Raw genomic sequence first — 115,984 nt, 5'->3', positions numbered from 1 at the left:
GTGTTGGCAGTGTGGGGTCAGGCATAGAAAAACATCCAGTTAACTGTCTGAGTCTCTGCCCAGTCTCAGATGACACATGGATCCATCTGCTTGTGGCTGCTATTTTTTCATTGTGTTTTGATTTTTGTTTAGTTCAATTACCATGTGTTTGCTGTGTAAGGACACACAGTTCTCTCTAATGGACAGCTTATTGCAGCTCTCCATCTTCTATTTGCTATTTTCTGTAGTGGCTAACATTGCTTTTCTTGGCAGTACCTGGAATAATTTCTCTAAGTGCAGTTGTTGGAGACAATTTGCAGCAGGTGGCATGGTGCCTGGTTGTGACACAGCCCAGTTTCTTCATTGTCATTTCAAGGGTTTTATTCTCCCCTCAATATCTTAAAAAGAGATGTTATTTATAAACAATATATTTATAAACAGGAATAATTATGAAACATATTAGTCAATATATGTTAAAACTCTTTTCAATTAAAATTATTCTTTGGAAATAGTGAGTACAGAATTCATACCCTTGAAAAAAAAAAGCAGCCATTTAAAATCTGTCCTCAGGAAGGATTTTGCAACAGTAAGATTGTGCAGCTTTTCTTATCAGAATGACATTAAATCATACAGCACACCACTGCTGCGACAAAATGAAGAACCTGGGATCACTGTGAGGATTTATATCTATTACACCTGTCTACATAGTTTACTAAAGGCTTTAAGATCATTATAAGTTTTCTTATGCCCAGCTGGGATAGTCATAATGGCTGAATACAATAATTTGTTCTCTATTTTTATTGATTGGAGAAAAAAAATCTTGCTTACAAGGAGGAACACTTCCTCCAAAAAAGTTTCTGGAGACAGTTGGGATCTACTTTAGACCATTATGACACCTACATTGTACAGTTAAAATTTGCATATTTAAGATATTTAAAGAAATATTTTGTTTCATCTAAATGGGCAGTTTTCCTGTTTTGAAAAGGTGTGGTATAAATTTAAATGATCTGGTACTCCTATTAGCATATTATAAAGTGTGTAAGATCCAGAGAACAGTGCAGTAACAACAACAGAGTAGTCGTGCAGAAGGTTTCTAGGTGGAGTGTACATGCAGTACTGCCTTTGATTACATGTTTTAATACTTATGAAGAACCATTCAATATAGATTATATTAAATGTACTTGCTTAGTAGAGCATTTTGAAGTCAGTCAGTAATCTAATGCAAAAATGTGTCACAGTCAGTTCCAAACAAGTTTCAAATTATGTTAGGTTTGGCTTTCTGAGTTTCTTTGGGTTACTTCTTAGCTCATTCTTAAGGAAAATATTTTCTTTGGTATCTCTGTTAGACTATCTAGCAGTAAATTGGTTATGTCTTGGGTTTATTTGATTTGCAGCAGAGACACCCACAGTTCTGTAAACCAGATGTTGCTTTCAGTTTTCAGAAGGAGTTCTCCCTTGAAGATAAAGAAGAGCTTGTGAACAGCACAAAGGATATTGATGCTAATCTCTTAGCAGTACTTCCCAAAGGTAGGTAAGGGAGACATACTGTGAACACAAGTGGTAATTTAACAGCATGTGAAGTTTCATCTGTGCAAGTACAAGGCACAGTTAAGATCACTTTGGCACAGATGTTTTGTAAATGAGTTTTCCCTCTGAAGTGTGCATGAAGGGTGAAACAGGGGATGAGCCACAATGCTCTTTTATGAGACCTTCCTGCATCCCTGCTGCATAAAGTTCAGCTTTGTTTACCTGTTTCAGTAGGTTAGTAGTTGCAATCCAAAACTTCACAGAGTTTATTTTTACAGATAGATTAATCCTGAGTTCAAAAGTATTAACTTGAGTTGTTAAGAGTCACAGCTCTTTCCCGGCCCCTTTGGTGGTCGGTGCAGTCACTGTGCTTGCATGACCAATTGACTGCACTTGAATTTCTGTCTTGCATGCTAAAAGGCCTGCATTACATATGGAGTTTAGTCTGGGGGATATTTTGTATTTTCCAAACTTCTATCTTAGTCTGAGTAATTTCTGAAGAAAACAGCAGTTCCATCTTTATCATTTGATACAGTTGAGGCAGAGGCAAGAATTAATTCTCTTGAATTGACCCCCAAAGGGTGATATTTAACTGAAGAACTATGTGCAACTGGCACAAAGATGTTCCTTTCATTCAAGGATGTTATGGACATCAGAACTTGGATTAAAATTATGTGTGTGTATGTTCTGGTGGTATTTACTCTTTTCAGACAAGGCTATATGCACTAATTCCAACATAAAGGAACTGGCTTGCTCTTTTAATGTCATTTGCTGCAGAGTTCCTCTGGAAAGGAGCATTCTTCCAGCATAATATTTAAGTGCTATATAAGTGACATTCTTGCTTTTAAATATGATCATTACAGATATTCATATAGAAACATTGTTGGCAAAATGATGGAATAGAGTGAGGTGCATTTATGCAATACAGACTTCTGACAGCACCAGACAATAATAATCCATAGTCCCTCATTATTCCTTACACTTAGCCTTACAGTCATATGGCCAGTGACTTAACTGAGCCTTCACTTGAGAAACCTTATCTGTAAGTTGCTTCACAGTGAACTAATTTCTTTTCCAAGATGTTTCTATTTTTCAAAAAAATATTCTCATAATGAAGGCATCCTATTTGGTGTGTACCAGACTTAAGAAACAGTGCTGGGAGCTTTTGGTTGCATTCCGAGGGGACTACTTAAAAGTCCAGGGCTTTTTGAAAATCCAGGTTATTTTCTAGAGCCTAATTGTGATCCATGTTTGCATATGTTGAGAAATTGAAGGGATATATTTACTTTTTAACTGATACAGACTGAACTGAGGCCTGCAGTTGGGCATTGAACATGTCAATACACCTTTGCTGGCATAAACAGAAGATAAATGCTTTTCCAGTCTAGTTTTAAGACCATCACCTTTCCTGTTGTGGAGAGGAGGAAGTAGGAGTGAGGCTGTTAGGCTTTTCTATTCTGTTAAATTTTCCTCAAAATGAAAATGTGTGGTACCTGTGTTGCAACGGTTATTTACCATCTCTGAGAAATTAATCCTCTGGCAGGTTACCTTTTGATCCATGTCTACCCAGGCTTCACAAGCGTACATGCTCCCCCTCTATTATGAACTTTTGGAAGGCTTAATTGAGTTTTTACAGCTTCTGTATTGTAAAAAGAAGACAGCTGTCACATGGCTGCAGCTTTATTCACATGTCCCCTCTGCAGCTGTCAAAAAGGGCTTTCAGCATACCCATGTTCATATTCTGTAGCAGGTTTCTGAAAGATTTCTGAATATATATTACTATAAGAAATATTCCACCTTAATTTAAGGAGTTTTTAAAATATAAGATGCCCTCCAAATGTGCTTTTTGTATTTCATTCTGGGTCAACATATGGGACAATACTGTTTTTCCTAAATAAACATATTGCAAAGTAAATTTTGTTTTGAAGGATTACAGTTGCCAAAGTTAAGATGCCTCTTGACAGTTTACCTCAAAGGTGTCCTATCACAGCATCCTGCTCAACATCCTAAAATAAAGCCTCAAGTTCAGAGCTGTTTCTGAGCTGTGGCTGTTCTTCCTCTTGCCCTTAACTAACCAATGGTGCTTACAAAGTGTGTTGCCATGAAGTAATCTAGATAAGGAGCTTTTACTGTGAAATTAATTATTTTAAGCTTCTTAGTCTTTTCTTGTGTGCTGAATCAGATTTTTGTGCTACTTTTTAGGTAGAAGTGTTGCTGTTCTTCAGCGCTCCCATGGTGTTGCTTGTGATGGTCACATGGGAAAACATCCCATGGACAGATGGGAGCTGGCACCAACATACTCAAATTGTAAACTAAAAAGGAGAAACCTGGTCACCTAAATTTGCAAGGGCCAACCAGTGTCCTTGGGAGTGAAATGTCTCCAACTGGTTTTTATGTTTTGAAGTAAAATATTTTATTCATCAAAAAGAAACCTCTAGACTAGAAGATTTTCTTCATTTTGTCTTCTTTTGGTTTTGCTTTTTTTTGTGCTTCTTTTTCCCTCCTTACCAAAACAAGAATATTGCTGGAACTGCTTTCCCCAGAAAAAATTCTGCAGATGTTATGTCCAACCTAGCTGAAATTACTTCTGTAATCTCAGCCTTGGAAAAAGTGTAAGGCAGCATGGAGTAGTCCCATGCTATTTTTGTCCTGTGTTGTTTGGGGAGGTGTTTGGAGACATTTTTCATGAGACCAGAGCTCTTTTTAGGACTGCAAAGTGGTAGTAGAATCTCTGGAACTTCAGCTAGCATGTGGCAAGAGAGTGTTGAGTTAATGCTTTAGGAGTTCTTTGGATGTTCCACATTTCTTGTATGTGGACAACTTATAGTCAAGTTTCCTTTTCTGGGGGTGGGGAGAGAGAAGACTTTCACTAATAAATGAAGCTGTGCTTTAGAGATTTAGTAAAGCTTGTAAAAGACCTGTTCTCTGATGATGGTTTTGGTGACTGCACAAATTGGTGACTAGGGGAAAAAAAGGATCAGGATTTGGATGGAATGTGATTTGAGTAACTCTGAGCTCTGGTGGCCTTTGACTTGTCTGAAGACAGACAATTACAGGTTTTGCTTTGACAATGTTGTGTGTAAGTCTTTATGAGAAATCATTTCCTTTGGTGTGGATCTGAAATGAAGGCTGGTTTCAAATGGCTGATTCTGTTGCCAGCACAGCTTGAGTATACAGGGCAACAGTGGAAACCGCTCATGCATTGAGAGAAAAGTCTGTAAAAACACAGCATAAGGGCTCATCTTTGCTTTGGTGTTGGTTCAGGATCAGAATGTGTTAATTCTTGCTGATCCTGCACATTTTATCTGTAGTCCTACTTTCAGGCTTTTCAGCACGTAAGGTTGATGTGACAGTCAATGTCAACAGTATCTGTGAGGTGTGAGCACTGGTGTTTAGTACAGCAAACTTCCTGGATGAGTCAGCTCAGTGGAACCCTGACCAAGCCATGTATGTTAAGTTCTTGCAGTAGCAGGAAGGCAGAAAAGGTGCATCTGACCTTTAAAAGGGCGGTGTTTCAGTAATATTTATCTTCTAAGTATCTAGAGCAATGAGATCTGGTAGCAAGAGAATTAAGCTGATAGCTTTACCTCTGCAGTGGAACAATGTCAGCTAGACACTTCTGACTCATCAGGTGTTTCTGATGGCAATCTCTGCCAATTTAGCAGGCATAGGCTTTCACTTGCTTTAACTTTTGATCCCTGGGTCAACAGGGTTAGAGCCCCAGATGTGCATTGGCTCAAGAACAGGTGCACACAGCTTTCAGCACCACGTTTGCCAAGACCACAATGTGTGGATGTGCATGCTGTGTGTTAGGCGCACCCCACCCCAGTGCCCTGCTTCCCTGGACAGCCTGGGCAGTTTCTCTTCCTGGTGGTAAGAAGCCACACTGCACTTATCTGTGTAGCACTCACTGCTGCAGTGTGGTCTGCACATGCACATATGTGGGTATATATAGGGATTACTTCATCTACCGTGCCTCCCCTTGGTTCACTACAGTTTTGTGGACTGTGGCAGCTGTCTGCTGGCACTTAACACCAGCAAAGGGTTCAGGGGAAGAGAAGGAAAGTATGTGCAGTTAAAACTGCAAGGGAAAGTTAGCAAAGTAGCAATTGATTAACCATGCAAGAGTACCATGATGGTGCATGGTAATTTTCACTTCAGCAATGAGTCACTGGGATTCTTGGGATTTGATCAATATAAGGGTGTGGAAGAAAGTAAGGAAGAGGTCCTTACTTCTTCTCTTTAAATATGGTCAGTCCCTGACCTTTGAGTAGGCAGGGTAAGCAGACTTTCCATAATACCTGGTTTTGAAATGGGTTACTAGGACACATAAGTTTGACTTTAGCTAATCAAAATACAACTTGTCCAGTAGATCTTGAAACCTGCAGGGATGGGCATGGCAGATTTGGGATTAGCCTGGAAGTATGTGGAGGGGAGGAGTACTTGATGGTCACACCTATGTGCTTAATGCACTTTTGACAGCACAACCTTAATAAACTAGGAAAACAAGAGGAAAATGCTCATTTCCTCACAGAAGATATTTCAAACCACTGAACTTTATTTGACTGTTCCTTCTTATTCTAAAGCATTTTAGCAAGTTTCTGAAACTTACTGTTTTATAAGCTACATAATGTTTTGTTGTCTCAGTTTCAGAATTAAGAAAACTCTTTGAACCAAACAACCAAGATTTTTTGGAAATGAAAAGGTAAAGGAAAAAAAGTGTTTGGCCCATAAAACAAAACATACAGCTTGTTTTGTTACCTCCTCGTAGAAACTCTGCCCTCGAATCTTCAAGATGCCTGTTTTCACATTTTTCACATATTTTTCAGAAAAGAAAGAATAGCTAGGCGCTTAGAGGGAATTGAGAATGATGCACAGCCTATGCTCCTACAAAACTGCCCAGGATCAGTCACACACCGTTTGCTAGAGGAAGATACACCAAGATATATGCGAGCAACTGACCCATACAGCCCCCACCTAGGTAAGTGGCACATGGCAGGCCATATTGCAATGCTGAATTACTCCATGTATGCTACACTATCAGCCTAGAAGCTCTTCTACAGAAGAGCTCTGTCAGGTTGGTTGGGGTTTTTAATTTGCCTTTCAAATCTCCAGTTGTCTTACTTGAAAAATGTTGATTGTTCTTATTGCTTTAAAATAACTCTTTGAATTGAGAACTATTATTTATTAAAGAATTATTCCTAATACATATTTCTTAATTGTTTATGTCTCCTTTTGGAGACAAAAGTGCAAAAATATAATGTGTCTGTGCAGTCACTTTTATTTGTAAGAAAATGGAAAGCTTTTAGTTCAATCAGTTTGGTGGGTGGGGTACCTGGAGTTTTGGGAAGGACTTGCTCATATATGTTGCACTTTTGACAGGAAGATCAAATGAGGAGGAGGAAACTTCAGATTCTTCAGTAGAGAAACACCCCAGATCGTCCAGATACCGATCAGAAACCACGGGAGGTAATACAGAGCCCTTGTACAGTACAGCAAACATGGATATCCAGGAACTAGAGTCAAAAGCAGAGAGAATAGCTAGGTACAAGGCAGAGAGGCGACGCCAGCTGGCAGAAAAGTATGGATTAGCCCTTGAGTCTGATTTGGATTCTGACTACTCATCCAGATATACACGGGCAAGGAAAGATCCTGACAGCGTGGAAAGAAAGGGAGTGAAAAGTGAAAGGCAAGATGATGAAAACAAGGACTATGGCACCCTCTATTTTTCCAGGACTGAGACAAAGTCATCAAAAAGTGTGATTTCTGATTCCAAAGAGTACTCCAGCCGTGAAGATAAAGATGACCTCTCAAATGAAAAGGGTGTTAGAAAAGCAGATGACAGTGCCATTAGACAGGCTTCTGAGCCTTCAGCAACCTTGGATAGCTCTGTCTCCCTTTCCCTTTCTGGACGAGACTCTTCCTGCTATAATGAAGTGCCAATGCCACCAAAGCAAGGCCCCCGAGAGTCCCTCTCCTCACCCAAGCGGGCAGCCTCACCCACCCACTTGCAGAATGACCAGCCCTTGCACAGTAACAGCAGACAAAGGTAGGTATAACTTCTGTTTTTGGGTTTTTTTTCTGTAGATTCCTTTATCTCAATCAGCTTCTGCATCAGTGTCTACAGTATTAATGAGAATGTATTTATTACCCTTGAAGAATGTATTTAGTTGCTTTGGATGTCTCAGGCTGGATTAGTTGGGTTTATTGTATCACAGTGTGTGTCTAATACAAGGAAGTGGCTATGTATTTCTCTAATTAGCTGTGTCCTTGGTTTCACTTTATATTTATAGATTTTTTGCTAAAATTAGGCCCTTTGTGGAGAGGACATAAACTAGAAGTTGAAGGAGTTATGGTTCTAAATCCCCTTGGGTTTTGTTTTTTGGTTTTTTAATAACCTGTTAGAGCAAGTCTTTAATTTTCTTTCTTCTATACCTTGTAATTGTTGGCTGGGAGCTTCCAAATAGAGGCAAGCTGCTTCTCAGTGAAGATTTGACTATCTTTATGATGACTTCTGCCAAAATAAAACAGTTTGCAAACTTAAAAGCTGAAGAGTTATCTTGGGTCAGTTGAAATAATAGTTGATTTGTTTTCCTGATGTGAAAGTGTAAAAACACTTTTGAACTGTGGTACTCAATTTTTCAGATAATATCAGGCATTATATGTGCATGAAGGGGCAGAGGGGAGAGTTAAAATTTTATGCTGAATTGCTTTAGACTTGACAAATTTACTCTGGTAATAGGGTAACCAGATTCTTCCAGAAGGAAGAAAAAATTAGTTTCCACTAATTTTACATTACAATTTCTCAGTATGGTATAGAAATACTGTCAAATTCTTATGCTGACTGAAAATAATGCTTGACTAAGAATTATTTTAAAGTATGATTTTCTCTAAGTGTGAGTCTTTAATTTCTTGGTATGCGGATAGATAGAAAATAATAACTGCAAAACCTTAACTTAAAATGTTGCAACTAAAAATTATGTCAATGAGAACTTAATTTTATACATATGTGCATAATGCTGAACAGTGTTGACTATTTTTAAGAAACTGAGGTAGCTAGTGTTAGCTCAACCATTTATGCTTTCCATAGAGCACAAGAGCTTTTCCATTCCCAGTTGTGAGAAATCAGGAAAAAAAAGGAAAGACACCAACATGGATTAAAGAAGTGAATGCACAGTAGTGGGCAGAGACAGGTGTTTTGGGAAGAGTACAGGGACACTGCCCAGTTGTGTAGAGATGAGGTTAGGAGGGGCAAGGTGAAGCTGGAACTGAATTTGGCAAGGGATGCAAAGCATAGCAAGGACTTCTACAGGTATGTTAGCTGGATATGGAAGGTGAAAGCAAAACTGGTAACAATGATGAGGAGAAGGCTCAACTAGTTTTTTGCCTCAGCCTTCAATAGCAACCTCTCTTTCCACACCTCATGAGCGGGTGGACAGCAGGGTGGTGACTGGGGAAGCAAAGTCCCTTCCACTATAAGAACAAAATCATGCTCCTGACTGCCTGAGGAAACTGAACAATAATAAGGCTACAGGACCCAATTAAATTATCCTGGAGTCTTGAGGGAATTGCCTGATATATCTCCATGATATCTGAGCAGTCAGGTGAAGTCCCAAGTGACTGGAAAAAGGGAAACATTGCACGCATCTTTAAAAAGGGTAGAAAGGAGGATACTGGAAACTGCTGCCCTGTCAGCCTCACCTCTGTGCCTGGGAAGATCATGGAACAGATCCTCTCAGAAGCTATGCTAAGGTACATGGAGGACAGGAAGGTGATTCGAGACAGCCAGCACAGCTTCTTCAAGGCAAGTCCTGCCTGACCCATCTTGTGGCCTTCTATGGTTGAGTGACTACGTTAGGGGACAAGGGAAAGGCTACAGATGTCTCTGTCTGTGCTCCTGCTAGAGCACACAGTCCCCCCCAGAATCCTTCTCTCTAAATTGAAGAGCTGTGGATAGATTGTTCAGTAGATGAGGAATTGGTTGGACAGCTGCATCCAGGGAGTAGTGTTCAACAACTCAGAGTCCTGATGGACATCAGTGACAAGTGGTGTCCCTTAAGGCTCTCAGTGGGGACCAGGGTTATTTAATGTCTTCCTCAATGACATAAGGGGGTTGAGTGCACCCTCAGCAGTTTTGCAGATGACACCAGGATGAGTGGTGTGGTTGACACTCCTGAAGGATGGGATAATCACCCAGAGGGACATGGACAAGCTTGAGAAGTGGGGTCATCAGAGACTCCTGAGGGCTTTGGTAAGGCCAAGTGCAAAGTCCTGCACCTGGGCTGGGGCAAGCCCCAGTAGTACCAGTACAGGCTGGGGGTTGAAGGGATTGAGAGCAGCTCTGCCAAGAACTTCAGGGAACTGGTGGGTGAGGGGCTGCACACGAGCTGGCAATGTGCACCTGCAGCCCAGAAAGCTACATGGGTCCTGGGCCACATCAAAAGGATCATGGTCTGCAGGTTCAGAGAGGTGATTCTGCCCCCCAACATCACTCTCTTGAGATCTCACCTGGATTACTGTATCTGTAATCCTCAGCACAGGAAAGACATGAAGTGTTGGACCAAGTCCAGAAGAGAGCCACAAAAATAATCAGAGCCATGGGGTACGTTTCCTATGAGGAAAGGCCGAGGGAGTTGAGGTTGTTTAGCTTGGAGAAGAAAAGGCTCCAGGGAGATCTGATTTCAGCCTTTTAGTGCTGCAGGAGATGATTATAAGATTGGGACAGACTTTTTAACATGGACATTCCTCTTTTCTGATAGGAGAAGGAGCAATGGTTTTGCACTAAAAGAGGGGTAGATTGATGCTAGATATAAGGAAGACATTTTTTACAAGAAGGATGGTAAAACACTGGCACAGGTTGTCCAGAGAGAAGGTAGATGCCCCATCCCTGGAAGCATTCAGGGTGATGTTGAATGGGACTCTGAGCAACCTGGTCTAGTTGAAGTGTCCCCACTCATTGCAGAGAGATTGGACTAAATGCCCTTTAAAGGTCCCATCCAACTCAAACTATTCTGTGAGTAATAATATAATACAAATTGCTGACTGCATTATTTCTAATTTCAGTTTTTTTTCTGGATGAGGCTTGGGTAGTATTTGCATAAAACAAATTTCCCCTAATTGCTGTCTCTCTTTTGAAGGAAACCATTTGCACCCACCAAGATGTGGTGTAGTACTTAAAGCAGCCAAGAGCTTAAATGTGGGATTTGGTCTCTTGTTTGGATACACATGTAAGCAGTAGCTGGTATTTTAAAGGCCATGTTGCCAAGAGCCCATTCTTTAATATGCCTGACACTTTCAGTGCCAGTGTGTACTCCCTGATATGATATTCAGAGATGTGAGAATAACCTCTCTGAAACTCTTGTCCCTGATTCTGAGTGGTAAAAAAGTCATTGTGTCCATGCAGTCCATTTAAAGTTACTCTGTGGTGGTCCCTATAAAGCTATTTGCACAAGAGAAAAAAAGGCTCACTTCAGTTGTTCAGGTGACTGCTGTTCTGAAGTCAGTTCCACGTTATATACAGGCTATAAAATCGGTTTCATTAAATTTAAATTTCCTGAGTTTAAATTGGAAAATAAATGCAGCTCACTTTGGAATATATATGAAAGCTTTTGTGCCTTCAGTACTAAGATTTAATAATTAATCCAGTTACCCATCATGAGAAGGTATCATTTGACATTGTCTGCATTTGGCTCCTGAAATGGCTGATTAAATTCAAAATATGGCTTGCGTTCTTCTGATTGCACTCTTCAAAGGATGAATGATCAAGTACAAATAATTACTGCTTGGGCCGTGCCCACTATAAAATTGTGCCAAAGTACACATTAAAAGAGAAGGAAGTTCCTGTGCTTCAAAACAATTCCAGCTAGCTGCTTCTAGTCAGCTTCTGTGAAAAGGTTTTCCCTCCTCTTTGGTCAGTTCCGTTAGGGATTCAAAAACATTGGAAAACAGAAGGTGTTTCAACAGTTGGTGTTTGCTGTTCTAAGATAGATTTGGATTCAATGACAACAGTAGGTGAGTTCTCAAATTTAAACTTACTTGCATCAAATACACTGTTATCTCCAGAAGAGTTGTTGATTTAACCTTTTCCAACTATTTTTCAGAAAAGAGTAGTTAAGAAAAATTGAAGTGTATGACCTGGAGCTTAATTTGGGGGTGTTATCCCAAATGGCTCTTCTCCAATGGAGAAGTTCTTTCATAAGTAGTGGAAAGCATCCTAGATGCTTGTCACCTCTAGGGAGTGAGTTTGTAAACATTAATGTGGCAGGACTGGCTGTGCTTGCAAGGTTAAAAGTACTTGATGTGTTCTACTGTTGCTGGGGGATTGTAGGCGAAGGTGAACATTAGGAAAGTTTTTGAGAAACTTTATGTAGGAAGCCTGCAAACAGCCTTTCTTGCACTGCTGCAGAGCTTTAAAAAGCTCTTCTTTCTTTTTATGCTTTCAACTGTAAAATGTGAACAGAGTAAAGTCAAGGCAAGATTAAATTAGGGGTCACTTTTTTCTTTAAGTTTTTCCTTTGCCAAGTCACCCAGTAGCACAGTGACTTTGACTTGTGCTAACCAGGTGGGCATTTCTGAAGCTCTGTGATACAGGGTTACAAGAGGACCTGAGAATTTCTTAGGAAATATGATGTAGCATTATGAAATTTTCACTTCATTAAATTCCTATTGCTCCTTTGTTTTGGTTGCAGCCGTCTTTACCACTTTAAATCACAAATTAAAGGAATGGTTTTAACAGCTTTTACAAATGTCCTTACACAAACTGATCCACAATGGCAAATGCAAATATAAGGTTGTGTAGTTGCTTTCACTTCTCAATTTTTGGACAATGTGCACTTGGTAAAGTTACCTCTGCAGAATCTTTACCACTTAGTATACTTTGTATATGTTTGTGGGATTATATAATAATTTCTTTCCCAGTTTATCACCTTTGAATTGGACTAGTGTGCATTGCTTTTGTTTTCTAGAACTGTCCTCTGCAACTGAATAATCAAAATTAAGAAGCAGTGGGGAAGGGAGATGGGGAGAAATAATGGGAGCATGTATTGAGATCTCAGAAATTACCTGAAGTTCTGTTTTCTGTAGTAGTGCAGGGAAAGCAAAACCTGAATGGTTTCTTCAGAAAGATTCGGAAGGGGACACACCTTCACTTATCAGCTGGCCCTCCAGGTATCATAAAGCATAGCTGTGTGGCTAACAATCAGACTGCAAACCCTCCCTTCCTTCCTTTTACTATCTACATTTAACACTTGCCTTTAATTTTCCTTTAACAGCAGCAAGTAAGAAAGTGAGGTTTTTGTGAATAAAAAGCCTGTGAAACTTTTCTGAAGCATCTGCTTTTATTCTAACTTAGAACCAATTGGTATTTTGGTGAAGAAGTAAAAATTCCCCAAGCTTCTTCCACAGCTACTATCATTCTGGTTTCCACTAGATTTTATAACTTCTTATTTCATTTTGTGCTCTGCAAACCAGCGTATTTTTTACTGTACACCCTTCCATCTTAGCATTCCCTACAAGTAAATCCTTAAATTCCAAAGGAGATGGTACAAGAGAAGTAAGAAAAAAATTACATGGAAAAGTAAAACAAAATCATGATCAAAGCTACAGGCAGCTGCTTTCTCCTGGTTTGGTAACATGTACAGTAAGCCCACCATGAAAAGCATTGCAGGAAGACTGTTTTTATGTTCTTGGTTAAAGTAATACCTATAACCCAGTACTAACATTGGTGTGGATGCTCTGGAGAATGCTTGATACATGTAATTCAAAGCATATTTCTTCAGATTTAATACACTTTATGTGCTTAAGTAACTTTCCCTGACAAGTGCATCAATCTTGAGAGGTAAGAAGCACCAAAATGTTAGAAAGAGTGGTGTTTCAAATAACTTTGGATATCCTGAATTATTCTCTTAGATAATTTGCCTGTTTTCCCCCCTAAGTCTTACTTTTTTCTTTTTTCTTAATGATGTAAACTCCAAAAAGTCTGTTGGTACCAAGCCTGGAATTGCACATTACTTTGAGCTGGATTACTTACTTTCAAACAGTAGTTTCCTAGCTTGACTCTCTCTCTTTCCTGAAAACTAAAATTATTTTTTTCATACCCATTTGGGACGGGAGGAAGTACAGGGCTTTCATTTTTCATACTGTGTGTTTTATCTGCAGACACTCACCCTGTGAGGTGTCTGAGCCTTGGTGAGGCTGTGAAAGTGCTGGAGAGCTTTACCTGCAGCAGTAGCCCCAGTGCAAAGGCTGCCCCTGGCTGCACATGCTTTCCTCCCACTGTGCTGCTGTATTCCATTTAGAAAGGTTAAATAAAACTCTGGCTTGCATGGATGTTGCACAAGTCCAGAGGTGTTTCTAGAAAACACACTGAAGCAAGGTAACTTTTGGGAACAAGTGTTTTTGTTGCAAGTTTTGCATGTTAGAATGTAATGAAACATTTTAAATCAGAATGTCTGTTTCAGTTTTTAAATGCCTTTTTCCCTGCAAGCTCTATGAAAAGCAACAGCCATGCCATAGTTTTGCTTTCGGGTTTAGGACTTGCCCTTTCAATGTTTTTATTCACTTACTGAAACAGGTTACACTACATGTGATTTTTCAGATGTCTTAAATGATACACAAAAACACGAGTAAACCAGTCTCTGGCAAAATATCTGAAGGGCTAGGTGGAGATAACATGTTTTTTTCACCCCTTTCCCCAATGCAACAACGTCTTGGTGTGATGCAAGCTTCCCAGTGTTTAGACATCTTCAGACATCTGACTGCATACACAACTGCCAGTAGAATTTGCAATTTCAGGCTGAACCCAACACTCTGATAATATAAAAAGCAGTTTTGATCATCTTGTTTGTTTGAGACTATGGGTATGTGCTGTTTGGCAAACGCACTTGTGATCTCATGAGAACATGCTGTATGTTCCCAGAGCTTGCACAGTTACCTTCTCAGGAGTCGTGCATGTCCATGGCCCCTGAATCACTTGATTGTTTTTGGGCAGTATTACTGCTAAGACCTGGGGGAAGGAAGGGGTTGCATCATAAGATTGCTTTATTTTAATGCTTTTTTTTTATTTTACTACAATGTTGCTGTCTGTACCCACAGTAGGTGTCTATGTTCCTTTCCAGATTGGGTATTGCTGTTCACAGCTTTAATCCTTTTTCTTTCTTAAAGAGTAAAAGTTAGAGAGAAATTGGTGAAAGAGGAAAGTGCTCGTGGAAGCCCTGAACTTGTCACAGACACAGTATCTCAGAGAAAATCCCATCCAGTGCCAGCCCACTACATGCCTCTTCAGACAGAAACGTCTGCCTTTGATAGGGTTCAAAATCAGCCCGTCAGTTCCGTCCGCCAGCCAATCCATGGCTATATCCAGCCTGCTGGCATTGCTCACACAGCTCAGCTGATGGCAGCAGAAGAACCAGCAAACAGCCCTGCTGGCAGCCTCCTCCCCTCAGACACAAAGTCCTCAGCTGCCACTGCCTCGGAGAGCGAAAAGAATGAAGCACCCGGTTACGGAGCAAAACCTGCTGGAGAAGATTCCTTGGAGGAGGAACAGGCTTCCAAAGGCAGAAGGCCCATTCTGCCATCTGAGATTCGCAAGCAAGGGAAGAACCACGAAGGCCTCTTTGGCGGAGGAGAGCTGGAGACCCCTGTAGGGAGCTCCTCCTTTGCAAGCAAGCCGAAAGTTAACTCAGAAGTTCAGAGGGAGTTGGAATGCAGTAAGAGGCAGGCCCCAGAGCAGCAGTATAAGACCCCTGAGAACGTAGAAAGGAGTGAAGCTGTCATGTACATACAGAGCGGATCTGTACTGCAGCCTGACAAGGCAAAGGCTCCTGTTTGGAAAGTGTCAACAAAGCATAAGGTCCTGACTCGCTCCATGTCTGACTATACTGTGACTACTAAGCTAGAACCTTTTAAAAGTAAGGAGAGCATGGAAGCAAATCCACCAAATGGTGAGATTGGCATGGTTGACACAAAAGTCTCTGTTGCCCAGCTCCGTAATGTCTTTCTGGAGTCTGCTAATGCCAACAAGAAAACGGAACTGTAGGTGACATTTCACTCGTATTTTCGTGTGAAACTTGCACGTCCTTGGCAAAATTACACCCACTCAACAGCAGTTGTTGTTCGGCACTTAAAGCACACAGCTTAGCTCTCACCAGAGTGTACTGGAGGCTGAGATGGTTTGAACCCTGCTTTTGTGCTTCTGCTTGCTAGTGCGAGTTGTGATATGGGGTAGCTGGAATGTGTTCGTCTGCATGGACCCGGAGGAGCATGCAGAGTGGTCTCTGGGGAGTTTTGAGATGCTTACATCTATGTTTTACTTCTCTCTCCTATTTTCTTTCCTATGCGCTCTCTGTCGTGCGATTTGAAAGCGAGTCTCGGTTTGAGATGTCGGCAGCAGGTAGTACTGTGTCTGCCAATGGGGACCGTGGGCCACGAAAGGCGAGGCGATATTTTACTCCTGGTGAAAATAGAAAGACTTCTGAGAGATTTAAAACTCAACCTATAACATCAGCAGAACGAAAGGAGACAGATAGGTAGGCACGTACGTAGCTCTGTGTAGCATTCTGGAGCCGGTGGATATTAACAAGGCTGGGACAAGATTTGTCCATATATTAGAATAAACATTTTCAAGGTTATTGTTTGTCTTTAAAAAACAATTTATTGTAGCTTCTTACAAAATGAAATCTAAACCCCTCCCCCCAACAAAACCAATTTTGTTGCAAATTCCTCCCATTTGAAATAGTGAACAGTGAATCATCATAAAGTAGGTGTTTGGTTCGACTGTTAAATGCTTTTGGTTTCACATAAAGGGTTTCCTTTCCATCTACTCTGCTCTATCATTTACTCTCTTTGTAAACCACCAAAGGTACCTTTTTATGTTAAAAAGCTGGTAGCAAATCATAGACATTTATTTTCTGCAAGGTGAACTAGAAATAATTTTCCTTGACTATATTTAAGTTTGGCTGCAATTGCTTGCATTTATGCTTTATTAAAGGATGTTCCCAAGTGGACACTGCTGAAACTTGAAAAACAGATAAATTTTCCTGCTACTTCAGATTGAATTTGAATTTCATTTTTGATGTCTTGTTTCCAGCTAACTTTTTTCTGTTTGATAATTTTTCACTAGGTCAATTTTGTATGCAGAAATACCAACTGCTGACGGTATGTTGCTGTACTGTTTTCCAAGGAAGAAATGGGCTTTGATGTGTTTTATTTTGTTTTAACTAAAGAACTGTTTGATAATAAAAACAAAATCCACTTAAAAATATCTTTACCTATGATATGTAGTTGAAATACCCCTTTTCCTTGGGCCATATCTACTACAGACTTGATTTCAATCTCATTTTCAGCCCGAAAGTCTGTCTGTGGATACCAAACTTCAAATGGAAGTCAAGTGGAGAATGGCTTGAAACTTTTCTATATAGTTGGGGTTGGATTTTATCCTAATTTAGACAATAAATAAGCTAGTTGTTGGGAAAAAAAATTAATCATCGGTCAGTTTTAATTACTGGTCTAGGACTTATAATTTAAAGAAAGCCTGTAGTATATTATGAAACTGATGTTGCTTACTTGGTTTTTGGCTAAGGAAGTTGCAAAATGCAGGTTATTAAATTACAGAATTCAGTCTGCCATCTTGCTCTCTTTCCCTCTTGTCACCCTTGGCAAGTCTGGCACAAATTAAGTAGGTAATCTCATGAGTAGCTATATTTAGATTTAATGCCTTATGCTATTTGAAAGCTGATATTCCTTGCAGCTCTGAGATGCTGGCTCTTGGATCTGGAGGATGCTGATTTCAGCTCCTGAGGATACCAATTTAGCCTCTGAGAAATGTGGACACAAGGGGGTAATCAGAATGGGCAGCTAGTAGAAGATAGATGTTCAGTTCTCTTCACTCACCCTTAAGGCAGTCTTTATTTTCTTGGTCCATGTGTTTTCATAGACTGATGCAATAAGTTTGGTTATTCATCAAATGTTGTTTAGATAGTTTGAAAGGACTTGAACTGTCCTGAAGACAAGTCTTTTTTTGCAAATTGTGTTAGACTCCATGTCAGACTGTATTGCTCATTTGATGCAATACATGTAAAAACAGCTGAAGTTTACACAGCTGTGTTCACAATAAGTTTTTTTTTTAAATGTGAGAAACAGCCAGCTTATTTGCTGGTTTGTAATTATTCATATTAAAAAATATTGCTCTTAATATGAGATTGATTCATTATGTTCAGCCTCCTTTTTTTTTTCTTTGTGTAGATGAAGAAAAATTGGATGACCGAGCTAAACTGAGTGTGGCTGCAAAGAGACTCCTTTTTAGAGTGAGTATTGCATTTCAAATAGAAGATGCTGAAGGAACCCAAAGTGCATTAGAATGAAGTATAATGCAGTTAACCAAGTTCAAGATACATAACTTTTGTTTTTTACTTCATTCCCTACCTACACAGACCTGTTGCCTGCCTTAAGAGTGTCATTTAGGGAGAAGTGTGTAGTTAGTTTTAACTCCATGGTGCATACTGTGAGGTTGCATCTTGCTTCTAATTCAGAGATGGGCATTTGGGAACTTCACTGATGTGCATGCAAGAAATCTAAGGATAAAGTATTGTTTCAGAACTTTTCTTCCATGGTTTTAATTATGACATATGTCCTGTTAGGAAATGGAAAAATCATTTGAAATGAAAAATATTCCCAAACCACCGAGCAGAAGTTCGGCAGTGGAGCGGAGGCTGCGGCGCTTGCAGGACAGGTCTCACACCCAGCCCATCACCAGTGAGGAGGTGGTCATTGCAGCCACGTAAGTCTGCTGTTGGCTCTACCCCTGGCTCCTGCTTTCAAACCTGGAATAAGCTCCATATCTGTGGTGCTTATAACTTTGTAGCGAGGAAAACATTTATATATATATATTGCTAAGGGCCTTGAGAGCCACAGGGGAAACTATATTGAAATTCCTTTTTAAATGTAGAGGGACTAGTAAAGCATAACTTGTATGAACTGTAATTTGGCAGGAAGTTTAGGAACCTGTGGATTAGGTAAACGAGATTAATCATAGCATTGTTTCATAACCCAAATGAATAAGATAGTTTGTGCTGAGGGAAATCTGCACAATTTCTTTTGGAATGTATATGTATTGGGGAAAACTTTTTACACCCTGAAATCTCAAAGGTAGTTTTTGGAAATGCTTTTCTTGCACTATACTCGTATATCATGACATTTTCCTGAAAAAGGGAAAATCATTTTGGGGGGGGGGGAAATTAAACAATGGTGAATTGAATGGATGTTCACCTAATGGTCAGATGTTAACTTACTTCATGGGTTAAGAATAACTTCAAGAGACAGCCTGTTTGCTCCTCTAGGTCTTTAGTTCTTTCAAGATACTTGTAATTACTTTGCAAATGTCACAGCAGATAACTCAGTTAATTAAAAATGGTTGCTGTTTGGTTTTTTTCTGTTTTGTTTTGGTTTGGTCTTTTCTGTAGTTAACACTTAATGTATTGCTTTTCTTAATGCTTTTTCTTCTCTCTCCCTGTGAATTTTCCCTCCTTGGCAATTCTTTAAAGTGAAACTACCCCTGCTTCACGTTCTGTGAATACCCACACAGTAGTGACAAGAGTACCTAGTCCCACTGTAGTTAAGAGCACTGTACAACCTACCAGGTACTGGGGGGGTAAACATGCATGTTACATGGAGCACAAGATTCCTCAATAGCAGATGCATCTTTAAAGTCTTGAATGCCTTTTCAATGTGTCAAGTGAATACTTGTTTCAAGAATATTTAAAACATTCGTCAACTTCATTTATGTTTGCATGATAAAGCAATGCAGCTTTTTTTTGTCAAGCGTCTGTTTTCAGGACCCTTCTAACCACACTTAACCTGTTGTAGAAGCTTATTCTTCTTCTGAAAGAAATTAATTTGCATGTGAGCAAACATAGCAGAACCTTCTTTGCTTTTGTAATTTTTTGTATGGTAATATCATCCTAAGATGAAAATAGCACAGCTGAGTGCTTGATTTCACAGGCAGTACATGTCCTTTGTCTGTCTCTACATGTATTTTTTTAGCTTGCAAAATTAAAGGAAATATAAGAAATTGCACCACCTATAGGTAAAGTTGCAGAATACTGTTCTGAATGAGAGAATTTTAGCAGAGACCGTGACAGAAAAAAAATAGTTAGAGAATACTACTAATTCCTTAAATGTGAAAGAAGTTGAACAATAAAATATTTTATAGTAAACATGAATAAAATACATTATTGTAGAGACAAATGCAGTTACAGCTTTTATGAATCAATATGTCTGCCTTCAGCATTGGTCAATTTTCAAAATCAAAGGACTCTGTTTCAAAACCAATTTTTCTTGTTGATTTATCCCAGATAATTCAAAACAAAAGACGGTCTGAAATCTGTTGCACTTCAGATTAGAAGAGTCATTGCAATTTATTCTAACTTAAAAGCAGCACAAACTTGGAGTTTAAGTCTGTCTTTTAAATGTTTTTATCATATATGGTCCACAAATTGCTTTCAATAAAATTGAACTTTATATAAATTGTACTGTAGGACCTTAAAGGCATCTTAAATGTCTCTCCATAGCTCTGTGCTCTGTATAAAGAGATTGTCTGGAAAATCTCCCTTCGATCTTGAGTTCCCTCGTAAAAAATGTTGTGTCCTAATCAAATGAATTCATTAATGAATATGTAACTTTTTTTAAAATCTTCAGCTGTTGAATTAGAATTCATCATGCCAATGTTGAACCACTGCATACCCACTTAGGCTGCTACATTACATTGGCTATTGTGCTTCACGTGCAGATCTTCTGCTTCTATCAGGTTGAGATTTTAAAGCTGCACAAGGGCTTCTTCAAAACTAATTTCCAGTTCTGCTTCTTCAGCTTGCAGGCATCAGCACACCAAAAAATTTTAGCTAAAGAGGAGATAAGAGCAGCCAAAGAGGCGATGGGGCAAGATCAGTCTGAGGAACCAGATTCTTCCACCTTAAGCTTGGCAGAAAAGATGGCTTTGTTTAACAAACTGTCTCAACCAGTATCCAGGGCCATCTCCACAAGGAATCGGGGAGATCTGAGGCACAGGAGGATGAATGCTCGTTACCAGACTCAGCCAGTCACCCTGGGAGAGGTTGAGCAGGTAAGTGCCATCACAGCTCTTTTGCATTTCTTTTTATTGGAGAAAACAGCTTCAGTGTAAGATACCATAAAGGCTGGCCTTTCCTTTGCTCTGAACTACACCCAGAGGAAAAAGTTTGTCAGGAAGCTGCCTTCTGACATTGAACATTCCCTGAAGTGTTCAAATTTTTTGGTATGGTTTTCTTCTTTTTTAAGGTAATTTGAGAGTATATCGACTTCCTGCCTAGTGCAAGTTGTACCTTTCACAGTGTGTGTCACTTCCACTAGAGTATTACATGTTGTCTAAAAGTAAATTCTTGATCAAAGGTGTAAAAAACTGAGACACACATCATTTTGCTTTAGTTGTATTTTCAGAGCGTTTTGGAGCTTTGTCATGTGCAGTTTTCAGGCTCTTTCCTGAAAGCACAATATATTTCTGTTATTAGTAAGGACATAGTCTGTCATTTTCCTCTGGGAGGAGGCATTGATTTTTATCTGTATTTTTTCCCTAAAAGCAGAATACTTTTGAAATTCAGGAAGTCAAAGAGAAATTATTTAAAGTGCAGTGAAATTTGGCTTCCTGCTCTGGAATACTTCATCTAATTGGAACTGCAAAGGAATGCCTTTTTAGTAAAGTCTCAGCATAAGGTGGCCCAGAAGTGGTCTTTCAGATCTCTTCACAATAGCAGAAACAGCAGTCCCTTTGTACTACAGCTCTGAAAGAAATCACTTTAACAGTCAAGCACAACTCCTGTGCTTGTCATATTTCTATGTATTTGGATAAATCTGAGTGTTAGAAAGTTCCTACCCTTTTCTTTCTATATGCTTCATTCATGATTATACATTTTCCATATTTTATAATAACAGGATAGTGAGAAAGCAGGATTTCTCTAAACATATTGGTGCAAGGCTGTACAGATTATAATTGTACTTTATGCCTACTTCACTTGCACATGAAGTAGTAATAAATGCTTGACAGATTTATTTAAGCAAGGTTTCCATACCTTACATAGTCCTTTTTCCATTCACTCTCCACATGCCAATTACTGTCACAGCATGGCCTCTTTTATGGTTGTGTCACCAACTTGTTTGGGGCAGGACGGTGGTAAATGGAACCGGGCTGAAGCAGATGGGGAAGAAGTGACAGTCACTTTGTCAGCCTTACAGAGCAAGCATGCTTTTCAAGCAAGGAAAATCAGAGGAAGCATGTTGTGTCATCTTTCTGAACCTAGCAAATGAAATCAGAGTTGACTCTGAAGCAAGCTCAATGGGAATGTATTTTCAAAAAGACTTTCTACAGTGAAGTGTTCATTGGAGTGTTGGGGGGTTTTGAGATCCCAGTATGGTTTTTCTAGGAAGAAGCCAAAGAGAGCTCTCAAAATAGATAACTAGAGGTTGTATTCCCAAAGTGCATATTTGAAAATGTAAATATCTTGTAACTAATACTGAATTCAATTTTCTGATCTCCTCTAAATTTCTAATTCTGATAGATGCAATGGAAAAAAAATAAACTGGTAACTATTTTCTTAATCTTGTTTTGGAATCTTTGAGCTAACATAGTCTTTGCTCTGCTTCCCAGTTTTCTTAGTGAATGACTGTTGTCTGTGTTTTATGGAATCTGCATGCACTTTTTAGGTTCTGAGCTGATTTCTGTTACTGGTGTGATCTTGTCTGTCCTTTTGCACACTGTTCACTAACTCTGCAGTTTAAGAAAAAACAAAAAAAAACCCCTCCAGATGTGTATGAGGCATGTTTGTCATTCTCTTTCATAGCTTTCGTAGCTTCTCCTTTGGAGAAGATAAAGCTCTGCATGTTGGGGAAAAAAATGCATCTTAACTGCATCTAGGAAAATTTTACAAAATTATTATGTTAGAAGAGTAGAAAAGATAGTTGTTCCACCATGGGGGCTGGCAGAATAAGTTTGGAAGTGTTTTTAATGTGCTTCTTAGGCTCAAATACTTTGCTCATGACAGCCAATGTTTATATTTGACAAAGTCCTGCATGAGGGTGATTTATGTGGAGGGAGCATCAGGAATGTCTGCCCTGGGTTAGGGCAGCACGGAACAGTCTCTCCCTGGCACTCAATGGTCACCAGAGCTGGGAGCTTCAGAGCTGTGTAAGAGCAGAGCTGTGCCAAAGCTAATGAGTCCTGCTGAGATGCAGAGGTGATTAGCCTGGGCACATGGCATGTTAGCTGGCATCTGGAACCTGAGCTAATTCCTTCCTGCACTGCTGCAGGTCCTGAGCCCCGACACAATGTCAGGTTGCATGTTCCACACACACCCCTTGTTACTAAAGATGTTGCTGCTCACATGAAGTTGTTTTTACCTGGAGTGAAATAACCCATCTGCAGACAAATTACAGGGGCATTGTTGCTTTCCTTACCTGTTCTAGTCTGTACTGATAGAGTACAATATTTACATGAAAACGTACTTTGGATGAACTGATGTGATAAGGCTGCTTTTTGGAATTGATAATTTCAGAGCTTGTAAGTCCTATTTGGCTTTTTTGGATTTTTTTGTTTGGTTGGTTTTTTCCCTTCATAGGTCCAGAGTGAAAGTGGAAAGATTGCTCCCCTGTCATCTGCAGTTGCAACATCGATTTCAGCCATGGCCTCTGCCCTGGCTCCCTTGTTTGGGGACCTGCCTGGGAAGCCGGGCACTGATGGCAGAGGGAGCGCTGCCACCAGGTTCCACCCTGCAGCAGAAAACTTGGACTCATCAGGAAAGCACACACACAAGTCAGAGCAATGGCAGCCCTCCATGGAAGCACTAGAAAGCAGAAAAGCATCAAAGAAACATGAAGAAGAAAGAAAGAGGTTTCTAGCGCATGAAGCTAATGAAATTAAAAAGTACAGCTCCTTTGAGGATGAGACCGCACATCCTGTTCCTGAAAAAACAGGAGACCACCATAAAGAGACAACATACAGCTTCCTGAGGAAGGGCAGCTTGGAACTGTTTGGTTCACAAGCACTTTTTCAGCCTCTGGAACAGAAGGAAATCGATACTGGCATTCAAGGTAAATGGGAAGACACAAAAGGCCAGTCCTTTGAAGAAAAGGTAGATATGGAAAGTGTTATGAAAAGCAAGACTTGGCAAAGAGGTGTGGTAATTACTTGCTGTTGGTGTGGTCTCATTCAGCAAATGGTGTTTCAAGCTTTATCAAGGCTGGTTATGTTTCCTTTTTCTAACACTGCTTAGAAGTACAGAAATATCTGTGAAGTGTTAAGTTTTATAAATAGAGGGGTTTGTTTTTGGTTTTTTTTCCTTTTTTTCAATCTTTAAAGATGGCTCAGTTTTATTCAGATTTATTTACTTTGAAAGAAGTGGTATTATATGCTGAAGCTAAGATTTATTCTTTCTGGTTTTGCACTTTCTCCTGCCCTCCAAAATTCAGAACAAACTAAACTTGCTGCTTTGAGTCAATTATCTGCCCTTAATTTTTGCCTTACTGTGCATATAGAGTTATGAATTACCTACATAATGCATACATAACTAGGAGTGGATAATTTTAAGATAATTAATTTTGCAAAACTAGTATTATTTTCTCTTTGATGTGGTGATGAAATACAAACCAGGAAATTCTCAGAGCAATTACATTTTTATATGCACAACATAATTTAAACTTAAAAAATAAACTTCCCTATCTTTAAATAAAGTACTTAGGAAATAAACTGTGAATTTGGTAATTTCATAAGTCCTTCTATTCTGCTGAATTTAGAAGGATGTTGTGTTCCTTTTCTGTTTTATTGTGATAGTTGACAGCATCACACTATCCTGTAGCACTAAAAGCATTTTTGTGTTCATCCTGTGAAGTTAATGTATTTTGAATTTAATGGTCTTCACACAGGCATAGAGAGGAAGGTACAGTTCTGCCTGTATTCCTCTAAAGCAGTATCCATTCTGTCCAATTAGCCTTTGATGACTGCAGGGGAGATGGAGACTGGGATATAATAGGAGCAGCCATATATCAGAGGGGTGTTGTGCTTGTAACATTTCAAAAAGAAAAATGAAGATCACTTATATTTCTTTAAGGATAACTGTAATAGTGCATTTATCTTTCTTCAAGGCAGTTTTTTCCTGTGGTTTAATTGCTGCTTGAAAAAACAGACCCAAACAAGCCCCCAACACCCTCCTAGAAAATAATACCTCTCTTAAGCTATTAAATGTCCTAGTATGCTACTCAAGCATTAAACTGCTTTACCAAATAGTTAATTTTCTTGTTTCAATTTTGTCTGCTTCTCTTCCCCTGCTCTTTGTTCCCTGTCACTTTCATCTGTTACTTTTCCCGTTGGTGTGATGAGGGGAGCAGCAGTTTTTGCCTCACCCATGTGAAGTTCAGAATTGTGTATTGCACATGATGTTCTGTGGCTTCTTGTGAGCATCAGTCACAAATGGCAGCAAGTAATGCTGCACAATTAATCTTTGTGCTCTGGCTCAGCCAGAAGTTTCTCCCTGTTAGAATAGTATGTGATGTGAATGTTTAAAATACAGATTTGCTTCTTCAGTGTTAGTAATGTAAAGTGTCTTTAAAAATAGAACTAATTCAGCTCTTCTCTTTTGAATGGGCAGACCACGCTGAACCTTCTTCTGAACTCACCAGCACATCAGCCATGAGGACAGTTTCACAAACAGCAGCTGCAGCATCCTGTAGACTGCAGGAGCTCTCTGAACAATTGGAAGGCAAATTTTATAAGAATTCCTGTGAGATGTTTTCCATGGGAGAGAGCAAAGCACAAACAGCTGAGGATGTCCTCGATAATGCCAGCAAAACTATGTCAATTAAGGAAAGGTACTTAAATTTCTCTTTCTTTTTTAATGATCCCTATAAATATAGTTATTATATTGATGATGGTATAGAAAGATTTAAAACTGTTTCTAAAAAAGCTAAGTAGTGATTACTAGGCTTTATTATTACTAACAGCAGAAACATGCAGCTAATCTGCCTGACATGCTTATAAAGCAGATGATGGTGAATGAGAATTACCATTCAAGAGAACATAATAACCTGATTTTGAAAGAGCCACCTGAATAATCAATGAGTATTTCAGAAAATTAAAGTTGTAAAATATACATGTTCTAATTACACTTATATACTCAATATACTTCTCCAGGTTCTGCTTTCAGTTATACAACAGGTATAATGTGATTCTGGTTTATTTTAATAACCATTTCTTCTTGGTCTGCAGGAGTCCCTTAAATAAGGTGATTAGAGGGATATTGCCTCACTACTCCAGAAGTACCTGGTAGCCATTTTGATTTCTAGGAACTTACTGTAGGGATTTTAAAAGGATAGTAAGTTGGACAGGTTTATAGGAGTACTAGAAATACTTTTTCCAACCCAAGTTCATTCTGATCTGAAGCAAAATGTGAAGTCTGGCACTTGTGCAGAGTGGGAGTTCAGGATTGAAGTGCCAATAGCTGCTGTAGTACTTGTAAAAGTTTTCCTAACTTAGTTAAAACTTTAAGAGTATAAACTCAGTCACAAATTGGTAGCAGCCCAGTGAGTGAATTATGACTATTTAGCCTATCTTTGCCTCAGTTTTTCTGCATGAAAGCAGAACCAGTTAATGAAAATAACTGCCTGATTAAACGTTCACTGTGTAAAAGTATTCCCTCAGCTTAATGAGGGGAGTGTGATATTAGGCATTCTGAACCTTTTTTTTTTCTTTTAAATGTAATTCCAAAGTTTGCTTCTCAAATTCATGTGTTTCTAGGAGGTATGTGAGTCGTTTTCATTTACAAGCATCCCCACTCCCTGTCAACCACTTTACACAAGGGGGTGCAGAGGCAGCTATAGCAGCTGTGCACTCTTAATGCCCTTTCTGAAGGCTGTACTTACATTTTCAGTTTACTGTTGTTTTGTTTAAAGCAGCTTTCATCCCCCTTCCCTGTCCCCTCGTGTAAATATGTCAATTGTCTTGGCAGATGAGGTTTAAGATGAATAACTTGTGGTTTATAGGTGGTAAATGATCTACCATCCCTGATCCTGGTGGAGAGAAGGAGGTTGGAGGGAAGATCCAAGTTTTAGTAGCTGTTCCAGTCCTAACTTCAATGCCTCAGCTGAGTTGATCTCTTGAGGAACTGAAGCCTGTCAGTCACACAATCAGGAACCACTTTTGTTAGGACTCCAAGACTGTGTACTCAGTCCCAGAGCTGCCAAAAGGAAATACCTGCTGTCTTGTCAGGAGTTTGTATACCCTGATTCCACAAACATCTGTAAATGACTGAGCTCCTATCAAAATGTTTCAGCCTTCCAAAATACCACAGTAGTCTACTTCTTGTCCCAGAATTAAAAGACTACAACCACTAAGTTTCTTTTGCTTGGCTGCAGTTCATGACAAGTATTCATAAACATCAAAGAACATTTCTGCTAAAGATTGACTATTACACTTGGATTTCTTTTTCCTTTTACATTCACTAACTTCATCTTCCCATCCAGTGTATTTTTCTGGCTGTGTCAGACATTCTTTCACCTTATGGAAGAACAACTTTTCCACACATGAAATAGTATTTGGGCAGGATGCATGAATGCTGGTCTGGATGAAAGTGATTTTCCACAAAGACTTGCTTCACTAAACTAATACTATCCTCCTAGAGTGAATGTATGGCTGGCATTTTCAGAATTGCCTATATTATATAGAAGAATGAAAATCATTATTTTTTAATGAGGAAAGACACCTATACTCTCTTCTCCTGTCTCTGTGCATTTATTGAGACCAAAGGCCATCCTGTCAGCTCCACTGTAGAAGTCAGCTGCATGCCATGATCACCATTTTAGAAAGCTACATCTAATTAACTTCTGGTGAACCTCTTACCAACATTCTCACTTTCTCAGGAAAAATCTAGCCTAAACTTAGTTTTCAACCTTTTTTGATGTATGGATGCCTGAGCAATACTTTCTTACATAGTCTGGTTCCCACTATACAGAATTTATGCACTCTTTTAACAGTCAACTTCCTTTCTGTAGTTATATATCTCATATTGCTCTCCAGGATTTATGACTTATCCAAACAGAACTGGTCAAGTGCAGCCAAGGGAGAACATGTGAAAACCAAGCCTATGTCCAGTTTCTTCTAGCTCAATGAGACAACTAGCAACTAAGATACTAAAATATTGCCACAGAAGAAAGATGTGTCATTTTGGACATTTTTTGCCAGGATTTTTGCCAAGGCCTTTCATGCAACTCTCTTTGTTTAGGCAAAACCATTGTTCAGATCTCATTTCTGTTTTCCTTCAGTATTTACTATCCAGCATTTTGCCTTCAGCTCTGAAAGCTTTTGCCTTGAGGCCACCCTGACACCTCTGGGATGAGAATCATTCTGTCTTGATGTCACACAGTCTATCTCAGTAGCAGGTGAAAGAAGGATGCAGCGCAAGCTGTCAAAGATGGGCAGACACACTAAAAGCTTTTTCTTTCAAAAAAAGAGTAGAACTTATTTTCTTCATATTGGAAAAGGAACTTTTGGAGGAAAAAGTAGTGTGTCTACACTGTGAAAGTGACTAATGAATGATTATTCATTATTTATAAAAACTGGAAAACTAGAGGTATTCAATGAAACTAGTAAGCAGCAGGGCTTAAACAAATCTAAGGGTTAGAGCTAATATTTGCTTTATTTTCTAAGACTTGCCAAAGAATCAGCTGCTCTCTACTTCTGACCTTGTGGGCTTACTTTTAGGAACCAATTCAGTAGTTCTTGCATCTTTATTCATCCAAAAGGGTGTCCTCCATTCAGCTGTTGCTGAGTCAGGGCACTCTGACTTTACTGCCACTTCCATTGTTCAAAAGAAATGCGTGGCTTTAGGTTTTACACAGCAGTGAAGGTTCTATTGGCATACAGAGCATACATGTTTCTTCTAAGTGGTGATTTCATTGCTCAAAACAGGCAAATGTGTGTTCTCACTTGTAGGAGTCAGTTGTTTCATTACATATACCAGTGAAGCATGGAGGGCTGCTATGAAACCATCCTTATGGCAGAGAAGAAAACAAAATCTCCGAAGACACAGAAGTATTCTTAGAATTACAGATTTTTTCTCTCCCTGATCAAGCAGGCTGCTTGGGTCAAAGGTCTAGAGTAAATACCCTGTGGTAATGTTAGCTTAAAAAAGCCCAAAAACCAAGAAACAAAAAAACCCACTTTTTTCCCCTGCCTGCTATGCTGACTAGATTTTTAAAAACATTTTTAAAAACAAACCCAGCTTAGACCAAAGCTGACCAATATGCCTTCCAGCTTCAATTATCACAGATCATTTCTAAGCAAAACTGACTTGAGAGAACATAGCTACTGAAGATAACTCATTGCATGGTGGCAATTCAGTCCCATCTTGGTCTCCTCCACAGTTTTACACATGCATGGATGCACTCCAGAAGATTAGTTCTGGGCAGTGAAATCTTGTGTCCTTTCTGCAAACCATGACCATGACCTCAGCTCCTTATTGTGAGTCCTTCTCACCCCTACTCATCCCGTGCTGTGAGGTATGAAGCAACCAGACACTGTGAAGCCTGCCAGCACTGCCTGCCTGGGCAGGAAGAGAGGAAATAACTGCTTTCTTGAATACTAACATTCTTACTGCCATTGTTTTCTGTAGATTTACTGTTTTCTGCATTCTTAGTTTTTCTCAAGTGACTGTCTTAGGCCCAATTGATCATCCCCAAATAGGTCAGTAGCATGGCTGAACCCCCTGGATTTTTGCAGGAGGCAGCTGCCTGAAACTTGACTTCTGGCTTCTAGACCTCTTTGGTTCTACCCTTTCCTTCTCCTCAGTGTTTCCAGACAAGATTTGCTGTGAGGATAACAGTAATCACATCTCTGAAAAAGAATTTTCATACTTTGTGGTCAGAATAGGTTTTAACTACTCAACCTGTTCAATTAATAGGGTTAAAGGTTTTGTATAATTCTTACTGAAATGCTGTAGATTTGAGAGCAGTATGTCATAAGACTTAACTAAACTAAAAAAATATTTAGTCGATCAATGCAACTGTTTGCAAAAGTGCTGCAGATACACATTTTATGGATTACTAAGAATGATTTCTGAAGGGTAGAAGACTCATATAAATGTTGATTTCTGAGGAAGGTAAACTGAAGATCATCATGCCTGTATAGACCTCATATTCCTTACTGACTTGCCCTGTCCCCAAAAGTAGTAACCTCGGGGTTTGTATGGACAAATAGAATTCTAGCAAAACTAATCTACATGTTGTCCCCACTGCAGCCAGTCAGCACTTTGTACTATATTCAGAATTTTGCTCAAAGTTAGGAAACAGCACTGTGAAAAGATCCCACTTACTGAGATTAATGGTAATCCACATTTTAAATATAAGACCTCCTTTAAACAAGTTGAATGTTGCTGATAGATTTCACAGCTGCAGGGTAGTTAGCACCAGGTTATTAGTGCATTGGTGCTGCTGATTTGTGTCACAGCAATGCCTGGACTAAGCAAGGGAATACAAAGTGATCCCAGGGAGTCTGACAAGTAACCTCAGCCCCTGGAGTTGGAGTGAAAGCAGAACTGCAGAGTTGTCCTTTGATGTACCTGATGAGACCTAATTGGTGTGTGCCTGCTGAACAGACCTCTTTCTTCTTGGGGTTTAAAGAAAATAATTTTAAGAGCATTTTTTAATGAGTACAATGAAGACCAAAGGTAGGATACATATTCTTAACTTTGGACATCTACAGGATAAGTATCCATAGCCAAGCTACTCACTTGCTGTGCCTTAGTGACAGAGTGGAGGGAAAATAGCAGTTATTAATCTGACCTTTTCATACACCTACTTTAGGAGGATCTGTGTTGTACCTTGGTCTCCCTTGACTGTATTGGCAATTTCCACTGATGATACAAATTAACTGGAGTTTCTGTGTCAGGTCTGGATGTCTGTGTTTTGACAGATGATTGCCATTCAACATGTACAGTATAAGGCTTGGTGTTTGTTTGTGAGCTTTGTATATGTGTATAAAATGTAAATAACTTAGTTAATACTAGAAAACCTAATTTCAGATTATCTTGAATGCAGCATTAGTGAAACAATGAGGTTATCTTTTGAGGATAATGGGAAGGACAGTGTTTAAAGCTGCCTGTTGGCATGCTTTTCCTTGTAGGTTGGCATTGCTGAAGAAGAGTGGTGAAGAGGATTGGAAGAGCAGGCTCAGCAAAAAGCAGGAGTATGCAAAAGTGGCCGTCGCTGATCGCAGTGCGCAGATGCAAGAGGTTGAGCAGCTGTTGAAGAAGGTAACTCTGTCCCTATCTGGGAAAAACATCTTGCTTGAAATGCTTTTGCTTTTTGAAGATGCATCCAAGTAGACAGGCATGCCTAATATTAGCTGCTAGCTCCTGCTGCTCCTCTTGTTGTCAGGCTTGTTTAAAAACCAATTCTCCCAGTGTGAGGGATTATTTAATGAGGAGGTCTCCACTGCCCTGGGATGTGTAATAGTGCTTACAGTGTCTTCACATCAGAAGATAATGAACTAGTAAGTGGGTCTGTAAGGCTTCTGCAGCATGTACAGGTATAATGATTTAAGCCCTTTCTCCTGCCCCTCTTCCCTCTCCCCTTCCACGCCCCCACACTGAAATTGCCTTAATACTTAGTTCTGATGTTTTCTTATGTATGAGTGAGTTTGTAAAAATGTCACATTCTTAACACTGTGTTATCTCTGTGCATACACTGGGTTTTTAACTGGTAATTTTGGATCCTAGAGCTACTGAGGTAATGCAGGTACTAGAGCATTCATGAGCCATTTGGCTTTTGGTTATCTTGCATGATCTTTGTGAATAGCAGAAGTGGCAGGACCAAGATTTTATCTGTCTTACAACAGGTAGTGAATGGAGAGGGAGATGGGTTGAAAGGTGTGGAGGAAAGGGAGATCCATATTGTTAGCACACTCTGATTATGTCTATACATGAGTAAATTAGGTTGCCTAGCAAGAGCAGATCTTATATCTATATATATATATATAAAATTACCTCAATACAGAGGTAATAATAATTACCCCTGAGGATGTGCTACCTGTGCCATACTTGCTTGTTTTTGTTCAGTGAAATTTTGTTTCAGACTAAATTTAGGTTGGACCTGTGTCCTGACTGTCTTTAGCAGCAGTAGTGCTACAAGAGGATCTTGGAGTGCACTTCAGGGCTTGGTTTCATGCAAAAGTCTGTGCAGTCTACAGTGTGAGCCAAAGTGCAGAAAGTGAGGATGACTGGGAGATTTGCTTCAAAATGGAATGTCCCCTGGCTCAAAGTACAGGACCAATGGAGACTTGTTTCCCTTCTCAGTCAGATGAAATAGGCTGTCTCAAAAGCCTTTAATTTCTGTAGGAGTACTTCACAGAGGACAGGTGAAAATAAAATTTGTGTTACAAAATTTGCTAGTGGGGATGGTAATCTTTGGATCCAATTATTTAGTTGTTTACTTCTACTAAATAGTATAGGCAAACAGTAACAAAAAGTCTCCTGTTCCATCAGTGCATTACAAGTAAGGACACAGTTTATCATTATTGAGGATAAATCTGTGCCTGAACATGTAAGTCATCAGTCATGTTAACTGGACAGAAAAGAATAAAGCTGATTTTGGCAGTTTGGTTTATGGGGTTTGTTTTGGTTTTGCCCTGTGGACTTGTTCAAAAATCCAGCTGCTAGTTTGAAAGACGTCCTAAAGCAAAAATAATTCCAGGGAGGAAAGCAAAATTGTGGTCACATTTTTAACAAGCTAGTCTCCAAAATTACAACTGTTGAGATCAGATAACAAATGTACTCCAGCTAAAGACAGTGGGGTTGAGAAAAAGCTTTAAACAGCTGCCAAGATTTAGGCAGAGACAAACCCTTTGTTCTCTCTCCGCACCTCTCAGCACCCATACCCTCCCTGCTGTGTTACCATGTGCAGCAAGCACAGTCAGGCGTTTAAAGCAAGTAAGGGAGCATGAAGTGCTGGAGGGATACAAGCTTTGAAGTGACAGTGCTAGCAGGGGAAGTTTCTGTGACACTGGGGTCACCCACTCTGATAGTTCATGTTAGCTCTTGGCTATTTAGAGCCTAAATCAAAGGATTTTCATGTCTGCCTATGGATGAAAACTTGGGTGTGTAAGATACACAATTCCATGAACTATAGTGATGTTTGGGATGCTGATTCTCATGTGATACATGAAAAATATGTAAACTCTTACTGAGGGTACTCTACTTACAAGACACCATGTCAGTTGCCCTTAAATCTAGAAGTACTGGTTTTGATAAGCAATCAGTGTGGTGGCTGTTATCCTTTGAGGACCATGAAGCACTGTGCTATTGAAGTCTATTTGTAGAATTTTGAGACTCTGCTGTACTTGAGAATCTTAAGTGTTTTCTGTTGCTGGATTACAGTAAAAATGCAGGAATTGTAGTGATAACTGAACTTTGAGCTAGTTAGACAATTTCCACACATGGCAGTCATCAACAAGATGTCAGTCATCAGCACCATAGCATAACCAGCAAGGGTGTGTAAACTTCTGTCATGCCCTGCTGCTTCAAAACAATGCCTGATGTTTGTTTTTAGTTGCAGTATGGTGCTCCTATTAATGTAGTCAGGCACCTTTTTAGGGGTTTTTTTGTGTGTCTCTCTTTTAAAAGGTTACCTAAATTATTCTGGAGATTTGATTATTGAAGCATAGCTGCAGAAATTAGAAGTTATTAGAGTACATTTAGTACATTTAGATACAAACAAAAGTGGAAAGATTCATACTCTTAACAAAATAGCTACATTAAATAGTGCTGTTCGATCATTTCTAGTCAGAATGCTTCTTTGTGGTGTCTACATGGTGAAATATTTATCCAAATGTATTACAGTCATTTGTATGTAGACTAAACTGTAGAAAAACACCATAAAATTCATGGAAAAGCTGACAGAGCAACCTCAAACAGGAAAAAAAAAAGAGAGACGAAGGAATTGACACAAGCAGATACAGATGAGGGGGGAAGCTGAGATTTACTTGGAGGTCCAGCATCTGTTTTGACGATTGCTGCACACAGGAGGAAAAATTTTTGGAAGCTGTGAGACTTCTTAAATTATTTACATATATGGTAAAACATATTTGGACAATTCAAAGAATAGCTCTAACATCAGGGAAACAACTGTCTTGCTGGATGAATGTCTTACTGGAAAAAAATCTCTTTTATTTAGGAAAAATATTTTGGATTTAGTATCTTTGTTTTCATCATCTTAGGCTGGATGGAACACTTGCAGTTTGTTGGATTTCTTCATGAGTAGAAAAATTAATTAATTTCAAAATCTTTCCATAATATCAAAATAGGAAGATTTACTGGAATAACAATTTCTGGTTTATAGTGAACCATTTTTAACAGAGTCTCTGATTAATTTGATTACCAGCTGCATTGCAGTTGCATTTAAGCAGTGACTGACATTTGAAACACTTAATTCTTACATTATGTTTAAATTGCAGCTCAGCACTGGTGTTAAAGGCTAGGGCTGAGCAGTCATTTCAAAATTACTCAGAGATGAAGTGTGTAAAAATCTAAGAGAGGGTAAGCCCTTGAAAAGTGACTTTTAGACACTAAAATATTAGGTTTTTGCTGTGGTAAGAGTTTTATCCAGTTCATATATGGCATCCACCAAGTGCTTGTAACACATTCTCATTAAAGCTGAAACTCATTATTGGGCTGCATTTTGAGCCACTCTAATAAGCTGCATTTATCCATCCACTGTGCCATGTTCCCCATTTGCTTTAACCTACAGAAAGGGAGAAGAATTAAAGCTGATAAAGCCATGTCTAATCAGCTTTGGGTAAGCCCAGCTCTGGGGCAGGGTTTATTTGTAGGCTGTGTTTGGAATGGTGAACTCACCTTCACTGAGTACCCTGGGCTTAGCAAATCCTTCCAGATGGCTTTTGAGTCTCCCAGTTTCAGCAAGAATTCTTTCCTTTCATCCAGAGAATAGATGATTTGCTGTTTAGCAGGGTCTGATTAAACTTGCAGCAGAATTATTCACATTGTGGTTGACATGGTTCATCAATTTAATGGTGCATGAAAACAGAGACATATAAAAATTATCAGCATACAAAAAGTGTGTCTTCCAGCTGTGCTGTTTTGTTCTGTGTTGGGTTGTAGTGATATTGTTACTAACTTGGATAATTCCTGCATGAAATGGCTTTGGTAAGCATGCTGTTGCATTATGACAGCATTTTTGATCTCTGCTTTCCAACAGTGAAAACATTTCTAGATCAAAAACTTAGTAAGAAATAAGGGAAAGAGGAGTTACTTCTCCCCCATTTCCATTTCTGGTAGTCCAGTTCTTTTCTAATTCCTTTGCTCTGCTTCTATCCTTGTCATAGGAACCTGTATATGCTTCTACTTACTCTCCTGTTATACCTGCTCTCCATAAATTTCATCCTTTTCTACCTATTAATCAGGTGAGCAAAAGTCTGCACAATTCAAATGTTCAAGAATTTCAAGTAAGGACATTTTACCAGTGTTTTTTAACATACAAAATTAATAATCCTCTTAACTGATTAACCAGCTCAGTAAATGTAGCTTTAAAGGAACATAATGTTATGCCACTATCCTGTGTACTCTTCTCCAATATACCTTGTGCTACTATTTCTGTTATGGTTGCTTTTCTGAAAGTTCTGTATCTGTTTTAAGACTGTATTGGTGAGAAAGTAAAGGAAGAAAACATTATTGCATTCATTATAATACTGAAAACTTGTAAGTTGCTAAAAAAGGAGTAGTATGGAACTACACAGCATTTATTGTAGAATTTTGCTGTGTACCCTGATCTCCCTGTAAGTAATGTGCATGTCCAATGTGAGACATAACATCATCTAACTTACTGACTGTAAAAAAACTGCTTTTGTTGAGAGGTGACTTTCCCATAGTGCTTTTCCCTAGTCCCTCTCCCTTTGTCTTGGCACATCATCTATTCTATTCTCTGACTATCCCATCTTCCTGCTTCTCTCTCTTTCTTCCTTTAAGGTCTGTAGTACTAGTTTGAAAGAATCAAGCTCTCTGATTTCTGATGACCGTCACCCTTGGAGATGGAAGGTGAAATGCTGTATAAAATTTATGTTTCATTTTTGGAGGGAGGAGTGAGACAGAAAATTACACTTGGATTGATGATGCACATTCCTAATTTGTGTTTGCCTGGGAACAGAGTTCTGCTGCTGCTCCAGTAAATATTAGAGAAGCTTCCTTGTGAAGTGTTCTTCAACACCATGTCTGTATCTCTGCAATTCCATAACAGACAATTTGAAGAATTAATAGATAATGAGAAATGTAAACTTCCTACACCCAGAGCAACATAACAAAGTTCTCTTTGAGCAGTAGAGTACTAGACCTTGATCTGAGCAAATATACCTGGTTCATGTGATCAGAGGTAAAAAATGCAAAGGCAGAAATGGGCAAAGAAACAAGCTGCAAAAAACCACAAGAAAAAAAGGAGAGCTCACTGGAAGGTCTCAATAGATCTATGTAAATCATATTCTGCTATATTAGACTTCCTTCTCCCTTGCTCCCAGCTCGCGCTTGTGGTTCCTGTGCTACAAGGAGTCCATTGGGTTCTTCATTCCCACAGTCTGTGCTGCATGCAGGGAGCTTTCTGACCAGCATGGGTTATGGCAGTGAATTAAAGAGCAGTTACTGCTGGGCTGGGATGATGAATACAGAAGAGGCTACTGGATATATTACAAACATTTAGGCGACTCGTATTTACCATTTCCACATTCACTTTCATAGCTGGTTTGGAATATGATCTTTTACTGTGAGTTTTTTTAATTAAACATTAAATTTTAGACTATTTTGAAATTTGTTAGTGCTACCTCTTTCCCATAAGCTGTGGATTTAATATAGCTTATTTACTTTGGTTGTGACAGAGTTCACCAGCTTTATGTATCTAGAAGTGAACAATATATTCTAACTTAATAATAACCCTCCAGTAATGACAGGAGGCCTTTTAAGGAGCTGTTCATTCCACCTGCCTTAAAAGGAAAACAGCAAAAATAGTGTTCATCTTTCCATTGACTCTGGTGAGCTACATCCTTCTCTCTCAGCAAGCTGCTTCATTCTAGCACAGTGTCAAGGTACATGCAGATTTGTTTGGGGTTTTTTTTCTGGCACAGTTAATCACTTTGTTATTTGCACCAAACATGGGTTGAGTGTGTTCTGTTTTCCTCAAAGGAGTTCTGAACAGAAAGGCATAAATTTGCACTGGAGTTTTCCCTCCACGTTGTCTTACATGAAGGCCCTTACAAAGTTGCAGAGCAAAACAACACAGAGACTTTTTGCCATACTTGTACAACTGTTGGATTCTCCTTATGCTTTTTTGTCTTAGGAGCTTACACTAGAGAAGTTAATTGTATTAAAAAACAAATAGATACTTTTCTAATCCTTCTTTTATGTATTTTATAGTATTTGTTTTAATAGAACCCCCTTTTGAAAAACAGATGGTTTTTTGTGGTCATTCTTGGTTTGGACTCCCCCAGGTAGGGACAGCCTTGATCTTCTACATAGAAAAACATGAATTATCTTATTTCTTGTATTAAAAAACAACCAACAAAAACAACAAAACTGAACAGCACACCAGCATGCTAACAGACCGCTCTTTCTCAGTTCTTGTGACCTAAAGGGGACCTTGCTTGGACTGCAAAATTGCAGCATTGCCTAGATGTGGCCCCTTCCTTAGCATAAACAGGGAGTGCCTGCCATACCCTCAAGAAATGTGCTAGAAAAGACCAATATCATCATCCAACCTAGCCAAGCTGTGGGAGAAAGTAATCCCTGTTTCTAACTGTTCTTGCATTGAGTCTGTAAATCCTTCCCAGACTAAAAACAGGATCTTTTAGAAAAACATGCAGTCTTAATTCTAAACTGTCAGCCTACAGAAAATTCTTGGCAATAATAAGTAATTCTTCATATGTTATTATTCTTGCTGTGTTAAATGTAACTCTTAACCCTTTCTTCAGTGAAAATACATACTTATCTGATATAATATAATGTTAATTACAAAAAAATATTTCAAACCTTTCAAAATTGTCAGCACCCTGGGTAGAAGCATGGAGTCTGGAAATGGATGAGCTATTCCAGTACAGATTATCTGTTCCAAACTTTCCATGAGAAAGTTGTTAAAAATTCTTGCATTTAACACAGCAAGAGTTACAAAAACTTCCATGAGAGTTTCTGTCTCTCTTCTTTTTCTGTCTTCCTAATTGGCAGGGTTGGGTTGTTTGTTTTTTTTTTTTTTTTAATTAACATTTCTCTTAAAAGCCTGGTTTACCAGACTTTTCTAATATCCTTTTTATTTTTCAACCATCTATGTGATTATCTCTTCTTTATCTTCATCATTCTTCTCTATGTTGGTGTCATCATGAGGGTCTTCTCAGGGGTTGAGACTGCATCCTTTGTTTTCCATGTTCATGAAAACATTTTGATCAAATTTGGGATGAATCAGATCACTGCATGGCTCTTCCCTGTTTGGTCAGTTAACCAGTTTACAGCCTGTAAGCTGCTCTGGTATTTTTATATTGCTCAGAAAAACCTGGCCCGGAATGTCATCTGTGATTAACTCAAATATATTAAAGAAATCAGAGGTAACAGTGTTAATACATTTAATCACACTTGAGCTCATCAAACTTACCCTTTTGATTAAACCTGTTTTCCATAATGCCATGTGGAATGGCTTTAATTACATGCTGGTGATTTGATTCTTCATTGATTGTCTCTGCAGCAGCCTTTCCATGAGTGTCTGGAAGAACCAAGAGCTTGTGTGACCTGATCTACATGCTTTAGTTTTACTTCTAAATACTGTCCACATCTGAGCTTTTATCCTAATTATTTTCCCATTTTCAAAGGCTTCTTTTTTGAAATTTGTTCTTGTGTTTTGGGGCATCTCCTTTTCCTTTTTTTTTTGTCTAAGGTATCAATGAACACATCCATCTATTTTACACAATAAATTAGAATATTTCATGAAAGTAACCACTTTTTTAATGAAAAAAATTGCATTGGAGCTGTTTTATTCCTAAGTTTTTATATGTTATTTTTATTTATTCTTGATATACTAATTTTTGATTTTACTTTTTTACAGTTGCAAATTTGAGGTTCTTCTTTCATATCATAATTTGGGTTTTTAAACTTAGAAATAAAATTTGGACTTAGAAGCTTCTTGAGTTTTAGCTTTCTTAACATATGTTCTCCCAATTAGAATCTGTTTTGACCAGTTAATTCCTCCACAAATGCTCCATGTGGCAATTCTGAAAGCTTTCTAAACTTTTCCCAACTAGCAGGTGGAGTTTTTCTGAAATTTCCTTTGACAGTTGCATATTGCAAAGCTCATATTAGCTTTCTAGCTATATAAAATTATTATTTCTTTAATTATGGCATATACTTCTGGTTTTCAGCCAAACATTTAAGGCAAATTAAGTTGAGTGAGAATTTCTGGGTGTCTATTTAGTTTATATTTTTTAAGTTCATTTGTTCATTGATAGATTAAGGTAGGAGTCCTCATGCATTAGGAAGAGATCTAGTATGGAATTTCTCCAAATTGTGTAACATATGTACCCAGTCTGATATTATTTTTTTTTTTGGTTAGGAACTCTAAAGATGTTTTACCCAATGGAACAGCTTGAATTCTTCCATTCAAAAAAAAAAAAAAAGAAAGAAAGAAAAAAAAAGTCTGTTTCTCCTGTCTGACAGCTGTTTTCTTTTATCCTTTGACACAGCTCCAGAATGACTGACACTCTTTCTGGCAATTCATGTGTGTAGTGATTAACACACATACTTTCTAGGTCTGCATCTTCAGAATTTTCAGTAGCTCTGTAGACTCTGAAGATCCAGGTATTTGCTGGAGACAAAATCCAAAATTAAGACTCCTCTAAGGTTAAAAACCCAAACCCAAATCCACATGATTTTCTTTCTGCCCCTCCCTCACTTCCCTCACATTGTAATGGAAGTCAGCATCCTTACTAAGTTTGTAATATATTTGTTTTGTGTATCAAATTTATATAGTTTGTAATATTTGTTTTGTGTATCAAATTTTACTTGTGGCTTCATTGTGGTATTTATTAATTTCCTGCCCAGGTCTCCTTTAATATGTTGTTGTGGTATTTTCTACCAACTTTTCATCCCAGAGGTGGCTGTGCTGACAATGGGTAGAGACTGGAAGAAATGAAAGAAACTTCTTCAGTGTTTTTCTTTAAAGCATTCAAAGGCTTTGACAGATGAGGAAATGACACTGAATAGACTTGTATGTTGTTATTTCTATTGAATATTTTGGAATTCTAGGGAAAAATCAGAGTATTTAATCTTGATTATCATGGCTTGCAGTCCTATTGTCTGGCTGTCCAGCTCTTTTTCCTGATAAATGGAGAGGAAGTGTTACTGCAGAAGGCTGCAGAAATAGATGGAACTAGAGGGAAGAAGTGGGGGGCTCTCATAGCCCTAGTCCTTGTACAAATCTTTTCTTGGCTTGTCTTTGTCCTTCTGGCTGATGTCTGCTGATCCTGGTAAATGCTGAAAGCTACAAAGTCTCTATATTAGAGTGTCCCCTGCAGTCACAATAGTTTTTATATAAAATGACTTATTTATTTAGTCTGATTGATTTTTAAGAAAATAAAAAATAACAATAACTTCTTTGCATCTTGAAAGGAGAAGAATGTTTATGTTCACAAGCTGGTACATACTTTTGCATTTTCCTTCTGTGGTTCTCTGATCTAGAGTGGTATTAAAGCTTGAGATTTTAATTTGTTTTTTTCAATTCTAGCAGCTAGGTTGTGAAGAAAAATGATGAATAGTATCAACTTGGAAGTAATTCTAGAGTTGACAGTCCCATGCACTAAAAATACATCTATGTTTGACTTCTATGCAATGTAATCCCTGAAATGTTGATAGTTTTTAAAGATAACTATATTAAAGTAACAGTCCTTTGGCCTGACCTAGCTACAGCAGAGTATGTAAATTCAGTTTCTTCCCTACCTAAAGTACCATCATCAATCTGTCTGTGTGAGAGGAGCACTGAGATAGGGCACCTTCTGCTTCTAATCACTCCAGCTGTCGGCTGCCAACCTCCAAAGCAAGAAAGGAAAGCTAAGGGTGACATAGGGGGGAAAAAAAAAAAAGAGGGAGTGGTAGAGATGACCAGTCCTTGGAAAAATATTTAGTAGAGCAAGCTGACTTAAGAACTAAAACGAGCAGCCTCTGGAGACACTGCTAATCCTGCCTGGGGAGCTGAGTTACTGTAAAGACTGATTAGGAATCACCCACTGAAGTTACACCACTTCTCTGTTTTTCCCTGTGCCACCTGCAGATTTGCACACCTGGAAACATCTGCTCACAGTCAGTAGTGATGTCACCTGTGTAGCAAGTCATGGTTCAAAAGAACAAGGCCTGGAAAATTATTTCTTACATAGAGTGGATAGTTGGCTTTGGGTAGAGGAGTGCCATCTGCCCTGGCTGGTAGTCTCAGGAAGAGGTCAAAGAGCACAGAGCAAAACCTTGTGCTCACAGTGTAATGGGGCAGCAAGACAATGAAGCACTGCAGGGTCACTAAGTGCGTGTGACTTCACTGCAGTAGCTTGTTCCCTGCTCCCTTCCCCTGCATCTGGCAGCTGAAATGTTCCACCAGTCTTTAGCTATGTCTCTAGCAGGTTTTTTTTAACCTCTCTTTCTTTCTTTCTTTCCCCCAAAAAGCAAAGAATGGCAGATAACCAGGAGAGTCAGATGACCATTGAGGAGAGGAAACACCTGATTACAGCTCGAGAAGAAGCCTGGAAGTCCAAGGGGAAAGGAGCAGCCAATGACTCCACACAGTTCACTGTGGCTGGCCGAATGGTAAAAAAAGGTCAGTGATGAAATGATCCCAATATAAATAAGACACCTCTTATCTGTCTAGTCAAAATAAAGTCAGACTAAAGCAATGCAGAAACAGCATCTGTATTTAGCAAGAGGAAGACAGTTTATCTTCAACTGAGTAATTGTGTCATGAGGCTGTTCACTTTAGTACATTGTGGGCATGGTATTGATCCATTTTATTCTGCATTGTTGCACTGCCATCCACTTATCACTGGATTCTGTCTGGCTGGTGGAAATTACCACTTGAACAGGGATATACGTTTTGGTTTTCCTTCTAATACAACCCACAGGACATAGTTAGATTATTCTTTTTTACTTCCTTTGAAAACCCAGCTGCACTGTCTTGAGAATAGTTGTGAAATCAAGTTGTTTCTGTTGCTGGCATTTCCCCCACTCCTAGGATCACTGGGAATATTTAGCAAACAAGTATTGTCTTTATGGATGCTGTCTTGGACAACAGCTTGAAGTGTTATGTTTGGCTGAAGATTCCCTGGTTCTGCATAAAACCACAGAGTAGAAATGACAAGGGAGCAATGTTGACTTTTTTGGGATCTCTTGAATTCAGCCACTGTTTCCAGATCTAATCATTCTTCTGAAGTGGACAGGAGTCTCTGAAGGCTGGACATGGTAGGAATGCAGCTGTTCACACAGCATGCCTGGGAAGATGATAGCTTTGGGAAGAAGGCACCTAAAATGATCTTTTGTGCTTAATGACTACTAGGTTTTGGGTTGTTACAAGAACTTGGTTATTAAACACAACAACAATGAACCTTCAATTAAATTACAACCATGAGAAAAAGTTCACTGTAGGGCAAGGGCAATACTGCAACAGGAGTAAATGCTTGCAATCCAAGCCACAATCTGTTGGCAGAAAAACAGTCAAACAGTATCAGGAATTACCTCTGTTAGTAACATATTTTAGCTGCTGCTTACATTTTACATAGTTTTGCTGCTAGAAATGACAGTTGGTCACTATTTAAAGAGTAACCCTTTTTGGAGGGTCACTAAAAAAAACTGTTTAGTTGTCCACAGACCTGCTCTTTGAGTTTTGGGGTTTTTTGTTTTGTTTTGTTTTTTTGCAAATAGATTGGTCTTTGGAAAAGAAAAGAAGGGAAAGAAGAGCATTTGCTCTTCTTAATACGAAAAAAGAATTATCTTGCAAGGATCTCTTTAGGTGCTATGATGATTCTTTTGAAGAAGCAAGGTAATGCCATGATAATGAAATCAATAAAAGTAGCCCAAGTGGGATTTTAGTTAGATGTGTACTGATTTATATCCTCAAAGAATAAATTATCATTATGAGTTTTTAATTTAAGAGATTATGAGAAAGCAATGTAAAATACCATCTTTGTTATATGCATGTGCACAGATGCTGTATTTTAATTGCTTCTTATGGCTGAAAATTATCCAGTCCTAATTGGAAGGTGGTCCTTTCCTAAGCAGTTCTCAGTGTGGTCTTGTGGATTATGTACTGGTAGAGCTGCTTAAGAGCTATGTCCTCTTGAGTGTGTCTTGAGGAAGGCTTAACCCACTGACTTAAAACCTGCTGGAATTTTGAGTCTCTTAGGTAACAGAGAAAAAAAAATGCTTTTGGAAAAGCTACCTAGTAATATAACCTAGTAATTTAACTTGAATTTAACAATTATGATAATTATATTGCACTACGACTTGCAGTAAAGATAGAGGAAACAAGTTTAGTATATGTTCTCCCAGCACAATATTGGTTTAATCTGATCAAAATAACTAAAGGCTTAAGCTTACATGGCTCAGTAATTAGTAAACTATGGCTAAGTGGAAAATAGATAATAGAGAACAGTGTAAATGTCTGTTTCTCCATTTACTGAAAGTCTAGGCAGCAAAAGTTAATAGGTGCAATTGTTTGCCTCAGTATGCTTTTCTACCTAATAAAACCCACGACTCCTATAGAGTGCAGTTCTCTTACTAGAGCAGTGTAGATTCACATGAAAATTAAAACTAAAAAATCCATCCTTATTTTACCCACTGGGTCCAGAATGAATCGCTTTATGATAGTTACTGAAAAGGATGGAGGAGAGTACAACAAAAGGAGAGGGTAGTGCTTGATATGGTGGAGATTCTAACTTCCATTTCTACTTCAATTTTCATGTATACTTAAAAACCCAACAGGGCCCAAGAATTACTGTGAAATCCAGGGACAGCATTCACAAGTCAGATGAATCATGTACTAATAGAGATGCGCTTAAATTTAAAAAAGGGAGCAAGAGGGTGGTAGAGGTGAAGGTGCCTAGCAAGATCATGGTGACTTCCCTGCTAAACTTATCCTTTTTTTCAGAACACTTCTGTATTTTTAAAATGTAGCTTGTGGTACAGCTGGAGCCCAAAATGTAGACCAGATAAACTGCTGCTACCTTGAAAAGGAGCAAAATTAATATATTCCAGAGATAGCCTATATCTTGTGTTAGCTTGCTAAGAGACACTTGGAAATGAAGCTTTGTTCTTGTGAATGGGGTGGTTTCTGATGCTACTGTTGATTAAAGGAGCAGGCAGGGCCCTCTGCCATCTCTAATACAATGGCTGGGGAAGTGTGCTGGCCTGTAGGAAGCAACCAGGCTCATCTGCTTTCCCCAAATAGCCTCTCTGTCATCACTGTTGGAAGCACAGGCTGACTCATGGCTGCATTTCCTCTGTTCTGTGTCCCTGTGCTGCAGGCCTGGCTTCTCCAAGTGCACTAACACCAGCAGCATCCCCTTTCCGGCAGAAGTCTACCACTCCAGTTACAAAGCCCTTGGAAGGTAAGGAATAAAAATGGCTGAAATATGTTCAGGCTTATTTACTTCCTGTCAATTAACAGGTTTTACTTTCTGGTTTGCTTAGAAATTGAAGCCAGGCCTGACATGCAGTTGGAATCAGATATGAAGCTTGACAAGTTGGAGTCATTCTTGGGAAGGCTGAATAACAAAGGTTGGTAGAGTTACGAAGGGTGGCAGTGTATCCACTCTCTGACTTTAGTAAATTGATTAAAGTGCCCCTTAGTTAAAATATCTGGTAGCAGAAACTGAATATTTCTTTGCTCAGACTGCAGTTACTGAAAATTTTATTTTTGTGATTCAGTCTTTGCTAGATTTTAAGAAAAGCCTTTCACAATTGTATTACAAGTGTGCAGTAGAATAAATCACAGATGCCTAAATAACTTTCTTAATTCTCTGGAAACAGGAATGTACACATCCTCCTGTAGGGCAGAATTTCCTAAGAGCACACAGCCAGTCTGAACCATATTGCCATATACAGTGAAACATCTATAAATGTAGTTGAGTCCTATTAAAATCAAAATAGGATACTAAGCTGCTCCCAAGCACAATTCATTCACTTTCCTGCTTTTTTGAAAATTGACTCTCTGTAGCAGCTCATCAGCTTCCCTGCACAGCCTGTTGGCTGTTTATGAAGCTCTCTAGAGTTGTCTGGTGTTTTCATCTCATACATCTGTCCTCCTTTGTAAGACAAAAATCTTTATTACATCTTTATGTAATTTGTAGTGTAACAGATACCATAAACAAATGTATTCACATTTCAGTACAGGAGGCACTAGCATAGAATAATGACTGTGCCACACTCACTAGTCTGAAGTAGTGACTTTTCCCCTTGTGATTCTAGATCTTTTCAAAGGCAGGAATTACACAGTTGGAGGCAAGATGGAATATACAAAACCCTAAAATGCTTACATCATCATACTATAGCAACTCATTTATAATGTCCAAGTTTTCATTTAGCCTTATTTCCCTACCATTTTGTATAATGGTTATTGCATATGAGTTACAGTTTGCTGTTTTACTATTCTTTATCAACACACTTTTCTACCATCAATTAAAAAAAACTAACACACAAAAACCCCAACAAAAACCAAAATACCACCACCACACTGAAAAAAAATTACCCAGGCAACTACCAAATGTTGCAGACATCTTTTCACTAAAAATCCTTTCTTTAGGATTTTTCCTTCTGAGAAGCTAAGAGGCCTCAGAGACAGAATGTAAACAATGGTTATCTGCTGCTGTGGAATGCAACAGGTCCACCTGTGGTTGGTCCATCTTGGATGTTTATAATTAATGGCCAAGGACCGAGCTGTCTCGGACAGAGTCCAAGAGAGCTGCCTATGTTATCATTCTCTTCTTTTCTATTCTTAGCTTAGCTAGCTTAAGAAGAAACCTTTCCCTTCTTTTTCTTTTTACTATAGTTATAATGTAATATATATATATCATAAAATAATAAATCAAACCTTCTGAACGTAGAGTCAACATTCTCATCTCTTCCCTCATCCAAGAACCCCTGTGACCACGGTCACAACCAAACAAGCCATTACTTTTTACATTTACCTTTTCTAGACTTAGAAACTCTAGTATGGTTATTTACTGGGTGAGGTGGTTTTTTCTTACAGTTGCTGGGATGCAAGAGACAGTGCTGACAGTTACAGGAAGATCTGTGAAAGAGGTGATGAAGCTGGATGATGATGAAACATTTTCCAAATTTTATCGCCATGTGGATTTCCCTTCCTCCTCAGTGCCTTTGGACTTTGATGAGGACTTCGATGCCATCTTTGATCCTTATGCACCAAAGTAAGAATTACTTTTCCCCCATTGTTTTGAATGCTGACACAAGGGCAGTGTTCAAAATGTTCAGCTCTAAGTCATCCTTATTGGGCACGTTCATTTCTTCTGAAATCATGCTCCTGCCTGAATTGAGGAACTGATCCTGATTTCTTGTCATTGGATGATTCTCACTAGAAAAATTACCTGATGTTTATAAACACTACTTGTTTTTCAGGTTGACATCTTCTGTAGCAGAGCACAAACGTGCAGTTAGGCCCACACGCAGAGTCCAGTCCTCAAGAAACCCCCTGAAAATGCTTGCAGCAAGACAAGATATCCTTCATGAATATACTGAACAAAGACTGAATGTTGCCTTTATGGAGTCAAAGCGAATGAAAGTAGAAAAAAGTAAGCTAGCAGGATGATTTGTACAAGACACCATCTTGCCTTTGTAATTAAAAAAGAAAAAAAATCTCAATGCAAAAAACGGAACTGAAGGAATGGAATGTATTCTCTGAGTGGCGATAAATTGATTGAGGTATAAGGTGAAATGTAGACTGCATAGGAGACCTGGAGAGAAGGGCATGTGTGATTCCCTCACAGAAAGCTACCTATAGCCACCTCCTGTACACAGATTTAATTATTTATTTTTAGCACAATCACCTTGTACAGAGAGAGAGAGAGAGCCACAATGGCTGCAGGGTGTGCAGGGTGAGGACAGGAGATCAAGGAAAGCAGATCCAACCTCATCGTGCTGGGGTGAGAGCTGGCAAGAGTAAATGAATTTTTGTTCAGAGGCACTGGACTCAATTTTGGGTCCTAATTTTCTCTCAGAAAGTGAAATTAGTCTTCTTGACTCCTTCTGATTAATTTCCATAAAGGATCAGTGCTTCGTGGGAGGGCTTACAAGGTGTTTTACTTGTGAATTTTCTTTTTCCTGACAACCAGACAGACAGCAAAGACATCATTGTAAAATTTATTCAAAGATTTGTCCAACCACTCTTACATATTGGGGTACAAGTTTTCCTTACTGCACTTGAGTAAAGAAAGATCATCTTTAACTATTGATTGTATTGATGAAAACACTAACTATATATGTAATAATTTGTTGCCAGCTCATGAGAAGGATTTCCCTGAATTATAAATTCAAAAAGTGTCTTGTCTTTGGTTGAGCAATAAACAAAAGTAGCCAAGAATCTGGACTGTAAGTTTACAGTAAAACCTGGCTAAGACTTTGAAATGTAAATGGATGTTGCATCACACTGTCTCAGCCAAATTTTAAGGGAATTACAGTTAATTAACCTTGTCTCTGTGCTGTCTTTTATTATTAATTACTTAAAAGGCATTGAAGATCTGCACAGTACTTCACAAAACATTGAGTAGGATGGTTCCTAGCAAAGCTGGTATTCATGCCAAATAGCATAATTCCGACACTGACAGTGTACTCTTGCATATCTAGAAATAAAGATAATCCTAAACCTACAAATCTTTTGGGGTAGTGGTTAATCTGCCTTTCCTGTTGCTATGGAGAAGAAGAAAAACTGGAAATAATGGGCAGAAATTATTTTCTTAATCCAACAACCAATTTTTTATTATATTTTTTTAAATTTTTCATCTGTCTGTCTTTCCTCCAATTTCTTTTTATGTACAAGTGTCTACAAATTCAAATTTCTCAGAAGTAGCACTTGCTGGCCTGGCAAGCAAGGAGAACTTCAGCAACATTAGCCTGCGGAGTGTTAATCTAACAGAGCAAAACTCTAACAACAGTGCTGTGCCATACAAGAAGCTAATGCTCCTGCAAATTAAAGGTATGCTGGAACTGCTTTTACTTTCCATAAATAATAGGCTGAATGTAACATGTGGAAGTCACTACCACATTTAGATGCTTAGCTTGTTCTAAATCTTCAGGATCCCAAAACCTGAAAAAAATAAATGGTAATTGTGTAAAAAAAGTTAAATCTTACAAATAGGTTTGCATTGGCCCACTGGTGTGTGTTTCCCAAAGAGAAAACAGAATATTTCAGAATATTTCAATATAAATTCTGGCTATCCCCTGTGGAAATGTTTAACTGTCCTATTCTTCCAGTGCTCAATATAATTTGGAAATGACGTGACAGTGTTCTTGCTCCACTTCCCCTTACAGTGCATAGTAGCATATCTGATTCTGCAAATAGCTAGGTTTTGGAAAGAAAAATTCTTAAAATCCTAAATTCTTAAAACTTTTTACTGCCTAACTGCCTACAGAAATTGTGCTATGACTTCACTTAAGCAAATGTAAAAGGTTCTGGAATTTTGCTGCTGTCTGCCATTTACTTAATTCATTTCTTTCCAGAAGGACACAGAGTTGTTAAAGCAAGAACAGGAAATAATAGAAATATTAGTTGATAGGAGACAACATTTATTTTGTTTCCTGTGAGTAAACTTTTTTTCCACAGTAGTAGTCTTTTAATTATTCTTAGACAGTCTGTTCCTACATATTTTGCTAAACGTGCTGGGATTGTTTGTGTTTCATTCAAAACAAATTAGATTGTGGCATTTTATAGTAGTAGTTGAAGGAATATAATTAGCTTTGTTTTCTCTTTAGGAAGAAGACATGTTCAAACAAGATTAGTTGAACCAAGAGCCTCATCACTGAACAGCGGAGACTGTTTCCTGTTGTTAACTCCACATTTATGTTTCTTGTGGGTAGGAGAGTTTGCAAATGTCATAGAAAAAGCAAAGGTCAGTACTGTTGTGAGGTTTTATTTATTATTTATTTTTAGAACCTTTGCAGTATATGTCTCTGATAAAATTGAGCCTTAGTGCCAATTCTCTCAAAAAGTGGCATGTAATTGATAGTCTGTGACAGGGAGATATGCAGGATTCCTGAAAATATGTTTTAGGTCATGCACTGAATGAAAGCTGGCATTTGTGAACTAGTGTGTAGTTTGTGAAGCTGCAAGAGAAAAAAGGATATCCTCAGGATACAGACTAAACTAAAAAAAAAAATTAGTCTGAATTGCAGGATGTCCTTTTCATTCCCATGTCCACTGAGATCACTCTTGCTTTAAGGCAAATGAAAGAATGAATGCATTTATGTAAAATTTTTTTCTAGTGTCTGTTTATTTAGTGCAATAAATAATAACAATTTCTTCTGCTATTTGCTGTATTATATCTCATTTGCCTTCTCACTGAGCAAGAATATTGCACAAGTATTTCAAAGACTTAAGCAATTCTGTTCAGATAACTGTTAATCTCTTAGGCTTCAGAACTTGCAACTTTAATTCAGACAAAGAGGGAACTTGGCTGTAGAGCTTCTTATATACAGACTATAGAAGAAGGAATAAATACCCATACCCACGCAGCCAAAGACTTCTGGAAACTCCTTGGTGGACAGACAAATTACCAGTGTAAGCATTGTTATAGTTACAGTATCTGATGCTCTACCACAATAAAATAGTAGAGTTGGTTCTCTTTAGTAAAGATAGTTGGAGTTAATTTTTTTTTTGTTATTTTTGACAATCTTTCCCTTAAGCCGCTGGAAGTCCTGAAGAAGATGAAATGTACGAAGCCGCAATAATAGAAACAAATTGCATTTACCGCCTCGTAGAGGATAAACTCATTCCTGAGGATGACTACTGGGGAAAGGTGCCAAAATGTACCCTGCTACAACCAAAAGAGGTATTGTACCACTAACTGCTCCTGTGGTAAGTGTAGGAATATGCAACTGGTAATGACTTGTAGTGACTGCAAATGTTCATGGAGAGGATCACTGAAAGCTGGGTCCTCTTTGTTTCTGAAAGGCTTCTGCACACTTTACTGTCCAGAGTGTGCTGCAAGATCTCAAGAAATTAGTTCATATTATCTTCAAAGTAAAATACCATTTTAGGAAGTGTAAATCTTTTTTGTCAACAGTGGCTTACCCCAGAGTCATGAAGCGCAAAACAAGTAGCACTTTGGAAAAACAAAACAAAATAAAACCTGCTTTTATTTCTATCCCTAGCTGACTTTTCCAACAACCATTTCACCCATCTAAGTCAGAATGAGAGCAAGTTTCTAAAATGAGGACATGATGCATTTTCTTGAAAGTATTGAAGTCACTGCCTTTTTGCCTATATTGTAAGTTCTGTTAGCCTTCCCTGGCTGTAGGACAAGGCATAGGTCTAAATGTCAGAGAAAGCTGCTGAAACTGGACAGCTATCAGTCATGCAAAAGAACCAGATTTTTAGCAGTAAGAGCTCTCTATTCTGCTAGTGACTTCAGCCACCTAATGCACCTCAAAGCATTCCCCCTGCTTGCTTCCAGTCATCCTCAAAAACTGGACATCACAATGCAGACCACTGGTCTGTCCTTACTTGCATTGCAGGGCGCCTTGTTACTGTCACTGCAGAAACTCATATTTGGAGGCGTTTCTGTTCAGCACAAGGAAACTGGAGGATCAGGGTACCACCTAACCTAATAGTAGGTTGATTTTTTTGTTGTTTTGTTTTGATTTTAGGTGCTGGTGTTTGATTTTGGCAGTGAAGTATATGTATGGCATGGAAAAGAAGTTACTTTAGCACAAAGAAAAGTGGCATTCCAGCTGGCAAAACACTTGTGGAATGGCACCTTTGACTACTCCAATTGTGATATAAATCCTCTGGACCCCGGAGAATGCAATCCCCTCATACCCAGGTATTGTAACTCAAATTAATCTCATTACAGATACATAGTTTTCTTGCCCTCTTTTCACAGTGTTTAATTTGATTCTATATCTTTTCTTCCCTTGCACAGAAAGGGACAAGGACGCCCAGACTGGGCTGTATTTGGCAGACTCACAGAACATAACGAGACGATACTGTTCAAAGAAAAATTTCTTGATTGGACAGAACTGAAGAAACTCAATGAGAAGAATTCTAGTGAATCCCTTCACCAGAAGGTGCATATAATAAGCATGCTAGGTATTTCAAACTAGATGACTTAGTTGGGATGGCAGTCAGGGAAGTTTGTGCTCAAGGATCAAGAGCACATTTTTTGTCTTGTGGGCTTTGACCTAGGGGTCAGAACATCACCTCCTACAGTGAACCCACAGAGTTGTTTTATATTATTGTTATTTATAGATTACAATATAACTATATCTTATGTGTTGTTTATATATTATATATAATAATATATTTATTGTTATTATTATTATTATTATTATTATTATTAATATATGAGCCAGGCAGCTCAATGAATACTGCTGAGGTGGCTCTGACAGGGCTTCAAATGATGACAAGATACTAAAGTACTGAAATACGCAGAAGTCAAAATGTTTGACTGGAACTGTGGGGCAAGGAGAAAAAAATGCTGTGTTCAAAGAAATCCCTTCTCTGTGTTTTCTGACAGGAAGAATCTAGATCTGACTCTAAACCATATGATGTCATGCTAATGGTAGCTGTGCCTCAAACAACTGTAGGCACGGTCTTGGATGGAATGAATATTGGCCGGGGTTACGGACTGGTAGAAGGAGAAGACGGGAGGCAGTTTGAAATTATCACTGCCTCTGTGGATGTCTGGCATATCCTGGAATTCGATTATAGTAGACTGCCTAAGCAAAGCATAGGGCAGTTCCATGAGGGAGACACATACGTGGTGAAGTGGAAGTACATGGTGAGCACTACAGGTTAGTGAACAATTCCATTTCATCCTGCTGAAACATGCAGAAATGCAGCTGAAACTCTGCTGTTGGTGATGACATCCAGACTTAGATTTCCATGGATGTGAGACAGTTTGAAAGGTTAGGGATGCTAATTTCGCCTTTCTAGGTCAATAAAATGTAAAGTTTTGTATTTTATTTAAAAGAAAACAGTAGAAAATAAGGAAGTTGTAGTTATTTTTGGTACACCAGATGTAATGCTTCCATCTCTGCTTTTACCCACCATTGGTGGTGTACATGTTCACAGGACAGTTCATTAAGCCCACAGCTTAACACCAAAATAGTTAGGCAGCTGGACTAATGGCAGTGGTCTGAATGTCTCACAAAAGAGATAGGCTTAGCAACAAGAAAAACCTTTGCTGGTTATGGAGATCAATAACAATGACGGGAAAAGCCCTTGCCAGCTCATTGCCCTTGCTATCCCTTCTGCTGTTGCTGGAAATGCTTTGATCTGGATTTGAGGCTCAGCAGTGTTCTGACAAAGAGCCTGAGAGCAGCAGGCAAAGCCTGAGAACCAGTCAGTTCAATGAGCCCACTGGAACTCTCCCTTCTGGCACTAAACTAAGAATAGGTGGTTTTTGTGATAAGTTAAAAACAAATAGTCTAAAACTGATTGTTCCAAATAGAGTTTATTAAAGTCAGTTGAAAGCACTTAACAGTTATACAGCTTCAGGCTTTTAGCCAAAAAATGTAGGTAGGTCTTAGTCAGGATCATTGAGATCAGATACTGGCAAATCCAAGAAAAATACAAAAGCTTGTAAGTGTTGGGAGAAGTGGGTAACACTAGTACTGAACTGTAAACAGATTTCTAATCCAAATGGATGAAAACATATTCCATCACTCCAAAACAGAATAAATTTTTATGTAGGAGGCAGTACTTTTATGGGCTGAATGTACAGATAAGAATGAAACCCATAAATTTTAAAGTAAGTAGTGTTTTAAGTATTCTCAACTTGAAAAAAACAGGATGCTTTCTCTTAAGTGTTTCACTTGGATGCTGCTCAGCACTGCTGGAATCAAGGCAGATGTTTTAACATTTTTTTTTCAAATCTGTTTTAAAACTCTTGGGTTTTTTAAAATCTTTGATTTCATTCTAACTGTTTATTCTCTATTCACTGTAAAGACTGCAATATTCTGTAAGTGGTTGTGTTGTGAATTTCACTTGCTGTAAACATCATTTGCTTATCATAACAAGTAAATGCCGACTCTTAAGGAGAAAAAAAAAAAAAGCAGCTCCTCTCCTGCTGCCAAAGAACAGTGTGTAATGTGGAAAATCAGCCATAATGCACTCTTCTGCTAACATTACTGGACAGGCCATTTCACATGCAAATTGGCTCAAATGCTGTCAGTTATTTTTCTCCAGATAGTAACAGGTCTTTCTACATCTCTTTCTCCAGCCAACACAGGCATCTCTGCCTGTGGGCTTACATCCACCTGAGGAGACAATGCCAGCTCTGCATGGGGACACTCTGGCTTGGAGACTTAATGTTCCTCCAATTGCACATTTTTTTCTTTCCTGTTCTGGATGGGATAGTGCTGAGCTGGCAAATGAGATGAAACCATGTGCCGTTTAAACCTATAGCCAGAATATTTTCTTCAGCATGTGCTCTCTGTTTCACAGTTGGAAGCAGACAAAAAGGAGAGCAACAACTACGGGCTGTTGGAAAAGAGAAATGTGTGTATTTCTTTTGGCAAGGAAGGCACTCCACAGTGAGTGAGAAAGGAACATCAGCTCTCATGACAGTGGAACTTGATGAAGAGAGAGGAGCACAGGTGAGCTTCCTAGATGGCAGACCTGGTAAGATCTGCCTGTCTGGATAGCCATGAACAGTAAACAGGAATTATCTTCTTTGCCTCCTCCCTTTCTGTAAACGTGTTCTTGCCATTACAAATACAGACCTCAGAATTACTTTTGACATTATTCCAATTGCCAGAGACACATAAGCTCCTTTTTGGACTGTCATTCCCAAATGCTGCTTCTAAGGATATTTCTGAAAAAGGCTGAAGAAGGTCTTTTCTCCCTTCTCTGCAGGAATAGGTGAAGCACAGTTGCACAAATTCATGCCATCCTTTCAAGTGCATGTTCAGATAGCAGGACTGTCTTCCTAGTGCTAAGGAGAAGCACTTTTTGCAGGCCAAGGCAAAAAAATACATTGGAAATTTTGAATTTGCTTACTCTGTAATTACATATTAATTGAATTGTTTGCAGAGATTTTAGGAAATGAAGGTGAAGCTGAGAGGTCAGGCTAATTTGCTTTGTCTTTAGGCAGACTTGGGCTTTCCTGTGGCTTCAATGTTACCAGCATACAAGATGGATGGTTTAAAGTTACTTTCTGTGCCTTGGTCCTGCTTTAATTAGATTTTTAACAGCAGCATAGAAATGACCAGAAAGACAGGAGTTCATAGAGGAGAAATATAAGGGCCCTTGATCAAGAGTGTGAGAGTCTCTGCAACACAGCTGATTAAGGAATTGGCTATATCAGTTTCATACTCCTTATGCAATGTTTAGTGAGCAAAGAACATGCATGTTATCTTAGAAACCAGTTTTATAGCAAATTTTGAACCTACTTCAATTCCTGTGTTATCTCCATAATGGTTTCAGTGAACATCAGTCAAGGTGGACAGCTTCTGTAAATATTCATAAAATTCAAAAAATGCATAGTTTAAACCAATTTAAATTAAAGTTCATTTGGTATTCCATTATCCTCTGAAACTCAATTGTTGGATTCCAGCTAGAGTTTCTTGTAATATGCAGGCCACATATGGAACCCATTGCATGCTGATATATGGTAATTTAAACAATAGTCAGCAGTTGTAAAGTAGAAGGAAAGCCATCTTTGTGGGTGGCCATAACTATATAATTTTTAATAATCCATAGAGACCAGTTTTCCTGAGTCTGTATACTTCTTTTATTTTTTTAATGAAGAGTGGTGCTTTCAATTTCCAGGTACAAGTCCTTCAAGGGAAAGAACCACCGTGCTTCTTGCAGTGTTTCCAAGGAGGGATGATTGTGCATGCTGGAAGAAGGGAAGAGGAAGAAGAAAATGCACAAAGTAAATTATTGTTAGTTAAGCGTTTCTGCCCCAAAATCCTTTTTTAGCTGTTGTGGAGAGCTTTGTATTCAGCCTCAACTACCCTACTCTGTAGAAAAGAAAAATGAATGCCATGAAACTTTTGAGACAGCTTTGCAATGCTTTGTTTCAAGGTAGCCTTTTTCTTCTTTGAGCAGAGAATGGATTTTGGCACCCTAGAGCATGTTGACTTGATTGTATTGATGGACATAGAATTTTCTTAGTTTGATTTTACTTAAGCCAAGTGCCCATTTGCTTTGAAGTATGTCCTTTTCTACACAGTCTGGGGAAGAAGAGTGTTTTTATGAGCAGTTCTTCTGCTCCAAAGAAAGCTCTAAGCTTTTATTACCCAGTCATTGCTTTTTGTAACATATTCCTTGGATGCAGAAGTTGAGGTAGGAGAATTTCAATGGAAGTGTAGCTTGGAGATGCTCCAGTTTTCACTTGACTGTGACCTTATGTTCCTAAGGTGCAGAGGGGAAAAGGAGCTGAAAAGGAGGAATACTGTGTTTGTTTCCCTTCTTCACCATATGAAACAGCAGAACTTGACTCTTCTGCTCTGTTAAGCTCTTCAGCTCTCAATACTTGTGCTCTTGTAGCAAGGTTTTAGAAGGCATCTCTTCTGCACAGGGTTTCTGAAGTAATGTTAGCCAAACCCAGTGCTTAGCTAGTTCATTCTATCACAATGTAGGCATGCAGTAGGTGAAATTCATCCAGTATGAGAACAACTGGTCCAGAGCAGAGGTTTTTAATTTTCAGTCCCATGTGATTTTATAATAGTGCTGCTCTGTTCCTGTCTGCTCCAGGTGATTGGAGGCTTTATTGCGTGCGAGGAGAAGTTCCCAATGAAGGAAACTTACTTGAAGTAGCATGTCACTGCAGCAGCCTGCGTTCCAGGACATCCATGATTGTTCTCAATATCAACAAAGCTCTCATCTACCTGTGGCATGGCTGCAAAGCACAGGCTCACACCAAGGATGTAGGAAGAACAGCAGCCAATAAAATAAAAGAACAGTGAGTGTCTGATCTATATTTTGGAGATGATTATACAGACTACCGATTTACTTGAAGCAGTCTTACTCAAAGAAAATTTGAAATAAATAAAGCTGTCCTCTAAGTACACATGCAGCATGTGCATGCTTCATCAGGAGGAGGAGTGAAGGCTGGTTGGTTTGGTAGAGTGGAGAAAACTCCTATCCTGTAATTGCTTTCACTGGAGGTCAAATGCATTTATTAATAAACTCATAGAATGGTTGGAAGGGACCTTAAAGATCATCTAACTCCAATCTCCCTGCCATGGGCAGAGATACCTTCCACTAGACCAGATTGCTCAAAGCCCCATGCAACCTGGCCTTGAACCCTTCCAGGGATTGGGCACCTACATTCTTCCTACTGTACTAAATACAGTTAAAACAAAGTCGTTTTCCATTTGGAGTGAGATGCTAAACAACTGAAAAGCAAATCAAAGCACATTCAATGGGAGGATTAGAATCCAGCCTTGTGAGTAAGGAAGGGGAAATTAACTTGGGAAAGCATGCAAGGAGGACAGCAGCCATTACAAAAGCAGGTAGTTACAATCCCTACTGAGAACTCCTGTGAGCATCTCCTTCACTCTGGGAATGGGATCCAAATGCTACAAGAATAGCTGTTGAAATTCCCTGTCTGGTTTTTGGATAATTTTTCAAAGTGCTTGTGTTGGCCTGAAGTGTGCAACAAGCCTGTAAGGTACTTTTGGGGTCCACTAATGTGAGTGGCCAGCAGGTTTGTGTGTTAGCTGTGTTTGGGGCAGGAGCAATATGAGTCCACTCTCTCTTTGTATTTTATAGGTGTCCACTGGAGGCAGGGCTGCACAGCAGCAGCAAGGTGACGATTCATGAATGTGATGAAGGGTCGGAGCCCTTGGGATTCTGGGACGCCTTGGGGAGGAGAGATCGGAAGGCCTATGACTGCATGTTGCAAGGTAGAGCTGCCTTCCTGGATTTGGCACTCACATTTTACTCTACTAGTCTGCAGTGTTGTCAGATATAATGTAAAGTTTTGAAGAATTTTTTAGTAGTTGAGTTCTTCAGAAAAAAGCTTCCAAAAATCTTACTGAGTTAAGTAATACTGTTCTAGAAGGAAATTACTGGAAAAACCAAATGTTTCATTTTGTTCTCCCCCGCTTCTGCTGCCCCTCTGTATTCAGGCAGCACAGAGCAATAGTTAACACTGTTACAAATATATTTTGCTTCTCTTCTGAAGGGATTTAAGAGGCAGTTCTCCTCACATTCCTGTCCAGCCTTTGCTTTGAAACTGCCAACAAAGGTAGCAGGGGAATTGATTTGCCAAGTGGAAAATTTGTCAGCTAACTCTGCGATGGGCTTGCTTCACTTAAGTTGCAGAACAGCGGGTTATGAAATGGCTGATAGTAACTAACCAGGATCAGATTCAGACTGATGGCAGCCAGCCCCTCAGCTCGACTTCTTTACAGCTGTTGCTAGTCCCTCAAGACATCTGGTTGTCTTTCCTGATTATTCAAAACCCAGGAAATTTAGAGTCATTTTTAAAGTGAATTGTTAGTTTTTACAATTAAGTCTTAACATTTTTTGTTGTGACTCTTCTTAATTTTTGTTTTTTAAAGATCCTGGAAAGTTTAATTTCACACCCCGCCTGTTCAGCCTCAGTAGTTCATCAGGAGAATTCTCAGCCACTGAGTATGTATACCCTTCAAGAGACCCTGCTGTCATCAATTCCATGCCATTCTTGCAAGAGGATCTTTACACTGCCCCACAGCCAGGTATGTGCTTTAAAATACTTGAATAACAAGAAAACGGATGACTGTATCCTGCATTGGGCAGTGTCTTAGTGATTGTAAGCACTTCTAACTTGATATATCACAGGAAAATGTGTGCATGTGATGCTTATACAGTGCTAAGCAGTAACAGTAATTTTTCCATGATGAAGATGCTGAAAAATAATCAAGTGTATGTATGTATGTATGCCAGAAGCTTGCTGTAAAAATACATTATTTATATCAGAGAATCAAAGTCCAGCTGAAGTTTAGCTGGATAATTAAAAAAGGAATTGGTAAGATGTGAAATGATCCTGTTGTGATGCTGGCAAGCACATAAGACTGGGGTTGTTCAGGGGATTACAAAAACTAGTAAGTGGCTAATGATGGATTTGCTATTTTCTGACTGTGTAGCACTCTTCCTTGTTGACAATCACCATGAAGTGTACCTGTGGCAAGGCTGGTGGCCTGTGGAGAACAAAATCACTGGATCAGCTCGAATCAGGTGGGCTACAGACAGGAAATGCGCCATGGAGACGGTGCTGCGGTACTGCAAAGGTAACAGACTGCTGTGCCTGCTCTGTGTGTCACACCTGTCCATGCCTTCTGTGCTGAGCTGAAAGGTGCTCCCCCAATGTTATCAATAAACACCAGTTCATTTAAGATACATTCCCCACTCTTTCTTAGCAAACCACTTGTCTAGGAACAGCGTTGTTCCCAAATTGCCAAGATACTCTACTGACTCTGCTCTCAGTGGAAAGGCTTTATTTATTGTGTTACACCTCAGAATCACAAGTTAACAGTTTAAACATTCTCACTTAAGCCTCCAAGCTTAAGCTTAGTTGGTTCTTGGCAGGACACTTCTGCTGAGCATACCAGGTTACTTTTACCTGAATTTGGCCTATTTCAGAGCATCACACTCTGCTTACTCTATTCTAAGTCTGCTTTTGTAAGATCAAAAAGGCATTGGGTTAGAAGTAGCTGTTGGGGATTTTCAGCATATATGTTTTAATCTTTGCAGTCAGATACAGTAAAAGACAGGTGTAAAAATACTGAAAAACATGTTAAAAGGTCCCATATTAATTAAAAAGAAATTCTGGAAAATTTATTCTTTCTGCCTTAAGCTGCTTCAGCTTTTCAGGAAAAATTAAATACCCTTAGGAGGTAAATTTGAATAGTGTGTGAAATTGCAAAATACTGTACCTCTTGTAATTTCTCCCTCCTTTTTTTTTTTTGTATTTTGACTGTTTTTAGGAAAAAATGTGAAGAAGCCCCCCAAATCCTATCTAATTCATGCTGGCCTAGAGCCTCTGACATTCACTAACATGTTCCCAAGTTGGGAGCACAGGGAAGACATCGCAGAGATCACAGAAATGGTAAATATTTTCATTGCATAATCTGTTTCCTATTGCTAGTAATTGTGCCTTACGTTGTCAGTAACATTGGTTGCTTCCACTGGCAAGCCCCAAGATCCAGAGGATATACTTAGAAAGCACAGTTCAGGAGTCTGCATAGGAAAAGAAAAAACCAACACCACAGCTAAATTCTGACTGGGAATGTGTATATCAGAGGCATTGCTTTTTTATTTTTCATGTAACTTCACATATTCGTTTTTTTTGTTAAAAACAGAAGGAAAGTGTTACCTGAATCATCTCTTAGAAAGAGATGTGCTGGAGTTTGAGCTTAACAGAATAGCTGCTTCAGTCATGCAGCAATGTGCAGTTCTGGTCTGTTCCCCAGATTTGAAGTGCACAGGAACAAAACACTTTTCAAAGGATCAGCTGTCTCCAAAGGCTTTGTTACTGACTTCCTCACCTGGGATTCAGAGTCACAGCCAAATTACATGGGGCTGCTTTAAATCTTTCAGTCAAAGGGCATCTCAACACAAATGACTTTTTCTGTTTTGTAAGTTTTCTACAGACGTCCTTAGTAGAAAATGCTGGCTTCATGACTAGAAACAGATTTCAGCCTTAAACTGAGATTCTGGGAGAACAGGATGTCCTTCTGCTAAGTGCAGACCTGTTTTTAGCTGTGAAATTTTTGTAGGGCAGCTCTGTTGGCCTGTGTGCACACCTGTACATACAGCTTTATGCTCAGGCAGGGCAGGTTATCCCATGCCATCTGCAGATGGCCATGGGCACAGCTGATGCTTTCAGCATTGTGATCCTGTTCTCTGTTTTCTCCTTTCAGGACGCTGAGGTTTCTAATCAGATAATACTTGTAGAGGACGTGCTAGCCAAGCTGTGTAAAACAGTGTATCCATTAGCAGATCTCTTAGCTAGGCCTCTGCCTGAGGGAGTTGATCCACTGAAGCTTGAAATTTACCTTTCAGATAAGGACTTTGAGGTAAGGAGAGGATAGGTGCACTGTTATTCTGTGCATCTATGCCTAACCATGCAAGAAGGTAATTTGCTGGTTGTGCTACTCATCAGTTGTTTTTGCTAATAGTACATCCTTTCATTTTAAATGCAGGTTGCATTAGAGATGACAAGAGAGGAGTACAATGCACTGCCATCTTGGAAGCAAGTTAACCTGAAGAAGGCAAAAGGACTTTTCTGAGCTGTGTTTATGGAAGTGAGCACTAAAGGGACGTCCACTCTCACTTTCTATGTCCTTTAGAAGAATTGTACCCTACATTTACAGAACAAATAAAAATAATCCGAAGTTATTAGTGACTACCTATCTGGAGGTGTGTAATATTATAATAAAAGGCCAAGAGAACTCTTTGAAAATGGAATTCAATTTTGACTCTTAAAGGTAATGTTTTTAAGCTCCATTCTCCTATGCACTTAAACAGTAGTTTCTTGAGCTACTGCTGCAGGTGTCCTTTGGCTATATCCAATACTTGCCATTTTTGTTTTTAAAGAAGTTCTCTTTGTAAAGTGTTATTTTGTTAGTTTGTGGATTACAAAGAATTTATATTTATATAAACACATAGAACAAGTATGTATTTAACAATGCAATATGTATTCACTTTCAAGACTTCCATGTCAAAACTACAGAAAAGTAGCTGGATGGCAGTTGCTTGTACTGAATTAGCTATACCACCAATATGTATCTCCTTTGCATTCTGAAAAGTTTCTCTTTGCAATAGTTAATGAATTGTTCTCAGTGCTGCTTCAGGTGCTAAACTGAACAAAGCATTTGTATTTATAGCATGGATTTCTTGAGAAACTATGCGAATCAACCTTTATACTTTATTATCCAAAAATGTATAGTGCCTTGTTTTTTGTGTACAGTTTATATACAAAAAAAAAAGATTGGTCTGCATTTTGAAGATGGCTTAGAATGGTCTCCTATGTTACTTTTATAATAGTAGAAATAAAAACATCTCAATTTCTAATCCTTGTTGTAAACATTAAACATGTCTTTTGTGATATAAGAACCGAAAGTAAAAGCTTCTGAATAAACTCTTAGCGATGCTCTGACTTGTCATTAATTTGTACTGTAATCTGTACTAGCATTGGAACCTCCCATAACATAGTATTTTCTCAAAATATTTTAACCTTTGATGTCTGTGGGTATTGTACAGAGTTATAATTTGAGAAGCAGATAATGTAGAAAATAATCAATGTATGAGATAAAGTTGGGCAAAATTTTATTGCTGAATGTTGGAACCTGTCAGTCACACAACTCTGTATTCTTTGGGTTTCCCTGTTTTATATATGAAACCAAAATTATTATGCTGGTTTTCAAAATTTGAAAAAATCTTTTCAACCTTTGTGCAATTGGGAGTAAAATTTGAATTGAAAATGAGCGTTGTGTCTATTCTTTACTCAGTTAATTAGGACATTGAATAGAATCTTTGAGTAAATATTTGCTTATGGTTTGAAATGTTTTTCAGGCATTGGCATTTCTATAACAAGCTGTGTGGTTCTCCTCTGTATCCAAGTGGGTTTCGCATTTTCATTACTGTCTGCATAGCTTTCCTTCTGCCCTGCAACCATTTAGAGCTGCTCATGGTGATATCTCAGGTTTTAGCTTTTCTTGGGGTGGTGCCTGTTGCTGCTCTTGTCATTCTCCTAGGCCAAGAGACTTGAAGTCGGATTTTTGAATGTGTGAGGTGTGGATTTCTGCAAGATCTGCAATAAGTATTGCTTCACCATTAAAGTGAATCTTGTTTTGACAGATGGACTGGTGAGTTGTAACCAAGCCTTTAAGTAAATTCATTAAAAATGTAGAACTATGTAAGTACTATTCACCTGATGTGAGATATTACAGGTGGATTTTCAGCAGTGGAGTATTTCCTTTCATGTATGGACTTCTGTCAAGAACTGAAATGAAATAACCCAAGAAAATGTTAGGAGCAGTATTCAGAGCCAGAATGCTTCTTACATACATGCCAGCAAAAAGCTGTTTAGATGGCAGTTCCTCAGAGGTCCTCAGCTGCATGTGATACACTGTTAGTTTGAAAATGCAGGGCTTTACAGTGACAAGTTTATTTTTCAAGCACTGAGAGGTTTCTAAAGTCACTGCTGTATTCATCTAAGCATTTCTGCACCCATATATTTTCCTCTTTCACCTTCCCTGGTGATAAAATCAAGCAGGAATTAGGTTTTGATTATTCATGTTCAGTCTGTACCATGAGGGTAGCAGGTTCCTCTGTTTTGATTTTTCTCTCCAACTGAGAGCTGATTTGCATAGCATGATTGACCTTGTTTTTCCCTCTGGCAGGGTAGTATCATTTGCTTTTGTTTCTTGAAAACATTGTCAGTCCTTCAAGTGCTGCTGAAGGGCAACATTCACCCACCTCTAAAGCCTTTAGAATCTCAGCTGAAAGACAAGAAGAGCCAGCAAGGGGGCTGCAGGTACTGAAACAATTTGCTGTTGCAGATCTCAGAGTTCCTGTAAATTTTACACTATTTCGTATCTAATGGCCCAGTTCCATGAACCAGGACACAGAACCCAACTTTCTACCTGCGTGCTTTGCTTATAACATTGCTTAGGAAAACTTCAAGGTTTTGCAGAAAATACTTAATTATCCATTATATACTTGTTACTTATCAAAATGCTTTCCTGAAATGTGAAACTAACAACAGAAAGCAAATCACTGTAAGGCCTTAGACAGGTGTGTAGATTATGCTTTAAGTTTCTGCTACCTTCCCTCTCCACTATAGAGATGCCATTTATGGTTGGAAATTACAAAGGGCCATTAAAATATTCTTGAACTGGTTTTAGAGCCCTGCATGGGAAATAGAGCTGAAACATGTCCTGTATGGCTAGGGGGACAGGGTTAGTTTGGTTGCTTGCCTGAGTTACCTGGTGTTTCTCTGCTTGTTTCTAATAGACACCCAAGAACTCCATGTTTAGGCAAAGTTTCTGGTGTAGGGAGTCTTCACATGAAAAAGGTAATACATTGAACATGGTATTCTGTGTTTTCTGTCAATCCCATAGCTTTCAGGCATTGAGTCATGATTTTATTTCCTATGGTTTTAAACTGTCCCATCCTGGCTTTTAAAAGTATTGTTCTCTGATTACACAGTTATTCCTGCTCACATAAGGATTTGTTAGCAGTGAAATGGGCTGGAAAGGTGAATACATTAGTATGCCAAAATAGCAAATAAAACATTATGTCTGAAAAATCTGCTACCTGTATGTGGCAGCCAGAAGAGGAGAGAAAATGGGAGATAGGTAAAAGGAGAAAAAAACAAAACTAATCTTCAGTCATTTGGGAGAACTTTCTTCTGCCTACCACTGTCCCACCAGTTTCCCAAACAGGTACTTAGCTCAGGAGGAGCTGTGGACCCATGTGCAGAACTGGTGAAAACTGATTCTGAGCTTCTCTGAAAGCCTGTGGTGCTTTGTGGAAAGGGGCAGTGGCAGGTTGCTGCTGTGAGTCCCACTCTTTGCACAGCCCTGCTGGGACAGAGGTTTGAGCTGGTGGGACAGGCTCCTCTCAGCATCCACCCTGCTTGGCTGCACTATGGGGAAGAACAGTTTGACCAGTCTCTGCTTCTAACTCCCAGTCAATGTTTCCCTTTTGGATCAAGTAGTAGATGAGGAGAAATAGGTCAATAATATTCTCCAAAGTGCCTGCCTTCTACTGAGGCTCCAGTTCCCTCCCAGTATGATGCTAGTTGCCAACAGCTGATGCTGCAGGGAATTCCCTTTTGGGCACAGGGTAAGGAAGGACTGTGCTCAGCCAGGCAGTGCTGGCCCTGAGGACACTTTCCTTCTCACAGGGCAGCAGCATGGGACTGACTGAGATGCTGCCCCAGGTAGATGAACACTTTTAGCTTTCTTCCTGAGATTGGACTGGTGAATTGATGGGGATGAAGGGATTTGGGGTGCAGTGCTTGGAATGCCAGGTTTGTTTTCTCTCCTCTGCTCTCATATGTATATACCCTGTAAGATTAATGCTGATTTGTGTTGTTTTCATGCAAGTTGATTGGTGGACTAAGAGGAGAACCTGAAAGAACAGCTAATCTGAGAGTAACAGCTAATTGTAACGCCTGCTCCTATCAAAGTGAGGTAGTAGCTAAAACTGCCCAAAGAACAGCCTAGAGAGTCAGTGCAGTTTCTTCATTCATACTGGCTCTGTGGGGGAGTTTTTTTGAAACTTGTGACTGTGGCATGGTGCTGTCACAGTGTTAGTTTTCCTCTATCTTAATTCAATGATACTGGTCCTATAATAATAAAATATTTAATAATATTTCTTCTTTCACATTAAGCTCTGTGTATGTTGTACTGGCTTCTTGCTAGCAATATTTTTCTGGGCACTGATTTCTGATCTTGGAGGTGAACAAGCACAAAATCTGTCCATGGGCAAAGGCACTCCCCAAATAATGGAGTGGTAAGTACAACCAATCCCAGCAGAAAAGGGATGCAGCCACTTGTTTTGTGACTCACAGGTCATTTTAAACTCTGTTTAGCAGCCCCAAGCCCTGCTCTGTATTAAGAATGTTTCATGTGGGATTTTCCAGTTTGTGAGACTCGGGGGTAGATGTGGGAAATGCACAGCTATATGGCAGGGTTTCACCAGCCATTCGCCTGGCAGCCCTTTCCCATGGGTAGGACAGTCCTCTTCCACGTGGCTCTGTGCTCTGGGGTCACTGAGAGTAGTGTGGGCTGGCAGCCAGTCATGTGGGGACTATTCCAAGAGCTGGAAAGCCACTGACGAAGCAAACCCAACCAGTCCACAATGCTGCATGCTCTAGAGCTGAAGCTAAGTAAATCATCATCTCTGTTTGTGTTCTGCCTAAAGTGCAGCATACTTCAGAGGAATGGTGGAAAAGAGGGAGTACCATACACTCCACACACCACCATGTTTTCTGCAGCTGGTACTTTGCCTTTGGGTGCTCCCTGTCCTTTATTCCTTGGAGAATTGGTGCAGTGTGCCCAAGTGCCCAGGCAGCAGGCACAGGAGATCAGCAGCAGGGACTGCATCTTCACATTTCCATGTCAAATCTTGTGATCTTCACAAGGATGTACAACCCAAGGGGCAAAGATATCCCCATCCTGTTTCTACAGGCCACTATCATAACATGTTCACATGCAGTCCTGTGTCACTGACAGTTCCCTCTTGGCAACAGAGTGCCACTTTTATAAAGCTTTGTAAATCACTCCTGCTCAGTGTAGCCTCTTGACTAGCACAGAATATATTTTCACAGCAAGGACCAGACTCTGGGCAAATTTCTTACACTCTGTTGCTAAAATATACGATATTTATATAAAAGAAGCATTAATTTTCTGCTTTCTCATTGCAGTAAGGAACTGGGGTATGTGAATAAAACTCACCTTTATGTATTCAAACAGAAGACAGAGTCAGTTGTAGAGATTCATGGTAAAAGGTAGTGATTGTGCACCTGAGGTCCTTGGCTCTGCTCCATCTGCTGCACACACAGTCCAGGCCCTGTGCTGGCAAACCCTTGCAGTTGTGCATTTCTACACTTCTGGCTCTACCAAGCCAGCCAAGCTGGATGAGGCCTTGAGGGGCTGCCTGCACCACAGCTGCAAATGTTACCTAAACCACCCCAAAGTTCTGCTCTCTCCTCTGCAGGTACCTGCCTACAGAATTGCCAAGTTACTGAACCAGAGAAAAATCTTAGAGTGTATGCATGCACTGCTGAAAGAGCAAGGGAAGTCAGGAGGAAGCAATCTGTAGTGACCCCATTTGCTATTTTACTAATTGATACCTGCTCACCTTCAATTTTACACTCCCCTATCTCCCTCTGCAGCCTGTGTGTTCCAGGCTGTGCTAACCAGCACATTCATTTTACAGTGGCAATTGCTGAGCCACTTGTTTTTCATAGCAGAACACTGATGTTTAATGCCTTTAATTTAGAAATGTGCTCTATAAACTGTTAACTGTTTGCACATGTGGCTATTAATTGTCTTTAAGCAGCCAGTAATACAATCACTACCTTTGGTCATGGCAACTGCCTGTGAGGAAAGGCACCTGCTTCCTACTCCCAAAATCAGATGCTGTATAAAATAATGTTGTTGAAATCGTAACACTTTATTATTAGTGCCTCTGTTTGCTGACTCTATACTTTATAAAGTGGTCATGACCTATAGACAGAAAAGTAATTGATTTGGCTTGGTTTATCTACAGGGCCCAGGCAATATTTTATCATTCCACTTTGAAAGCTGTTTTTGAACTCAAGTCATTTATGTAAGTCATTTCCAAGTAAAATCTCTGCTAGTTCTCTTGCTTTTTCTTTTTCCAACTCTGACTGTTACCCTCATTTCACTGAAGTTTTACAATTTAAATATGTGGGTGTTTTTTTAAACAATTCTAACTTTCATGTTTGAGGAATATGATTGCTGGTACGTTGCTGTATAGTTGTAGGGGGTGTATCTCCCCCTACACCCCACCCCACCACCACCACCCCAGTTCTTTCCAAGTGTTTTATTAATAATCTCAGAAATATGATTCTCTATTTCAGAAAAGATTTCAAAATTTGCCTGCAAACCAGAAGCAGAACCATACTGCACCACACCAGTGCAATAAATACTAAGGAAGGTTGAACATTTCACAACAGGAAAACTACCAGAAAGAGTTTGAAGTTTTGACTTCATCCAGAAGCCACTGGTTTACTACTAAAATTTCCAGCAAAACAGACTTAATTTTTGCAATGCTTTTTGTTTTCAACAGAGCTATGCATACTGCCAAGACACGGTTGCTGGATGAGCAAAGACTTCCAAGACAGTCTCTGCAGCAACAGATGCAGGACTGAAGGCTGGAAGTGACATGAAGTGTAGAAGATCCAACTAAAATTACACAGGGCAGCGACATGAATGAGCTTTGAAAATCCTGAGTCTGAACAATAGAGGGACAACCTGGACCCCTTCAAGAATGACCTGTGAAGATGAGATCCTCTGGAACCACTGCCAGTCTTGGTACCAGTTTGGACAGATGTCACTGTAGAAGATCTACAGTTTGTCTTTAAAATATATGCAAAGACTTCATAAGGTGAGGTTTATAAACAGCCCATACTGGTTGGACAAACAAAGATACCACCTGTCCCAACACACCTCACTTGTTGGTGCTCATTCACCATAGGAGCAAGTGCTAGAAGAATATGTGGGTTTGTATTTTGAGGACCTTACCACATCTACCTCATTTCTGATGACACAGAAGAGACAATGGTCTGTGAAAGCCTGGTAGCAGCAGATTTGTTTCCATGTTCTGTCTCTAGAATGAGATAGTCCTTATCAAATACCACCGAGTGTGGAAGTGGAGCTTCTGGAAGCACATATGCATGTGGAGTGGGAAGGCCATCTCTTACAGGTTCGTTCTTTGTGAAGCCCTCATCTTTTTCATTCTTCTTCCAGAAGAGTTAGAAAACCTTTAAAGCACCATTTTCCAAAGAAGGGACTGAGCCGTGTGTGGGAAAGCAGCCAGAGTCCAGGAAAGGCTGCTAAGAGGATGTATGCTAATGAGGAAACTGTCCTGGTAGATGGGATAATGATTGAGCCTTCTTAGAAGGGAAGAGACAAGGAAAAACCATCGGAAAAGTGCCAGAACAGAGTGATTAAAAGTCGTTTCATTTTATATTACGAAGTGGCTGAAGGCTGCCAGCCTTGTTTGAATTTAATGGGAGCTTGTCCTTGACCCGTGTTCATGCTGCATCATCACATGAGTCGCAGCCGTGGCATCCTGCGAGAGCAGGTGCCTGGCTGGGCGGAGGAGCAGCTGCTGCACCGCCCCGAGCGCTCACCCGGTGCCTCCAGTGCCGCACAGGTAACGCGGGAGGCAGGCAGGGCGCTGTGCTCTGCCCCGCTCCCACCTCTGCCCGTCGGGGCTGCCGGGTGCCTGACTGCCGTGAGAGCATCATCCCCGGCGGGGCTCACCCCTCTCCGGCCGAGCCTCAGCTGGACGCAGGTTGTTGTGTTGCCGCGGGGCACTGCACCGGGTGCCCCCTATCTGGCCAAGGGTTTCCAAGCGCCGGTGCAAGGCTGGGACGGGAGCGGGCAGCCGCCTACCCCTCGGGCGGACGGAGCGCCTGTCGCCTCAGCGAGGGTCCGTGTTGCACGGCTCAGCGCCGATCGCTCGGGCTGGGCGCTACCGGCTGCCCTTTCCCCTCGTGCCGCCCTGTAGGCCCTGGAAGCAACTTCTGAGCCGGCGTTGAGCCCCGCGGGCCGCCCCGCCCGGCCGCGGCTCTCCCCTTCTCCCGCTTTCCTCCTTCCCTCCCGGGCGCCGCCGCCATGTGGCCCCGCGGGCAGCAGGGGGCGCCGCGCCGCCACCCGCGGACCCGGGCTGCCCTCGCTGTGCGCGGCGGGGCCCGGCGGGCCCGGCAGCGCCGGCCATCGCCACACGGCTCCGGCAGAGCTTGGTGTGACCAGCCCCGGCCATCGCCACACGGCCCGGTGCGAGCTTGGTGTGACCAGCCCCGGCCATCGCCACACGGCCCCGGCAGAGCTTGGTGTGACAGCCCCGGTCATCGCCACACGGCTCCGGCAGAGCTTGGTGTGACCAGCCCCGGCCATCGCCACACGGCCCAGGCAGAGCTTGGTGTGACAGCCCCGGTCACAGCTCTGCCCTGCGGAGGGGCTCGCGGGAGCGGCGCAAACAGGGGCTGCCGGCTGCCCCTGCCTTCCCAAAGGGTCCTTCTCCCGTACCAGGTCACGGCTTCGTGCCCTGGGCTCCGTGCCTGGCTCGCCCCCAGGCCGGCGGGGTGGCAGAGCAGTGCCACAGCCCGGCTTTGGCCGCCGTGTGACCCTGGCACTGCACTCGAAATGGCTGCACGAGCCCCTCACCAAAAGCCTTTAGCTGCCGCATTTGTCCCTCTGACATTCCCCCGGGGTGTCAGACCTACCCTGACCAAACCTTCTCCCTGTGCAGGCGTATCCCAGCCTGGGGACGAGAGCTGTGGTTGGCATGAACCACGTTGCTCCATCCAGAAGTACATGAAAAGGCAAAACTGTATTTTGGCCATGAGAACTGTAGTGGCCCTTTGGGGACCGTGGCACAGGGCACAAAGGAGAGGGAAGAGGCCTGAATCCAGGCTGTCACCAGCACTTCAGCAGGGGCAGTTTTAGGGACAAGCATTTTTCCTGACAGCTGATTACCTGGTAGCTGGTCTAAGCAAGCCAGTGCTGAGGTCCCATTTCATGTGGCAGCTCCAGGAATGACTTCCTGGCACACCCAGGGTTTTGTGGCATTCCTTGCTCTGGTGTAATTGTGAAAAACATAGCTGCTCTTTCCTTCTCCCTGAGGACCCAGGCTGTGGCTGTGCACTGAGGCACATCCCAAGTCCCAGGTGCTAGGGAAATTTTGATTGCTATGCGTCCATAAGGAAGATCCACATCACTCCTCCTCCAGCTCCACCAACCACAAACACACACACTCCTAGTGGTTCTTCCCTACTCCAGCAAAATAGCTGGCACAGACTAGAGAAGCAGCAGCTTGCAGCTGGCACAGATCAGCCATGACTCACTGGCCTCAGTGGCTTCACTTTGAACTTGCTCCCTTATTGTCGCCTCTTCCTTCCCCCCCTTTTCTCACAGAGCTGCACAAAGAGAGCTGGCAGGACTGCCCACCAACCCCAGCAGTCACCACTCACCTTGCCAAGCAGAGCCCCCTCCATGCCCCCTTCCTGCCACCCCCCAGCTGCTTCACGCCCTTCCCCATTGTATTCACTTGCCTTTGAAATTGGCAGGAGACATCAGCTGTGCTCAGATGATGAAAAGAGAGGCAGAAGCACCTGCTCATGTCTGGGGCTTGGGTTTAGAGCTGTGCTTGTGCTGAATACATACACCCCTTATTTGGGTGCCTGGATGCAGAAGAGTTGGAGGGGGGGCTTTTCTTCAGCTGCTGAAATATTCAGCCAGATCACAGTGCAGCAGTTTGCAGAGAGACCACCTCTCCCATCCTCACACCACCACTGTCACAAAAAACCCCTATTATTTTTACTCACTTTATGTGCTGAATGCTCAAGTGGTTTTTACCTTACAATGGGAACACTGTTAGGATGGGCTAAACGGACTAACCAAGAGCAGACTTCTTGCCCCACTGCACAGTGACAGCATGTGGTAGTTACCTGCATACATCATGTCTCTTTAAAGCATTTTGGGACCACAAAATTTCAACCTGTAAGACACGTTTGGATACCTAGGAGGAGTCAGGCAGTCTCTAACATCAAGTGAGAAGGAAAGGACATTTGCCAAGGCATGGGAACTAATGGAGTAAGGGTGAACTACTTGTGACAGATGATTGTTGACAATTTCCTTGCTCATTTCCAAAGCATAGATCCAAATGAATGACCAAAACAAGCTTGAACTTTCCTCTCCTTCACTTTTATGACTTTTTCTTGGGGAGGGAGGTGAGTCCAGCACATTTAGCCTGAAGCAAGATAGTGGTTATGAGCCCTTCACACCCCAAGCCAGGCAGCAGCCAAGGGCTGCCCATGTGCAGAGAGTTGGTAACAACACAAGGTGCAGCGTGGTGTCACACGGGCTTAGCAGTGGGTCTGATGGCAGTACTGACACATTTGCCTGGCATTGCACCTGAGCTAATAAGCCTTGGGTTTGTTAGCTTGGGCACAGCACTGCACTGACATCAGGGGACCTGCATTGGTTCCCAGCCCACCAGCTGGGATGCCTCTGGGCTATTTTTCCTCATTCTGGTGCTGGGTAAGCACAGACAATTTAAGGGCCAAGAAAGTTACATCATTCAAAGTCCCCCTTCCTTACTTTTTGCAATACTTACTAAGGCTGAAGACCCAGCTGTTCTTCAGCTTTTGCTCCTGCCTCCATGTCAAGAGGAGATGGACAGGAATGAGCAAGCTAAGGGAGGGCATGGGAAAGGCTATAAATGGCTTTGTCACTGTGCCCACTGCAGTGCCCTGCCTGCCCACTCTTCCTTTTATCCATTTTCAGCCATCAGACTTGCAGGGCATCTTGCACCTGGATCCATCTCATGGCTCCATACAGCAGCTAAGGGAAGGTCTGGGAAATCAATCACCTCTGCTCAGATCACACATGAAATGTCAGCAGAACTAACTCTGTTTGTTTCAGAGTTACTGAAGTAACTCTGCTGGAGTCACCTCATCCAAAAGGCAGCAGGCATATTGTCAGGTGAATTGTATCCAAAAGGTTTTCCCCTTACACCACTAAATAAAAGAGCCCATGGCTCCACTTCAGAGTGAGGAGAGAGGAATGCCATCATTGGAATCCACAGATGTTTAAGTTTTCTCAATAACCCAGGGCTCTGCACTGGATGTCTAGCCTAAGCCCTTGCCATTGCAGCAGGACTCCTCAGATTCCTGCCTAGAGCTGTGCAGGATGTCTTCCTGCCCTCCCTGAGGGACCCCAAGGCACAGGGGTCCCCAGTAATGTCCTCAGCACAAGTAGCATCAGACCTGGCTGTGATTAGGCTGGTGGAGGCAGCCTTGCCCTTTAACACTGTTATTGCAGCTAAGGAGAGATTTGAGGGTGATGTCTGAACTGACAGGCTACAGAGTTGTTACCTTCCAGTCATCTTCCTGACCATTTGATGTCAGTCTGCTGGTGCAGGGGGACACTGGAGGGAATCAAGCTCATGCAGGAGGAGCTGGGCAGGTGATTCCTGTGTCACTTACCAGGCACTTCAGTGCTGGGTCTGTGAGCCACATGCCATCAGCCACTCCATGGAGCTGACCCTGCCTGCCCAGTATCAGGCAGCTGGGTACCAGGAATGCTGCATGGATGGAGTCTGACTTAGTAAATATTCGTTTTCAGAGTCATGTGTGATCTAGTCAAATGTAAGCAGTTTCCTGCTAAAGAGCCCCTTTCCTAAAAGCTGGGGTGGTGAAGTTAGGAACACTCACTTTGCCCCAGCAGACACAATGCCTCAGTCATGAAGTGGGGAAAAGTCCCAAGGAATTTGAGCAGTGCAATGATAAAAGGCCATGAACAGCTGCTGAAAGTGTTCATGAACCAGGGGTAACTTTACATAAAGAACTAAAACAGAAATAAAGCCCGATTTGATTAAATGGTTGGATTCAGGAAAGCAGGTCACCTCCTGGAAAGCAGCTTATGTAGGTGTGAGATGATTCAGGCTATTTCTGAAGAGGGAAAATATGCAACAGCTTCCTGGCTAAAGCACAGGCCACCCCACTCCCAAGTAAGGCCACAGACTTTCAGTGACTTGTCACCACTCTTTCAGGCCCAGTGCTCTCTGGGAATAATAATGCTCCTCTGCCTGATCTCTGCTTCCAAAGCTAAAATACACACACATACACATGCACTCACACATGCAAACAGTTCCCAAATTGCTAAGATTCATTCACCAACACAAAAGCAATTTCAAAGGTGGTGAACCTTTCCACTCTTGGTCACATCATGCCCAGAACTTCATTCCTTAGGTAGCACAGTGGCCAAAACCCCTAATTGAAACTATAAACACTTGGCATCTGAAAATCAGGACACGTCCATTTTTGTGTCTAACCGCAAATACTTGCTTGGAAATAATACCTGATGATCTCCCCTGAGGACCTAAGGGCACCTTGCAAGTCACTGTAGGAGATGGAAACCTTCAAGCCCCTGTGAGTGCATGGGTCAGCTGGTGACTGCTGCTGGTGCTGCCCACATAAGCAGGTGAGCTGGAAAAAACAAAGCTATTTGCTAACTCACGGTTTGTCACTGTGACTTGTGAGAGGTGAGAACTTGTGGCCTGGGTGATTTCTTTGCAAAATAGCTGGCAGAGAGCCTGGATACACATCCTGGCTCATATCTGCTTTCACTGTAATTTGGCCCAAGCAGTGAAAAGCAAATGAGGGAGGATGTAGCAATAATATGGGGGAAGCTGGAGATGTTGGAAATATGTGCAGGAAATAATTGAATTAGACTGTGCCTGGGAAAACCAAGGTTGATATATTTGGGGAAATAGTCTGAAACTCTACTGCTCAATAGGACAGAGAAATCTGGAAGGCAGGAAGATCAATAAGCAGACACTGCTGCACTATGGTCGGTGTGATTTGGGACTGCCCACTGAGGTATCTTAGTGCAGAGGGGGGTGTGCTGGGGTTGCAGCAGGGCTGCTGCCATCGTTACTGTACACCCCACACCAGGGGTGATGCAGACAGGCTGAAGGCTTTCAGAGAGCACCACATCAGATGAAAGGTGGGAGGGAACAGCTGGATGAGGAAAGCCTGAAAGAATTTGGCATAAACAACTTTTCTAAATAGTGACTAAAGGAGGAGGATCTAATAACTCTCTGCAAGTATTTGAAGGCTATAAACACCAAGCGAGGCTCATGTGGGGTAAGATTAGATGTAGTGGGATAAATGTATGAGCAGGGTTAAATGTGTTTTATGCAAGGACAAAGGCACAAATTAATAGAAGGTGGTTTCCCAAAGGAGAATTCTGATTGGTGTACACAAAACTGCTCTAGGTAGAAAAAGGAAACAAGGCCATATGCTGGTGGGACAGTTCAGCGAAGAAGAAGTGGATAAGGTAGCCTTTACCTTCAGGTTCTTTTGTTGTGAGGCTTGTTGTTCTGTAGAAAAGAAAAACTTATATTCATCACATTGCTTAAAATCCCTACCAGAACCAAGCTGAGTACAAAAATAGGTATCAGGACTCTTTTTCTGCAGTGGTGAAGAACATTGCTCATCATAGTCTGGAACTTTCCTTGCTTGCACAACGAAGGAGGTGTGACATCCTGCTTTGTGTGGGTTTTGTGGAGGATGGCCCAGAGGACATAAAAAGGGATAGTTAACTGCACTCAGCTATCACCTATGTCACTGGCAGCACACTGGCAGTGCTGAGGCGACTTCATCCCACACCACATTCTTCGTGGAAATTAACCTACAACATACTGGGAGTGTTTGTTGCCCAGGTATCTGGTGGCCAAGCTGTAATTACTTCCTGGGATTGCAGTGAAAATCAAACCAGGGAAGGGTCACTCCTGTTCTACAGTTAATTTTTCTTCAAAGTAGAAGCGAGGCATTATTTTTTACCTCATGTTTATTCAGAATCTTTGGCGGCTCTCTCTTGTACAGGCATTTTAAAGGAAAAAAATCAGGACTTGGATGCAATCCTATCACCTGCCAATTGCTCTCTCCATTCCAGTCAGTAGAAAGCTAGGCAGAAAAGGGCCCTTTTTTCCCACTCTGTCTCTCTCTTCCTCTAAAACTGTGTAATCTATAGAGGCCAGGGTATTCAGTGCTGTTCAGATCCTGTATTTTGGCTCATTAAAATGTCACTGCACACCCAGGATGCTCATTCCTATTGACATCAATGGACAATGAAATTGGTGGGAGTTGGGGAAGTAGAAAAAGCCCACAACTTTCTTTTTGGTGAGATTAGTGATGAAAGTAGCTTTAAATTATGTTAAACTCCTCTAGTGTCATTAAGCAGACTTGTCAGGCTGTCCAGTCTAACACAAGCACACAACATTTCAGGAAGTTTTCTTATGTGACTTGGGAAGAAAACGTGTCTGACGCTCACCTGTGTTCTGCTGATGAGCTGTGCCAAAGCTTTTGTGTTGTTGATGATGGGTAAAACATGAGGAAAATGGATTTTGCTGCTGTGTTTCCAGGTTTTATAATGCATCACACAAACCATTTAATAAATACACAGTAAAGTGGAAAATAAATTGTTCTGAGAGAAGCCTGAGGTGATCTGAAAGCCAAGCACAACAAAGCTGTCACTCAGTTTCTCCAGGATAAAATCCTTCCTTCCCTTATTTTCAGACTGCAGAATTGAGTAAGCAGCTACTACAAACCCAGTTGTCTTTTACCTAGATGCTTCCAAACCCTATCTAAGATTTTTCTTATATGTAAGACTGCTCACAGAAATAATGCACAGCCTGAAAATAAGATTTGATAAGAGCTAAATCACAGTTTGGAAAACTGTACTATTGTGGTCTGTCACCTTCCTCACATTTAAAAGGAGTTTTGTACTTTCACATTTGAAACAATACATGCCTTGCCCCTAGATGAAACTTTTATGACCCCAAATATGTCAAATAATGTTTCTAGTTTAATTCTGGAAATTATTTTAATGAGGACTGTCTCTCTTCTAATAAGCCAATATAAAAAAGGCTCATGAAATACAGTAAAAAGGTTTTTCATGTAATAAATCATTATAATATTTTACTGTGTATGAAAGAGCTGCTCAGAATTTCTCTGTATCCCAAACATGAACTACTTATCCAGGGTACTGCCGAGGAGCTGTGTTTTCCCAGAAGAAAAGCAAAGTGTTAATGTTTCTGCTTCATTTCTCATTTTCTGCTGCACCAGACGTATCTGAGGTTGGGGCTGGCATGGGCAGCAGTGCTGCTCCAGTGCAGGCATGGGCACAGAGTCCTTAGAGAGCTGTCAAATAAGTGGTAAAAGAGGTAGTGCATATGTGACACAAGACATTTAATTAGCATGTTAAATAATCACATGTGCATTTCAAAGCAGTGCCAGCTGAGCAGGAAAGCAGCCTAACACACAGTTTGAAGGAAACACTCATATTTGCAAACTTTTTTATTCCCCTAAGTTGACTGTTGCTTCTTGGACAGTAAAGGGAAATCTGGTTTTTTGGAAGCAGAACATAGATTGAAGTCCTTTATTAAATCAGCTGGCTGAACTGCAACTGCTGAAGGCTATGGTAAGAACTTGCCAGCTTCTTTTGAAAAGCACTGTCTTGTTCTGGGCATGGTTTAGGCTATACAAGTTCATTGCAGATACTGCACTCTGCCCATAGGATGGGGGCACACACTTCAGCATACATCATTGCAGATTTCTGGGACACTGAATTCTGCCAGAAGAAGTTCCCTTGTTCCACCTGGACCCAAGTGAAACGGAGATTTCTCTCTTTGATTCGTCAGCATCTCAGCCAGATGAACTTGGAAACTCAATTTGCCAAATTCGCACAGTTTGAGAAGGTTGACATTAAATCTATGGGACCTGACTGTGCTTTCCAGAGCTTCTCCTGGCATTATTCCTGTAACAATCCCTTCCAGTTCCATTGGCCCAAAACCCTAACAAAATAAATTCTAAGGAAAGTGCCTCCCTAGTCAGATTAAGTTCCAGCCCCTTAGCTGTCACCTGGTGTGAAGCTGGCCCAGCACACACCCACTCATTTCTCTCTTTTGGGCCACCTTTACTTGAAGGCCAAGCAGCAGTGTCCTCTGCAGGCAGCAGAGGGCAAGCAGGAATCTGCTTCACCTGATATCAGCTAGACACAGGCATGGTGCCCCTGCAGCTTCTGCTGCCCTGCAGACATTTGTACCTGGGACATAAAGGACTCACATTAAAGAAAAAAACCAAAACACAAGGAAACCAAACAAATTCAAACAAACCCATCACCCTACCAAGTCTGGTTTTAGAGACACCAGGAGTTAAGTGTAACCATGGGTGTAGGAATTGTAAAGACCTTCTCCCCCAGCAGTCTGTCAGAGCATCACTGATTGGGGGAGCAGGAGTGCATCCTCGTGAGTGGTGCTCCAGAGGCCCAGGGGAAGGCAATTAATGCTCCTTTGGACATTATGTTCCATCATAATGTCCCCTTTCCATCATATGTTCCATCATATGTTCCCTTTCCCAGTATTGTGGAGTGGCAGCCAAAAACAAAGAAGGGGGACCTATAGGGACAGCCCAAGGGGCAACAGTTTTGAACAGTGTGAGGGAGGGTTTAGGCTGGACATCAGGATGAAATTTTTTTATGATGAGGGTGGAACAGGTTGTCCACAGAAGTTATGGATGCCCTGTCCCTGGGAGTGTACAAGGTCAGGTTTGATGAGGATTTGAGCAACCTGATTTAGAGAAAGATGTCCCTGCCCATGGCAGGAGGGTTAGACTAGTTGATCTCCAAAGGTCCTTCCAACCCAAACTGTGCTGTGATTCTTACAGCCACTGCAGCAGAGTGCCAGTGAGAGGGCAACTGAGGGTGCTGGACACATTGCAGGATTGGACCAGGCATAGAGACAAGACCCTGCAAGGCAGTCTTGATCAGGCATGTTTTGGTCATTAGGTGCTGGTCACTTGGATGCAATGCACTCTAAAAACATATTAGATGTCAAGGTCCTGGCAGCTAGAAGCTGATGAAAATGAGAAGACACCTGGGGAAATCTGAGAGCAGCAGGAAAACAGGAGGCTGGAGACAAAACTGTAATTTTTAAATCCCTTTCTTCTCTAGAGTTTCACAGTCTGCTGGATTTGGCCTAAGTTGACATGAAAGATCTGCTGTGTTTCCTGTTACACATGAAAAATGACATACACTCCAGTAACATCAATATTATTATAATTTTTTTAATCGGACTTCACACATAATTTTTACTAAAAATACGTATTTTGAGATTTATAGTTCATCTTAGCCTGGTTTTTCTCATTGAGCGTGACCAGAGTTTTGGGAAGAGTGATGAGATACTGCACCTCCAGGCAACGCCCATCACTGCCCAAAGTTAGGTCAGTAGTGCCAATGGGCCACCTGCATCTTTAATAATGTCAAGCAGCTTCAAAACACTGACATCTGTTTGTGAAGTTTGAAGTTTAAGTGATTTCTCAGATATGCAAGCGAACACTGTCTACCTGGAACTTTGCTTGGAAAATATTTGACATTTCTATAGCAGGCATTTGCTCACTTAGGAAAAAATTATCCAGAGAAAATAAGGGCTTTGCTGCTTAGCCAATTCTTACACACACCACAAGTGAGCTCCCCCATCCTCTCCTTTCTCTACATTGTCACGTTACTATGAGAGAGAGAGATACACCACCACCATCAGTCTGCTTGTGGGCTTTTCTCTCCTGCAGGAACTCTGCTCCACTGCTCATACACTGGCATATTTTGTTTTATTTTTGCTTGACAACTCACTATCAAAACAGTAAAACTGGGGGATTTTTGGTTATTTAACTAAGGATAATTTAATTGCTCAATTATGTAACAAATCTTGTAAGGGGATCTGAACTTTTGCTCAAATACCAAAATCCCTGGCAGAAGTTCAATATTTCTTACATTTTAAGCAGGCCTTTATACAGTGTTTCTACAATATTTTAAAGGGTCTCATCTTTTTTTAATAGCTTTGTGGGGATTGGGCTGTATAATAACATGAAGACTTGGATAAAATCCAATCCAGATCAGCTGCTACTACAGAAACAAATCAAACAGGGCTGATTTTTTTTTCTGTTCTCTTTACTCAAAACAAGAAATAGGGTTGGAGCTGCATCAGCTGCCAGTGAGTCAGAGGTTAACCCCAACATATCAAATCTGCAGCTGGGTTCATCCTTCCCCCCAAGGCCAAGAAGGGCATGCATGTTGCAGTCATGCAGACTCATCCATGCATGGAGAGAAAATGATTGCTGTGTATGGCTATATAACAAAAAAACCAAACCTGCCCCACACACCAGAGCAGGGTGTTTGATGCTGAGCTGGTTCTAAAGCCAGACTGGAATCAGCAGCACCAGCAGCCCCAGCAGAGGCTGAGGGGAGCTCCCATTCCTGCCCTCCCCAGCTCCAGCCCTGCTTCAGCCCCCTTGCATTAGCGCTGGGGAGCAGAGTCTGATACACAGCATGCTTTAAACACATATTTCTTCCTTATAAAAACATAGAACAAGATATTTGGCTTCTCTTACCAGAAACTTGGGGTATAATTAATCCACCCTATCTTGCATTTATAATTATGTCTGCACTTAAATATCCTAGTCTTTCACAACCCCAATAGGTTTAAGATGCAGGGAAAATATTACAGCCATTTTCACAGGAAGAGAGCCTATGGCATAGAGCCTCTGATTAAGTAGGCCAAACTTCAGAGAAAACCTGGAGCATGACTGAGAACAGAACCCAGATGTACCCAGGCTCATGCTTCATTTTAATGCAGCACTAGGATCCCTCTCACTCATGATGCCAGTATAATGGTATTTCCTCTCCTGGAATGGTGTGTTCAACTTTGGCCAGCATCTCTCTCTGAGAAGTCAGATAGAGAGAAGGAGAAAAAGACCAGAGAAGCACAGCCAAGGCAGGTTCCCTTGTGCAGAGGATCTCCATACAAGGCAAGGAAGAGGCACAGGAGCCTGTAGAGGACTGTGAGGTGCTCTGTGCCTGGTGGAACAGCAGGCTGGCAGCACGGGGCTGGGCTTCACCCAGCCACACAATAAGAGGACTTGGTGATGGAATTTGGGGTCAGCTTGGGTTTGCTTCTACTTTCTGTCTGTTCTCCAGTAAGCCATTTAACACTTAAGGGCTTGTCTACCAGACTGGGGGAACTTTGGCAGGGTGTTTTACAATGCAAGTTTAACATGTGCCAGCTGCCTTGAGCTAACTCCCCAGGTCAGTCCAAATGCAAGGCAGAGCACTCATGAGTGGCTATTCCAAATGTGCTCTTAGACCTCTTGCTTACAGGTAATTTGTGACAGTATCATGGATATATAGAATCATAGAATTGTTTGGGTTGTAAGGGACTTTAAAAATCATTTCATTCCAAACCCCATGCCATGGGCTGGGATGCCACTCACTAGATTAGGTTGCTCAGAGCATCATCTAACCTGGCCTGGAACACTTTCAGGGATGGAGAGATGGGGCATCCATGACCTCTTTGGGATCCTGTTCCAGTGCTTCACCACCCTCTGAGTAAGGAATTTCTGATTAAACATGCCTTCTTTCATTTAAAACTGAATTGTGTTTGTCCCTTGGGCACTTTTTATATGGGCACTATCTGCCCATATAAAAAGTCCCTCTCCCTCCATTTTAGAAACCCTCTTTAGGTACTAGAAGTTGTATAAGGTCTTGCTGAAGCTTTCCCTTCTTCAGGCCGAAAAGTTCCAACTTTTTCAGCCTCCTCTTTGTAGGAGAGATGCTTTGTCATGGTTTAAGCCCAGATGAAAATTAAGCACCCCTCAGACACTCATTCACCCCTCCTTTCTCTCTGCATCCTCCCCCAGTGGAACAAAGAGGACTGATGTAAAACTGGTATGTTGAGATAAGAACAGTTCAAGAATTGAAAATTAAATAAAATACAATACTAATGGTAAACAATGGTAATAAAAAGGAAGTAACAAGTGATGCTCAGTGCGACTGCTTGCCATTGCTGACCAATGCCAGACCCCCTTCCTTCTCCCAGATTAACACCACTTCCAGGTAACTCCCAGCAGATTAAATACTGGACGTGATGTTCTGTGGTGTGGAATACTCCTAGGTGGGTTCAGGTCACCTGTCCCAGCTATGCTCCTTCCCAGTTTCTTTTGCATACCTCCTCACTGGCAGAGCATGAGACATGGAGGGAAAAAAAGTATTTGACTTAGGATAAACAGGACTTAACAAAAACCAAAACATCAGTGAGTGATCAACACCATTCTCATTCTGAGTCCAAAACACACTGCAAACAGCATTGTTACAGCTACTGGGAAGAAATTAATTGTACCCTACCTGCAACCAGGACAGTGCTCCAACCCCCTGACCATCTTTATGGCCCTCTTCTGGACCTGCTCTAATAGGTCCACATTTTTCTTCTGTTGAGGAGCTGGATCCATCCCCAAATCTGGATACAGTACTCCATTCGCTCCAGTACATCCAGGTACACAAGGGCAGAGTAGAGGGGGAGAACACCTCTCTTGACCTACTGGCCACACTTCTTCTAATGCAACTCAAGTTTGGCTTTCTGGCCTGCAGATGCACGCTGTTGTCTTATGTCCAGCTTTCCATCCATATGTGTCATGATGAATATGCTGTGAAGTCCCACCTTAGTACTGCATACAATGGTCCTTACAGACATAAGCCCTTAGGCAAGAAGGGCAAAGCTCAGCTTTATCAAACCTGAAGACCCTCACATGCCCTGTGGTGGTAGAAATGCAAAGTATTCTTTTTTCAAGCCTTTGTAATTCCAGAATGACCTGTATTAAGTACCTTGGCCCTTATGGCAATGGCAAAATGAGATTTACTCATAGAAAGACTTTAAAAACTTCGAAGACTTGAAAAATAGATCCCATTCAATGTGTTAGAGAAAAAACACCTGGGAAGATTTGAAAAAAATTAGGAGAGCTTTTGACCTTGTATAATTATTTCACAGAGCTCTTCTAGTTCATGCTTGCAACCAGTGGCCAAATATTAGAGCTGGGAAGATGCCCAGTTTTACTGAGGACACTGTTTTTTTACTCCAGGCCCGTGTAAGAAGCACTAAAATGCAAGTACAGCGTGCATTGTGCTGTGAGGTAGCTGAGCGGAGCTCACATGCTAGGCTTGGAAAATGACTGTCTCCACAGTGCAGGGAAGGACCTGATGAGCCCCCTCACCCCAAATGGCTGCAGGGCTGCATCCTTTAGGAGCAGTGAGGAGTGAGCAGTGCAGGAGCAGGCAGCATACCTGATTTAGGAACAGTGGTTGCCACAACCTGCTCATTTTCCTGCCTGCCTCGCAAAGTGTGGTGACCACTGCCTTCAGCCACACATGAGGAATTAAATCAAGCCATGCCTGATGTCCCGATGGAAGCCATGGCATGCTCTGTGCAGAGCTGTCAGACAGACCATGGTGTGATGGTGGCATTGTGAAAAGCTGCCTTCATCTGGCAGACATAGACAGGCACCACTGAAGATGTGCCATGGCCTTCAACAAGGCAAAGCTCCCCAGGACCATACCCAGCATCCCCAGGTGGCTGCAGACACAGGTGACAAACCAGATGCTGTCACACCATCAGCATTTTTACTCACTCAGATATGCCTGGCAGTCCTACCAGGCTCTCAAGCTGTTGCATCATGCCAGACAAAAATTAAGCTCTCCAAGGAGTTTGGCCCCCAGATGAGTGTCTTTTCAGGGCATTCTTCATTCCTTCCAAACACAGACTGTGAAATGTAATCTGTCAGCTCCCAGGTGCTTCTTTTAGGCAGCTCTTCATGGTACCTGTGCCACTGCATGAGGGTGTAATGAACTTGGCAATGGGCACAATCACTAGACAGATAGGATGAGTGCCTTAAGCACAAGGGCATCAGACAGAGATGGTTCAGCCCTCCAGCAGCAGAGTAGTTCAGGATTGTCAGCATTTGACTCCACTTTAGGAGCTGGGGGAGGCCAGGAGACCCCAGAGTTGCATCAGAGCCCAGATCTGCTTCATGTTTTTGATCCGAAACACCACAAATTCCAAAGACATCCTCTCCTCCACCATAACCAAATTCTTTATTGCCTCTGGAGACTGAGGTGACCTTGTCTGACACCATGTCCTTTGACTTGTATCTTCATCTCCAAAAAGTGCTGCTTTCCATCAGGCCATGCAGAGTGGTCTCAGCAATTTTTTCTCTCCTTAAAGCCAGAGGTTGGCTGTGAGAAAGCATCTCTTCCCACATTTGCATGTTTTGTACTCACTTTGGAACCTGGGGTATACCTATGGCTCTGCTCCTCTGCTTTGTGCACATATTAATGTGAATGTGGGAATTCCATGCAACTTGAGACAGAGATTTCCTTTGGTAACCACAGCCATGACTGCCTTAACCCTCTAGCTTAGTGCTCTCCTGGCAGCCTGTATCACTCATTGTTCATTTGCACATTGTTCATTTCCTCTACCACTCACCATCTCATCCTCCCATAAACATTTGTCAGTTGTATCTAAAAATCTCTTCTGCCATGCTGCCAAGGAGAAGCCTTCTAGAAAGTACTCTTTGCTGTTTATAATGCAAATTCTCTATCAGTTCCCTCAGACCCAGGCCTGCCTGTGCTGTAAACTGCATGGACAAGGCAAACTCTTGTTCTGTCTTTGGTGCAAGGGGATGATGGTCCAGAATGAGTGATGTTCTAGGAGACAATAATAAAAGTGATAAACAAATAAACAGACTAATGCAAGGGGAAGTCCTTGTTAGAACCCTGGTAAGAAAGATCAAGTAATTCCTCTAAAAAGCAAGTTATTCCAAATACCATCTTCCTTTACCCAAATCAAGTGATCAGGACTTGCACTGATTTGACTGACCACATTTTCTGTCATCAGAATCTGCTTCCCCACTACCTCTTCAACTTCTGATTATCTTCACTTTCAGAGCCCACAAACATAATTCAGTTAGAAATAAAATTTAATTTACAACATCAAAAACTGCCACATTTGGAAACAGTCTAATTTCCTGATGCTCAAAAGCACATCACATTATAATTTATCAACCGTCACATTTTTAACTATGTCAGACATTTGTCATAAAATCACCATTAAATAGATATCTAATGGCTTCTAATAAATGTCAAAATGAACTTGCAGATGCCTATTCAAAATATATTAGGAGCCATTAAACAGCAATTAAAAGGAAGTTTCACAAATAATATTTTATATTAGATATATTGTAGAGCCGGGCAAGGAAGGGACAGTGACATTTTGAGGACCTTCTGGAAATGCTCCCTTGTGCCACGTATTTCTGCAATAATGGACTGCATACCTCCCTGGAGAGCATCCCATGCTTCCTGGACATCCCTGCATGATGAGGCCCTGGGCACTTATGATGTGGATGCTGTAATTCACTGCTTTAAGGTGCAGCATGAACAGTATGTGAGGTAATGGCATTATTCCCACTCTCCCTTGTGGAAGCCCTTCTGCTCTAGGGGCACAAAGCTGTCCCAGGCCCTCCCCAGCATTGCCCTCCAGGGTGCTGGAAAGTGCTGCAGCAGGCAGGGATGTGGGGCAGGAGGGGATCGCTGCCAGTGTGGGAAGAGAAAAACAGACACTGACATTTTCTGGAGTTTGGAGGGGATGGGTGGAGGAAGATCTCCAGAAAGGTACAGAAGGTGTGGGGGACAATGAGCAGAGAAGGGAATATGAACAGCCATTCTCCCTCTGGAAGTGTGAGGTGTGTGAGAAAGAGGGTTACTAAACTGGGGAGATGGACAACTTGAGGCCACTTAGCATTGAGGTGTGCATATGCACTTAACCCCAAAGTGTGCACAGTTTTCTGCTGGCTTCCAGGAGAGAGCTCATACCTCCTGCCCTGCCATCTCTTTCTCTAGTCCACATATTAACAAAGCTCACCTCGTGTGGCTGGTGCAGTCTGGTATGAGCACGTGCTGGCATCTCTCAGGAGGGCACTGAAGGCCACCTTTGCCTCCTGGCTCGAGGCTCTCCAGAAGCAGCTGTGCACTGAGAGGCACTGATGGTCCCTCTTTTTCCTGTGTGTCCGTGCTGCTTCTGTTCTGGAGCTGTGGTTTAAAAGGTGCATCTTACAGGCATATTATGTACACATGCACATGTAAATACAATTTGTATAAAATATACAGCTGGTTACAGGTATGATGTCCTAAGTTTCTCTTGTAACACAAAGATTACTTTAATTTCTATAGAATCATAGAATCATTTAGGTTGAAAAAACCTCTATGATCACTGACTCCAACTGTTAATTCAACACTGCCAAGTCAACCACTAAACATGTCCATATACCTTGAAAATGACTCACAGACATGTAACCTTTAGGAGTAAACATTAACATTAATATAAATGTTAAACATGTACAGTAACAACAACAATTCTTAACAAGAATTTCTTAGTATTCACATTCCTATAGCAGTCCAGCCACAGCTTAGAAATAGTTAAAAAGATGAACTTCATCCCAGCTTGTTCCATTCCAATGCCAGTTTCTCTTTAAAAGAGCAGCTTGCTTTCTCTTTTTTTTTTTTTTTTTTCACATTTGCCCTCACAAACAGGAGGGAGGGAAGGATGGGACTAGATGTGACCATTAATCCTGCTGGGGTTCAGGCCAGTGCAGTGAGAATTAGGTAAGCAGGAGGCTGTGGAGCCCAGTGGGGACAGCACGTTCTGGCAGGGTCAGGAGCACAAGCAACAAAGCAGCATCTTACACAAGGAGGTCTCAGGAGCCACTAATAGAGCCATTGTGTCAGTACACAAATATGTTGTTATGCTCCACCTTCTGTCCTGTTTGTTTCTTACAGTACTATGGCTACTTTCCTCTCCCACTGACGTAGCTGAGAGTCCTGACACAGAAAAAAAAGAAAAACCTCTCATTCCCCCCACCCTCCCCATCACTCACACTGCAAAGGACCTGTTTACACAACTGTGGAAGAGGGTGTGTATTTGCATATTAAATGGGATCAAGAAAATATGTAACATATGTTGCAAACATAACTAATGTCTAAACACACATGCAAACCTGGGCTAACGGGTCCTGCCAAAATATTTTAACCATCTGTTTTTACTTAGCTGTTTTTGAACAAATTATGTTTATTATGTTAATTTATTTTACTGTCAACAACAGCAAATGACAGAGTTGCTGCTAAACAGCATCATTATATATCACATTCTGGCATAATACCAGCAGGTTCTTCTAATGCGACAGGAATAAATGCATATTAAAATGTCAATTTGTTTAAAAACTAGTTCAGGATGGTAAATACATCTGCACAAATTCATCATGTTCCAACAGACACTGTTTGCACGCAGATTATTTTAAGATAAGATGCTCTGAAAGGACCTGAAGAGGCAAGAGCACAGAGGCCCTGCCTCTACTCCTGGCTCCAGCTTTCAGGTTGATCCCAAGAGGAGGGGAAAAGAGAACCAAACTGGGAGTTAATTCATGTTTTAGAAGTTGTGATTAAACTTCCCATGAGTCTATCTTTATTTGCAGCATTCAGGAAATCTCCCTTAGATGAAGAAAAACTGAAATTGAGATCAGCCACAAAATAATATTGATCTCCATCCTATGTCCATGTCCTGTTCCCCAGCATTCACTGTTTGTGCAGAGCCTCTGTCACCAGGATCTTCACTGGGCTGTTGCAGGCAAGGAATACCCAGTGCTACAGGCAGCTGCTGCTGCAAGCACATATCCAGCACAAAAGTTCCATGAGGGATGCTCTGGAGGCCCCAACATCTCAAAAGTCCCCCAGTAGTTAAGTTAGATAATATCTGGGTCAGCTCTTCTCTCTCGATCAAATAATTTTTCTGCTTGTTGCCCAAAAGCAAATCTTTTATTTCAGCAGGAATTTTCTTGCTGACCTCCATAAGAGGAAAGATCTCTTCTCTGGAAGGGGCAGGTGGGTCAGTCAGTGGCTTCCTTGCCCTCCTGGCTGCTTGCCTTCACCATCCACAAGTTTGAAATCATTCCTCTCCTGATCACCAAAGTCAGCACCTGTTCTCCTAAATCAGCCTGCTCCCCAAGTCCTGCTCCCATGTAGACAGCTGCTCATAGCTTCTGTGACAAAAAACTACTCTTTCTCCAAATAACTGATGCTGAATCCCATCTTCTCCCACACAGGCAATGTGAGCTCCCCTCTGGCTACATTTCCCTTCCAGTACAATTCATGGGATGGTGTGGACTGCATTTTGCCTCATTCCTCCCTCAGGACCACACTTGCTGGGCTGACCTTCCTTAACACAGTGAGAGAATCCTGCTTGTCCCAGCTCTGGGCTGTGCATGCTTTTAGACCACTTCACAGGCAGGTCAGGAAAGTCGTCAGAAAACTCCAACCTCCTTCACTTCATCCTTTGCAGTCATGGGAAAATAGCCTATGGTACAATACAGCTGGAAGCAGAGATTTTTATGCGCTCCAGAAGACAACTAGCAAAATTGGAGCACTGGGGAGTCCTCTGGGTTTTCAGCCAAAAACCATAAAGAAGACAGACTGACTTCTCTGCCTAAATATTCTTTCATTCTTTCTTTCTTCTGCCCACATCTGAAGCACTGAATCATGGAATCATTAAGGTGGGAAAAGAACTGTCAGACCATCACATCCAACCATCAACCTGGCACTGCCACCAGGCTCACCACTGAACCACATCCTAAAGCGCCATATCTGCATGTTGTCTGAACACTGCCTTGGATGTGTTCCACCGCTTCTCTAAACAGTCTGTTCCAATGTGTTACAAAACTTTCTGTGAAAAAAAATTTCCTAATATCTAATGTAAACCTTCTCTGGGACAACTTGAGGACATTTCTTATTCTGTCACTTCTTACCTGGGAGAAGAGACTGACCCCACCTCACTATGACCTCCCACTCACCACCCTGACCTCCATCTTGTGCAGACCTCTAGGGCTGTCTTGCTTATAGCTGGCAGCTATGAACACAGCAACTGGGACAATGTATGACAGGCTGTGGAATTCTCCATGGTGCTTTTACACAGATCTCAGAGAGGAGAAGAGAGCAAAACAAACCTGAAGCCTTCAGAAATACTGAAGAATCAGAATAGAACAAGATAAAGAGAAATGAGTGGAAAAGTCCAAAATGAGACCATGAACACAAGTAATGCTCTCTGGCCATCATGAACCATCCTGTTTGCTCCAGGAGCTGAAGAAAGGTGTAAAATGTAAGCCCGTGACAATGTAATACATTACAGGATATGATGCAACATAAAATACAGGATATGATGCAACATGAAATACAACATAAAATACAGTCCTGCAAAGACCAATCATGTGCAAGACTATGTACGTGATGGTTGTGCTGAGGGCTGAGGAATTACTCTGGTGCAGATGGCTGAACGCATCCACAAAACCTTGCAAAGCCAGAGCCCAGGAGAGGTATGGTCAAGGAGGAGCTTTCCTGCCCTGAGCAGTCCTAATGCAGCGTAACAATGCCTCTGATGTTGAACTGGCTGAGAAGTAATCAGTAAGGAAATACAATATTCCTTTCTGGGGATTAAGGACCAGACATCTTGGGATAAGATTTTGCTTAAGACAAGGAACAGGTTCCTTTTGATTAACCTCAGCCTTTTGAGAAGTGTAGCAAAGAAATACTGTCCCCATGAATGTTTTGATATCTCACTAACAAATATTGTAAGCCATGTCACCTTTGTTTAAATGCCTTTCTTTGTCATGACAAGGGCTGTTCATGCAAGATGGTAAAGGAATCCTTGTTTATAGCATCCACAATAGCACACTCAAGTGCAGCGGTGTGAGAGGCAGTGCCATGCGGTGCACAGCTTAGGGGAATTCCCCCTCCCCTCTCTGAATTCTGGTTTTATGAAGAGAAAGGTTACATAGTGAATATTTCAGAAGTTGAAGCCCTGAGAAAATAAACCTCAGTCCAAGTACTTGTCCAGCATACAACAGATATTCCATAAAATGTATGGGCTGATTTCATGCATATGGCTGCTCGTTTTACAAGGGGATGATTAAGATGGTCATGGTTATGTTGGCTTTTAGTCCACAAATGCCGCAGCTGTTCTGGATTCATTTAAAATCATAATGTACCTCTGTGTGCTAAAAGCAAGCAGCCAGCACTGCTCTGCTCTTGCTGTCCTGCAAATCCAGCCCTTTGCTTGTGACAGCATTTCCAACATGGTTCATTAGTCACTATTGACTTACACGGTCCATCTCTTTCTTCTCACAGTCTGCCATCTCCCTCTGCTCTGGCACCAAAGGGACCCATGGAGCAGACAGGGCTGCCTTTGGGAAGAGCTGAATTTTTATTGCACTTTGCTGGCTTCCACCCCCCTTCCTGACATGTTTCTTACACTTTGATATTTCCCAACTGGCATTTCACAGCCTGCCTCCTGAGGGATGTCAGCCCACCCTGTCCCAACCTTCTAGCTAGAGCACACCAAGCTGCTCTGCTGGCACTTTCAGAGGAGTAGTTTGTTGAGAAGAAGTGATACCAGTGGAAATGCAGTTCAAAAGGGATTTTTCCCTGTCTACACTGAAAATTCAGCTCTTGCACCTCAGTCCAAAAGAGAAGCATGTCCAGCACCATTGGGAGAACCAGTTTTTCACAACTAGGAGTGGAGAAGGCTTTTGTGGAATGGTCTGGGTGGTGCAGCATCATGTAGTGTTACTCCACATCCCCTCCTCAGGAGTCACACAGACAGTAATTAAATGGGCAGGCTGTGACTCACAAAACATAACCACCTTTTCCCATTTCAATGTGTTTTGGTCATCTTGGGCTTTTCAAGCACATTTTATTTGATACTTCCTGCTTCAAAGGTTTTTCTTGCTGCAGCTGCCTAGCATCCTTTTCCCTCACCCTCCTCCATATCTTGTCCTGCATTTGGTTTATCTCTTCACTCTAAAAAGGAAAGGCATTTATTGCTCCATTCACATTAAGTGATCATCATGTAACAGAAATAAACTGCTTGTTCCTATATAATCATAGATAGCTTTGCAGAACACAGGCCTCAAGCAGCAGAGGTAGAAGTCTGCAATGTTTTCTTCTGAAGCAATCTTCGTTTCTTAAAAAAACCAACAAAACAAACCCTAAAACCCCTAAGTCAGTATCTTCCCACAACTGCAGCTGATTTCCTGTGTAAACTAAAACCATGTGATATTCCATAAATGCTTCCAGCTCTAAATTACAGGAAATGAAAACCATCATGGAAAAGGAAAGCTTTGGACTAAATTCCCAGATCAGATATCTTTGTAACTCTATTTCAGTCTGATTACAATTTGGATGCCTTCTAGCATACCTGTTAGTAATTAAAGGAGCTGATAACAGCTGTTGGAGTGTAACGTCCTCCAGGGCCTTGCGGTGGGACAGAGACATCTTCCACACCCAGGGCAGTGCCCAGAGGTGCCACAGATGAAATCATGAGCTGAGTTTGATCAAGGGAAGCATTTTTATGTAGCCATTGTGAAGGTCAGGCTCTGAACTTCCAACTGGATTAAACTGCATGTGCTGCACACAGTAACACTTTGCAGCCAGCTGGCCACACACACACACCCACACCCACATGTATGTGCTGTTTCACCCTCAAGGGCTTCATGGCTGTGCAGCTCTTCATTGCTCAGTAACACCTTTTCCAATGAGAAAGAACAAGTTGTGCAAGGGAATATGAGCCAGTGCTGATACAGAACATATACATGGCAGGAACACAAGAAAAGAGGAACTGATCTCACCCATCCCATCTGAATTTGGGATATGTGTATGGTCCTTTGGGAGTGGTGCTGTCTACTGCTTCTCAAAGCCTTCTCAGAGCTGCTCTAATCCCATGGAAAGCTGAGAGTTAGGCCATGTCACCCATTGTGACGTGCACCATGCAGTGTGAATGTGCAGATGTGCATGTTTTCCCCAGACAGGGCACCCACAGCCCCTCAGAGCTGCCCTGAATGCACTGCAGAGTTAACAGACTGAGGCCTTCAGATGGCTCTCTGTAGCTCTCACTTGCTGACAAGTCAAGTGGCCAAGCTGAGATTTATGGACACTTGCCTCAGTGTTCTCATCTCATAAATGGCTGCAGAAAGGGGATTTCCATTCCAGTGACCAGCGCATTCTCTTCATTTCTGAAGAGTGTCTGTGTCCTTCAAGGCACTAAATCAGCCTGCCACTGCTAAGAAATAGGGATTTCAATTAAACAAATTAATTGCAATGTTCTACACAATCTCTTAATTGATTCACCAGGAGATTTTTTAGTTTGTTCAGCCAAGATCATGATAATTTTCCTATTGAACTGATGCAGTGAAAATAATTATCAGACTGAAAAGTTGAGGCAAAGTGCTAATTTTAAGGAGAGTTTTGGGTACATTATCATTCCTTTCTTATTCCAAATGTCACAGGAGAAAAGCTTCATGTTTACAGGGGAAGGGAGTGTTGCTGAGTGCCAGACCAATGCCTGTACACCACAGTCTCCCTTTTAGATGTTTTAACCATTGCTGTCACTTCTTCACACATAAAACATTTGGGGTAGTCCTTAGCACCTCTGGGTGTAAATTAAAGCTGTCCTGTTCCTGGTACTATGAAAGCATTTCTATAAACCAGAGTGTCTCATCAGCCGTCAATATATCATTCACATTTAGGCTTGCACTGATTTCTGTCTTGTTACCAGAATGAGGCAGATGCTTCAGCAGGGCAGAGGGTCACATATCCAATGCCAAAGGCACCAAGACAATTTGCACAAATTGAGGACTTCAGCCAATACTTTTTAGAAGCTGTTCCTGCTGAATGTCCCAAATGAGGGGTTTCAGTGCCAGCAAAATCATTAAAGTGAACAGGTTTGTCTTGTTCCCTACCCAGCAGACATTTCTGTTAGGGTAGGTCATTAGTTATGCCTGAGGTCATTAGGTTATCACATTGAATCTTAATCCATCTAATTCATCCCAGTGCACTCCCATTTGTTTCTAGTGCTTGCCTTTTAAAATACTATTAAATAATGTCACAGGCTGCCTCTGCACCTGCCAAGAAAGCTGCATGCCTTCTCTGATTTTCTTTGCCAGGTGAATTCTATTTAGTATATTCCTGGAGAAGACAGCTCATTGCAAATCCTCTTTCTCCTGTTTCTCCTTCCCAAGCACACTTGCTCACTCACTCTGGGGATTTTAACTTTTACATACCCAGCTTAGCCCTGGCTCAAGTCAATCAGTGCTGTCCTGAGCAGATGCCAGTGGGTTTCCATTGCCTCAAGCTAGCCTGGGTGTCCCACTTTCTCTTACTGAGATAAGTTATTAGGGCAAAGAAAGAAGAAACTGTTTGCCTTTGATAGTGTAATGCAAAAATAAAGAAATCCCAGTAAAACCTTCCCTTCTTGTCCATAAAACCCTTTGGTAAAAAATTCTTAGAAGCATACTATAAATAGAGAAAATCCACTGAGATTGGTGAACAGCTTTAAACCAAACATATAAATTAGTAAAGAAATAGCATTCTCAGTTGTAGATAGCTTGTAGTGAATTAGACCGGGGCTTTTACAGAACAAAGGAACCTAAAAAAACCCTTAATCTCACTTTGATGGGAAAAAGGTCTCTGATCACTCCACCTGCCACTTCTTTCTGTGCCAAGAAAAACTCAAGTATACACCAAAAAAACTGAAGGAGAGTTGAGTGTTGCACTAAATTTATGGACCACTGGAGACTAGGGTTGAATGTGCTGACTGAACTTATTCTAATAACTTAGATGGGAAAAATCCATACTGCAAATCACCTTACTTAGGTTGATTTAACCAGAACTATTTACCCAAGAAAGAAAGAAAAAAAAAATCATGAGTGCTGATTTCTTTCTCTCTCACCCAAGAAATACACACAGCCAGAGCCTGACATTTTTTTCTAGCTGCAAAATACCACAGAGTGGGAAGGGGAGTAGTTTGTTTGACCAAGTAAAGGATTTTTCACAGAAAACAAGCAGGATTTGCAGAAAGCTGTGTTTGTGCATGTGACAAATGTTTACCATTTGTACAAGGTTTGAAGGCACACAGGGAACCAGGACATCCTGGGGTTGTGCTGATGTTGTCTTAGTCATTGCGGTGAACCTCAGGGAGTGCACTGCACCTTGTGTTTCTGAGCCCACATCACCTGGCCAGACCTCCATGCTCTTGGGCCATTCCGTGTGTCCTAGTTTGGATCATAACCTTGATGTTATCTGATACCACCTTACATCCTTGGCAGGGCCAGGGGAAAGGAACTCTGGCTTCCAAAAAGAAGGGGGTGGCTTCTGGTCATAAAAACATGGCAGCTTGTCCACCACTGTTGGTTTTCTTATCTCATTGCTCTTTCCAGTAAATTGTTCTTATCTCAACATCTGATCTCTGCCTTTTAGGCTTCCCATTGAAGGGGACAAGGGAAGTGGTTCACGGTCTTTTTAGTGAGAGGAATAAATTGGGGAATATCATTCCCAAACCATGACACCATGCCTTGTACCTTATGGCAAGCACTTATGTACAGACACTGTGGATCTTGGTTTGGGGCAGTGGGCAAGGGGCATGGTCTGGAGGTGGATCAAGTACACAAAGGCAGGGGGTGAATGGTTAATTGCCAATGACTCTAGGGCAAAAGTCACCTACACCATGAATTACATTAGCTGAAGACAGCAGACCCTAATTTAACAGGGCCTTGTCCCTGGACTTAGTCCAGTAAGACACACATGTAAGTCTAGTCAGTCCTATGGTGAGGGAATGAGGAGTTAGGAAGCACCCTTGGGAGACCTGAGGACTGTGGGGAAGGAAAGGGGTGAAGGGGCTAAAGCTAGAGCAGGTCATGGGAAGACTCAGCACAAAAGATGGGCAAAAATGCTTTAATTAAAAATTCAGATATTCAGAGTCTTGCTGATGAAGCCAGAGTGTCTAAAAGCAGCCTCTGCTGCAGCCATGGTCTGTAGCAACTTGTTCAGTGCCTATGTTCACAGGGAGGGAAATTCCTGCTGAAATTGCCAGGGAGGTTTCCAATTAGCACCAATTGAGGCAAGTTATTGGGGGGTTTTCTCCATGCAGACACACCTCCCCTGGGGCACAGCCTGGGACCACCCACTCACATTGCATAAACCACCAAAACACCATTAAACTCATAGGAGCCATTCTCAGGCACTACCGACCCATACTAGATTTGAACCATCCACCGAAAGGTGAAACGTTAATGCCAGCTAATTTTTCAAATCATTGCTGGAACATTAGGAAGAGGCTCTGGTAACCTTTTGGAGGCTGCTGACTTACTGCCTAGTGTTCATTTGGCTGATCTTACAGGCTACAATCGTGATAGGATAGTGTCCCAAGAGAGCAAATAAAATCCAAGAGGTACATTTTTCTTCTCAGCACTTGCCTGCTATAATTCTGAACCCTTCATTAAAAATGTGATAAGCCATGCAATATATTTTCCTGTAAATTATAGCCTTTAATCTTTAATGTTAATGACAGAAATTTTACCATTAGCAGGACTGTATTTTGCTCCACACTTTAAACATTCTTTAGTAACCACGTTTTCCTGCCCTCTTTCAGACAGATGGTAACTATTTCAGCTTGAATTCCTTTTTATATTAACATAAAGGGAATTTGAAAAAACAAACTAAGGTATAATATAACTAAAATAGAAGTACTTGCAGCACTGAAATGTGAAACACTTTTTTCCTAGCTATGACCACCCTTTGACTTTGCTGTTACTAGGTGTGTGCCTTGAAACCAAAGTCAGTTTTGTAAATACTGCTGACAAGGGGGAATCAATCCACCTCAATTCCCAAGTCACACTGCCTAAACTTGGGCTCAAATCTTAGAGGACAAATTACTGGCTTATCAGTTGGAAAATTTGTGTATTTATGAAGAATGTGAAAGCCATGTTGGAGAGTAGTGCCTGATCCAACAACTAATTTTAAGGCTGGTAAAGAAGGAATTCCTGAAGTTTAATCTCAGCTACACGTTTCTCCATGTCCTTCACACGTGCCCTTCCAGCTTCCCTTGCATCTTTGCCCCCTGTAGCTGTTAAATGCAGATTATGCCACTGACACCTGCATGTTGCACCAGTTTTGCAAGGAGTCATTAACTGAGGTGCATCTACTTACAAAGGTAGCATCACATTTCACACAGAGCTACAGCCAACATCCAGAAAATGGGCTTGGCCACAACTCTTTTAAAGGTAGGAGAGGAATCATGAAGAAATACTTCAAATCCGAGATGGGGACCAGGAACTGGGGCAACATATCTGTATTTATGTGCCAAGCATAACAGTCTAGTGTGCTGGCACATGATTGCTGTGCCTGTAATGAATGGGAGGAACAGTGAAAGATTTCAGTCCTTGATCCAGATAGACTTTCCTTTAAAAACAATCTTTCAAGCACAAGGCTTGGGGGTTTGTGTCCTACTGTCCTCCTCCAGTCACCTGCCCTTCCTGTGGGCTGTTCCTTGGTCCTTGGCAGTGGCTGAGAGTACCTGAGGTGCCAAGGTGTGAGCTGGCCAGAAGCCACCCGTGGATTCAAACAGCCAGTCTGGGAGATGGCCAGGGAAAAGTGACCTGCATGGCAGGCAGTGGTCTTCATTGCTCATGAGCTTCCAGGAGGTGGACAGTTTTTAAGGAAGGAAAAGGACATTTGCTTATTTTGGCTTCGGTATTTTGACTTTTGTTCCTTCATTAAGGATATGAAGGGGAATAGACCCCCATGCAATGACAGACATTAGTGATTCTAAAAAAACAAGTAAAGGCTTCTTTATTCTCTTATTAGATTAATTTTTACCCCAGTTTTTTTTTTCATGCTAAATTTGGTCCTAAACACCACACATTTTAGACATTAATGGACCTTCTATGCCTCTTACCTGTAATTTTTATTAATAATTTTAGGACCACAAAACTAATATTAGAAGATTGGCAGTCTCATATCCTTTTTGGAGGAAAACCTAAACTTTTCAAAATTCCATTTAAAATTCTAGCAGTGGCAATGTGCAAGGGCTGTAACTACTGAAGGTCCTGCAATACTGGAACAGTATTGTTCCAAGCAGCTATTCAATAAGGAAGATGCTCTCATTAAAGCCTTCATGAGCCTTCCCCAATAAATCAAGTATTGTTTCAATATTTGATTTTCAGTAAAAGGTCTATATTAGAAGGTTGACATCATAAATTTTAACTGCCACCGTGGCTCTGTTGTGATTGATAGAGTCAATGTTTTTCTGTTACTCAAATTTGCAGCTATTGTCAGTGTAATTCCTGCTACTGCATCTGGAGAATGTTGTATATTACACCTAATATAGGCATCTTTTTCTCATTTTAAGCAGATTATTTTTTGCAGCTGAAATGCAATAGCATTAAAATGTAGCTGATGATCCATATCTAGCAGAGCAAACACTAAATCACCAATAGGCCTAATTACCACAAGGTGAGAAAATTTTGCCCTCTGTGAAGTTGCAAGGCTCGTGTTTGGGAAGTGAGGTAGGCATGTGGACCCTCCTTGTCACCATCAGCTTTGTCATAATTAATTTTGTTATATAAATTTCCTGTATGGAAAGCTCTATCTGTTTATTTTCCTGTAAATCAGTATGCACTTTAGCATGGTCAGTAAATAATAATAAATATTAATTATAGGCAGTTCTGGTTTTATCACACTGTACCTGTCAAAAGCCAAAACTTTACCTCATCCTTTATTATAATATTATAAATAATGATTCATATTTCTAATCTTTTACTGGACAGTTGAATATAAATAATCTCCCATTCTTATCTCTTGGACTTTCAACAGCTTTATCTCTGCTACTAATGGCTTCTTATGTCTCCAGAAAGAACAAAGCATTAAAAAAAGAAGATAATGATTTAATCAAAGACAACTCAAATGGCAGTTTTGCTGTGCGGACATAAACAGAGATAATGGTTCTCTCAGGACTCCTTTTTGAGAACCATAAAATCCCAACACTTAAGAAATAAGAGTTAATACACACTTTAAGGAGTGTTTTTCTAGTTGAGGAAAAGACTGAAGTCTAATACATTATTGGCTGAATCTTAAAACATTTATGATGGTGGGAAGACAGGGTTTTATTATACATTTCATCTTCACCTCTTCATTTATTCTTACAATAAAATCAAATCATCAGTAATAAGCTGATATTTTGGTGTCAAATGGAACCTAAACCACACACAAAAATGGAAAATCATTCAAGCAGTATGTGAACCTTTAGTGATTGAGCCTTAACTAAGTAATGGACTACAGGAGGTGCCACGTGGGCATTTTATCTCACTCCAAGGACTCTTTCTCTCATTTTAAAGTGCTAGCTACTGGCAGTTATGGGGAAGTCTTCATGCCATTGGCATTGCTGGGCAGTAGCATTTTCAAAATGAGCTTCCCACAAGTCTTCCTTTCTACATGGGGGAAAACAGTACAATTAAAGCTATCATACAAAGGAGATGCTGAGGTGTCTGCTTACTACCCAGCTGCAAAAATATGTGCATTGCTGAGACAATTTACTGCAAGACTCCTTTCTCACTTTTTAATGGTGTTAACTGGAAATGACTAGGAAATTTCCAAGTGCAAATTTGGTCTGGATTTCTGGAGACTAACCAAATGAAAGGTGAATTTAGACTAAAAATAGTATAAGCAGCTTACAGGCTTATAACTATAGATGAAAGATTATATTCTGTGTGGGAGTTTTGCAGGGAACTCAGGCAAAAGTGTTCAATGTCACTAACCAGTTTGTTTCTTTCCATTACAAAAAAAAAAATATATTTTGGGACACAAAACCTCAGTAAAGAAAGCTAGAAATTTTAACATCTACTGGAGTACCTAATTCTCTTTTAACTCTGTACTGTTTTGTAAGCACCTTCGCAGTTTCTATTCCAAAAAATAAATAAATGCAGACTGTGCTACTTAATAGCATTAAGAGCATCAGTCTGCTCCACTGGCTGGATCTGGATCAAACAGTAGAGATCAAAAAGAATATAAATGTACTTGATGTTCCATCATATCCAGAAATAAACTGCATGCAATAGAAGGACCAAAGTGAAGAAGCATATATGTTAAGTATTTTTATTTCCAGTGTTCCTTCACAGTTACTGGATTAACTCACCCTTCATTCCCTTTTTACTCATTCAGATCCTGACTCTTTTATCCTCTGCTGGCAAATTGAAGGTCTGCCTTATGGTCAGAGGTCACTGAATTAATCACTTTAAACAAGAGATTTGCTGAGGTTTCAGAATTTCTGGTGTGACCTATTTCTCCTTTCTGTTTTCCACAGCTTTCCCCCTGTTGTTTGTAAAGGAAAAATCTGTGGAACAAGATCAAGAGTCATAAAGTGCCAGGAAATGAGTGGTCTTGTGGCCCAGCTTACAGGAAAGTGAGTGGCTCATATTCCCAAGCTGGGATAGCTGCCTTGGTTGCTGACATCTTTCTAGTGCCAGGATCTGGCTGCTGCAGTAGAAGGAGGTAGCAATGTGAGCTCTGTGGCAAAGCACTGGATGAAAAGTTTCCCTCCTAATGTTAAAATTTACATCCACCCTTTAGTCCCATAGGTGCAGAGAGAAGAGTTCTATCCAGTTACATGGTTCAACCAACTGGAAATGAAATGAAATGCAACCTTCTTAATCTTATGCCCAATACGGTTTCCAAATTATCATTATACAAGCATTGGAGTCCTTAGGATATGGTGGTTTTCACCAAAATAAAAAAAAAATCACAAAAAAAACCCCAAAACAAAACACTTGACCCAAAATATTTTGGAGACTTTTGGAAACTTTTTGGAGCTGTGACCAGACAAGATGAATCAAGAGGAATTTGTGCCTGGTCTGCTACAGAAATTAAGCTGTGACACCTCACTGGTACAGCAGTGCTGTTGGGAGAGGGGTCTGGTCCCTTCTGTGGGGACACTGCAGCAGCAGTGTCTGTGCATAGGGATGTGTGTGAGCTAAACTTCCACCAGGCTCTTCTGGACAGTGTGATGTGTCCTCTTTGGTGCACTGGATGTGTCATTTCTTTAGCTAAGTAGCAACTCTGGGGACAGAACTGCCTTCCTGCATGCATGTACCATTAACAGCATGCTGAATATTTAAGTCTGTACCTTATCTAGAGAACAGGAAAAAAGAAGAGTATGGTATATTTTGGCAGCAATTTATGCCACATGGGTGAGGATTTGCCAGTTGTAGGAAAGCCATCCTATTGGTTTTTTCCACTTTCCACTCCAGCTGAATCCAGGTCACCATTGCAATTGCCAATAGATGTATGCTTGGGCACTGTGGAAGGAGAGTGTTAGCAAGGGTCCTGGATCTTGTGGGCAAGAGCTGTCCTTGGGTGTCCAAAGGCTCCTAGCACCTCCTTTATAGACTTGTTCAGTCCAGAGGCTTCCCCTTTTGCTGCCATCTTCTCTCTTCTAACATAGAGAGGGCCAATTTCCATATGCATTAACATTCCAGGGGCATCACAGGAGCAGCAAATCCTTTGAAGGGTAGAGAAGCTCTTTCTAGCTATTTCCCCTTGGAGCCGATTCCAAGGCAAATCTGCATCTGAACAACTGTTCAGTGACTAATGCAGGAATTGTACCTTGACCAGTTGCAATATTGCACTCAGGATTTTTTTATATTCTGTTTCCACTGAACCAAATAGGATTTAAAGAAGTGCTGTAAGATTTAGTGAAATGAGGGTTGTGTTTGGAGCCAGAGCTCAAGTGTTTTCCCTTCTTTTATGGTCTATTCAGATATAGGGAACACGCTTTAAAAATAGAATTTCTCACTCCCATGCACAGGGGAGCCAGTGTAGGTGGGAAGAAAAGGTCACTGCCTGCTCAGCCCTTGCCCCATTGCACCATTTCACCTGCTGGCATTGCTCTCAGCCACTCCATAAGCATTAACAGCCTTTTACTGGATTACTCTACTTTCTATCCCACTACACCTTTGATCTCCACTACACCTTGAAATATTGCATTTAAAATGTAAAATAAAAAAAGAGAACTAATTCCATTAACTCAAAATAGGTGCTAATTGACCTCTTAATATGGTGTATTTAACATGACACCATACCATTTTCATATGTAAATGGGATGATTCTTAATAATTCAGTGCTTCTATTTCCATTCTATAGCATACATCTTCAAGGGAGTCAGGAGAACGTTGTGAATTTCTGTCATTTATCACTCTGCCACAAAATTAAACTGTGGCTGCCAACATGAAACAGTACATTTTACACCTGCCTTCCTGTGCTTTGCTGTTGTAGTGCACAACTCCAAAACCTGTGTGCTTTTCTTATAATAAACATATTGGAAACTTGAATGTGAACATACTTTTCCCTAATCTGTTCAGTAGTAGGAAAAGGAGGGCGCTGACAAACAGCATTTCCCATCGCAGGATTCAGCTCAGACCCACAGCTATTCTGAGGAATGAAATGTACACAGAGCAGAACTTGTTAATTTGATTCCATGTTGGGCACAAATGCAGCATCTCCCTGTGCCACCTCCTTCTCCCCAGCGAGCCCATCCCCTCCACCCCCCAGTGACACCTCACATTTAATCTAAACCCTCTCAGATTAAGCAGGTGTGTAATTTACTCCCACAGTGAGGTCCATTGCAGTTGTGGAGATGATGTAAAGGAGAGTTTGTTTAAACAGTGTTTAGCCTGCAAACCTGCATGGAAAAACCCTGGTCTGGGCTGTCAGCAAAGCCTTTAATGTGCATTCAGTCTTGCATTCATCTGGGATCTGTGTATGGTATTGATTGATGTTTTATTACTGTTTGGTAGATAAAAATATTTAACTTAAGAACAACTCAGTTGTGGGAAGGGCTTTATATAGTCATCACAACATCCTCCTGCTGCTGTGAGTGTAGGAGGCAGGGTAGTTTTCTACCACTTAACATGTAAAGTCTGACATATTTTAAGAACATGATCAAGCTGCAACTTTAGAAATCACTTTAAACATAAAAAAACCAAAGAAATAAATCCATAGTCTTTTGACAATTTCCCTCAGCTAAACTATGCCAATATGCTATTTTTACTTTTATTATTTCTTTCAGCCTTTGGCAGCACAGGTCTTTTCAACCAGATAGCGTATAATGGACCATGAAAGCAGGATACATCCTCAGAACCCAAATGTCAGCAGCACTTAAGGTGAACGGCTTCGTTCTAAGGTGCAGTGAGTTACCTTGTGCTTCACTGGAAACCTCAGCACTAGTGTGAGAGAGGAACTGGGAAAGGAGGTGTTTCTTCACAGAGATGGGTTTTGACAGCCCTCAGGCCACTGGTGCCTCCTCATTCTATGAAATAACAGCTTTGTTAGAGAAATACAAGGGAAAGTATCATTGCCAGATTTGCACTATTTCCCCCTCTCACAGACTGTGTATTTTACACAGCTGACAGTGCATTTGTTACAGCCTACCTTCAGATGTGTGCCAGCAGGACATACTGGAAATTGTGCATCCAGACCAGAGGATTTCTAACCATAGGCCTCTGACATCTGCTGCACACTTGTTACATGGCTGGAACATGAACAGAGCTTTTAATTTTGCTCTTTGATTTTTGCATTCCTGTTTTTAAATGCTGTTTGTGTAATTTATGCCTTGCAAGCCCACAGAAGTTTGGTGGAAAGGAACTTCTTTATTTGAACTCTCTAAAGTGCAATATTTCTCTTGGCTTAATTTTTCCCTCCTTCTAAGCTTATGAATTATCATCTGACAAATTGGATCTGTTCTTTTCCAGCAAGTTATTTGAGCACATACTTGTAGCTGTTTTTAAGAACAGTACAGCTTTCAGATAACTTCATTGTTATTTTATGTGCCAGATGTGGTTTGTTTTCCACAGTTGGAGTATTAGAAAAATGTTGCATAACCACAAACATCCATCTATTCTTTTACAAATAGAAATTAAAATCTACAGATAAAAAGTAAGTGGATCATGCAGAACCCAACACTGCCTGATTTCACTTGTCTCTTTATGCTGAAATGAGTTCAGGCTTGCAGTCACCTCCCTGCCAAAACACAAGGTTGTTGCTCATCTTCCCCGTGCCTGTGCTTCCCCAGCCATCCTGCTCCTCTGCACTCCAGTGACTGCATTTCACTTAACATGCCCATTGACCAGAAGTATCCAAAGAAATCCTTCTTTATTCAAACCTTCAAAGCAAGTTCAGTAAGCCTTCTGGTTACTCTCCACTGACTGTGTCACCCACATTAGCAGATTTACTTTTGATATTCAGAGTTTCATTAAAAGCTAGGATGTGCCCTGAATTTTATCCATATTCTGTGCAGCCTCTGTTTATTTCTTTCTTTTGGGAGTTGTTACACAGAGGAATAGCTGGTGTCTCTAACTTTTTATCAAGTGCCCTGAATATCACTTCTGGGGGCTGTGGGATGAACCCATGGAAGGGTTCCCCTGGCTCTGCAGTGAGATTGTACACTGTGAGACTCTCTCCCTTCAAGTAGGTTAAATGCAAACAAACACATTTAACTCAGTGGGGATCCAACAGGGCAGCCAGCATGTGCATCCAGCTGTGAGCTCTGTGAGGTCTGGGTGACACTGACTTTCTTCAAAGGAAAAGACTGAAACAAAATGATTTTACAAATTCCATGAAAGCTGCCTTTGCAGATGATGACTGAAGAAACAGAGGTACCAGTTTGGCAGAAAGCTAAATTTGCTCCCAAGTTCCACAATAACAGCAGCTCATCTTTCTTTGGGAATTGCTTGTCCATGTGTGTCTGTGTGCAGCACTTGTCACTGGGTGCTCCCTTTGCAGAGTGTCCTGTGTCACCAGGGTAGGCACAGGGTGGAAAGGCTGCCATGGTCCATGCTTCAGCTGAGGACAAGGGGAGGTAGCCCAGTGCAACATGCAAAGCCAGACAGTGCATAAATTACAATTACTGATGAGCCAAATCTGCAGAAACCTTCAAAGCAGCATGCTTGAAACATTGCTAATATTTTAACACTTTAATTAAGTAGATGTTTTATGTATTCATGCTATAAGTTATTTTTGATCACTGACTCTGCAGTCTTCTGGACTTCAGACCTCAAAGAGGTAGAAAAAGGAACACCCCACATACAGGAGAAGAAGAGTCTTCTTCAGATGACAGGACTCAATATTTTTCTGGTTTATTTTTAGTTTTATAGATAGAATTGATCAGGAATTGACAGACCAAGTCATTATGCCTTCAGAAAGTTTAAATGTAAGCCACTTTGTCATTAGAAGAATACTTAGGGACATATGCAGCATTTTCTGTTTTCAAGGTGCCACAATTGTTAATTAGCAAATGAATTTTGCTTGCCTTAGCTAGAAATGTCCCCTGTCACTCTTGGACTTTCCCCCAAAGCCAACAGCAACAGCCTTTAGCATAACTGCTGCAGCAGCACTGGGCACAGATCATGTCTTGACTAAGGAGATATGATGCAATAAAAAGCTTTATAGATAATGAAACCATCCCACTAAAGCAGTACATTGAGAGGAGACTGGACACTGTTACAGGAAGTTATGGATTCCCAGCCCATGCTGCCAGCAGGCAGCTCTCTGCCCACCCAGCACAAACCCAGGCAGCTTCCCTGCTCCTCGCTGAAAAATCCCAAAGGGATTTCACCATGTGGGCTCCTGCCCCTCAGAGGGTTGTTGGCATGGGCCTGCAGGGTGGGAGTGGAAAGCCTTGCAAGGCGCTGATTTCCATACCCTGAATCTGCTTACCCAGGGATATAAAGGCTTGGAGGGCTTCACAGCCAAAGTGATTTTTCCTTGGGGAATATACAGCCTGGAAAATTCATGGGATGGAGCTGCTGTGAAGGGGGGTTCTCAAACAGACAGGTTCAATGTATTTTAGTTTGTCTGTGCAATGTTCTAATGTAACAGCTCCCAGTTCCTTGGTTTCTAAACTATGTTTCATCACTAATTCTGAGGTATCCTAGGGGGACAGCAAAGTACAGGAATCATGTCTTGAAAAGGAACAAGAGCTTCAAATCCCTTTATTTATCAAAGATATTCTTGGTGACAATGTAATGAAATACTAGAAGGAATCAAAATCACAGAATAAGCTGAGTTGGAAGAAACCCAGATGGATCATCAAAGTCCAACTCCTGGCCTTGCATAGAACAGCCCCAAGGATGTCACCCTCTCAATGTGCCAGAGAGCATTGTCCAAAAGCTTCTTGAGCTCTGTCAGGCTCAGTGCTGTGACAGCTTCCCTGAGGAGCTGTTCCAATGCCCAACCATCATCTGGGTAAAGGACTTTTTTATAATATCCAACCTAAACCTCCTGTGAAAACTTCAGGCCATTCCCTTGGATCCTGTCACTGGTCACCAGAGAGGAGAGAAAAAAAGAAAACTGTGTCTGTTCCTTCTCTTCCCCTCACAAGGAAGTTGTAACTGCAGTGAGGTCTCCCCTCAGTCTCCCCTTGCCCAGACTGAACAGACCAAGTGATCTCAGCTGCTCCTCACATGGCTTTCCCAGCAGCTGGGCCGGGGGAGAGACCCGAACTCTTTCCCGCCGGAAACCCAAGAGAACCCTCCCAGGGGAGAGCTCTGCTTTTAACCCCGTGTTCTCAGAGGCGTGTCCATGTCCCAATGGCCAGGTTAAATGCCAATATTAAAGTCTGAATATCCATTGGCCAAAAACACAGCATCCCAAAAAACACATTTCCTGTCAAACCACCACAGAGCCACAGAGGTGCATCCACAGGAAGGTGCATGACAAAGTCAGAGTAGAGGAAAATTATTTCAGTGAGACCAGTTTTGGTAAGAGGATTGGCAGACTCAAGGTGAGGCAGAGAAGAAAGAAGATGGAGAAACAGGCAGTACTAAACTGGATCATGAGGTAACATTCTACAAGAAATTATTCTGCTTGTGCATTTCTTTATGTCTCCTTTACAATTCTATGCCAGCATATCATATAGGTAAATCTTATTTTCCCAATTATTCCTGTTGGCTCTGCATCACTGTAATTGAAGGGTTTTGCTCTTCTCTCAGCATGAGCTCACCAAGAACAAATTGCTCTTACAGAGGAGCTGATGTGTGAGCACATGCTGGGAGGACCTGACAGCGCGTGGGGCAGCTCAGCCCCTGGCACAGGACCAGCTCTCAGGGAGCAGGCATGCCACTTCTAATTACATGACTTCTTAATGTCAATATCTCTGGGAGAAAAAAAAAGTGCCTTCAACAGGACATTTCTTTCCCTGGTCTCAAAATGCTCTCCAGACGTGGTGGTATCTAGTCACAGTTAGAACGAGACACAGTTAGAAATTCAGCAATGTCTGTCCATCCAGATCTGAATCACTAAAATCTTTTTAGGATTGTTAGATGGGAAGAGGAGGGAATCAAAAGACTGTTGCCAACAGCATCTGCCAACAAACCTGCTTCTTTTTTTTACCATCTCATGTTTGGACCTCACAATATCTCATTGTGGAAAGCATTTCTAAGACTCAATTTCATTATTCTGATTCATATCACTACTGCAATCATGCTGGTCAATGAGTTCTTTGATTCTGATGTTAACTGCCAGTGTCCCACTAATTGACTCAATAGAGAGAATTACAGTTACTGGTCAGTGTAGTGGAACATTGAATAATCACAACTGTTTCAACCTTAAAAAAAAAAAAAAAAGGATTCAAGTAGCTTAGATAAAGCACTGGATTAAAGGAACCGGCTAATAAAATCATTATAGACAGGATCTGCATTTTTTATTCTGACCAGCACTTTGCAGTCTAACACAACACCTTTTGTGTGGTATATGACAACACTAAATTTTAAAGAAAAGTTCCACTGGGCAGGTAAACACTACATTGAATTAAAAGGTGCCTCTCATTTCCTATAAGATTTAAAATTATTAACCTAGGGAAAATAATTGCCTGTCTGCAGAGAAATTTTAAATAAAGCAAAGTCATAAAGGCATTATATACTCTGTGTATGTATTTAAATGTTCCCTCGTTACCCCTGATTACAGCTTGCCACATCAACAAAACACCTGGTCTGGTATTTTTCTTACATTGAAGCCTCTTGGCCAGTTGGAATTTTTATCTGAAAAGCAGCTGAAACCTTTGTTTACCATCTCACAGGACATGTTGTTACAGTCTCGTGCTGAAGATCTTTTTTAATGACATGCTTGACGGGACTGAACGGTGCGTGTTCACCAGCTTTCACCTTCACTATTAATAACAGCACAGTTCCTACCTGAAATGTCTTCTATAATTGTGTAATTACACAGCTCATTTATCCAATTGTTAAGCCAGGAGTCTGATTAAATATTAACAACAGCTTGGTTCTCCTAGTGTCATTAGTTGGAAAGCAACCCTGTAATCTCAGGTAACCCATGATGGTAATTATCCTTCACAGTTCCTCTCAGCTGAAAATCCAGCACAATCAGAGCAGATGAGGTTGCTGGGCAGAAAACACATCACCCCTCTGTTCCCCCTCACCTCAATACTACCTGAGCCCTGTCCTGTGTTTGTGGACTTCCCATGATTGAAAAACAGGTACAGAGCACTGCAGAGGGTGGCACGGGCTCAATTTGCTTCTTTAATCCCATGCTGCATGTTGAGAAATTACAGCCTGATTTCCAAAGTCATTTGTTACTTTAAATCAAAGAAGGGGAAGTTTGGTTTAGCCCAAACATTCCTTCCCATGGAAAACAAGGGGAAAAGCAGAGCATTCCAGTTTGTGACGAGCTGTGAGTGATGCTCCTGAATGTGGTCTTGCATCAGAGGGGCACATGCCCAGGGAAGATCCCAAATTATAGATGACCTAAAATGAAATGCATAAAACAGGAGCAAGCTGCACTTCCAATGCACTCTGCGTGGGAGCATCACAAGGCCCTTTAAAATAAAATGTCGCAGAAGAGAGCATCAAAATGCTATAAACAACCCAAAGCAATGGCAAACAGATGTTTAGCTGAGCCCCCTGAGGAGGAGCCCTGTGTGCTGGGGCAGCAGCCCCACCAAACACCTGGGGACCCACCTGAGCTGGGTGGGAGGACACGAGCAGACACCCTGTGCCTCTGGGATGGGGACCACATCATGGGGACATTTGAATGAGCAATGGGTATGGGGGATGCACAGGTGTGTGGCCATTGCTGAAACCAATCCAGAAGATCCAATTTTCCCAGCTGCAGCGTTAACAGACGAGTGCCTGGAGCAGCAGGGCTTTCCCCCCATTAACATCCTATTAGGATGAAAGGCACAGTTTATACCTCCCAGAGTTATTGCTTCCAGCCTTTCTGCAGACTCAGGTGAGGCCGTGCAGCTGGTTCAGGTTTTCAGCCTTTCCGCTGCAGTGGGGAGGACGGGATCGTAATTTGTGTGTGGGGAGAGCAGGGCTGGAGGTGGCTGGGACGGGGAGGGGGGGTTGCCACCCATCGAGCTGGGCCACCAGCCCAGAGCTGCCCTGTGCTGTGCCAGCCCCTCGGGGCAGCGAGGCCCAGCGCGGCCTTGCCCGCGGGTCAGGAGGGGAAGGGCCGGGCTTGGCCTCGGGATGCTCCGGGACCCCTCCCGGCTTTGGGCAGGGAGAGCAGCAGCAGCAGCAGCCGGCACTGGGCAGCCCCGGGGAACCCCCTGATCCAGAACTGCTCAGGCTCCCAGCACGGCTCTGCCAGGTGATGAACCTGAAATTGGATTTGTAGGATCAGAGGCAGAAATCAATAAACTCCATCAGCTAGGATCTAGCAGCTGCCTGAAACAACAGGTTACAGCAGCTGATAAATACTTTAAGGTGGAGGAAACGAATTAAAAATAAGACCAAAATATGATCATAAATCATGCTCTCCAGCTGATAACACTATATGGGGAACAAAACCCAGGAAATAACCACGTTCAGGTGTATCCCTTAAAACACAGGTAGCACAACCTCTCCAAGGATGGAAACCTTTATAGGGAGGGCAGGTTATGCTACAAGTGACCAAATAGCTCCTTATTTAAGTTTTAGCTGCCAGGTTCTTGTGGTTCAGAAAGCTGAATTACCAATTCCTATATTCTTTCTGAAATCCACTTCAGAAAATCCTCATCCACCCCTTTCCAGTAATCTTTCTCTTATATTTGCACCAATTGTGTAAATAAATGATTCAGTGAAATACTATAGATCCTCATGACTCTCAGCCTCAGCAGGGATTTTTTGGAAGCAGAGAAAATGTTTGGGCTCACCTCACCAGCAGGCATCTTGCAGGTGGGACATGCATTAGGAGATGCTCTTGTCTGAGAAGCATTGGGGAACCCTCCACGGCCTGCAGCATATCAGCTGAGGCTTCCTTCTCCTTCATTTTCCTTTGCAGCCAAAGCTATTAAAAATGAGTTTTAAGCTGGCACATATTAATATAAACAAGAAAGACAGAAGACCAACATGTCTGAGAGGTAGGGGTGGCCAATGAGGCAAGCCTGGAGATATCAGAGCTACTTCCATCCTCCAGATGGACCAGAGTGGGAATTTCCCAACTTCTCCAGCCTGGACTGGGACAAAGCACTGGGACCTGGCTCTGCCAAGGCAGGCCGGGGAGATGCCAGAAGCTTCACTCTCCCTGGAAGTGCTGCCTCCAATCCTGTGAGAGGGAGACCCAGCAGTCTGTGAGAAGAACTAACTTGTCATTAATTTGTTACAGCATCCAGGTGCCTGTGTGGCTGCATTTTCTCCTGTGTGGCACAGGTCACACACAGGGGGTGACTCTGCAGTCACCTGTGGGCAGCAAATGTGGAGCTGCAGGCTCATGTGCCGCTTTCCCACTGGAATCACAGGGAGAGTTGGGGCAGATGGGCAGTTGTAGCCTTTGTGGGCAATGGATGAAAAGCACACAAAATATTGGCAAGGACACTTGTTTGCAGCCGTGCTCAATAGCTTTAGCAAGCTCCTAAGGACTGCAAAGATCATCTCAGCAAAGGAGGCTCTGACATGGCCACCATTCCTGCAGATGTTTCTGGCTCATTACAGTCTTTGTGCCTTATGCTAAATAAACCACTTAAAATGATGTTGTTGGTATTTAAACATTTGTAACAATTGATAATCAGAAAACATCCAACAGGCCTTTGATGAAGAATCAAAGAGATCACACAGGAAACTTGACTTTTGCAGCACATCACTCACTGCCTTCTGTAATGCTGCAAGTAGCTCTACTGAAAAATAAAACCACCTGGAGGAATAAATTTGTTCCGTTGAGGCTGACCAGAATAAAAGGGATTTTTTTTTTTTCTTCTGGCCTTGCACAGACATTTTACAAACTGTTGTTTTCCACAACAGTGTATCGATCTTCAGCAATACTGAGGCTGTGTGCCAGGGCCTGCCTGTGCTCTGGTGCTGCAGAGGATCACAGAATGTGGCTGCTGCCGTGCAGCAGAATTGCCCAGCTCCCCAGAAAGATGTGAGCAGCCATTCAGAGACCCAGAGCAGCACCTGCTCCAGCAGCACGTTAGTTCCAGCCAGCAGAGCTGTGTGATCTCGGGGAGCCACCTGCAAAAGCCCACACAAAAATGCTCCCCAGAAACCTTCCAGCCTCATAAACCTCTCACAGGCCCCCAAAGGCCATAAATCCTGCAGGGTCTCTCACAACTGTTTCAAAACATTTAATGTTTTCCTTCTGCTCTGTGGTTTCACTGCCCACAGTGGGATCTCTGCACCCATCTGATATTGAGCCTGGAAGAGTTTTGCTCCATATGCCAAAACTGCTGTGGAATGGAGCTAAATTGTCTTAGCTGATGCCTGTCCAGATAAGATATCTAACCCACTTCCTTATAATATTATTTATTTTGAATTAGACAGGGAAAAAAAGCAATTGGGGTAAGTATTTGAATCAGATTTTCAGTTTCTGATGCCAGGCTTTAAGATACTGGTGGAACAGTTTAATGGCATCAGCTCTGAACTGAAGAACTTGAGTATAAAGGGACAAGTATAATATTTCTCTCCATAAACATAAAAATGCTGTTTAAGAACCAGCACCCCAAACAAGGAGAAGCAACTTGTAAGGAAAATGCCTCATCCTGTCACCTCAGTAGGAGTGAACACTGAATGAGTTACTGAAAACAAAACTGATCAAAAATGCAAAGTTCACTCATATAGGAAAGAAAATGTAGGAATGTGAACAAACCCAGCTGGGCCATGAAAAGAAAACTGAGAAATGGGAATGGCAATGCAAAACTGGAAGTGCGTGAAAAACCACCTGAAAAAGATTTTGTTGCACAGAAACTGGGAATGACCCCCTTGTTTCTGCTGCCAAACATCAAATGAAGAACATTGATATGTGAGCCAGAACTACATCATAGAGAGGGAAACCCAAGCTATAATCTCCATGATTATAGCTAGTTTGGTCCATTCTCAATATTGAACTGTGATTTGGAAGCATTTATGAAGAAATATAGGAGAAACAAAAGACATGAAGGTTGGTATATACACCCCAAAGTTGTCAGCCCTCAACCTCATCTCCCACCATTCCTCAGTGAGATGAGTGATGTTTTGTGAGTGGGGTGCACTGGGTGAAACAACCTGCACCTCATGAGGAGGTGCCCTACAGGAACAGGGCACTGAACCAGGCACTTCTGTCATGGGCAGGGACAGGCCCAGAGGAAAACAGCCTTGGGCTGTGCTGAGAGAGGAGCCTCAGGAAAGACAAGGTACCACCATTTCTGAAGGCTCAGCATTTCAAGTTATTTATTTAATACCTTTTATTAATGAGGTAGGAGAATCCTAATGAAATCTGTGGATCTGACAAAAGTTAATTGGTTTAATAAGAGAGATTGGAATACCATGCATGAGACCTAGATGACTTTGTGGGTTTGAATATTAGAAAGAGATAAAACTTGCCTGCACCAACTGTTCATCACACACCTAGAGACTCCTAAGTGGAACTGTAGCTTTCACATGGGGACTTACTTGGTTTGACATCAAAAGGGAAGAGCTTTAACTCACAAGAGGATTATGAACTACCAGCACAGTGAGGCAGTATGGAAGGAGATCAAACTCTAGGACCTGAGAAGTTTATTCCTATTGCTCTGAACTTCATGTACAGCCACTCATGCTTTCTTCTGCAAGGGGCTGGAAAAGCCTCATAGTTCCCTGCTGCCTGCAGCTCCTGTGGGAGCTGCCATAGCCCTCCCAGCATGGCAGAGCTCCCAGGCCTGTTTGCAGGGGCAGCCACTCCTTGAGTGCCAGCTCAGGGCACTCACACCTCACGTGGCAAACGAGAGACAGAGAAATGAAATAATGTGAACCCTTGTACTGTCTCCAAAACTTGGCCAAGACTGTAAGCCAGCCTTGCAGCTGGGCAGTGAAAGAAACACTCTGCTCTTCCTAGCTTGCCACCATGTGCAGAATCCTTCTCCCTCTGCTGCAGCTGGCCCAGGGCTCAGTGGAGAAGGAGAGATCCATGTGCTCCTTGCTCCTGCTCCTCAACCAGAGTGCTCAAGGGTTGAAGTATCCTAATGCACCAAGCTGAGCTTCACATCCATTACTTTAACATGAAGCCTGTACCAGATTCCACTAGCAAAGCATTTCTTGTGCGACAAAAATATTCTGTTTCCAGCAGTGAGCCATGTATTTTCTTATTTGGGCACTGATGGAGCCTGTGATGGAAGCACTGAAGGGGAAGCAAGAGGCTTGGTGTGCTTGTAGCTCTCCCCTTCCCTGGACACACATCTTCCCAAAGGAAAAGGGATTCCACTGTGTGTCCAGGGGTGCACTTCACTCAGCTGTGATGCTCATCACTTGGTAAAAAAATACACAGGCTTTTGTTAATTTCTAATACCTTTTGAAAGTTTCTTATACAATGAATGACTAAAAGGGATTTTGCTGGAAGGGACTTCTATATGCAGAGAAGAGGAGGGTACAGATGGAAAGACAACAAAAAATACTGCTTAACACAGCACACCTGAGAGTACCAACCTGCTGCTACATTTTCATGGCTATTTCTGAAAGTACCTTACAATCTTACTCTATTTGAAATCCCTGAAAACACCTCCAGACCTGCTTGTCTTCATTAATTTTCTTACATGGTCTATAAAACATCAATCAATAACCAGTGCTACAGATGAGAAACTCTGTGTGAGGGAGGAAAAAACTAAAGCAAATCATGTGATCTTTGAGTTTCAAAGAAAGAAATCACTGTGGCCACCTGTGGCTAGTCAGTTTTCACTTATTAATTTGTATTTGGCATTAGATGCTGCTGTTCTTTGCAGAGACTGAGATTTTTTACACAAATGATATTAAGGAAATTTTTCTGCTTTCTACCTGAGCAGCCCCCACTGCAGTCAACAGGAGCCCAGGGAGCACAGTGAACCTGCCCTTGGTGAGGGTCTTGATGAGGGATGCTGCCATGTCTGAAAGAGAACACAGGAAGGGTGGAAAAGCTCCTCACTGACTTTAACCTGAAATGGGGTTAAAGTCATTTTAAATACACTTTCCTTTTAATTTCCTTCTAAAATACTCTTTTCCTTTTAATCCCTTGCAGTGATTTTAAAAATACATTTAAAAAATTGTACTTAAAATACCTTTTTAGTTATCTTGCCTTCACTCTTAATAAATATCTAGCTCTAGAAATATTTTAAAATTTCTTCAGGTCCTCGTATGCTTTTATTGCCCTGGTTTGGTACCTTCTGCAAAATGCAATTTGGTGGGTGAGTTCAGACCAGTCTATTCCAGCTTATATTGTAATTGTATACAATTATAATAAATAATTTGTATACAAGATGTTCCAGCTTATACAATATAAGCTGGAACATCTTTCTCCATAACTAAGTTAACATCTTTCTCCATAACTAAGTAAATAAAACTATTCCTTGGATTTCCTCATTTTAACCTTCCTGTCAGACTCACTCTTTGCCCCATAATTACTTGTAACCTACCAGTGAGGACATTCACTGAAATCCAAGTAAGGTTCTTGTACTGATATTTGTCTTTTGTTTTGATTGCTGTAATCAGCATGAGGATCAGGACTTTTACTGGTTCACACTCAATTTTCTCATGAATGAATTAGAAGAGATAAGACACGTTGCTCCATAATTCACTTAATTCTCCCTTCTCACCATATCCTCCCATAACCTTGCCCAGTGCTGTGGCTGTTGGCCAGCAGGGCACAACACGTGCCAGCAGGGGCTGGTTGTGACATGTCACATCACGAGTGTCTGTCCTGCAGAGGATTGCAGTTAGAATACAATGAGCTGCCACAGAAATTCCCCAAATATCTAATTTTTAGTGTTTGCAGGATCTGCTGCCTAAATCTGCTGCTTTGGTGTTTGCAGCCCCCGCTGCAGGGCTCCCCTGGCTGGGGCAGCAGCAGTCCCTGCCCGCGCTGTGCCAGCTGAGAGCAGGGTGAGCCCAGCCCAGGGCAGCCACAGCGGCCTGAGCCAGGCAGAGGCAGGGGCTGCACAGGGAGGCACAGCATGGGCTGTGCCTGGCTCACCTGGAGCTGGCAAGCCCAGGGGTGACCTCAGCCCCTCCTGAGTGAATCCTGCTCTTGAGACACATCTGCCTCTAAGGCTGTGAAAATGTTTCCTATGTATTTTATTAATGTTCCACCAGCTGAGTTACGGAGCAGCTCAAAGTTCTCCCACCCAATTACAGCTCTGGCCATTAATGCAGCAGGTTATTAAAGCCAAGTTGAAGAAGGAAAGGGGCTGGATTTGCCACACTGCTTTATTTCTCAGAAGCTTGGTGCTTAGAAATAAACTAATCACTTCCACTTGACAGCAAACAAGGCATTCTCTGCTCTGTTGTCTGAGTCTTCAGAAGCATTTGGATACATTTAGAGGTTTATTAGAATGGGGTTTGCCTGTTCAGAGCAGGATGCTGGGTAGCTGTGCTGAGCTGATCATATATATGGGTGATATAACAGGCAGAAAATTTGAAAGGTGAAAAGGTGAATGATGAGAGACTTGGAGCTTCATTATAATGCCTTTTCTTTCACTGAAGACTCCTGTTGCCAAACACTGAAGGTTCAGTCAATTTTCAGACTTAGCAGTGATTAAAGTTCTACCATCTATTTGCCATGGAAAAGTACTACTATGGCATTATGTCAAAGAAAGGAGGTTGCAATCAGATGCTGCACACAGAACTGAACAGTGATTCCAAGTTAACTTCATACCTGCAGCTCTCCCTTGCCTCAGGGAGAACTTCTCAGTTCCCCTTAACACAAAAAGATCTAATGTTTTCTTTTGGTTCAAAAGTTGTTCTCAATTATATTGCAATTTCATGAGAGTAGCTGAACAGCAAGACCACTCTACTATGAATTTTATCTGTAAGTAGTCACTTGCACTCAGAGATCCTGTGTGTGTTGGGGATTTTTGTTGAGTTTTTTTTGAAGCTTTGTTTCTCTCTGCTTACAGTTTACTTTCTTTTTCCTCTCTTAATGTTCTCAGCCTGATGTTTTTCAAAATCACTGCCATATTTCAGGGACTCTGAAAAGATCTTGAGTAACAAACCCCTAAATTTTCTTTCAAGTGAGAATGAATCCTAAAAAATGTCATGAGCTGGAAAGCTTTAAAGCAGGGAATGCTTCCCTAAGCCTCATGTCAACCATATCTCCTAGAACAAAACCTTATTCAGTGCTGAGTAAACAATAATGTACTTCCCCTCTTAAATCTAACCTGTTGATTTATCATCTTACTTTCCTTGGACACAACTGCAGAAGCAGAATTATTTTTCACAGCTGACAGTGGGAATGCAGAGCCCAGGAGTCTGAGAGCCCCAGAGACCTGACAGTCTTCCTGAACTGCCTGAAAAATGCCTGAAAAATGCAATTCATCTGAACAATGCAGAGAAAAGGCAGAAAAAAGGATGAGCCTAATTGGTTCTGACTATTAAAGTCAGATCTCAAGTTTTCTCTAGAGATGTGTACTAGAGCAACCACTATTAGTGTACCCAGATCCCTTTTAAAAGGGCTAATTTGATCAAATGCAACAATAATTTAAGAATATGACACTGTTAGGAGATCTGCATATGATACTTGACAGTAAAAACCATCAAATATCTGTCATTGACAGCAAATGAATCATTTGGAAGATGGTACCAGCAGGAGCCAAAGGCAGCAGTCTGGCATACAATGAGGCTTCAGAATAGAGAGTTTGCTGAGCACCAACTCAAACCCAGATCCTATTTATTATGCACAAAATGAACACAAGACAAAAGCTCAAAAGATGAAGAGCTCCTACCATGCAGGTGTGGAACAGTTTATTACCAAGTGATGGATGAGATGAGGTTGGTGTCAGCACACCCTCTCGTGCTGCACACGATGCTCAGTGTTCCCAAACCCTCGGCTGCAAGGAGGAGCTTTGGTTGAGCAGCGTTTCCAGACTGGCCAAGCCTCCCCCAGGGCTCCCAGCACGCCTGAGGGGAGCAGGAACTGCAGCAGACTTTCCCTGTGCCCTCTGCCTGCATGTGGAGCTTTCAGATGGATGCTCTAAGGCCTGCAGCTTTCTCATTTTTTTCAATCTCTCACCTTACATAAGCACTTCATTTATCAGAAAGAAAGGAGGAAAAATCCATTCCGTGTTGAAATTGACTGCCACCTGCATTGCTTCCTAATGTAAGCAAATCCCAGTGGAAAGGTTTAGCACCAGACTTTTCTGCTGGACCAGTAAATCACTCTCAGAAATATAATTTCAACCTTACAAGTGGTGTTAACCAGCAGGAGTGGCACATTTTTTAAAAAGAAATTCCAACAATGCAACAATTAATCCAATTTCCTGGAAGAACTTGCGTGACCTCTGTGTATTTCAGGGTTCAGATCAGCCATACATATATTAGCAAAAAAATAATAACACTGTTACTGCATTATAATAAAAATAATTAGAATATACTGTCCAGTGTGACATTAACACGCAGGTCAGAAGTGTTCCAGAGACTTAATCCTTTTATAATTTTGTGTGTGATTGTGTGTGCATGCCTGTATAGACACTGGAAATGCTGCTCTTGAAAGACATGAGACTATTAACCTGTGCAGCCATTGCAGTTCTCTCCTGGAGTGCTGGTATCCCATCCTTTTATCAGCCCAGCTGTCTCACAAGGTAAAAATAAAATGGTGCTTTCAGTTTAACAGGCTGCAATCAACTAAAGGAGCAGGGCTGGGCTCTGCTGTACTGGGCTTGGGAGTCTAAAAAGTGGATTAGGAGAGTAGCACATAAAACAGCATAAACCTCCTAAATTCTACCCTAGAAAACTTTGTCTACAAATATTCATAAAAAAGATTAAAAATAAGCTTTCAAACAGTCTGTACCAATTCTCTATTTTATAGTTCACTGCAATTTCTTTTAATTACCTTGCAATTTAAATTGGTTGAATCCTAGAGCTGGTTCCCCTTAAAAAAAGTCTTCTTGCAAACTTTGATTAGCTCCAGAGAAAAGAGAGCAGATGACTTTAAATGGCACAGAGGTGGATTTATTGGCAAGTGTGTCAGGTTTGCACTTAGCAAGGAATTGGCAGATAGCAGAATATGGCTGGACAGGATTCAAACTCCAAGGACTTAGAACTGAAAAAGGATTTATTTGAATAGCAAAGTATAGGAGTGTATTTGCTGCAGTTAAAATTATTAGAAGCTTTTAACTAAAAACATGAAGAAATTAAACTTCCCGTGAAAGGCAAGCAACTGCATTACTTCAAAGGTATTGTCACAGGGACATTTATTTCTTTCCTCCCTCACTGTGTCACTTACTGCTCCTAGCAATAGGAGGGTATATGGATCTCCTTGATCAGGTGTATGTTCAAAAGCCAGATTAAACCTGAACCTGTACAAAATTACTGAGCATTCAGGAAATGAAATGCTTTATTTCTATCTTAAATCAACTGTAGGGAAAAAAAAAGTAGTCTATTCACTGCATGTGAAAAGTAGGGAGCCTGTAGTCCCAGAAAAAGCAGAGTCAAAGGAGCGTGAGCTGTTTCACATGGACAGACAAGAGGCTTGGCCATGGTCTGAAGCAGCAAAGCCAGGGGGGTGTGCTGAGAGAAACTCACACTTACTGAAGGACTGCCAGCTGAAACTAGAACTTTATTTGGGGTTGTGGGGATGTTTTTGTCTCAAATATCATGTTTTCTCCAAAAAAAGTAAAAAAATTGCTTGTGACAGTGCTTGAAGTGTCAGCTCACACACTGGAGCCTTGTTTACACTCATGACCCTCACACTGGCAGTGAACCAGTGGGAACTGCAACAGAAGTGGCTTCCAAAAAGCAAAAACCACTGCCCTGCTCCTGGGC

At 41.3% G+C, this 115,984-nt stretch overlaps 1 protein-coding gene across 1 annotated transcript; it reads left to right on the top strand.

Moving 5' to 3' along the window:
• The first annotated feature begins 1,483 nt into the window (after positions 1 to 1,483).
• On the top strand, positions 1,484 to 61,229 carry SVIL (supervillin). Its single transcript, XM_066551858.1, has 35 exons — positions 1,484 to 1,506; positions 6,154 to 6,211; positions 6,336 to 6,487; positions 6,889 to 7,555; positions 12,592 to 12,672; positions 15,867 to 16,031; positions 16,625 to 16,659; positions 17,746 to 17,807; positions 18,141 to 18,280; positions 19,044 to 19,139; positions 20,368 to 20,620; positions 23,145 to 23,616; positions 25,170 to 25,389; positions 30,695 to 30,824; positions 41,253 to 41,403; positions 44,102 to 44,185; positions 44,268 to 44,354; positions 45,826 to 46,003; positions 46,212 to 46,384; positions 47,629 to 47,784; positions 48,561 to 48,697; positions 49,218 to 49,365; positions 49,491 to 49,636; positions 50,454 to 50,629; positions 50,729 to 50,873; positions 51,323 to 51,599; positions 53,254 to 53,405; positions 54,580 to 54,685; positions 55,510 to 55,717; positions 56,530 to 56,663; positions 57,324 to 57,479; positions 57,888 to 58,031; positions 58,728 to 58,849; positions 59,664 to 59,819; positions 59,946 to 61,229. Exons 2-35 carry the CDS (start codon positions 6,204 to 6,206, stop codon positions 60,030 to 60,032), a joined length of 5,604 nt encoding a protein of 1,867 aa, XP_066407955.1. The 5' UTR covers positions 1,484 to 1,506; positions 6,154 to 6,203; the 3' UTR covers positions 60,033 to 61,229.
• The last annotated feature ends 54,755 nt before the right edge of the window (positions 61,230 to 115,984 follow it).

This window comes from Molothrus aeneus, chromosome 1 (assembly GCF_037042795.1).
Source record: "Molothrus aeneus isolate 106 chromosome 1, BPBGC_Maene_1.0, whole genome shotgun sequence".
Lineage (NCBI taxonomy): Eukaryota > Metazoa > Chordata > Aves > Passeriformes > Icteridae > Molothrus > Molothrus aeneus.
Note: the sequence above shows the minus strand (reverse complement) of the source record. Positions and strands in the feature narration are given on the sequence as shown.

Coding starts and splice junctions, on each gene's coding strand:
- SVIL (XM_066551858.1), top strand. Junction 49,637..50,453: donor CCCTGCTACAACCAAAAGAG/GTATTGTACCAC, acceptor TTTTGATTTTAG/GTGCTGGTGTTTGATTTTGG. Junction 58,032..58,727: donor GGTGCTGCGGTACTGCAAAG/GTAACAGACTGC, acceptor GACTGTTTTTAG/GAAAAAATGTGAAGAAGCCC.